Source organism: Gossypium arboreum, chromosome 6 (genome assembly GCF_025698485.1).
Source record: "Gossypium arboreum isolate Shixiya-1 chromosome 6, ASM2569848v2, whole genome shotgun sequence".
Taxonomy (NCBI): domain Eukaryota; kingdom Viridiplantae; phylum Streptophyta; class Magnoliopsida; order Malvales; family Malvaceae; genus Gossypium; species Gossypium arboreum.
In genome coordinates, this window is record NC_069075.1 from 134,285,067 (window position 1) to 134,429,245 (window position 144,179).

The 144,179-nt window shown below is 33.5% G+C and overlaps 2 long non-coding RNA genes and 1 pseudogene across 2 annotated transcripts; all 3 read right to left on the reverse strand.

The window, feature by feature from the left end:
* Positions 1 to 4,619: 4,619 nt before the first annotated feature.
* Positions 4,620 to 94,287, reverse strand: LOC108475317 (uncharacterized; annotated as a pseudogene).
* On the reverse strand, positions 23,087 to 26,170 carry LOC108487568 (uncharacterized). Its single transcript, XR_001871682.2, has 3 exons — positions 25,969 to 26,170; positions 23,960 to 24,063; positions 23,087 to 23,668 (listed from the first exon to the last, which is right to left on the reverse strand). It is a non-coding gene; the product is annotated as an uncharacterized LOC108487568 (long non-coding RNA).
* LOC108488373 (uncharacterized) lies at positions 44,527 to 45,631 on the reverse strand. Its single transcript, XR_001871740.2, has 2 exons — positions 45,321 to 45,631; positions 44,527 to 44,880 (listed from the first exon to the last, which is right to left on the reverse strand). It is a non-coding gene; the product is annotated as an uncharacterized LOC108488373 (long non-coding RNA).
* Positions 94,288 to 144,179: the final 49,892 nt, after the last annotated feature.

Consider the following 144,179-nt stretch of genomic DNA (forward strand, 5'->3'; position numbering starts at 1 on the left):
TATTTTGGGTACTTTTATAAGTTAAATTAAAGATTATGGCATGTATAGGCTAAAGTATGTTTTGGAAATGTTCAATTTTTGGTTATGTATAAAGCTATGCAAAAATTACTAAATTCTTAAATTGGTTTGGTTGTGTTCTTGGTTGTGGCTATTTCTTTACTTGAATTTGGTTATGTATGATCATGGTATGAGCTCATTAGGGTTAATATGTTGTGAATTAATGAATCAATAGTTAAGCGTATGTGTATTATGTGCGTTAAAATAGTGGATGATTTGGGTAACACCTATAGTTGATTCGGTAATGGTTTTTGCATGAGTAAAAAAAATATATAAGTGGAATGGTTATTATATTTTGCTTAAGTGTTAATATATGCATTTGTGCTAAGGAATATTCGGCTATGTTTAGGTGTGATTTGGTTTGATTTTGTTACATGTATTATATGTTATGTTTGGCTGGTTGGAGTGTATTCGGCCTTGATACTTAGATTATTTTGGGAACTATGTTATATATCTATGAGATGATTATAATGGATATTGTGTAAGAGTGATTTCGGTTTGTTGGATATGTGGTATGTGTATCGCAAATTATATAAGTATGATGCATTGAAGTTACCCTTTGTGACCGAACAGGTAATTAAATTTTTGGTTGTGTGCATATATTTCTATTCATGGTAACTTGGCATGTGAAATGGGTATACTTTAGTCATTATATGCGCCTAAAGTGATGAGTTAAAGTAGCCAGTTATATGTTTTGGTTCGGTCATTGAGCATAAGGGTTAGGTGCTTTAAAATGTCTTTGATGTTCAAAATTACTAAACAAAATTTATAGTGGATTACTTATGAATTATTTAAGCACATGAATATGTTTGTCCAATTGGTAACGTGTGAGAATGTTTCTTGTATGCATGTTTCATAAGCTATATGAAATGTATTATTTGAACTTATAACTTGAATGTATATAAATATTTTTAATTGTGCATTGGCCAATTAATTAATGTAATAAATACGTGATATTGTTTGGTTTTAATTTTGCATGTGCTTAAAAAATTATTATATATAACTTTGAGTTTTAATGACTCTGTATTATGATTTAAATTATACATTTAATGGTAAAAAACAGGTTTATGTTTTAGTTATGTGAATATAACATATGTGTATATGTAAGTGTCCTAAATTTGGTGTCTCGTCCGGTAATACCTCGTGACCCCATTCCAGCAACGGATACGGGTTAGGGGTGTTACAATTAACCACATAACTAACTTCATAAATATTTTTAATAAATATTTACGAATCTGTTTTTCGAAAATAGTGACCCAAAATGCACTTTCTAATACCCGTAAATTTTGGGTCGTTACAGGCCTATATATCATCAGTTGAGTCGGAGTCATTGGGAAAGGAGATACACTGGGTCATGCATTCCAACCTAGCATAGGACTAGGAAAAGGAAACATATAAGGGTTATGATACATATAAGGGCTAGGATACGCACCTGGCATAATCTGAAGGGACTATGTTATGGGTGTCATCGGTTGAGGCGTTAGGCCCGGTGATTGTGTGGGCGCTGTTGATGGGCCCGTGTTGTCATCCTTTCTCCTTGGATTTAAAGGGCTCCGTCGTTCCTTTTCGACATGGATTTGCCGACGCCTTTGCTCTTCCGATAGCAAATATGACTTGCCATAGATCCTAAACCATGGCATGTAATCCGACGTACACGCTAACTCTGGGACGATGATCGGTTCGTGATCAAGTATATGATCATACCGGTTTTCCCAAATTTCGATATATTCAGACTAGAATACTGGCCAGTTCGTATTCGTTTGTCGTAAGTCAATTCTGTGCTTGTCATCGAGCACATCAACTTCCTTAGGAATCGGTTGTCGGAATCCAAATTGCTGTAACACTATATCCGTCTGGTGCATCTCGACAATAGCATAGTTGACCAATGAGACCTTAACATGCCAAATGTTTAAATTTTGAAAGAATTCTTTCAGAATTACTGGTCGTATTGTCAGATCCTCGTATGGTGTCCATTGAAACTATATGAACGGGGTAAAAATATTAGTTATATACATAATACTAAATACTAAATATGAAACGACAATTTTATGTATATATATTTTATTTAATACTTACTTGCGCTTCCGACCGTTGATCTAATAAAAGTCGTATATCTTCAAGAGCGGTAGGTATTCCGACATAACTCGCGAGATGGTTCCACTTAATTAAATAAATTTTCAACATACAATTTTATTTTAAATCTATAGAATAATTGTAAAATCAAATAAAGATTTTACCTCGTTATAAGTGGGAATGTATATGGGTGGTTCACTCGAAAACATAAAAATGGAAACTAAAACCCAACCCATGATTGTAGTAGTGATAAGCAACCTCCAATTTTAGCTTTATTTGGTGGCGTCGCCCCGCACATCTCCCGGTACAATGTTGCCAACACAACAGACCCCCAACTATGTTTGCCAGTTGCTCTAAAATCAACGAGTTTCAGTAGCCACCTCAGATGTACGAGGTTTCGTGATAAGTTCGACATCAGATAACCTCCAATCATCTCAAAGATATATGCCCGAGCATATCGTATTCTTTCTACTTCAGTCGAATCATTCCCCGGCTCAGGAAATGTGTCTTGTAACCAGCCCATCTCGATCCAACCTCCGTAAATATTATCCAAAATCACACCTAAAAGATCGTAGCATATGACTCCCCAATCAGCAGATTGAACGGACCCGGTGAGTGCGGACCCATCCACTGGCAATCCTAATTGTAATTGGACGTCCTCCAAAGTGATAGTACACTCTCCACATAGAAGATGGAATGTGTGCGTCTCGGGTCTCCATCTCTCTATTAACGCGCTGATGAGTTTCGGGTCCAACTTGCACCCTCGGTCTATAGTGGCCGCGTGCTAAAAACCTGCTTCCCAAGTAATTTTCTATCAACGGTAATGGGGGACCAGACATATTATGAATATAACATTGTAATACCCGATCTACTGATGTTATAAAAAATTATAAAATAAAATTTAATTAAAATTACATAAATGAAAAAATATTAAATAATATTCAAAAATTAAATTTAACCCTTACTATTTTCATTTGTTCGACGGAGATATGTTTATGATCGAGACAAATTAATTTCCCGACCATTGCTAACACGATCAAATATTTTTGAAATTATAAAAATAATACTAATTTAGAAAAAAATTAAAGTGAATAATTAATTAAAAAAGCTTTGAGAAATTTAATTAGAAATTTAAATGTTTTAGGGAGAAATTTTAGAATTTTTTTGCTAAAATGTGAAGAAATAATGTGTGAAATAATAGGAGGGGGTTTTATACCTTTTTTTGACCGTTGGACCCCCCAACGGTAAAAAAAATAGCTGTTGAGTTTAAAAAACAATGAGCAAAACGGGCCCCTAGAGGAGCGTTTTTGCCACGTCAACAAAACGTGTCCTCGTCAATGCGTTTTTGGTGACGTATAAAAACGCTCCCCCAAAGGCGCGTTTGTAGGCATTTCCCCCCTAAAACACGTCCACGTAGGAGCATGTTGTCAAAATCGGCCATTTTCGATAAATAATTCTATAATCGGCCCATTTTTCTTAAATATGCTTGGAAATGGGCCTTTTTAGGTAAATTAGTATCTTATTTAAGTATATATATTTTGTACGAAATTTATTTTCAATTTGTTAGTAAACATTTATTTTAATGTTTTTAGTATTTTTTTATGTATTATATTTATTTAAAAGTTATATAAAATAATAATAAATTAATACAGCAGGGTTAGAATCGGGTTTAGCATTTTTATTTGGGTTGGGCTTGGCCCAAACCTAGTAGACTGACCTAAATTTTTGTTGGGATCAGATTGGCCCATGGACACCTCTATCTAATAGTACAGCGGCACCAAATTAAATGATTTTCAATTTTAATCTATTTGTATGTTTGATTTGTTTTCTTTAGAAATTAAATTTAAATAGCACATAAAAATATAAGAATAATAAAATATACCATTCTCATTTTTATATATTTTAAAAACAATAAAACTTAAAAAACTATATATTTTTATAATTTTTAAATTATCTAAATATATCCCAAAAAATTCCTCAAGGAATAAATTGAAAATGTTTATATTATCAAGACGTCACCCTCTTTTTCAGCTAATATAAAAAGAATAATTGTTTCATTAGGTCCTTGAACGATTTAAATAATTACACTTCAGTCCAATCCCGTCACTATGTCAAGCGACTCCACTAAAAAATTATTTTTTAAAAAGTATGATTAAAGTATGGTTGAGAGAAAAATAGATTAGTAGCACCGTTGAACACTATTGAAAACGACTCATTTCGTAAATAATTTTTAATTTATGTAATTAAATTAATTACGTGATAAATTAAAATTATTTTTTATACTTCACTCTGCATAAAACAGTACACTTCCAATGAGAAAAAGAAAATCAATAAAAATGTTGCAAACCGATGAGAATCTTTAATTTATTAATACAAGAAACACAGCAGCAACTTACACTCCACAGGAATTCCGAATTAAAAATCAACGAGCACACCGATGATAAGACAAACATGGCAATGCTTGATTTGTAATATAGTTGTGTAGTGTTTTAGTTTGTATTAGTTTCTAGAGGTTGAATCCTCAAGTAATCCACATACGACTTTCCACGGAGCTCGCGGGTGTAGAGACCTTTGAAGTAGTCAGCAACGCCTATTCTTTTCAACAGTGGTGGAGTTTGTGGGGAAAGGAGGGTTGGTGCTGGACCCAAATCCCCATCCAATCTCGGGCTATACACCGTAACTATTGAAAGCCTTTCTTTAACTGAGTTCACGGTCGCACGGTGCTCAACGCTTGGGTATACCCCATTGGATACTATCTGCAACCTCAGTACAAAACAATACCTTTTAACACTTAATTAAAATTTAATGGTTGATCATGCATTATATAAATTAATAACTACCTCCATAATGTCTCCAATATTGACCACAAAAGCATTTTCTAGGGGTCTAATGGGGACCCAAACACCACTTTTCTTTACTTGAAGGCCTTCCATCTCGTTGATTTGGAGTAGAATGGTGAGGCCAATAGGATCAGAATGAGCGCTTAGACCAATTGCAAGCTCTGGCTATGGGCATGGAGGATAATAGTTCATCCTCATCGCTTGAAGCCCCTCTTCAAATAGGACTCTCATGTCATTAGGGTCCATCCCTAGAGCTTTTCCTATATGCTCTAACAGTTTCATTGCAAGATGTCTCAATTCAACAGAATAAACTTCCAGGGTTTTTCTGTAATTAATTATTAAAAGAAATAAGACAAAAAAAACCATTAATTTATGTTTGCTAGAGTTGTTCATGGGTCGGGTAGGGCTGGATCCAATCAAAATCTTATGCCCGTTTACTAGGCCCAGATCCTGCTCAAAATATGTGTCTAAAATTCTACACAAGTCCCATTCGGATAAAAATATTAAAACTTGGACCCGGCTCGACCCGCACATATTATTTTTTATATAAATTTTAAATATATATAATACATCAAAAATATTAAAACATTAAAATAAATATTTTTCAACAAATTAAAAAATTTTAAAATATATATATACTTAAATAATACAAAAATAGATACAACTTATTAAGCAAATGCCTCAAAATAATAATAATATTAATAAGAAAATAAGTGTTATATAATATCCAAACAATAACAACATAATAATAGTGAAATGGTAGCACAATAAGGGCAAAATAACAAGAAAATAGAATTAAAACAGCAAAAAAATAATAATAATAACAACAACATAATTTTTTCGTCATTTTATGAATTAGGGCCAAGCCTGGAGAAAAAATGTCTTACTTGAAACTCGTTTATAACTTTATTTTTTTTATCCAAACTCTCTCACTTTTCGGACCTGGCCAATTCTAATTCCAGCGAATTTTTTATCATCTCAGTATAAAGGTGGTAATGACTATTCTAGTCAGTATCTTTTTTTTAGAATGAATTTATTGACAGATGCTGATAAAGAACCTGAGGGTGCTTGGCCGATTAGGGAATAAGTGAGATTTTCTCAAATAAGTTGGAAGGGTGATCATGTAGAACATATCTCCCCAGTTAAGCTTCTGCTCCTCGGACACAACAAAGGCCTGTCCAAACCCCTCTATTTCATCTGGTTTTTGCCAAAGCTTTTTTTTCTCTTCCATTGGAAGATTGAAAAATTCTTGGACCTCCATCTTCACTTTTTCCACTAGTGAAGTGCTCACTCCATGGTTGATTAACTGCAACACAGTTCCATGGATGTTTTAGAATTTAGAGTCAAACCCAAAATCTCACGCGTACTGCCAAATCTCAGTCTTTAATATATTGGTTTTGAAATGGAAATTTGAAGCTGCAGATAGCTAGTAGGAGAAAAGGAGTACCTGGAAAAAACCCCATTCTTTGCATACATGATGCAACCGCTCTAATTCTTCTCGTGAAAATAACTTGTGCATATCAATAACAGGGACTTGTGGCAACGAATTTGGGTGAGATGGGAAGGGAGGATCTTCATCAGTGCGTATGTATCGAGGGGGAACTTCTTTCAATGGCTTCTTTGATAACTCTTGGACACTAGGCACCAAGAGTGATCTTCCTAGCTTTGCTAACTGTGGGTTCATAGTCATTGCTTTGAGAATGGCTTTGCTACCTCTCTCTCTCTCCAAGTAAAAACGGTGATAGTTGGATGACAATTTTCAACACCTAAATAAAGGAAGTTACCATTATACTCTGCTGGTTTCTCCTTTCAAAATGCGTATGTAAGTAAATAATTTAAAACTTGCGACTATTTTAATATATATTTTTTAATTCTATAAATAAAGTTAAATAATGGTTATATATCTTTTAAAATTTTATAAGCGGATTTAAAATAATATTATTTTAAAAAAATAAAAAGAACAGAATAAATAAGCTTTAAAAGAAATAGGATAAATATTTAAAAAAATTTCTTTTTTTTCTCCAAACCGTTTGCTTCTTATTTTTTGTTTTGTTTAGCAGCAGTGTTAGCCTTCGGGCTGGCCATCGCCTACCTTTTTCCTCTCTTATCAACCCTTTTTTTCTTTCTTCTTCTCATTTTCTTCTCCTTATTCACTACACAAGTCTTCTCTCTTTTCAGTTTGTAGATCTATTTTGTAGGTATTTTTGGTGTCATCACAAGTTGTGATGGACAAATGACGGTGCATGTTGTTCGCTAAAACTCCACCAGCCACCAATAGATTTTCTTGGAAAGTGGGTGGCTCATCGTCAACTTCTTAATTTGTTTCTGGTTTGAGAGCATTTCAGAATAATAAATGATTTCACGTGTCGATTTGGACTTTTGTTGCCTTAAGTTTTATATGTTTTTGTTTATTTTTTCATTGTTTAATAAGTCTTTAGTTTTAGAAGTTTTTGTTTGCTCTTGTAGCACTTTTTTTAGTCTTGTTTATGCATGTAATTTTAGTTTTACAAGTGATTTTAGGGATGATTTTGTTGCCATCATCTCTAGTTTGGTGAATACTCGATTCTTTTTTCGATTTTTGCTCGCCGCTTTGGACAAAGCCAATTGTCAACGTGTCATAATGTGCTATTGATGCTGAGGCTAAAGTCTTTGTTGTGTTGATGGAGCTCGTCCTTCACCATTTACGACGAGTGTTTGCTATTTTTTTTCTCTAAATTATATAGTTCCATTCATTAAATGAATTGATGAATTTCCTTTAAAAAGAATAGGATAAATAAAAATTTTCTGAAGTAGTTGGCAATTAGTATATAATGGATCATAATCATTTTAAATATAGTCTAATAGAACAGTCCAAAGATACATTTGGTTCCTTCCACAATTTGATCTTTGTCAAACACCGAAAACTCTTCAAATAAGATTTGTTTCGGAATTTGACCATGTCCACAAAAAGAAATAAGTTTAGTTACGTATTAAAATCAAAATTGTATTATTTTATGTTGGTAACGTTAGCATAAGGGAGATTCAATGTTGCATTGATTTGAATGAGATTGAAAATGATTAATAAACGTGTTCACTACATTCTCAAAGTTATAGCATCGATTCATAAGTTGTGTTTATATGGTAATTTAAGTGGGTGCATGTACGTTTTCTTTCTCTTGTATAGTAGTAAAATAATAAGTTACTTACAAAAATGATTGTGAAACAATATATTTTTTTTAATGTTCATGTTTATTTTATTGTTGTATTTAGGATTTGTGGTTATCTCTTCTAACAATATCGCTTTTAAGGTTTAAACATAGTCTCTTTTTTACAAATGTAATGTGCATCCAGTTGGTACCAAATATTAATGAAGTGTACAGACTAGAACACATGTATAATTTATGGAAATATGAATTCCCACTAGTCCCAGATGAGAGTATGTGGCTGTCAATGTTGAGCGCCCCATTCGAGTTGGTACCAAATATTCGATTGTGTCACCACCCAAAAGGTTGGTCAAATTCTACTCAGATATGCAACAATATGAATGTTCGAGAGAGGACCAATTGTAACGCCCCCACGCCCGAAACCATCACCGGAGTCAAGCTTGAGGTGTTACTAAACTTATCTTACCTTTTAAACAACTCTAAATCACTTATTTTAATTTTCGGAATAAACTGTTTTCCTGCATCATGGTTACTTAAAAATTTATTTCTCGAGTTTCAAAGCTCGAAATTAAGATCCGTAAATTTTTCATAAAACTAGACTCATATATATATCTACTAATTTTTCTAGAATTTTGACTTAACCAATTAGTACAGTTTATTAGTTAAAGTTTCCCTATTTCAAAACTCGACTGCACTGACCTCTTCTTACTACGAACCATTTTATTCCTGTACAAAATTCATATGACTAATTCGTTTGTTTCTCTCAAAACTAGATTCAACAAGAATTCTAACCATATAAATTATACCTTCTAATTAGTTTTGTACAATTTATGGTGAATTTCCAAAGTGGAAACAGGGATCCAGAAATCGCTCGACCCTATTTCACTAAAACTCAGATATATCATAAAATATAATACTTTTACCTATTTTGCTTATTCCATAAGAAAATATACATAATAAGCTTTAATTTCATATATTATTCATCTTCAAACTATGTTTCTACAATTTTAGTGATTTTTCAAAGTTACATCATTTCATTACTTGAATCTGTTTTTAGGTTACTTTCACATTTTTCATAATTTTCATGTGATAATCATCATTCAATCATACATATTAATAAACATGTATATCATCAGCTATTTTCTTAGCTAATCACTAGCAAGTATTTACACATCATTCATTATTCATATTATACCAAAAGTAGCTAAGTTTCTATACATGCCATACCCAAAACAAAACGCCTAGTTATACCGAAGTTATTTCTTTGATAGTGTGATCGGCCTCCGACATTTCCTTCGATCCCCGAGTGACTAGATAAGTACTATAAGAAGAAGAAAATAAAGAGATTAAGCACTAGGCTTAGTAAGCTTACAAGCAAATAAATCACAACATTCAACATAATGGATAATTATGCATAATATCATCTAACATCATAAATTTCTTTACTTCTCAATTTCTATCTTCTTCTTTATTCCCTTACCTTCTTTCTTACCGACCTTTCCTTTTCATAAGTATAATCTACTTTTCCTTTGCTGTTAATTCACTGTAATTTAACTCGTATCCTGACCCGTTGAACCACTCGGAATACTAAGGATACTAGGTCGCTTCTGTCTATCAATATCTCGCCAATGCCATGTCTTTGACATGGACTTACATGAATTATTCCTGTCTCCAATGCCATATATAATATGGACTTACATGGCTCAATCCTGTCTCCAAAGCCATATTTCTAATATGGACTTACATGGCTCATTTCATTCGTCATCTGTCAACCCTAATATCCTAACATTCCTAGGGTTCAACCTGGGCTTTCTAACACTTTTCCTCTGTCACTTCACCTTAAATTCGACTTTAAATATTTTCATAACATAATATATAAATGCTGAAATTGACAATAATAATGTAAAATAAAAGAATATTGCATTTATTTACTGTAAACTTACCTTGATACAAAATGTGACTAAACCTTACAATTTAGTCCTTTACTTTTTCTTTTCCTCGTTCTTCTTTGGATTCTTGATCTATAATATAAAATATTTCTACTCATTAGCATTTATTTGATTTCTATTTCACTTCACAATTTATGCTGTTCAAAATTCGAAATTGCACTTTTACCCCAAAATTTACAGCTTTTACAATTTAGTCCCCGCTCAATTCACCCATCAATTGAACTAATTTTTATAAATTAACACTTTTATTTTATCATTATAAACTATTTCACAGCCTTTGATATTCTGAATTTCAACACCAACATCTAATTCACAATTTTGCTCACAATTAGGTACTAAATACCATTTTCTATCAAAATGACTTAATAAAACAACCTTAATATGAAATTAGAACTTCAATTTCATAATAATTCATCATAAACTACCCTTACTCAGCCAGGGTAACTTCCAATTTCACCCACCAAATCAAAAACTAATGAATTAGATGATTGGACCTAATTGTAAAAGTCACAAAAACATAAAATTACTAAGAAATAGTAAAATTAAACTTACATGGTGCAAAAATATGAAAAACCAGCATAGGAGACCTGCTACGGCATTTCGGCTGAGAAAGATGAAGAAATGTCTAGATTTTCAATTACATCATTTTTTAACTATTAACTTTTATGCTAATTCCAATTTTGTCCCTTGTTCACATTGTTTTCTTGCTTATTTCATACCCAAACCGTCCAGCCATTAACCTTTGGGTCTAATTGCTCTTTAAATCCATCTTTTAAATACTTAAGCTATTTACTCACAATTTAACAAATTTTGAGCTATTTTCGATTTAGTCCTTTTAATTAATTAGCTATCCAAACATCAAAATTTTCTAACTAAACTTTAATACTAACTCAATGACACTTCATAAATATTTATAAAAATATTTATAGCTCGATTTTCAAATTTGAGGTCTCGATACCTCGTTTTTGACCCGTCTGACCTAATAAATTATTTTAATTCACTAATTTCACCATTTCACAAATTCTTCTAAATTCTTACTTGACTCATAAATATTAAGTTACTATCTTGTTCAATCTTATTTGTCCGATTTAGTGATCTCAAATCACCATTTTTGACACCACTGAAAATTAGGCCGTTACATTCTACCTCGGATTTGTGGTTTCGCAACCACTGTTCCGTTTAGGCCCTATTTCGGGATGTTACATTTCTCCCCCCCTTTAGGGATTTTCGTCCCAAAAATCTTACCTGTGAAGAGATTTTGGTACTATTTTTGTATAGCCTCTTCGGGTTCCCATATAGCCTCGTCTACCCAATGTCTATTCCATAGTATTTTCACAAGTGCAATACTTTTGTTCCTTGATTGCTTTACCTCTCGAGCTAGAATTTTTACCGGTTCTTCACCGTAAGTCATGTCTGGTTGAATCTCAACCTTTGTCTAAGAAATCACATGTGACGGATCTGAATGATAACGACGTAGCATAGACACATGAAATACATTTTGAATCTTCTAACTCAATCGGAAAGCTAACCAATATGCTAATGGTCCGACTCTCTCAATCACTTCAAACGGTCCAATAAAATATGGACTTAGTTTGCCTTTCTTGCCAAATCTGAGAACTTTCTTCCACGGGGATACTTTCAAAAAAAACTGTCACCAACTTGATATTCGATCTCTTTTCTTTTAAATCAGCATATGACTTCACCGTCTGAAGTCGCTTTTAAACAATTTCGATAACTTTCACTTTTCTTCTTTCTTTAACTAGATCAACCTCAGAATCCAACTTTCTTTAAGCTCATTCAATATAAAGGTGTGCGACATTTACGTCCATACAAAGCTTCATAAGGTGCCATCTTCAAACTCGATCGATAACTATTATTGTAGGCAAACTCTACTAATGGTAAATATTTTTCCCAAGCGCCTTGAAATTCCAAAGACACAACATCTAAGCATATCTTCAAGTACTGAATAACTCTCTCGATCGACCGTCGGTTTGAGGGTGGAAAGTCAGTACTAAAACTCAACTTTGTGCCCAAAGCCTTCGTAATTTCTTCCAAAACCGTGAAGTAAATCTTGGATCTCTGTCTAAAATGATCGATAATGGTACCTGTGTAGTTTGACTATCTCTAACATATACAACTCGCCAACTTGTCAAGTGAATAATCCATACTGAATCGGGATAAAATGAGCCGACTTCGTTAACTTATCAATCACAACCTATATCTGCATCTTTCTTTCTGTAAACGGCAATCCTGTCACAAAATCCATAGTAACTCGATCCCATTTCCACTCAGGGACTAGCACAGGCTGCAATAAACTTGAAGGTACCTGATGTTCGGCCTTTACCTGCTGACAGATCAAACATCTAAAAACAAACTCTGAAATGTCCCTTTTCATTCCTACCCACCAAGACATTTTTTTAAATCATTATACATCTTTATACTACGGATGAATAGACAAAGAACTACTATGTGCTTCTGTAAAATCTTTGAATAAGCTCATCATTCTTGGTATGCATACCTGTCTCGGAACATCAAACAACCGTCAGAACTGATCTGAAAATCTGACTCTACATCCGACTCCCATTGATCTCTTTTGGTTGACAACTCACTGTCATTTTTTTTTTTTGAGCTTCACAAATTTCTTCAAGAAACATCGGTTTAGCTCTCAACTCAGCTAAGATAAAACCATCATCTGATAAGGCTAGACTAGTGTTCAAAGCTCTTAATGCAAATAACGATTTCCTACTCAAAGCATCAGCAACAACGTTTGCCTTACCTGGGTGATAATCGATCACTAGCTCATAATCTTTAATCAACTCTAACCATCTTCTTTGCCTCAAATTCAAATCTTTTTGAGTCATCAAATATTTCAAACTTTTGTGATCAGTGAATATGTGGCACTTCTCACCGTACAAATGATGTTTCCAAATCTTCAGCGCAAAAACAATGGCAGCTAGCTCTAAATCATGTGTCGGATAGTTCTTCTCATGTGGCTTTAGTTGTCTAGAGGCATAAGCAATTACCTTCCCTTCCTGCATAAGTACACAACCAAGTCCATTCATGGACGCATCACCTGTAAATCACAAACTCCTTACCTGGTTCTAGTTGCACTAAAACAGGAGCTTTAGTCAACAATGCTTTTAACTTGTCAAAACTCTGTTGACACTTCTCAGTCCATTCAAACTTGACATCCTTTCGCAGCAATCTTGTCAGCGGGGTAGCTATCATGGAAAATCCCTCTACAAATCGCCTATAATATCCAGCAAGACCAAGAAAACTTCTAACTTCTGATACATTTCTAGGAGGCTTCCAATCAACAATGGCTGAAATCTTGCTCGGATCAACCTTAATACCTTCACGAAACAATATGTCCAAGAAAACCAACTTCGTAACTAGAACTCACTTTTTTGAACTTGACATACAACCGATTATCTTTCGAATCAGAAAGCTGTTCTCAAATGCTCGCATGCTCGGCCTCATCATGAGAATAAATCAAGATATCATTAATAAACAAAACTACAAACTTATCCAAGTACGGTCGAAAATTCGGTTCATTAAGTCCATGAAAATGGCAGGAGCATTAGTCAAGTCAAATGGCATCACAAGGAACTCATAATGACCATACCTAGTCCGGAAAGCGTCTTCAAGACATCGACTCTTTAACTCACAACCGATAATATCCGGATCTCAAATCTATCTTGAAAACACAGAGCTCCTTCAATTGATCAAACAGATCATCAATTCTAGGCAATGGATACTTGTTCTTTCATGTTACCTTGTTAAGTTGCCGATAATTTAAGCGAATCTCATCGATCCGTCATATTACCTTGTTTCAATTCCAGAATTCCTTTCTTTTCGGTCAATAAACCTCGATCGATGTACTTTTACGAAATTCCTCTGAAAGAAATCCCAAGTGACCCTCTCCTTTGGTACAACCGATACAAGTGTCTTCCACCAGAGTAGGTCGAGTCTCTAAGAAGTGATACTACACATTCCATACATTCCTCGGGTGTACAAGATAACTCATCAAAGACTCTGATAGTATTTTCTAACCAAAATTCTGCTCTTTCTGCATCATCATCTTTTGTTGCTCGGAACTCTTCTGCCCCTTGTTTCCTGATTCTATCAACTGGTGGATTTTCTCTTATCACTGTACCTGTGATTGGGGGAGCTTGAGCTACATGGGAAGCCTGAGAATCATGAGGGGGTGGAGGTCTAACTGCCGGATTCGTACGAATGAACTCGGCAAACAAATCATTCAAAGCTTGGAAGAGAACTTCTCGAGTCACTCCTTCCTGATTAACTGTTACTAGCCTATTCTCAGATGGCGCTACCCCTTCTACGGGAGCAGGCGCATTACTTTCTACATCATCATCACCAGCTCACTCGGGATCCATTACAATAAAACAAAATATTTAAAAATCGTCAGGAGTCGTCACACTATCAAAATACAAGTATGGCATGTATAGCTAGACTTTTTCTCACACTAGCTGTTCCGAGAACCGACTAAACCTGCTCTGATACCAATAAATGTAACGCCCCCACGCCCGAAACCATCACCGGAGTCAAGCTTGAGGTGTTACTAAACTTATCTTACCTTTTAAACAACTCTAAATCACTTATTTTAATTTTCGGAATAAACTGTTTTCCTGCATCATGGTTACTTAAAAATTTATTTCTCGAGTTTAAAAACTCGAAATTAAGATCCGTAAATTTTTCATAAAACTAGACTCATATATATATCTACTAATTTTTTTCTAGAATTTTTGACTTAGCCAATTAGTACAGTTTATTAGTTAAAGTTTCCCCTATTTCAAAACTCGACTGCACTGACCTCTTCTTACTACGAACCATTTTTATTCCTGTACAAAATTCATATGACTAAGTCGTTTGTTTCTCTCAAAACTAGATTCAACAAGAATTCTAACCATATAAATTATACCTTCTAATTAGTTTTGTACAATTTATGGTGAATTTCCAAAGTGGAAACAGGGGATCCAGAAATCGCTCTGACCCTGTTTCACTAAAACTCAGATATATCATAAAATATAATACTTTTACCTATTTTGCTTATTCCATAAGAAAATATACATAATAAGCTTTAATTTCATATATTATTCATCTTCAAACTATGTTTCTACAATTTTTAGTGATTTTTCAAAGTTACATCATTTCTGTTACTTGAATCTGTTTTAGGTTACTTTCACATTTTCATAATTTTCATGTGATAATCATCATTCAATCATACATATTAATAAACATGTATATCATCAGCTATTTTCTTAGCTAATCACTAGCAAGTATTTACACATCATTCATTATTCATATTATACCAAAAGTAGCTAAGTTTCTATACATGCCATACCCAAAACAAAACGTCTAGTTATAATTGAGTTATTTCTTTGATAGTGTGATCGGCCTCCGACATTTCCTTCGATCCCCGAGTGACTAGATAAGTACTATAAGAAGAAGAAAATAAAAGATTAAGCACTAGGCTTAGTAAGCTTACAAGCAAATAAATCACAACATTCAACATAATGGATAATTATGCATAATATCATCTAACATCATAAATTTCTTTACTTCTCAATTTCTATCTTCTTCTTTATTCCCTTACCTTCTTTCTTACCCGACCTTTCCTTTTCATAAGTATAATCTACTTTTCCTTTGCTGTTAATTCACTGTAATTTAACTCGTATCCTGACCCGTTGAACCACTCGGAATACTAAGGATACTAGGGTCGTTCTCGCTCATCAATATCTCGCCAATGCCATGTCTTTGACATGGACTTACATGAATTATTCTGTCTCCAATGCCATATATAATATGGACTTACATGGCTCAATCTCTGTCTCCAAAGCCATATTTCTAATATGGACTTACATGGCTCATTTCGTTTCGTCTCTGTCAACCCTAATATCCTAACATTCCTAGGGTTCAACCGGCTTTCTAACACTTTTCCTCTGTCACTTCACCTTAAATTCGACTTTAAATATTTTCATAACATAATATATAAATGCTGAAATTGACAATAATAATGTAAAATAAAAGAATATTGCATTTATTTACTGTAAACTTACCTTGATACAAAATGTCACTAAACCTTACAATTTAGTCCTTTACTTTTTCTTTTCCTCGTTCTTCTTGGATTCTTGATCTATAATATAAAATATTTCTACTCATTAGCATTTATTTGATTTCTATTTCACTTCACAATTTATGCTGTTCAAAATTCGAAATTGCACTTTTACCCCAAAATTTACAGCTTTTACAATTTAGTCCCGCTCAATTCACCCATCAATTGAACTAATTTTTATAAATTAACACTTTTATTTTATCATTATAAACTATTTCACAGCCTTTGATATTCTGAATTTCAACACCAACATCTAATTCACAATTTTGCTCACAATTAGGTACTAAATACCATTTTCTATCAAAATGACTTAATAAAACAACCTTAATATGAAATTAGAACTTCAATTTCATAATAATTCATCATAAACTACCCTTACTCAGCCAGGGTAACTTCCAATTTCACCCACCAAATCAAAAACTAATGAATTAGATGATTGGACCTAATTGTAAAAGTCACAAAACATAAAATTACTAAGAAATAGTAAAATTAAACTTACATGGTGCAAAATATGAAAAACCAGCATACTGAGACCTGCTACGGCGTTTCGGCTGAGAAAGATGAAGAAATGTCTAGATTTTCAATTACATCATTTTTTAACTATTAACTTTTATGCTAATTCCAATTTTGTCCCTTGTTCACATTGTTTTCTTGCTTATTTCATACCCAAACCGTCCAGCCATTAACCTTTGGGTCTAATTGCTCTTTAAATCCATCTTTTAAATACTTAAGCTATTTACTCACAATTTAACAAATTTTGAGCTATTTTCGATTTAGTCCTTTTTAATTAATTAGCTATCCAAACATCAAAATTTTCTAACTGAAACTTTAATACTAACTCAATGACACTTCATAAATATTTATAAAAATATTTATAGCTCGATTTTCAAATTCGAGGTCTCGATACCTCGCTTTTTGACCCGTCGACCTAATAAATTATTTTAATTCACTAATTTCACCATTTCACAAATTCTTCTAAATTCTTACTTGACTCATAAATATTAAGTTACTATCTTGTTCAATCTTATTTGTCCGATTTAGTGATCTCAAATCACCATTTTTGACACCACTGAAAATTAGGCCGTTACATTCTACCTCGGATTTGTGGTTTCGCAACCACTGTTCCGTTTAGGCCCTATTTCGGGATGTTACACCAATCAACAAAGGTTATGCAACTATTGTGGGAACCCAGGGCATACGAGGGCAACATGTCCACAATTGCGGGATACATTGAGGACAACACCTCATTAACATATTTTATTCATTTTTTACACAATTTTATTAATTTTTATTATACACAAATTTATTCTCTGTCTTTTTTTGTACAAAATTTTTCCATTCTTTTGTATACTTCATAGATCGTTTGGTCACATAACATGTTTTACTTTAATTTTTTCATAAAAATTAAGTGTGAGATAATTTTTACCTCATTCACTATTTTGTTTGCCATGGTGAAATAACAAATAAGGATAGGTTAAGGCTTTTCCTTAAGGTTTCAAATTTAATTTTTGGGTATAGTTTATTTAATATTATTAAATTATGAGTTGATTTACATTATAATAATTTACCTTTAAAATTTTGTAAAATTATTATTAAATGTTTGATATCAAATATTATGGAAGAAAAATTTCTATACAATATACATTATAATTTAGCAAAGTGAATTATGAGTTGCAACAAAAATATAAAAAAAAAATGACATTGATATCAATTATATTTACATCACAAAAGTAAAGGAAAAAATATCATCGGTGTTGTCGAGCCGAATGTGTGCCACAAGAAGGTGGTTGATGGTTACAGGTAGGATTTCTTCATACAAGTTGGGGTGTTGGCTTCTCCTCTTTCATTGTCACCTTGACCCCCGTCTTCATCTTCACCTCCTTCTTCCGCGATTGAGTGTGGTGTCATCCTATCCTCCCATCGTGTCTCCTCCATTCTACGAGAAAGTGGTTACGAAGATAAGCCACATTGACAAAACAAAGATGCAGAGGTGTTTGCGAAACTATCGGTGCATAATTGTATGGTGTCGCATAAGTTAATTGCGCATAATATCTGGGAATCATTGTTGTTGGCGGATACGTCGACATTGATGCTGACATTTGTATCTAGATCATTATCATCATCGGGGCGTAATATGTTAGGGACAGAGGTGCTGCAAAAAACACAACTAGAGGAGGTGTAGATGTATGATGTTACAGTGATGCATAGTGTAGTGCTTGTGTAAAATACATGGGGTTAGTGAAAGGAATAGAAATATATATGGAGCGAACTAATCGGGATGTGATGTAGACACCGGTGCCAATTGTTGTGTTGGAGCCGATGACGAACCCATCACACCACGTGCTCCGGACCAACGATTCTGAGGTGATCATTGTGGCTTCCTCGAACGAATTTGCCTACTCGTCTCTACTGACAATAGATATGACTTCCCAACAAGTTTAAACCATGACATGTACTCAGCAGAGGTCGCTATCTCTGATGCAAAAAAAAGTTCATTGATGGGTGTGAAAATGTTCCTACGATCCCAAATGTTGATCTATTCCTTGTGGAATTTCCGCCAATTTTCATCAGTTTTCCCTTGCAAATCAAGCTTGTGTAGCGCTTTGATGTATTGCAATGGTGACAGAATATTTTGCCTTCATCCAAACTATTGCTTCACTCAATCAGATTCATGCATCTTCACCATTGCGTAAACAACCACTGGTACCTTCGTATGCCACATAGTCCAATTGGCCAAATATTTGGGCAGGATGCATTTTACGATTGCCAGATTAGTGTATAGCATTCATTCAAACTGTAGTGCACAATTATAAATTTGGTTATCTACAAATATTAAATTCCAAATCACTATGTAATTATTATATTTTTGAAAATTTTAATAACTAATCTTGGCTTCCAAGCGTTGATATAATAGCATCCAGATTTCTTTGAACTACTCTGGTTGTCCCACATAACTTGGCGCATGGTTCCACCTACTCAAACAATATGTTAATTCAAACTTATAATAAATAAACAACATTTACTATAATAACTATATTATTATTAAATAGATTTTACCTTGTCACCAGTGAGAATGTAAAAGGGGCGTCCACTCGGGAATGTAAAATGGTAGCCACCATCACGCCTATAACTGCAGCAGGAGCAGACAACCACCAATTGACATCTTATCCAATTTTGTCGCCTGGTACAACTCTCGTTACAATGTGGCCAACACAACTGATCCCTAACTAAGTTGACCGCATTCTTTAAAAGTCGACTAGATGTAGTAGCTACCTTATGTGTATCAAATTTTGAGATTTATCAGGTATTAGAATGCCCCCGATTAACCTCAAGATGAATGCTTGGGCGTATTGTTCTTTTTCAATAGCAGACGCTTCGTTATCAAGTTTATTGAAATTATCTTTCAACTATTTCATCTCTATTTGACCACCTTGGAACTTGTTCAGCACCTTCCCTAAAAATGTCTCGCAAAGGTCCTCCTAAGTAGGAACGACCACTATCCCTATAACAACTGACCCATCTATTGGTTAACCGAGTTGTAAAATTATGTCCTCAGGTGTGATTGTACATTCACCGCATGGTAGATGGAATATATATGTCTCAGGTCTCCATATTTCCACCAACGCGTTGATAAGTGTGAGGTCTACTTTATAGCTCCCGAGCATACAAGATGCATGTAAGAATCCCGCATCTTACAAATGATAGCAAATTTCACTGGGTGCTCTCGGATAAATTGTGTATGGACCCCTTCAAAACCCTATCACCCTCCTATTTATATCAATAAAATATTTTAAAAATTTTAAAAACTTTAAAATTAACTTAATTAAAATTAATGGAAATAAAAAAAATTCCCTTACCTTGTCAATTGCACAGCGAAAATGTACTTGCCGTCGAAACAAATAAGAGAACTTGTCATTCGAGAAAAATTGATCAAAATGAATAATTTACAAAGTAATAAAGTAAAACTAGATTATTTTAATACAAAATTATTGGAAAATTTGGAAGTAATCTTGAGAGAATTAAAAGAATTGGATTTGAGTGAAACGAGTGAAAAATGACTTAGGTATATATAGGAAAAAGTTCTCGTTGGGCCATTTATAATTTTACCATTGGCCGGATTTGAAATTTGACCATTAGGAATTTATTGTTGGAGGAAACTGCACCCTTTCACACACTCTCTCCAAAAATAGACTATTTCCTTAACTTTAAATAAAAAGGCCTATATGGCCAAATATTTTTAATTTTAGGCATATGCCCCCATTCAGTCATATATATATATATATATATATATATATATATATATATATATATATATCAAATAATTCAAAAGAAATAAAGCTTGGAAGTTACTGATGACAAGTGAAAAAAAAAAAGCCAAGAAAAGAATATTTTTTTCTAAGTTTTTCATTTCATGAAAGATTCCACATTACATTGTTTTCTCTACTCGAAAATTAGGTCTCTGTACATTTTTAAAATAAGAAAAAATTCAAAATAATTATTTTGTAATAGTTTAACAAAGGGTTAAATATAAAATTGGTACCATAACTTGTCAACTTCTCTCATATTAACACTTATAGTTTTTTTTCCTAATTGGTACCTAAACCTTTTTTACTCCACTATATTAGTACCTAAGCTAAAGAACATTAATTTTTTGCTGACGTGGCAACGCTAACCACTCACGCACTACCACATGTCACTCTATTTGACCTAAAAAGTTGTTATCTTTTAATTATTTTCCATTTCATTTTATATTTTCTAAAACCCTTTCATTTATTTTATTTTCCTTTAACATGTCCTTTCCCCATCATCTTCTTCTACCTCTTTGGTTGCTGCAACTTTTTTTCCTTTCTTTTTTTCTTTTTCGTTTTTTTTCTTTCACCATCTCTATCTGACCTCTTCATCTTCTACCTCTCTTCTATCTATTTCGGTTTTTTTTTTCCTTTCACTAATTGTTTTGTTTTCTATCCCTTTGTGTTTCGTTTTCAATCCAAAAGTGAGAGAAACTATATTTGATTTTTTACAAGTTGAAAAAAGAGGCTTAGGTCTCTTATGTAGCCATTGATGTGCAAAAAAACCAAACATCCTTTAGCTTACTGCCTCAGAGATGCTTTGTAATGAAGGTTGCCATGTTTTTGATCTAGAACTAGAGTTGCTTGACGTTGTTGATCTTACTCTTTGCCTTTCATGTTTGTTCACCTATAGATGGTTCAATATTTTAAACATATATAATAGAGATCCAAATTAAAGATAATATATAATATAGATGTTTTTAAGGAAATTCACCTTATTTTGCTTATCTGATTCAGATCTCTTACCAACTTTCTCATTTGGTTCTGATTCTTGTTGGTTTTTATTCATCTTTGTATGTTTCTTTGCATACAATCCCTTCATAACCTCTAAGAATCCCCAACAACTCAAAATCATATCACAATCCCAAACAAGAACATTACCAATACAAAAAGAAAAAAAGAAAAAAGAAAAAGAAGGATAGCTTGAGTGGTGATGAGCCCGTAAACATGGCAAAAAAGAAGAGTATTAGTGGGGCAGAGAAGCTTAATCCTAGTTAAACAAACAGGGTTGACGTTAAATTCTTAGATAAAAAGCTTTAAATCCTTATAAACTTATAAAGTAAGAAGATAAAAATCCAATGGAGCTACTTGCATCTACCATTTTTTTGTTCTTTCTTATATTTTTCTTAGGAAACAAACAGAAAAAATCCAGCTACCCAGAAATTGAAAAAGAGAAAAAAAAGCTTGAAAAAGAAAATCCAAAAAAGAAGATGAACCCAAGACTCGAAATATAAAACAAAGATAAATTTAAGACCTATAAGCTAAAAAGAAAGCAATTTAAATAAAAAGAAAAGAACCCCCCCCCTTTTTTTTTTGTTCTTTCTCATATTTTCTCAGGAAACAAACAGAAAAAATCCAACTCCCCAAAAATTTTATTAATTGTTGAGTTTCAATAATAAGTTCTTCATTTCGGGTTTACTGGGTAATCCAAATCTTTGTAGCCTAAGTTTGAACCTACTTCCTCCATGTCCGAGAATCAAACTCAGTACCTTCTACATTGAATAAAGAAGCAACAACAACAACAGTAGAAGGTGAAGGACAGGAATTAAAATCAGCCATTGAAAGAAAATGTATTTAGCAGAGAAAAGGAAATTGGGAAAAAGAAAGCTAGCCAAGAAAAAGATAGAAAAAAAGAAAGAAAGAAAATTGGGAAGAAGAAATGTCATCTGGAAAAAGAAAGAAAAGAAAAGAAATATTTTTAAAATATTTTTATTAATTTTTAATATTTTTTATTATAATATATTCATAACATCATTTATGCCACATGTAACAATCTTATTTTGGCACTTATCTTGGACTTAATAACATTAGACTCGGCTACCGATTTAATGAACAGAAAAAAAAAGTTTGGATACCAATATGATAGATATGAACAATTTCGAGTACTAATTTTATATTTAATCCTTTAAAAATAATTAATTTTTAGAAGAATTTAAATAAATAGTATGATATTAATCTGAAATACGACATTTTATAGTTGAATTTAAACCAACTTGATTTTTTACCATATTCACACAGGCGGCATTAAGGCTCCCTTTGTTTGCCAGTAAAATATCTTCCGAAAAATGATTTCTGGAAAATAATTTACTTTTCTAAAAATGATTTACTTTTCTGATGTTTGAATGAATCTGTGTAAAATATTTTTCATTGTTTGATGATTTCCTAAAATATTTTCTGAAAAAGCTGTTTTACATATATTAATAAATTTATATTTTAAATTGTTTTTACATATATTACAATAATTTATTTATAAATAAATAAATTAAATTAAATATATAATAATACTCAATTATTAAGCTATAATATTAACCGTCATAAATTAAAAACAACAAAATTCTATTTACACTTTTTCAAATAAACGTCAAACACAAATACTTTAAGAAGAAAAAGAGAAACCCCTATAACATAGGTTTTCCTTGTATACATAATGGAAGTTTATTAGCTTAATATTGATGATCACAAAAACTTTATTGTTCATCAATTTAATTTAACAGAGAAATTATTTTTTCTCAGACAAATGTATAATTTGAAGACATTGAAACTAGGAGTTCAAGTCAAAGCTCAAAGCCTTGTATAAATATACAATCAGTGACAAGGAACCAATTAATATCCTAAGAAAGCTGTTCTATATTGGTACAGGCTTCAACTTCTGCTGATTGTGTAAAATCCAATATGTCATCAACAACTTGGAATGATAGGCCAAGATTCTTTCCATATTCATACATTTGCTCTGCTACACTACGATCAGCTCCACTGAAAATGGCGGCTCCCTTGGTACTAGCTGCAATCAATGAAGCTGTTTTGTAATAATTCTTTAGCAAATAGTCCTCATGTTTGACATCACAGTCAAACAAACTCGATGCCTGTTTAATCTCACCACTTGCACAAAATCCTTAATAACCTGCAATATCATTAATGAGGATACACTTGAGACTACCAATTTGCTACAGTTTCACTCTTAAACACCACCACAACTACCAATTTGCTATATATGTACAAAGAACATGGACGCCTCACATTTACACATGCACTTATTGTATATATTGAAATAGAAACTGTGTCTAGTGCCCTTATACATGTGTATGGAAGGCTGCAACCATAGCCTTAATTATCCCAAAGAAAATAATCACAGTAAATACAACCAATGCAAGTGCTATGAATTTGAAACTTGCAAAGAGCTCTAAGCACCAACCTGTTTGAAGAAATGGACGCGTCTTTTACTCGCAGCAAAACTCTAGGAAGTCGCTGGTTCGAACTTAAACATTGCCTACTTGAACTACTTACACAAACTGGTTGCTGCATGACAAAGACAAATTCATTATAGCATTTCTCTGAAAGACACTCAAAATATTCATTACTGAAGAATAGGTACTAGCAACACTAGCTTAATGCACTTAATTGTTAAGTAATTTCCCTAAAGTAAAAGCAAATCACAAAGTAATGCAATATCAAGCAATCTTATCTATCAATATACATATTATATGTTATTGGATGAAATTTACAGCAATTTAGCTTAGGGCTCAGAACTCAGATAAAAATTATCGAGGAAATTTTACATTACATAACTACTTTTGTTCATAAACGAATATAGAATCCAAACCACATGAATGTCGATTGAAATTCAGCACCTCCCACTTTTCTTTTTATACTTTTCATTCGTTTGAGAAAGAAAATGATAATCACCGGAACTTAGCCACCACTTGAAAAAGGTTCAAGCATCTAAAGATGGACAAAGAATTCAAATATTTACAAGGAAGAACAAACCCGAAAGTGGAACTCAAAGAGAGCAAACCCGAAAGTGGAACTCAAAGAGAGCAAACTGAAAACCCACAGCAGATCAGAGATCAAAGAAGATAAAATCACTGGATGATGAAAAAATCGAAACAGAGAAAGAGCAGATCGAAATGGAAGTATTCAAACCATTTCTCGAAGAAAAATGCAGTAATTTTATCTCAAGCTAGTAACAGAAATATATATATGGAAGAACAAGAAGTAATAATAAAACAAAACAGCAAACATAAAAGAAAAAAGGACCGCTAGGTTTTCATTAGTCCTCATATACACATTACACAGGCATAAGAACACGATCTAATATCCGTAATATCCAGATTTATCTTACAATCAGCTCTCAGCATTAAATTTTCTTTCAACAGATAAATACTCAACTTCTACACCTATTATTAACTCTAAAAAATCCATTGCTACAAGTAAAAAAACTATATACAATTGCAAATCCTTTCTAATTGTGCGAAAAACAGAAAACATTCCTTATTGTTACCGAAACAAGGATCGATCTCAGGCTGCTGAATAACAAAGGACATCTAATTTTAGCATCATTCTATTACAACACTAGGTTGAATCAAATTCCAAATCAAAAAAAAAAGAAAAACTCATTTTCTAACTATGAAGGACCGGAAAAGGAGCATAAATTACACTACTAATCATTAACAATAAACAAGTAGCATATCTAATAATCCAGAAAATATTCATTAATCTAGAACAAAGCAAACAAAAAAATTATCAAGCATGATTATTTTAAATTAGGTCTCATGAGCTAAACTCTTCTGTATTTCAGACATGAAAAATCAAAATTAAAGAGATTTAAAGAAAACCCAAAACCCAAACAACATTCAGATGAATTATACCCAAAAAAGAGGTCTGAATTTTACATTAAAAACCGGAACTTTCAGATAAAAAAATAGAGAGAAAGAAAAATGGAGATACCTATATGAGATGGGAAAACGAGATCGGCGAAGACATTGATGCATAAGATACATAAAACTGCTGCTACCAACGTAATAAACAACCTCATTTTCTCCCCTTTTGGAGAGATATTACTTTCAATTCAAAATTCAATATTTAACCCCGCAATTATTCTCTTTTTTTTTCCTTCTCTAAAATGAAGGTAAAAATATTCGATTATGAAGAAAAAAAACATAATGAGTCGGTATCCAGAGCTGGTGAAGATGACGATGAGAGGTGGGCTAATGGACTGGAAGTGAAATTATGACCCAATGGGTTCATTTGTGCTAATCAAGCTCCGGAATTTCAGGCATAAAATCAGGAATTTCAGGCAAACGTAAAAGATGAATATAAAGAGAGATCAACAACAAAAAGAACAAAAACCTAGAAGAGAAGATGAAGAATGGAAGAAGGAAAATGAATGAAGAACGAAAGAAGGAAGAAGAAGAAGGAGCTTACCTCATGAAGGAGGAACCGGAAAATGTCTTACAGAAATAAAATCCGTAAGACATTTTCCAAAATTAAGGGCCTCTTTTTTTGTAATTGATTTTACTTGAGGAAAATATTTTCAGCCCAAACAATCACAGGAAAAGGCTGAAAAGCTTTTCCGGAAAATGTTTTACTTCAAAACAAATAGACCCCAATATAAATTGAGCACAATATAAATGATGTTAAATATTCTTCTTATTCAATATATTTTAGAGGTACGCTAAGGAATATTAAAAAATATTTTTTAAGAAATAATTTTTCTTTATTTTTTGAAATTTTTAGAATTAATATTAAATTGAAAAATTTTGTAATTGTTGAGAGTTAAATTTATTAAATTTTAGAATTTGAATTAAAATGGTAAGTTTTGTAAACACTTAAGGGTTAAATTTGTTGAATTTTTAGATTTAATATCAAACGATACAATGTATAAATATAGGAGAGCTAAATTTATTATTAGGTCAAAGAAAAGAAGAAGACCCTTATTAGCTTTTCATTAATCCCTTAATGATAACTAATGAAAAAAACTAAAATAATTAATTTAGTTATTAAATTGAAAAAATTAATGGCTAAGTCATAAAATAAAACCAAATGCATAGTTAAATGAATATTTTTATAGTTTAAGTAAAAGCGGGATATTTTACTCAATTAACCTCAAAAAATAAATATTTACAAAAATAACCTTGTTTGAAAAATTATGACGAAAATAACTTGAAATCTACAATGTCGGACGGTGCTAGCACCACCCTCCATCATTCCCTAATCATGCCTTAATGATTGTCCTATCCAATAAAAAATAATATTTTTTTATGTCGGCACTGTAATGGTCGAAACCCGTATGTATTTTTTGGAAATACCCTAAAAAATAGGTATTCTACGATTTAAAAAGAAAAAGAAAAAAAAAGGATAATATTTTAATAAGTGCCAACGTTGAAGTGGCTGACATCGGTTCAAAACTTTTAAAAAAATGAGTTTTTATTTTTTTATGACGATGTTGAAGTGGCCGACACCAATTTAAAACTATAAAATTTTGATTTTTTTTTTATTTTTTGGTGTTGGTGTTGAAGTGGCCGATACCGATTAAAAAATTAAAAAAAAAAATTTTTTTGTTTTTTGGTGCTAGTGCTGAAATGGCGGGCACCAATTCAAAATAATAATAATAATGGATTAAGGAGAAAGAGAGCTGCACTCCGATTATGTTAGTTGGCCCAATGGACATTGGCATGACTGGCTTCATAGTGGAGTGAAGGTGGCGACTAAGGCAAATGAAGAAGGAAAAAGAGATGGAAAAAGAAAAAGAGCAGAAAAAAATGAAAAATAAAAAAAGAAACTAAAACACATTGTAATCGTTATTGAGGGGAGAGAGGATATGAGATAAAAGCTCAATAAAAGTTAAAACTCTTACCATTACCAAAGAAATAACAAGTTTTAACATTAATGGTCCACCAAATAAATTTTAACATTAATGTTCCACCAAATAAATTTTGAAATAATAATAATGCAATCCCTCCACTAAACACCAAACGTTGGGAATTTTATTTTTACTTATTAAAATTATGGTATTCTTTATTAAATAATTCATATTTAACATTCAATTCAATATTTCTTAAAATTTCATTCAATATATTTTAGACCCTTAGCATTTAAAATATTTAAACTTAGATGTTAGCTACTATCTAATTCCAAATTTCATAATTTTTAATTAATATCTTATATTTCAAAAGGTTGCATGGACTTTGAATACAATCAAATCAAGTAAAAGCTATTCTTTTTATTTTGTTTTATTTTATTTTTATTGTTTTGGTTCTTTCTTATTACTATAAAATTAAGAATGATTCTTTTCAAAAATAGGAATGATATCATTAATTTTCATTTTAATTATTTTTTTCTGATTAGTTTTGTAATAATAAAGTAATTAGGGTCATGATGTTATTTTATTGGTAATTGTAAGAAATTTTCTCTTTTAACTTTTATCTCACCTCCTCTCTCTCCTCAATAATGGATGAGTTTTTGTTTCTTTTTTATTTTTATTTTTTTATTTTTCATTATTTGCTGCTCTCCTTCCTTTTCCATTTGCTCTAACCGCCTCCTTTACTCCACTATGCAGTCACCCATCGCCAAAGTCCATTAGACCAATTGACATAATTGGAGTGCAGCTCTCTTCCTCCTCAATCTTTTTTTTTTATTTTGAATCAGTGCCTGTCACTTCAACACCGGCACTAAAAAATCAAAAAAATTGTTTTACTAAAATTTTGAACCAGTGCTGGCCACTTCAGTGCCGACACTTATTAAAATATTATGTTTGTTATTTTTCTTTTTAAATCGTAGAATACCCATATTATATAAAGGTATTTAAAAATATATATATATGGATGTAGGCCATTACAATGTCGGCACAAAAAAATATTATTTTTTATTAAACAAGACAATCATTAAGGCATAATTAAAAAATGATGGAGAACGATGACATTGTAAATTTTAAGTCATTGTCATTATAATTTTTCAAAGAATAAATATTTATTTTTTGAGGTTAGTTGGATAAAATAGGGTGAAAATAATGATAGTAGGATGACAATTTTCAACAACTAAAATAAAGAAAGTTATCATTATACTCTGTTGGTTTATCCTTTCAAAATGCTTATGTATTACGTAATTAAGTAAACAATTTATAATTCTTTTTAATGCTATAAATAAATGATTATATATATATATATATATATTAAAATTTTGAAAGCGGATTTTATTTGTTTTAAAAAATGATAAAGAAATTAAAAAGAAAATAGTCGTAAATTAACTTGGCAATGGATCATAATCGTTTTAAATATAGTGTAATAGAAAAGTCCAAAGGTATCAAAATCAAATTTGTATTATTTTGTGTTTGGTATACTTATATGTTACCATATTTTTCTTTAACGAGTGTAATATGTCTTATCATTACATTAAATATTTTTATTATTTTAGAATATAAAGAGAAAAAATATTGTAATAACATTTAAAATTTCAAAATTAATATACATTTTTTTACTTTTTCTATATTTATTTTATTATTCATATTTAAAGTTCAGAGTTATCCTTTTTTAAATATAGTTTATTTATAATAATTAATATATAAATATTTATTTTTATATTAAAATAATATAAAAATCAATATCTATCCAAATATTTGGAACTAAATTCTAATGTCTCGCTAGCTTTATATTCTATTAAAATAAGATATCCCCCGCAGCCAAGACAACTGGATCATCCATTCACAATATTGTATTCATAATCCTTCCCTTGACGGCAAGAAAGTAGAAATGGCTATGGTTGTGATTCTTTTATTTCAGATTTTAAGTATTAGATAATCTGAGTTTTACCTAACATTGTTAAGTTTCAAAGTCCCCTTTAAATATAATAATGGATAAACAAATATCAAACAATATTTTTAAGCTCTTAAATTGTTTAAAATATTTTATAAGTCTTTATACTTTTCATAAATTTAAAATTTAATTCATATATTTTCATTTTTACGAATCTAGTCCTTTACATTTCATATTTCAAAATTTAGATATAATTATTAATACTGTCAAATTTATTTTTGTTAAATTTAGATTCATTACAACGTCAGTGTTTTAGTTACATGGTTACCAAATAAGTATTTTTTAAAAATATCACACTAACAAATTTAAAAAAAATTAACAACGTTACCAATTAGACCTAAATTTTGAATTTGAAAATAAAAAATTAAATTCTAAAAAATTTAATGACTAAAATTTACATTTAAAAAGAATACATCAACTTATGACAGATTTTAACCATATAAATTAAATTTTGTTTCAAAATAGAACTTTACAACCTTTGTTAAATATTATAGTGATTCGACATTATCTTATATTTTCGATAGCATTCATTTATTGGTATGTATGCTTAAAAGGAGAACAAAAATGGCGCCCCAGTATACAGGAACATAAGCCCTAAGCTAAACATATAGTAGAAAAATAGTATAAGCGCCTCATCTTTTTTTAAGCAAGCCAGAACATTGGTGTCAACCACTAGATCCGAATTTACAAACTAGTGTGTTGTTTCTGATGATGATGATCCAGATTCAACCGATGACCTTTACCTAACTTATCAAGTGAAAGTCCATAAGGTCAAGTGTAAATAAAATGAATCATCAAAAATTCGAGACACCGAGCCCTCATTTGGCTCGGGAAAACCAAGCAACCTCAGACTTATCCCACAAGTCTTCAGCGCAGCATGAAAGCTGGACCATCTCATACAAGCAAAGAGAGGAGGGAGAGTTGAATGTGCACCAAGGCAACCCAATATTATTCTGTTGAAGGAAACGAAAAGAGCCGAAAACCGGCTGAGGGAGAAGGACGCCCAGCAAAAATGACCAAGGGAGGAGCCGACGTTACATACGTTATAACTTTATTTTTTTTAATTTATTAAATAATATATTTAATTTTATATAATTAATAGAAATTGATCATTTTTAAAGGTTTAATGGTTTAAAAACTCTTAAAAAAAATTTCAGAAAAAAATCATTTAATCCCTACATTGTTTTTCATCTAATTGCACCATTAAACTGGAAAATTACACCTAAGTAATTCCTTCGGCCGTTAGCTTAACGGTTGCCTTTTTGTATTTTTTTTTCATATTTTGAGTTATTTTTTATTATGTGTCACGTCACAGTTGTATCACTGTGAAATTTATATTTTTTTAATTTGTTAAAAATTAATAGAATTTTATAAAATGATAAATTTTATAAAAAATATAAAAATATAATTTAATCATTACTGGTTCTAAAATCCAAACAAGGAAAAGATTGTTTTTTCTTGTTTTATTTCTACGTTTTAATGGCTGACGAGAATCAAGAGTAGAAGCCGCAATAATCCCAGTCGCGGAAAAAGTGGCGTCTAAATGGCCAGTCATTGGATTTTTTATTGAAATAATTTTTAAAAAAAATTTATTTATTAAAATAAGTTGTCACTGATTATTTATTAAAATAGATTTTTTTATTTACGCCTATTTAATAGGCACAATTCAATTTTTTATATTAAAAAAATTTGTTTTTTAAATAAAATGTTATTTTTTTATTTTCGGATTAGTATGACCTACGTATAGATACGAATACAGGTTGCGCCTATGTTAAAGACGCAACTAGTTGAGCCTTCCTCTGAGACGCAAATGGTTATACCTATCTCAGAGGCGCAAATGGTGGGGTTCACACGCCTGTTGCTTACTTTTTTCCCTATATATACCCTCAAAAATCAAATGAGCACATACACAAAATTTAGCAGAGCAACGTACACAAAATTTAGTTGAATGGAAATAAGAAGATAGGGAGAAAAAAAAAAGAAAAACAAGGAGGAGGATAAGGTATTTTAGTTTATTTCTTTTTAAATAGAATGTAAAGTTTTGTTAGTAATTTTATTATTTGAAAGCTATTTTGTTAGGTTATTAATTTTGTTAGTTTCTGAAAGAAAATTTTTGCATTAAAAATTTTATATAATTTTTTTGCTATTCGAAACTGTTTTAAAAATTTTAAATTTTTTTTAACAAATCTAGTATTGAAGATGGAGAATCAATTTTTCGTATGTGTTTTTTTCGACGGAGAAATTTTGACAACAACCGTGGAATGTATATTTGAATGTCGCAAACAAGTAGCAATGAGATTTAATAGAAATATCTCGTTTGATGATATGAAGGAAAAAATTAGTGAAAAAATTTATAGACGTTGTGGGAGAAGTATCTCAAAACTTTTCTACAAGTTTCCAGTTTCGACAGATCCCATAAAATTCACCGAAATGGAACTCGTAGACAATGAAGACGTGGAGACAATGGTCGCTCTTTATTGTGGGACTCGAAGCAACCAAAATGCACCGATTTAGTTATCTACTGAGTTAGCTGATATGGAGGCAACTGAAGATCCCACTCTATTAGGTGAAGAAGATGGAGCAAAGGAATGAACATAAAAATATAGGAATTAAAAAATAAAAACATACATGATTAGTTTCTTTCAAACAAACAACTTATAAAAATAACAACAAATTTAATCAACATTTTAATAAATCAATACAAATTGTCAAATAAATGAAAAATCAAATAAATTACATTATATAAAATTACATGAAAAAAATACAAAACACTAGAAACATTGATATTTGTGGGTGTTAAATAATTTATATAACTTAATCTTGATATCCAAGTTGATATAAAATAAATAAATGAGTTAACAAACAACCATTAACATACCAATACTTAACAGTAACTTAAAAATTTAAATGAGCTTAAACATCATTTGTCCAAATTCATTTTAAAATGAAATGATTTTTAATTTTTTATAAACTTATGTGTTAAACTCACCAAATACTAAACTAAACACATAATTTATAACTTAATCCTAAATTACTAATAAATTAATTTTAAAATAATTACAAACACAAAAATTTTAACATAATCCTAAGTTACTAACAAATTAATTTTAAAATAGTTATAAAAAACAAAAAATTACATTCATACAAAATATTAATTGAAACTATAAACACTAAACATAAATATTTTAAAATTAATAATTAATAACAAAAAAACCACAATATCCTAATTAAACTCTTTAAATTATAAACAAAATTATTTATTAAAAAATACATTACATTTTTTTTTCTTTTTTCTTTTTCTTTTTTTCTTCCCCTTTCTCTCTTTTCTTTCTCTCTTCCGGTGTGTGGATGGGATGTGTGCAGGCAGAAGGGGCAGCGGGGTGGGTGGTCTACTGCTGCAGGAGGGGGACTATGCGGGTAGCCCATTCGCACCTACCTGTCAGGCTCGATTAATCGCGTCTATCTGATAGGCACGACCCGTTTTTACCCGTTAGACCGTATTTTTACCAGTATATATATTTAAATATTTTTAATAAAAATAAAAAAAATATTTTATTTAAAAAACAAAAAAAATTAATGTAAAAAATTGAATCGCGCCTGTCAGATAGGCGCGAATGAGAAAAACAACCCATTTTGATAAATAATTGGGCTGACAACTTATTTTAGTAAATAATTTTTTTTTTAAATTATTTCAGTAAAAAACCCGCTCGTCATTACTTCCCAACTGCGACAGTTTTCTAAGGCTTTATTCAAAAGCAGGGTAGCCTTAATAGCCTTTAGTTCAGATCTAATGGTTTTTGTTTTTAACTTCTCTGACACTGACAATTTCGAGTCCTTTCCTCAACTGCTTGCTAGTGTCATGGCATTGTTGGTAGCTGTAGCAACGCCATCCATCCAAATACTGAATCGTAAAAATAGTAAAATTTAATTGATATTGGTTTTCATTAGTTAAAAAGATAAATTAATTAATATTAAGGGTTTTGATTTGCTAATTACTATTTTAGTTAAAAATATTATACTAGTTGATTCAAAAGTTTTTCCAAATTGTACTTCTACATATTATATATATGTGTGTATTATAGAAGATAGACAATACTTGACTATGGGTGAAAATCTTATGTAACCAAATTAAAAATTTTGATAGAACAATCAAAGACGGCTTTGATTGAAGTGGTAAATTTCAGTTATTAAAAGTTATAATGTTTTGGGTTAAAATTTCATACTCGGTAAATTTTTTTAGGTTTTATATGAAAGGACAAATTATCCTTAAAATAATATCTACTACTTCATAAAACCAATCAACTTTATAATAAATTCTCCACTAAATTGAGACTTGTCCATCTTAATAAGAATTTAAATATTAATATAGATAAAAGTATTATATATCATTGTTAATTCATATAAATTTTATATTATTTAGTAATTATAATGCTGAATTTATTGATCATTAAGAAACTAAAAAAATAAAGAGAGAAGAGTATTAATTTACTATAGACTGTTTTTTTTTTTCTATATTGTACAAATGCTATAATTATTTTTAAGAATCATTATTATTCAATTATTTTTAATTGTGGATCGTGTTTGATATTAAAATTTAAACGATAATCTAAAAATTTAAACATATATTAAATGACTTTATCTTTAACGTTAAAATTTCTTATTGACCGAAAAAGTTAAAAAATTAATTTTCAAATATTAGTACATTTTAATTTATAATAATTAATTTATATTCAATACTATAATGTTTATTATTAAATACTTCTTGTAATATAAATATCTTTTAGTATGTTATGAGTAACAGTATATTTTACTTTCTCATCATTTTGTATTATAAATATTAGTAACATATATCTTTTAAAATTTGTAAGTATTACATGAAACTAGTATTTTTTTTATCCAAGCTTGGTATTAGGTTACTTATTTTTGGGCTAAATTATAGAATTAAAATTTAAAAATACAATGCTCTAAGTTTTTGTATTTTTGTATATTTAGAATTTAGTTTTCATGCTTTTATTTTCAATAATTTAGTTACTTTACTTTTTAAATTAAAAAAATCAAGTTCAATTGTTAACACTATTAAAATTCTTCTCTTAAATTCACTTATATAACATTCTTAAATTTAAAAAAAAATCACTTGATAATCATGTGACAAAAATAATATTCTAATGATCCTAAATTTAACAAAGAATTTAACTGTGTTAATAATTTCTAAAATTCATGTCAACATTTTAATCAAAATAAAGTATTTGGACTAACTAAAAACATTATAAATGTTGAGGTACCAAATTATGTCAAATATTAAAGTATAAAGATTAAATCTCAAATTTGATCGTAGAATAGAGATCAAAATTAAAATTTAATTACTTTTATATAATTTAAAAAATAAAAAGATTAAAGTTGAAATTTAACCATTTTATTAATGTAAAAGAATAATCGAAAACCATGGACACTTGTCATAAAATGACCTTCCTTTTATATAAGCTTCGAAATGAGATATTTATACAAATTATTATGCTTAATTTGTTGAAAGAAAAGAAAAAAAATTGACTTACAAAGCATTTTATTTACCAAAATAATTAATAAATTTAAATTATATTTATTATTTTGCATAAAACACATCAAGACATGGAAAAACTAGTCTTATATTTTTTTAAAATATCTCACATGTAAATTTAACGAAAAATAAATACACTTATTAGTAAATTATTTTTTAAAATTAAAATAAATTCAATATAAATCTAAATATATGTCCAACTAATTACAATCTAAACTTCAATTAATACAATACACGATAAAAAAACTACTCTAAAAAGAATTGAACAAAACCCACATGTAACATACACATGATAAAAGTAAGACACATACATAACAATATGGGACTTGAAACTCAACTTTCAAAGTTTGGAATATTTTCTTTTGTCAATTATGCCAAAACTTCATAATAAATTATTATACAAACCGTCACTTTTTTTTTTATAAAATCATAATAAAGTGACATTTTAATTCATTCTATATAGAATTATCTATAATTATATGAAATATGAACTCTTAATTTTCGTATGATTTTTCCAGGTTTAATGTTAATTTTTCTTAATTTCCTCGTTTTGAAGTCTCAAGACATCCAAATAGGATTTCCCATGGAGCTCGCGGGAGAAAAGACCCTTGAAGTAATCAGCAACGCCTATTCTCCTGAACAGTGATGGAGTTTGTGGGGTAATCAGGCTTGGTGCTGGACCCATATCCCCCTCCAATTTGGGGCTGTAGAATGTAGCAACTGAAACCCTTTCTTTAACTGAGTTCACTGTCGCACGATGCTCAATGCTTCGGTAAATCCCATTGGAAACAATCTGCAAACTTGGTACAACCAATCCTATTAATCTGCTGCTTACTATGGAGTAGAAGTTGGTGGACATAAATTAATAATTACCTCCATGATGTCTCCGATGTTGATCACAAATGCGTTTGGAAGTGGTTTAATCAGAACCCAAATCCCATTTTTCCTTATCTGGAGGCCTTCCATGTCGTTGATCTGGAGTAGAATGGTGAGGCCAACGGCATCAGAGTGGGAGTTGAGACCAATTGCAAGCTCTGGCTGTGGACATGGGGGATAGTAGTTCATCCTCATCCCTTGGTGCCCTTCCTCAAACAACACTCTCAAGTCATTAGGGTCCATCCCTAGAGCTTTTCCCATAACCTCTAACAGTTTCATGGCAAGATATTTCAGTTCTACAGAATAAGCTTCCAAGGTTTCTCTGCAATTAATTAATATTGAAAGAAAAGAGTACAATAAATTATTTACCCATCAATAAAAGGGATACTATTAGTCATTGACAGATGCAGAAAAAGAACCTGAAGGTGAGTGGGAGATTAGGGAACAAGTGAGGTTTTCTTAAATAAGTTGGAAGAGTGATCATATAGAACATATCTCCCCAGTTAAGCTTCTGCTCCTCGGACACAACAAAGGCCTGTCCATATCCCTCTAGTTCATCTGGTTTTTGCCAAACCTTCTTTTTCTCCTCCATTGGAAGATTGAAAAACTCTTGGGTCTCCATCTTCATTTTTTCCACCAATGAAGGGCTCACTCCATGGTTGATTAACTGCAAAACAGTTCCATGTTTAAAATTCTAACTCGAAAATCTCATACCCTGCTGCCAAATCTCAGTCAATAGTATTTTTCCTGATACTTAATTTCAACCTGCAGATAGCTACGACTGGGAGTAAACAAACAAGTACCTGGAAGAAACCCCACTCTTTGCATGCATAATGCATCTGCTCCAGTTCTTCTTTGGAAGATAGCTTCTGCATATCTATGACAGGAACTTGTGGCAACGGATTTGTGCGAGATATGATGGGAGAGTCTTCATCAGTGCGTACGTATCGAGGTGGAACTTCTTTCAATGGGTTCTTTGCTAACTCTTGGACACTAGGCACCAGGAGTGAGCTTCCTAGCTTTGCTAACTCTGAGTTCATAGTCATTGCTTTGAGAAAGGCTTTGCTAACTCTCTCCATAATCATCGAATTATAAAGAAGAGCAAGGGTTCCTAATAAATGCACGTGTACGCAATTCGAGTTGTTGATATTTTAATATTCTTAAAAAAAGTTTTAATAGAATTATTAATTTATTAAAAAATATAATTTTTATATTTATAAATTTTATTTTAATTTGAATCTTGAATAATTAGAAAATAGTTTTGTTATACCCAACACTGGTGGGACATGTGTTAGTACCAAATGCATCATTGAATTGGGCATAGACTCCTTTTGAAGTAGTACCTTCACATGCCATCCGTTCAACTCAGAAGAAGGCACATGTATTTGAGTGTGAACATTCTCCTAGTGTGAATGCATTTCTAAAACAATGAGGAGTGTATCTATGCAAAACAACCTTATATTGATAAAGTTTCATAATACACGTCCATGATAATCTTTTATACAGCTAGTGGGATTAAATGTATATTCTACCACGTCATACTAACGGATAGGAAGAGATCTCCTCTAAATGCTCTGAAAAATGTTGGAGAAAGAATCAATTCTCTAGTTCCTTAAAGTCACTCTGAGCAATTGTCTTATTGATCAACTTATCCTCTTATCCTTGTTTCAACTCTCAACCTTTTTATATGAATTAATTTCCATTAAACCACCATGAGCTTTTCTTTACTCTTCCCTATTTTCTTGTATAGTATCTTATATTTTACTAATGGAAATACGAAACTATAGACCAAGTTTGAAAAAGAATAAGAGTAAAAAGAGAAATCCGAAATCATTATAATTGTTAAATCAAAATTTTCAAGTAGTGAATTGAAAGTCGGTTTCTTGGACCAGTTGTGATGCAAAACTTACAGTGACATTGTATCCATAAACGCGTGGAAGATTGTTTGCTCAAAATAAAGAAATAGAGAAGAAATAAATATATATAACCAAAGAGAATAAAAGTCATGAGTTATGGGAGAAGATAGCAGCAGAATAGGGCTTGTAATGGGGAAAAAAAACGAAAGCTCCAAATATAATGAGGATATGGAAAATGGAGAAGAGGTACTTTCATATCAATAAGGATTTTTTAGCAACTTTTCAGATTTCACATGTTAAAAGAAAATATCGATGACAGGAAATAAAAGTTACGCAAATCTCAGCAGACATATAAATTATCGGAGGGCACGTATGGAGGACGCAAAATTGTGTTTCGCTATGAATGGTAAACTTGGAGGAAATATTAATGTATTAAAGCTTAAATAAAAATATTATATAATAAATATTAACACAAGGTTTATGGATTATTTTTGTTTAACTAGGTTTACGGTTTATGAAATGGTAGATTTAGATTTTTAAGGTTTATGGTTTTAGATAAAAAGGTTAGATTAATGGTTAGGTTTGAGATTAAGGTTTAAGGGTGGATAAAATTTTGGGATTCATTATTTATGGTTTAGTGTTTAGAATTTAAAAGTTTATGGTATTATAATTTTAAGGTTTACGAGTTTAGAGTTTTAAAATTTTATAGAAAAAATTATAGTTAGTATACTTTTATTTTTGTATTAAACAAATACAAGTATTAAAAATAAATAAAATATAAAAATAATTCTAAAATTAACATATAAAGACTTGTCAAATATATATATATATATATATATATTAATTTAGGGTAAGGTTTGAATAAATCAAAGATTATCCATTTTAACTAATCTTGAAGCATTGATAGAGAATATATGTAGCATGCTCTTAAAGGAAGATCTAACCTAATCCTTCCTTTGCCCATATGAAATATGAGAAAGATGGTATGAAATATTATTTTTTTCTAATAGTTTTATGCAATATCAATAATTTTATTCTGAATTTTAAGATTTTAATTTAAATTTAATTTTTTCAATATAAAAATATTAAAATTTAGGACAAAAATACTAATGTGACATAAAATTATTAGAAAAATGATAAAAATAACATAACATTACTATTTCAAACAATATTTTTCCTATGAAATATAGTAAAGGCTACGCATTTAATTGTTTGATTTCAAAGATTTAAATATTTACCATTTGCATGAAGTAACATTCACGCAAGTTGAAGTGACATTTACCTAAGTTGCGTTTGATGTAAGATTGCAAAATTATCTTCTTAATTCAATAATGGTTAACATTTCAGATAATAATATAATCTCAATGTCATTTAAATATTATTTCTTCCTTAGATAACATTATAGTTTTTAGATATTGAGAGGATGCTTTTTGCTACTTCTATTATCAACTTCAAAAATCATTGGTAGGAAAGAAATAATTTGCAAGTAAATTTATTCCATTTATTTTAATTTGGTTATTTTAGTTTTAGTACTTTTTAAAATTTAAAATTTAGTTCTCATTAAACTGTAATTGTTAAATTTATAAAATTTTGTTATTTTCAAAATGTAATGCATAAAACATATTATTATACGTGTAATGTCATGTCAACTTGTTATTTATACATATTACTCACTAAAAATTCAGTTAATGGATTAACTGTTGTCACTTGCATCAAGATTGAAATTTCAAAATTCAAAATTCAAAAAGTATAAAAACTTAGAATGATATGATTGAAGAATATGAACCAAATCTACAACTGTATGCATGGTACAATACTAGTAATTGAATTTAACCAAAGCGATTTAATTGCTACTATTTGAGTCAAGACTAAAATTGACCAATTCAAAAAGTCATAGACTAGAATTGACTAATTCAAAAATACAAGGACTAAAGTTGATCAAATTAAAGTAAGGGGACTAAATCCATAACTTTCAAAAACTACATGGACTAAAATTGACCATGTTAGATCTCGAAAACTGGGTTAGTAGAAATTAGGTTAGTGAATTGAGAGAGTGATCTCATGCTATTTTTAGTTAAATGTTGTGAAATTATGTTAAATGAATTGATTTGGTTTAGTTGTTAAGTTTTGTGTTTGTGTGTAAGAGGTCTTGTGTTCGAATCCCTTTTCTTGAATTTTTAGTAATTTTGTTGCAACCCCTATCTTTGAACATCTGGCTTATATATTATTTTCACTCAACTAATGATAGAATAGGTCTGTTGATTCAGTGGTAAGGCTTCAGGTTATCCTTTGGTCTTGTGTTTCAATCCCTACGTGTACCACTCATTTGATCAAAATTTGAGTCAAATTTAAATGATGAAAAATCTGATAGGATTTTATTTTGTGTTATTTTATTTTTATTTTTGAAAATTAGTTCCTAAAAAAATTTCCCTCTCTCATTCTCTCTCACGTCCAACTTCCCTATTTTCCCATCTCTTCCAACTTTGATTTCATGTTAGACTACTAAAAGAGATTTCCTCTGTTTTCTTCAATTTTATATTTTTTCTAAAAATTTTCCTTTTCTTTCTCCTTTTCTTTCTATTTATTTATCCTTTTGCCATCTCTGTTTGGGGTTACGCTACTCGAATTTTGTTCCCTATTTTGAGCAGTTGTTAATTTATTGTTTATCAGTTTGGGTTTTGAGTGTTTGGAAGTTCACCATTGTAGTATCAAATTTTGGTGTAAGTGAATTCTTTTCATGGGTTATGAGGGGTGAATGTAATGTGTATTGTCGCTTTGTGGTTTTTGATTGAATTTTTTAGGGGTTAATTCCTATTGTGATTTGTTAGGTGAGAATTGAGAGATGCGAAACTTTCCTTCGGTGGTCTAGGTGTGGATAAAAAATGTTGTTACTTCAAGGGTAAGTGATTAATGCTTTCAATGAAGGGCTAACTTGTCTTACTAAAGCCAAATGTAATGGTTGTGGCTGAATTAGTGGCTTAGATTTAGCGTATCGTTCTTAAATTAGCTCGTTTTGAATGTCGTTTTTAGGTGCTGGAATTGTGGTTGTTGTGTCGTCATCGAAAAAAACCAGGCACGTAAAGGAAAATCAGAAAAATAGCTAACAACGTAATGCTAAAAAGTCTACTAACGATGCCATACGACCTTGTGACAGGCCGTGTGGGCCACACAGACTGGTTTAGTTGGGCCTTGTGGGCCTCTTTTCTAAAAATTTTACCTGGGGCCATATTTGATAAGCAATTCGAATTTAGCCTGTCCATAGGGTTCGTACTGTATAAATAAGACTCTGAAACATAAAATCTGACATTTTTCTACTGTATGTTATTTGAATTATGTATGTTAATTGTTAGCATAATATAATGTGAAAAGTATGTATGTATGACGTGAAAACTATGTAAGGCATACATGCATTTGATATTGATTCGTATGTAATATGTTTTGGCATATGCATTGGGAGTGGGATAATGATGTGACGGAGGAAGTGTTCTGGCAGTTTAACTGCATATTGATATTAGTACGCCATCGTTGTCGGGCAACCTAAGATGACGGGTTATCGTTGTCGGGCAACTCAGGATGACTTATTTTTTGGTATTAACCACATATCTGATATGGTGGATCGTGTTTGATAATGAATTAAAATTTAAATGATATTCTAAAAAAATTAAACATATATTAAATGATTTTTTTAATAATCTCATTATAAGTTCAGATTATATTTGCTCTTTTTAAGACAATGCTTAGAACTACCCATTACCCCTCTCTAACCTATAAATAGGAGGATAATGCACTTCAATGCACTCGAACCCGCATCCTCCTGCATTGACAACAATGCCCATGTCAATCGAATTAAAACTCAATCGACAAATGATTTTATCTTTAAAGTTAAAATTTCTTATTGATCGAAAAAGTTAAAAAATTAATTTCAAATATTAGTACATTTTAATTTATTATAAGTAATTTTATTTTCAATACTATTATGTTTATTAGTAAATACTTCTTGTAATTTTTAGTATGTTATGAGAAATAGTAAATATTATTTTATCATCATTTTGTATTATAAATATTAGTAATACAACTTTTCTTGAATCAAGCATCTCGAGTGGAAGATGTTAGCCCTTTGCACTTTGTTAGAGCCGTCCCCTACTTGAATGTTAAGGGATTACTGCACTACAAGACAATGGGACTTAAGAAAATTATCCCCATTAGTAGGAGGTTCCAAAACCTCTACATATTATGCATGTGTAATCGTATTAGAGGTGTAACACCCCGAACTTTTGGGTTAGAAGTTTTGGTATTTATGGATAGGGTCAGTGAGAAGGTTGCGTTATTATGTTTAGTGGTGTGTTTAAATGTTAGAATGGGCCTGTTGGTCCAGTGGTTGGTAGTGTGCTAGTATGCCTCTAGGTTCTGGGTTTGAGTTTTTGTGTGGGCGTTTAAAGAAACATTTTATTACGTTTTGTTTTAAGTTAATAATTTCTACTTATTTTTTTATTTTATTTATTTATTTATTTCTATTTTAGTTATTTTGATTGTTTCTGGACTTGTTTTCCCTTTTTTGTTCTTTTTTGTTTTTTTTTCCTTTTCTTTTGAACGGTTTTGCTTGGGGGTTCTAGAGAACTTCGATTTCTTGGTCTGCGAGTCAGATTCTAGACGTCATTGATCGCAAAACAAGTGTGAAATTCGAGTCTTATCTATGTTTATTTTGCGATTATTGTATTGACATTTCTTGAGTGTACTCTAAATTGTCGATTTTGGGTATTAGTTGTTGAAGAAGTACGGGGGATACTACATATCCCAATATACTCTTGTCATAGTGTAGGTTGGGGGTTGTTTCGAAGGCTAAAACGGTAATTTTGGCTTGTTCCAAAGTGGTTTCGTGATCATTTTGGTGGTCGCACGAGCGTGTGCCAGTTCACACAGTTGTGTGCTTTGGGGAATTAGGGTTTTATGGCAAGTTTTGGAGCCATACGGCCTGGCCACATAACTGTGTAGACGATTTGGGGATTTTATCAATTTTCACACGGCCGTGTCTCCTGGGTATACAGGCCGTGTGGCTAATTTAGGGATTTAGAGATCCCATACGGGGGTGTGTTTTGGACACATGATCGTGTTTAGTGGGCACACGGGTGTGTAAGACCTTCACACGATTGTGTCTGCCCTGTACCCTATTTTAGCACAATTGGACAGTGAGTTACACAGCCTGTTCCCACGACCACGTCCTTGGTCCACACGGGCGTGTGCCTCAATTACACGGTCGTATGCCTCTCTTCACACTGGCATGTGCCTTAGTCACATAGTCATGTGCCCTTCTTCTTACGGGCTTTTGACCTCCCACATAGCCTAGGCATTTTCATAAGGCCAGAGCACACGGCCGTGTGGTCCTAAGATACCAAATTTTAGCTTGTGTGTGTTTTTTATCTGAATTGTATTTTTGATCTAAAAATGCGTCTGTGTATTCTGCCCTTGGCTAAGCTTTAGTGAGGGTGTTTAAGTCTCGATAGCTGTGACCATGTACTCTATTTATGTGTAATTTGTGATTGATGTCTTATTCTAAACCCTGGTAACTGGAGGTGTGTGTGTGCTTATCTATTCTGTCTGATTGTCTGATAATGTGTCATTGTTCTGTGAGGTTGTATGCATACATACACTTGCATAAAGTAAAGTTTTAGGTGGGATTGTGAAAAGAATGAAGACTGATTCTGATCTGATCTAACAGTTCTACTGCAACTCATTCGTATAGCGATTTATCACACTGTACTGCATGTGTGCATCAGCTTTGCTGCATACTATTATCTGATTTGGCAATTTAAACTGCAACTTATCTGTACAGCGGATCATCGTATTGCACTGTACAGCACATACGCCAGCTCTACTGCATATTAATATCTGAGTGGCTTAATCCAAATATATGGTGTGTAGGGTTGGATGGGCCTACAAGGTGTGTTTTCGTTGGATGAGCTTAAACAACTCTTATGGGGTGTGATCGAGGGACGGAGAGGTGTGTTGACTGGATGAGTGGATTTTGGTACTTGATTGCATTTATGCGCATCTGTTTGGTTGTAATATTATCTAACTGTACTCTGTTTGTTTGAATAACACATGTGTTAAGTGTTCTATGTATACTTGGTGTGCTCTGTTCCGATTGCGTGTTGGAGCGTTGGTTCCTTGTCTGGTATCTGTTTCTGCTTATATCTGTAAGTCTATTGCATTGTTGAATTAAATTCTGTGATTCTGTTTTTAGTCTCATTTCGAACTCACATTGAGCTCGAGTAGCTCACCCCCTTGGTGTTTCCCCTTTTAGGTACTTTTTTAAATTCTGATGCTAAACTTGGTATGCGGAGATCTCGGACATTTTCAGTGAAAAATAAATTATCAGTTTGTATTTTCAGTTTCTATTTGGTTATTCGGTTTTTGAACTGTAAGGTTTAATTAAGCTGTGGTACAAGTTCCATTTTGAAATTTTATTCATTTATTTAATTCCTGTTATATATTTAACTTAACGACAATTCTACTTATTGAATTTTGATCGATTAAATGCTTCGGTTCAATGTGACAATTTGTTTTGTAAAAATTTACCTATGATCACTTCAGTGATCAATGTAGCATCCGGGATTTGGTCTAAACTTTTAGGTCGAATTTAGGGTGTTGCAAGAGGCTGAAATAAAAAATACTAAAAAAATAAAAGTAAAGTTGATCAAAGAATATTAAATGTCACCGTTATACACTCAAAAAAAAAAAACAACTTTAGGAGACAAAGAAAAGATGTTAAGATTTTCTCCCTTGTAACTTTTAAAGAGTAATCAAACTCAATAAAATTTGAAAAGATGTGGGATCACTCTCTAACAAAGTTGACATAAGACTCTAAGAAGCCAAAGAAAAACTCAACTCCAAAGAAAGTAAGTTGCGCGTAGAAAAGAGAGACAATTGTTTTCGTACATGTAATGGGCCAAATTCGTCCGGGCCCACTAGAAACCCAAAATAAATACAAAATAAATAATAAATCATTAAACCAACAGTCCACAAGAGTCCAAATATTACAATAGCCTAATAATTAACTAAACCCTAAACCTAAGCAAACCCGTAACCCAATACCCAAACAAAACAAATCGAGCCCAAATAGCCCAAGACCAAATTACAACTCCAGAAACCCTAGGGCTCTCCCTCGCTTTGCGCCGCAACCGAGCCCCCCCAGCGCCTCCGTACGTTCCAGTCTTCAACAGCCACGCAGCCAGCACCGTGCCTGTAAAAGGACAAAAGAAAAGCAGCAGAAATTGTAGCAAACAAACGAAAATGAACGTTGTACTTTTCTTTTTTATTTTGGCTATAAAGCCATAGGCATTTTCATTGTAAAAAGAATGAACACACGTACACTATTTTGCATACCGAATACATAGAAAAGAAATAAAAAGATAGTAAAGGTGATTTCAAGTTTCTTGGTTTTTTTTCGATTATTTCTTCTTCTTTTTTTCTTTTTTGGTTCGATTTCCTTTTTAACATGTGAATCGATACCGATGAAAGCCCAAAACATCTCAAAAATGAGGAGATACGGGCGAGGGTCGTGAGTTTCACTTCGAATCTTCGCTTGGTTTTCAAAAGGGTAAAAAACAATTTGAAGGCTTCTTTAAAATAAACAGAGAAGGTCGAATAACTTATCAAATTCTTTTAGGTATGGTCAGAGACCTTCAATGGCAGGATCGGGTACTGTTTGCATGCTGTTGATCACCAAATACTATGGTGGTTCGGTTGCTGGCGAAAGAAACCCTAGCAAATAGATTTGTGGGGGCTGTTAATTTGGGTTAAAAGCACGGCTTCTAAAAAGAAAAGAAAAGAAACAGGGCATTAAAACCTTTGCAAAAAAAACGGCGCCATTTATTGGGTCAGATACATGCCTTCCTTCTTGAAATGGGAAATTTGCGTAGCAAGCACTCCCCTTGTGCATGCGCATTCGATTGCGCCTTATCTCATTTACTTTCTTTCTTTAATTTGCCCCTTTAGTTTGTGCGCGTTTGCATTTTGGTCTGCGCTTCAGTGATGCACTTTGGGGACCTGGTATATTGCCGGTTTTAGTCCCTATGTATTCGCACACGTTAAGCTTTGGTCCTTCTTTCAATTTCAGTAACTTATTTTATTTATTAATTACCCTTTTAGTTTAATTTTATTTTAATTAGGTCCTCTTGATTTGTTTAATTCTTTTTATCTATTATTCATTTTATTTTACTTAATACTTATTTTATATATGGATGTATATATCTTTGAGTTATCAAGACATTTTGTAGTTTTGTATGTTGTGTGGTTTTAAAGATTTTGTATAATATATCTTCCAAATTTTCTTATATACTATTAAATATCGTAGTTCATGATAAAGTTAGATTTTATTCTATGTATCTTATTAATCCTATGTTACCTCACCTATATTATTTCTTTGGAATTTATTTGAATAGACATTAAAGCCTTACGTACATAAAACATATTTTATCATACCTTTTGTCTAAAAAAGAGAAACCTTTCATTTTTTTACATTCTTTATTATATGTGTGTGGTCTATTTTGGTATTTCTTAAAAAAAATAAACATTTTGTGCATTTTTTATTATATCATATAATCATTTTAAAATTTTCTTCATGTAATTTTATGTTTTAATGATTCGTATAATATTTCATTTTCATATATCAATATTTGTATATACATATACATGATTTATATCAATTACTTATTTAAATCCTCTTTTGAATATGTTCGTATTTTTAATTTTACTTATATATATTCTTTATTTCTTTTAAATCCAATTTTGGTATTGTATATATTGTTTGTTTCAAATATTCTCCTATATTATTACCCTTTTGTATAAACGTTGTTTATATTAAGCTTTTACTTCATGGACATTAATTATTGTGAATGAATAAATCTTGTTTCAAATTATTTTATACAATCACTAGTTTCATATTACATGGTTAGCATTTCATATACATTCTTTTAAATATTTTTATATGGTTATACTCATATAATCTATTTGTTTTAAAACTTTCTAACATGTACATAATTGATTCAAAAATTTATGTTAACCTCCATTACTATATTTATGTATATTGTATATAATCGATTAGTTTTGGATTTAAATCGTTTTGTATAGTTCTCTTTTCAAAATGCTTCTAATAATAATATTTTTGAAATTCATTTATGTATTAAAATATACATATTATTTACTCTATATTTTTATTGTTTGATGTTCTAACTCAAATTTTTGTGCATATATACATATTCCTAGTTTCTATAAAATATTTCGATTTCTAGTATATGCTAGCTTTTATGATCAATTTATTTTATATCATGCTATGTACATTATTTTGGCACATTTTTATCTATTATTTTGTCAAGTTGTATTGTTATATTATTATTTTCTTTATTGTATTATATATTAACTATTTCCCATGCGTGATTGTAGTCGGGTTATATTTTTTAGGTTAGTTATATTTAATTATTTACTTTGTTAGTTGATCAAATAAGACATATTATTCTTAGTTTGTTAATTGATTGTATCTCGTATGTGCCTATTACCCCGTATCATCATTTTTCCACTTGGTTTATGAAATGTGGTTTTACAAAATCTAAATTTTATGATTAATTTTGTCTTATTTCAAATCGAATTAATGCTTTTTAAGCTAGTTTTACAAGTATTCATTTAAAAATTCTTTAAAACGAAGACGAGATTCGATATTTGGCAATTCGCGGAATAGTGCCCTAACGTGTTGGGTTGCAATTTCGCGTTTGCTCGAAATAATCGAATATCCCTTCAAACTTTCACCCATGCCTTTTAAAAATTCTTTAAAACGAAGGCAAAGTTTGATATTTGGCAATTCGCGGAATCGTGCCCTAACGTGTTGGGTTGTAATTTCTCGTTTGCTCAAAATAATCAAATATCCCTTCGAGATTCCATTCAGGTCTTCTAAAAATCCTCTAAAACGAAGGCAATACTCGGTGTTTGACAATTCGGGAATCATGCCCTATCGTGCTGGGTTGTGATTTCTCGCTTGTTCAAAACGATCGAATATTCCTTTAGGTTTTCACTCATGTTTTTTAAGAAAACCCTTTAAAACAAAGGCTATGTTCAATGTTTGGAAATTTGAGGAATCGTGCCCTACTGTGCTGGGTTTCGGTGTTCCGTTGGACTAAATAGTTGAACATCCTTTTGTGATTTTCAAATTATAAATTTTCGAACGTCGAAACAAGAAGATTTTTGACAATCAACTCGGGTTATTCAAATATTATTAAAAAAGAACCACATTTCAAAAACATTTTTAATTTTAGACATAAGGACAGTATTTAATCGATTTGGTACCAATTTTGGGCGTAGTGAGGGTGCTAACCCTTCCTCATACGTAACCGACTCCCGAGCCCTTTTTTAAAATTTTCGTAGACCATAATCGGTGTTTTAGTAAACCGAAAATATTTTATTAAAATAACCACATTCTTAGGTGACCCGATCACACCAAAACAAAAAGATCGGTGGCGACTCCATGCATTTGTTTTTCAAAAGTCAATTCCCCTTTTTTATTAAATTTAAAATTTTTAAATCGGAGGATGGTTTCGACAGTACATATTAACACAAGAAGTTGAAATGTGTTAGAACTCATAATAGAATAAGAAAAACTAAAAACAACAGAAAACCTAATGTTAGAATCAAAGAAAATAAACTACCCAACTGAAAACCTAAAACAATTTATAACAACTTGAATTTTTCGTTTGAGGCGTTCTCGATTTTAAAAAATCACAAAATTTAAATTGGAGTCTCCACAAATAGTGTAGATCTGATCTTGAAAATTTTGGCACAAAATCCAACCAATTTTTTTCCTTTTTTTGTTTCGTATTTTTATGTTTTTGTACTTTTCCAATCACTTTTTTTTTGTGGAAAATATTTTTCTATATTCCAAGAGAGTGCCAAGAATCAGTATGTAAAATTTCAGATTATTTGAAAAATGTTTACCCATTGAAAAATATTTTTTCTAAAAACTTTTTGGGTAAAAAAAAAGTTGTTTTGAGGTTGTTTGCTGGAAATCAATTTATTAGAACACAAAGAACACCTAAAACGCCCAAATCTTATACCAAATCTAATTCTTTACTTTTTTTTTTCTGTTTTTGCACTTTTTCGATCACTTTTTTTTGGAAATATTTTTCTATATTCTAAAAGAGTGCCAAGAATCAGTATGTAAAATTTCAAATCATTTGAAAAACGTTTACCGATTGAAAAATATTTTCTTCAAAAAACTTTTTGGGTAAAAAAAAAAGAAGGTTGTTTTGAGTTTGTTTGTTGGAAATCAATTTATAAGAACACAAAGAGCACCTAAAACGCTCAAATTTGAAACCAAAAGATAAGGAATGAGCGAAAAAATGATCATATTCAAATTGTTTGACTCAAAAAAATTTTTGGATCTAACTTGAAAGAAGAAATAAACAAGTTATGAAATTAATCTAAACAAGCAGTAGTTTTAAACTAAAATTTCTTATTTGACTAAGAAACAACAACTCCTAAACAACTTAAAATACTTAAGCAATATCCAAAATTTGGAATAAATAAATAATAAAATAATAAAACCTAATAAATACAATATTGGGCTCATATATAATAAAAATTTAGCCTAAAAAACGAACCTAATATGCTTTAAACTCAAATTAAAAGCTCGAAACTTGTAATTGCTGTCATAATTCCATTCAGAAATTATACTCGCGCAATCTTCACTAAAATGATTATAACTTGAGCTCTCAAACTCGAAATCGAGTGATTCAAAGTATGTTTTGAAGCTAAGAGATAGCTCTTTAAACATTATGCAAACATATAAACCCATAAATGTGTGGATCTCATCCAAAAATTCATAGCAAGTTGACAAATCTTTTCATTTTGAAAATTGGTAGTTTGGTTGAATTGACTTTAACAAATTTCACACATTCTGTGAATGTATCATTCCTCGTTTCCTTGAAAAATTAATCCTCTCATATTGTCTTTGATCGACATTTGTTTTGATTTGCTTGACCTTTATCATTGTTGTTGGGCATTGAGGTAGTGTGGGCTCATCATATCTATGAATCTGAAATTGGGTCTTGAGACTCGCATTAGTATTGTAAGATTCCACTAGAAATAAAAACTTTAGTTGTGCTACAACTTTCTAGCTAACTACCAAGACACATTACTTAATTATTTTGTAATAGTTGTCAATTTATTGAGATCTGAAGTCATACATCTTTCTCAAGAAGCAACTATAATGGAGTATTCTCTTATCACTCAAGTTTGTGGAAACATGAGTTTGGATGTGTGTGATGTGAGAATCAGCCAACAATTAAAAGAAGCTAATTTTTATTACCTAAGTCAAATAGGAAGAGTTACTTTTCTCATTACATTCTTATATGCTTTGATTGAACAATAGAGATTAGAGACCCATATACTCCATCTCCCATGTGACGAAGTGACAATAACACTAAAAGATGTACCATTTGTTGACGGGGCTTCTAGTGGGCAGGTGTTCTGTAATAAGGAACACTAAATTTAATCTTCAAGAGGTCCCTTTTTGAGCATTTAGAACTATGTGACGTTATTTATTTATTGAAACCTTGTGATATAATAGGTGGTCTAGGCATCGAGATTATACGACGTACTGTTGGAAGGACGAATTGGTATCTATATGTGAAGCAGTTGATAGGGAATTGCAAACAATCAATAAATTGGTTGAATTATATGGTTTGAATGGATTATAACATCGTACAATGTAAAGTGTAAGTATCAACATTTAATAAAAAAAATCAACATATAATAAAAATAAATGGAGGGCTGAAATGATTTTTTTGTAAAGTTGGAAGGGTAAATAAGTCATTATGCCTTTTATAAACTAATAAACATTGCTCTGAGATATTTTTTTCATTTTAAATCATGTGAAATATAAAATAATGTGCTTAATGATATTCGAACCCAAAACATTATAATCTATAATGTATTTACCATTTCAATTAAAACTTCATTTGATTTTTAAATCAATTTTTCTATAAATATATCATTAAATAATTTTTTCAACCACATTATTAATTTGTCATATTCTAGTAATATTAATATCAAGTGATGCTTATATCATACCCGAGTTTATTGACTATGGCCCATAATTTTTTTTGCTAAAAAACAATTAAATTCGTGGTTGTTGAATTTGGACTAGACTAATCGGTTAGATAAATTGAACCAAAAATCAAATAGCACCGGTCTAAAATAAGGTGGAAAGCTAATTGACATAGAAACCTATGTAAACTACGATTAAATAGTGAATTATGAATTGAATAAACCAATTAAAAACGAATTGAATTGGTTTTTTTTTTTGTAATTTTGAGCCAAATTATCTAGAACTAAATAAAAAAAGAAAACCACTTTTTTTATTTTCACGAAATCAACTGAGTCAAGCAAAAAAAAGTTTCTCGCTCCTGTTCTCTATATTATCATGTCTTTTTACATCAATAGCTTGAAAAAAATGACAATCTTTGGAGGGTAAAAAAGAGAAAAGAACGAAAGAAATAGATAATAAATTGAATGGTTTTTTTTTATAAAAATAACTTAAAAATTTTAATTAATTATCAAATTTACATTTTTTTAATTAAACACAAAAATGACCTAAAATTTACCGTAAAAGTTGGTTGAGCCAAAGAGTTTGGCTCCACCAACATACCACGTCAGCAACCAGGAAAAAAATTAATTTTTTGGTGGAGCCATGTAGAATGGCGTCACCTATATAAATACTAAGAAAATACTGCAATTTCTAAAAATATGAGAGATTTTAAAAAAATTTCTATTTTCTAGTAGAGCCATTTCATTTGGTGCCACCAGATTCATTGACACCATTTTACTTTTTTAATACTTTTTTAACTTTTGTCCTTCTTTCTTTTTTTTTTTTTTAAATTTTTAAGTTTCGTCTTTATCCTTATTTATGTTTTTTATTATTAATTTTAAAAATTTAAAATGTATATTTAAAATATTTTATAATATATATTTTTAAAATTTTAAATATATATTTGAAATTATTTTTAAAATTTTAAATATTATTTTTAAATATTAAATATATTTTTAATAATATAAAATATTTAAATATTTTAAAAATATGACCTTTCAATTTTATTATTAGTTTTATAATATTTTAAATATTTTTAATTTGTTTTATAATATTTTAAATTATGATTTTTAAATTATTTTTAAAGATATTCAAACTTTTTTAAAATTTTATTTAAAAGTTAAAAATAATATTTTATTTAAAAAGTGAAATTTGAATTAATTAGAAAAATAAAAATATTTGTTAAAAAAGATTTATTTGTTAAAAAATAAATTTATTTAAATATATATATATATTAAAAATAAAAATTTAAATTAAAATTAAAATATATATTATAACTGGTCACATCATGTCATTATGTGACCAGTCATAACCTTAAATATTAATTAAAAAAAAGAAGAAGGGATGAATGTTATATAAAGGGTTTGGTCCCCTTGAGAAGAAAGAAAAGAGGAAAAAAATAAGTTACTTAAAATTTTTATTTTGTTTTTTTATAATTTATAGTTATTGTAATATAATAATAAATTATATTGTATTTATATTTTTATATTATGTAAATATCAAAATATCTTCTAGAGTAAATACGGATCACACTTCATCGAGGATCAACGAAATAGTAAAATTAATTATAAATTAAATAAAAAATCATTTTAGTTTCTCTTTTTCTTACTAAGCACTACTTTGCTCAACGTGTTTTGATTGCATGAAACGATCTCTATTTAGTTATTATTATTATTCCTTTTAACTATTTTTGCATGAAATTAATCTTTACGTGTTAATTATAATTTTTAACTTTCGTACACATTCATAAATTTATATACTTAATATATATTTTTAATAGGTAAAGAAAAAAAGATTTTCTTAATTTATTTAAAATTTTAAAAACTTAAAAATTAAATATATTAAAAATGTTAAGTATAACCAATTTTAAAATTTTAATATATTTAATATATTTTTAAAAATTAAATATATTAAAAATGTTAAGTATAAAAAATTTAAAATTTTAATATATTCAATATATTTTGAATAGGAAAAGAGAAAAAGATTTTTAATATATTTAAAATTTTAAAAACTTAAAAATTTTAAATATATTAAAATTTTAAATATGTTAAAAGAAAATGTTGAGTATAAAATATACTTAATATATTAAAATATATTATTGTATATAATAATCGCATGTGATTTCTACGTGTTATTATTAATATTCTATGACAAATCTTCATTCTATTATTAATATATTATTAACATATTAATATTTAATTTAACTTAAATAAAAAATACTTAGAATGGTATTAGTATAGTATAAGTGTGATGTTTTTGTTTTCTCAACCTTTTAATATATTTTTATAAAAATTATATAGATAATTGATTTATCATATTCAATAAGCTCTAAGTCTGCTAACTCAGCAAATAATTCAACTGGTTAGGGGTTCTCACTCCCAGTCGACCACCATATTTCCATCATAGTGCCCAAGTCATCATCATCTAACAGCTGCATCTCACAAAATTTGAATGGATCTGTAGAGACTGGAAACTTGTAAAATAATTTGGACATCGTCCTTCCACAACGGATAGCTATTTCTGCACTGATCTTCCTTTTCATTTATGCTAGCTTCACATTTTTTTTTGAATCGCAAATACACAACCAACCTCACCTTTTATAATTTCACCATAAAAAAGAACATACACCAAAAACATCTCATTATTCATTTTGAATAGATTTTTTGAACTCTCGTGGTGAACACAACAATTTCACCATTCTATATATGGTAGAGAACCAAGAGGTGGAGCAATACTTTATGGTTCCACCAAATTAAAATATTAAATATTAAAATTTTATATTAAAAGAATATTAAAAAGTACACTATAAAGTATTAATTTTAAAATTTTAAATTTAATTTAAAAATTTTTGAATATCTTTAAAATTAATTTTAAAATTAATAATTTATAAAAATTATATTTAAAATTTAAAAATATTTAAAAATATATTTAAATTATTATAAAACAAATAACAAATTTGAGAGGTTATATCTTTAAAAATAATATATTTTAAATAATTTAAAAATCATAATTTAAAATATTTTAAAACAAATTTAAAAATATTTAAAATTTAAAATATACATTTAAAATATTATAAAACTAATAATAAATTTAAAATGTCATATCTTTAAAATATTTAAATGTTTTATATTATTAAAATATATTTAATATTTAAAATAATATTTAAAATTTTAAAAATAATTTCAAATATATATATTTAAAATTTTAAAAATATATATAAAATATTTCAAATATACATTTCAATTTTTAAAAATTAATAATAAAAATAAATAAAATAAATAAGGATAAAGATAAAATTTGAAAAAGTAAAAAAAAAAGAGTAAAAGGGTGTCAGCGAATCTATTGGCGCCAAATGAAAATTTATTTTTAAAGTCCTCCATATTTTCAGAAATTGTAGTATTTTTCTAATATTTATATAGGTGTCGCCATTCTACATGACTCTATTAAAAAAATAAATTTTTTTTGTTGCTGATGTGGCATGTTGGTGGAGCCTAAAGAGTTTGGCTCCACCAACTTTTACTGTAAATTTTATGTTATTTTTGTGTTTAATTAAAAATATGAGTTATTTTAATAATTAATTAAAAATTTTAAGTTATTTTTATAAAAAAAAGCCTAAATTGAACGGATGGCTTTTAAAGAGATAATGGTAGGCTGCGAAGTTTTTTGAAAGTAGAGTTTTGTCTCTTTTAAGTGTTAAGTCTCTCTACGCAACAAAAAAGGTTAGTGATTTTTTCTAAACTCTTCATTAATTTCTTATTCAGTACCTAGTGGTTGTAGGTTTCTAAGGTGGGTTAGGTCTTCTATGCAATGAGTGCTTCCCAAATGAAACGCATGCTTTGAAAAAACGAAATAGCTATCTATTCAAGATAAAATAATGAAAAATAAGCTATTTTAGTAAAAACACTTGTTATATTTTATTTCAATATGTTTATTCATAGCTTTATATAGCTTTATAAGCATTAAACAATTTTTGTACAACTAGACTGAGTGTAAGTAGATGTTAGCTTAAGCACGGTAGACACTTAATTTTATTCGAGCTCAGAAATAAGTATAAAAATAAAAATAATAAACCAAAAAAAAAAACAAAGTTTAAGTTCAGTCCAGAATTACAAATATAATTTGGCCCGATCGGAATGACTTATTACTTGAAAAGATTTAAGGTCCATCTACAAGCTTGACTCATATGGAAATATAATCTTCAATGATATGCAATCTTAGATATGATATGCAATCCTAGATATGATTGCAATCTTAGATATGATATGCAATCTTAGAAGATATGATTTTACAATCTTAGAGATTTAATTTGTAGATACCTTTTAATCTTAACCGTTGATGTAATTGATCTATACTGTCGGATTTGAGGAGGTTCAACTATAAATAGAGGCCTCTCCCTTCATTGTAAAGACACCGGAGTTTTGGGAAATAATAAAAATTTTTGAGAGCTTTCACTCAAATTTCTCTCCCTCTTACGTTCTTATTTTCTACGGTTTGTTCTTACTTTATTCTTTATTCATCTTCGTTTTTCAACCCTTTTTATTTTAATTTAATTCATGTTTCCCTGAATTTTTTTATATATTTTATTTTTTTAATAATTTTAGTATCATATCAAACTCTTTCATTTTTTAATATTTTTTAGTATTACTCTTAGTAAATTATTTTTTAAATTTTACTCAAATCATTATTTTAAAAAATATATTTCATTTAATTGTCATATTTTATTGAAAAGTTTTTCTAAAATGAGGCAATGTTTTTTATATTTAGGAATTCAGAAAGTAGTGCCCTAACATGCTGGGTTGCGATTTCCCGTTTGTCTGAATATCTAAAATATCCTTTTAAACGAGTTTTACAAATCATAAGATGATTTCAACTACGAAAGTTTAAAGATATCGTGTCCAATTATGCTGGATGTGATATTTGTACTCTTTTGAAGTGAAGGAACCTTGATTATTTTTTAACTCAAAAGATTACAGTTTTAAAAGAAATCTTATTTCTAAATTCTTTCAAAATTTTGACATTAAGACAGAAAACTATTCAATTTGGTACCAATTTTGAGAGTTGCGAGGGTGCTAATCCTTCCTCGTACGTAACCGACTCCCGAACCTGTTTTCTTAATTTTCATAGACCAAAACGTTTTATAAGGTGATCCAATCACATCTAAAAAGGTTGGTGGCGACTCCCGTTTTCGTTTTTCAAAAGTCGATCCACATTTTTCAAACATCCCTTTAAAGAATGGTTTCGACAGCTTGGCGACTCCACTGGGGAATTAAGATACTCAGGCCAAGAAACTGAGTATTTTCTGTCTTAATGTCGGAAGTTTGGAAAATTTAAAATTGGATCCTTTGTACATGTGTTTGCTGCATATGTTTGTTACCTTATTGCTGTACATTGCATTTGCATGACCGTTGTGGTCACACCCTTAAGTGGGAGTGAGAAGCTACGCTTTCGTAAGGTTTTCACCTTCGTATGAACTAGTGGATTGCTTCTGGGATACTGTACCTATGTCTTCGTGAGATTTTCATCTCCGTATGGCCATAGGGAAATGTGTCCCCCTGAACTGAACTTGGTCTATATGAGCCTATAATGGGTGAAGACCAATGAATCTGCTGGTTCAAGTACCCTGGATTTAGAGCTAAAACTCATATAGTAAACTTTAAAGAGTTTAGGAAAAATAGTGATAGCCTTTAGTAAGCTACCCTTGTAAGTACTTGTTTATCATTTTTTTATGATACTGACCTATTTTTATTTTACTGTCATTGCATGTCATTTGGCATTTAAAGGTGTCGATTCACGGCTCGATTTCTAGATTAGAAAGTTTTGTAATGAGGAATGAATACCTTGATAAAGTGGAGGACAATGCTTACATGCATGCACTGGTTAGAAAACTTCGATTAGAGAAAGGAGATAGTGTCACCAAGGGATATACGTCAGAGTTATAGGACTTCACCCGTATTAATTCGACACAGAATGAGTTTCAGGAGCTGAGAAACATTTGGGCCCAATGGGATGACGAGGCTAAGCAGCTTTTCTATCAGAATTATGGAGACCTTCCCTATTTGCTAGATGTCAAAATAGATAGGCACTTGTTTCGAGCTATGGTACAGTTCTAGAACCCTGCTTATAGTTGCTTTACATTTGGTGATGTTAATCTTCCACCTACTTTGGAGGAGTATACGACTTTACTGTGTTGCCCGAGGATTCAGGGTCACAAGGCTTATGTTAGGCCTACTAGTCTTCCAACTTTTACAAAGAAGTTAGTGATGATTATGGGATGAGTGAGCAGTGGGCTGTAGCTCGTATATAGCAAAAGGGTGATAGTAAGTGCGTTCTATGGGCCGTTTTGAGGGATTTGATATCAACACATCCAGACGTAAAGAAAAGGGTCGACGTCCTGGCTTTGAGTATTTACGGCATGGTTATTTTCCCAAAGGCGTTGGGGCACATAGATGAGGCAGTTGTAGGTTTGTTCGATCGCGTTGGTAAGCAGAATACACCGATACCAGCAATCCTAGTTGAGACATTTAGATCTTTGAGTGCATGTTGGAGAGCGGGCGAAGGTAGATTCATTGGATGTGCACAGTTGCTGTTGGTTTGGTTCCACAGTCATTTTTGGAAGCTTGATAAGGTTCCTTGCTGAGTATTCTTTGAAGGTTATTCTCCCTTAAAAGAAGCAGTAGACATGCCGAGGAGAGATAACATTTCAGAGAAGAGGTGGATAGACATTCTTCAGAATCTTCGAGAGGAAGATGTTATGTGGAAGGCTCCATGGTTGGTTCCTAGTGAAGTCCTTTACCGCTGTAGCAGTTTTGATTGGGTCCCTTTGCCAGGAATTTGGGGAGTTGTTGGATATGCACCATTGCTTGTTCTAAGGCAATATAGAGCGAGGTAGTTCATACCGGTTACACAGGGTCTAGCTCAAAGTGATTTCTCTTATAAAGGAGATCACTATAAGAAGAAGATGCGAGAGGTTTCTGAGGCTTGGAAGAAGTCTTTCTGTATGAAGATCTTTACCAAAGGCTCGACGTCAATCCTTGAGTATAAAGGGTGGTTTAGTAGGAGAGTCAACGATAATGTCCCTAGGCCAATTTTGGGAATGGCTCGATCATTAGAGGAGAGCTTACGAGTGATTCCATCAGAGTTGGAGGTTATGAAGCAAGAGTTCGAGAGAAAGAATTCGGAGATTGAAAAGAGAATTGAGAAGCTCGAAGAGGAAAAAATGTGCTTAAGTCTCGACGTCGATGTTCAAAAGATGGAAGTCGAGAAGGTGAAAAAGGAAAAAAGAAAGATCGAGGAAGATCGAGATGATTTAAAGACGCACTACAAAAAGGCCCAGGTAATGTTGAAAAGGGTCGGATTAGGGTGATCTCCAAAGCAGTAGCAGCAAGAGATTCAGGAAGAAAGAGCCAAAGCCGAGTATTGGGAGAAGAAGTTCCAAGAGATGCAGTCGCGTAATCAAGCCCTAGAAAAGGAGACGATCTCTTTATCATCACTGAAGTCGTAACCTTGCAATCGAGTTAAAAGCAAGCTTAAATAAGATCGAAGAAATGAAACACGATATAGGAAGGTTAGAAGCAGCACTACAGGGCTGTGAGCTATGAATTGAGCAGCTCGAGGCAAGAGAAGAACAGTGGAAGGAAGAACTTCACCATCTTCAGGATCAAGTTGGAAATAGGGATTATCTCATGGGAGAAGCCTTAGTTTAGATTCGAGAGGTTGCTGAACACTTGCAGGATTTGGCAGTACAAGCTAGAACGCTGAGTATAATGTATGAGTCATCTTTAGACAGAGGACGAGAGTTAACATTGTTATTAGATAGGGTTAAGACTCTAAGCCTACGGGCGAAAGCGTATTTGTAATCCATTTTATGAAAAGATTTTTGTTCCTTAAATAACGTTTTCTAAAATGAAATTGAATCAGAATCGACATCTTTTTGCATTCATGCATTTGCATTTAATAGCATCTCATTGTATCATATGCATTCAAGTTTATAGAAAGACTCTAATTAGTTAAAATTAATAGGGAGAAAGAGAGTAAGAGAAAGAAAATCTGGAAGCAACACATCACTACAGAACTCGTGCAAAAAGTAAGAACATGGACCAAAGATTTGAACAGTTACAGAAGGACATGCATGACCAATTGCAAGAGCAATTGGCAAAGATGCAAAACGACATGAGGGAGCAAATGTTGGAGGCACAAAGGAACATGATGGCTAAGATGGCCCAACTTCTAAGGGCTACTGATAAGGGAAAGGCTCCCATGGCAATTACTGGCGAGGAGGGTGAGGATCATCCTCCAGGTTTCACCCCACCCCACCCCACGTGCCTACACAAACCGAGGTACTTTCTAGGAGGCCATCTGTCACTATAAGGCCCCAACAAGGGTTGGTCAATACTGGGATCCCCATGAATTTCCCAACTAGTTCAGGATTCAATTTGGGTGACAATCCTGAAAATCCTGTCATTCCTGACTTAGACAAGGCTGAAAAAGAGGATCTAAGAACTGAGGCTGTAAGACAGTTAGAAGATCGCTGCAAATGGTTGGAGGAAAAGTTAAAGGTTTTAGAGAATGCTAATGGGCATCATAGGGTAGATGCCAAAGATCTAAGCTTGATCCCAGACTTGGTGCTTCCTCACAAATTCAAGATGCTAGAATTTGAGAAGTACAATGGGACTACTTGCCCAGAAGCCCACATTATGATGTTTTGTAAGAGGATGACTGGGTATGTGAATAATGATCAATTGTTGATTCACTGTTTCCAAGACAATTTAATTGGAGCAGCAACCAAGTGGTATAATCAACTGAGCTGGGCCAGAATAAGTTCATGGAAGGATCTTGCACAGGCCTTCATGTAGTAGTACAATCATATGACTGACATGACTCTGAATAGGATCACGCTGCAAAACATGAAGAAAAAGCCTAATGAAAATTTTAGGCAATATGCACAGAGATGGAGAGAAGTAGCAATGCAAGTTCAACCACCGTTGTTGGAGAAGGAGACTACCATATTGTTCATCAACACTCTAAAAGCTCTATTCATCACTCACATGATTGGGAGCACCATCAAAAGCTTTGCGGATATAGTCATGGCGGGAGAGATGATTGAGAATGCCATAAGGGGTGGCAAAATTGAGGGGAAAATAACTAAAAGATCGGTCCCAAAGAGAAAGAATAGTGAAGTGAATAACACAAGTACTTTCAACACGAGGGCAATCACAGTTGGTCAACCTAAAACACTTGCGGTTGAGCAACAGAGTTCTTAAATGCAGGAGTCAGGTACAAGGTAGAATTCTGAAAGAATGCAATTCACACCTATCCCCGTGACGTATCGTGAGCTCTATCAAAGCTTATACGATGTACATGTTATTTCTCCTTTTCACCTTAAGCCATTGCAGCCCCCATATCCTAAATGGTATGACGCAAACGCCAGATGCGAATACCATGCTGGAATATCGGGGCATTCGATTGAAAATTGTACCGGTTTTAAGAAGGTCGTAGAAAGGCTTATTAAGATATGGGTAGTGAAGTTCGATAATACCCCGAATACTGATAACCCACTACCAAATCATAGCGATCAAGGAGTAAACACCATTGGTGAAACCAGTGAGAGGAGAATAAAAGAAGGCGTGGCTGAGGTGAGAACGCCAATGAAGATGATTTGGGAAAAAGAGAGATGATAATCTCTAAAGAGAGGAATGAAGGAGCAAGGAAACCTTGAGGGCATTCGCCCTTATGATCCGGGTAGCTCTCTGAACAATTGGACCGTGGAGGAACTTCCTGTAGTCTTTAGGAATTTTTCAGAGTAATTCTCGAAACATTCTTATTACTCTAGAGCCTAGGAGTAATAGGATTTCATTTGTGAAATGGGCTTACAATCATCTTTTTTTTTTTAATAAAGCATAACTTTTATCAATTTGAATGAGTATTGCTTCATTTTTATCAACCAATATTCCGTTAAATTTTAGCGATTCTTATTCTTTCATTCATAGCACAAAAATAATCATTCTTAAATTTATTCATTCTTTGTATATTCTTTATACTTCACAGATCCCTAGATATTAATGACATGAGCATTGATATTACAAATCCTGATTTCTCTCGTGAGCAAGACATGTGTTTAGAGGAATCACAGGATTTTGAAGATGTCTAGGATTGTGATGTGTCTCTAGATCTTTTGAGGATGGTGAAACAGGAGGAGAAACAAATCATGCCACATGAGAAAGAGGCAGTAGCGAATGTAGCCCTAGAGGAAGGGAAAGAGGTGAAAATTGGCACATATATTACTGATGATATAAGGCAAGGACTGATTGAGTTGTTACGTGAGTTCAAGGATATCTTCGCATGGTCCTATCAAGATATGCCAAGGTTAAATACTGATATTGTGATGCATCGTCTTCCAATAAGACACGATTGTAAACCAGTTCAACAGAAGTTGAGAAGAATGAGACCAGATATCGTATTAAAAATAAAGGATGAAGTCAAGAAACAGTTCGATGCAGGATTCTTACAAGAGGTGAAGTATTCTGAATGGGTAGCTAACATTGTACCAGTTCCTAAGAAGGATAGGAAGGTACGAATGTGTGTTAATTACAGGGATCTGAACAAAGCTAGCCCAAAAGATAATTTTCCTCTGTCTCACATAGACACTTTGGTAGACAACACAGCGGAATATTCGTTATTCTCTTTCATGGATGGTTTTTCAAGGTACAATCAGATAAAGATGCATCTTGAAGACATGGACAAAACTACCTTCATAACCTTGTGGGGGACTTTTTGTTACAAGGTAATGCCCTTTGGGCTAAAGAATGTAGGGGCAACATACCAAAGGGCTATGGTGACCTTATTTCATGATATGATGCACAAGGAAATTGAGGTGTATGTTGATGATATGATTGCCAAATCTCTAACAGAGGAGGAACATATTGAGGTTTTAAAGAAAATATTCTTGAGATTAAGGAAGTTTCAGTTAAAACTTAATCCGGCAAAATGCACTTTCGGAGCCAGATCGGGGAAGTTACTAGGTTTTGTGGTCAGTGAAAAAGGAATAGAAGTTGATTCAGACAAAGTTAGAGCCATACAAGATTTGCCTTCACTGCGTACTCAGAAAGAAGTTTGGAGTTTTCTTGGAAAGTTGAATTATATTGCTCGGTTTATTTCACAATTAACTGAGAAATGTGACCCTATATTTCGCCTCTTTAGAAAATACAACCAAGGTACTTGGGATGAGAATGCCAGAGTGCTTTCGATAAGGTTAAGCAATACTTGTTAAATGCTCCTGTGTTATCTTCACCTAATCCAGGTAGACCATTAATTCTGTACTTATTAGTGTTTAGCAATTCTATGGGATGTGTGCTTGGCCAACATGACAAGTCGGGAAGAAAGGAGAAGGCGATATACTACCTCAGCAAGAAATTCACAAAGTGTGAGATGAGATATTCGCCAATTGAGAAATTATGTTGTGCTTTAATCTGGACGACTCGAAGGTTGAGGCAATATATGTTGTATCATACTACTTGTCTTATTTCAAAACTTGATCCTCTGAAGTATATGATAGAGTCAACAGCTTTGAATGGAAGAATGGTGAGGTGGCAAATTTTGCTTTCAGAGTTTGACATAGTTTATGTGAGCTAGAAGGCTATAAGAGGAAGTGCGATAGTGAAATTTCTAGCTAGTAGAGCTCTAGAAGACTATGAGCCGTTGAATTTTGATTTCTCAAATGAGGAGTTGATGTGTGAAGCAGTTTCAGAAGATTATCCTTGGAAGTTGAGCTTTGATGAAGCATCCAATGCAGTGGGAAATGGAATTGGGGAAGTCTTGGTATCCCCAAATGGTGATTATTATCCATTCACGTGCAAGTTGGATTTTGATTGCACAAACAATATGGCCGAGTATGAAGTGTGCATCATGGGGCTCTGAGCGGCTATAGAGCGAAGAATAAGAACCTTGGAAGGTTATGGAGACTCCACGTTGGTAATTTACCAGCTTAAAGGTGAATAAGAGACGAGGGATCCTAAATTAATCAATTATCGAAAGATAATTTTGAGGTTACTTGAGGAGTTCGATGACATCACTTTCAATTATATCCCACAAGATGAAAACCAGATGGCAGATGCTCTAGCAACCTTGGCTTCAATGATTAAAGTGAATAAAGAGGAGGAGATGAGACCCATTCAGATGAGTATCTTCGAGGCTCCAGCTCACTGTTGTAATATTGAGGAAGAAGAAAAGGATGATAACCCTTGGTATCAGGATATATTGCGATACGTGAGAGATCGTAAATACCCAGAACAGGCAACTGAAAATGATAAGCGAACTTTAAGGAGATTAGGCTGCGACTACGTTTTGGATGGGGACATCTTGTACAAAAGAAGAAAGAACCAAGTACAGTTGAGATGTGTTGACGCCGTGGAAGCTAAGTTAATCTTGGAAGAAGTTCACGAGGGTGTTTGTGGGACGCACGCTAATGGTTTCACGATGGCTAGACAAATCATGAGGTTTGGATATTATTGGTCTACTTTGGAAGGGAATTGTATCAACTACGCCAAAAAAATGCCATAAATGTCAGATTTATGGAGACAAGATTCATGTACCATCTTCACCTCTACACGTTATGACTTCTCCATGGCCTTTTTCTATGTGGGGCATGGATGTTATTGGGTCAATATCACCAAAAGCTTCAAATGGGCATCGCTTTATTTTTGTGGTCATTGATTACTTCACGAAGTGGGTAGAGGCTACTTCTTATGCGAATGTTACTAAGTCGGCTGTAAGTCGTTTCTTGAAAAAAGAGATTATTTTTCAGTATGGGATGCCTGAAAGAATTATATCAGACAATGCACTGAACTTGAACAACAAAACGATAGCAGAAGTTTGCAGTCAGTTCAGGATTAAGCATCATAACTCTTCGTCGTATCGCCCAAAGATGAATGGGGCAATGGAAGCTGCTAACAAAAACATCAAGAAAATAGTGGGGAAAATGACTGAAACCTACAGAGACTGGCATGAAAACTTACCATTTGCAATCTTAGCTTATCGAATGTCTGTCAGAACTTCTACCGGGGCAACTCCTTTCTCATTGGTTTATAGGATGGAAGTAGTGTTACCCATTGAAGTGGAAATTCTGTCTCTTCGAGTCTTGTCAGAGATAAAGTTGAATGAAGCTGAATGGATACAATCGCGATATGATCAGTTGAACTTGATTGAGGAAAAGAGGCTAAAGGCCATTTGTCATGGTTAGATGTATCAGAAGCGAATGATGCGAGCTTACGACAAGAAAGTATGACCAAGAGAATTCCATGAGGGGGATCTTGTGCTGAAAAAGATCCTCCCTATTCAGAAGGACTTTAGAGGAAAATGGATGCCAAATTGGGAAGGGCCGTATGTCGTAAAGAAGACCTTCTCTGGGGGTGCATTGATCTTAACGGAAATAGATGGGAAGAGTTTGCCCAATCTAGTGAATTCAGACTCAATCAAAAAGTACTTTGTCTAAAGGAGAGAATAATTCAGGGTGAAAACCCGCAAAGGACGCCTTGAGTTTTCGAAAAAAATTGAGAGGCCAATGTGAAAACCTGCAAAGGGCGCCTTGTGACCAAAGGGGTTTTGAGTTGAAAACCCGAAAAGGCAGCTCAAATTTTGAAGAGCACACGGTAATCTTACTATATCTGATTTAACGAAGAGTAAAGCGCGTTGCATATCGGGGTATCAACAAAGTACTTTGGATCTTTTAAACACATGTTGAATTCAAGAAAGTTTTCATGGAGCTGGCAGATAAATGCTCAAGCGGCGATATCTAGGGCATCTAACTTTTGTCCTGTTTGCTATCTTTAGATTCTTTTTCTTCTCAAAGATAGGCTTTCAGATTAATTTCCTTTGTATTTTTGACAAATTTATTCAAATCTAATTATTCTCAAGATTAAATTCATATTCTATTATTCTTAAAGTATATGTTGCATTAAAATAATGATAGATGAACTAAATAATTTTCACAAATGAAGTTTTGCTCATTACTCTGGAAATTTCTAGATAATACAAGAAACTAAAACAGAACAATTGTTCGAAGAATTCACGTAAGTGAGGTTTGAAAGAACTCGAGGAAATTCTTTCTTTAGTCCAAAATGATGATTAGACAAATCAAACGATTCGATCCTAAGAGAGGATCATCTTACAAACATTTTTGGTGGGTCATAGCATTTGAAGAATGGTACAAACCTACAAGCTGAGTAGGAATGATACTTCGAGAGAAATAAGGATAAACTTCGATGAAAGAATGAGTGGTGACGTTTGGAATAGGGGTCATATTCATAAACATTTTGCATTATAACAAGTTTAATTAGGAGCATTTGACTCATTTCGATCATAGCATCCTAATCATTAGGCATAAACTCATACGCATTATAGAGGTTATGTCCTTCAAGGGACAATGAAGATTGATGCGCCTTAACGCCCTAAGCAGTAGGGTAGCAGGCTAAAGCATAGCAGATTTGACCTTCAGGTGTTTACGCTGAAGCGGATCCAAGATGATTTAACATCTCTGTATTGTCAGAGAACAAATCAAAGAAACAGATTTGGCATCTCCATATTCGACGGAGAGCAGATCGAAGACTTAGCAGATCTAACCTTCGGATGTTTTCATATCGAAGTAGATCCAAGATGATTTGGCATCCTTGAGTTGACAAGGAGCAGATCGAAGACATAGCAGGTTTGGCTTTCACGTGTTTACGCTGAAGCAGATCTAAGATGATTTAACATCTCTGTATTGTCAGAGAACAAATCAAAGAAACAGATTTGGCATCTCCATATTCGAAAGAGAGCAGATCGAAGACATAGCAGATCTAACCTTCGGATGTCTTCACATCGAAGTAGATCCAAGATGATTTGGCATCCTTGCATTGACAAGGAGCAGATTGAAGACATAACAGATTTGGCTTTCACGTGTTTACGCTGAAGAAGATCTAAGATGATTTGGCATCTCTGTACTGTCAGAGAACAAATAGAAGAAACAAATTTGGCATCTCCATATTCGACGGAGAGCAGATCGAAGACATAGCAGATCTGACCTTCATTGAAGAAGATCTAAGATGATTTGGCATCTCTGTATTAGATGGGGAGTAGATCAAAGACACAGCAGATCTGACCTTCATTGAAGCAGATCTAAGATGATTTGGCATCTCTGTACTGTCAGAGAACAAATCGAAGAAACAGATTTGGCATCTTCATATTCGACGGAGAGCAGATCGAAGACATAGCAGATCTGACCTTCATTGAAGCAGATCCAAGATGATTTGGCATCTCTGTATTAGACGGGGAGCAGATTGAAGACACAGCAGATCTGACCTTCATTGAAGCAGATCCAAGATGATTTGGCATCTCTGTATTAAACGGGGAGTAGATCGAAGACATAACAGATTGGACCTTCATTGAAGCAGATCCAAGATGATTTGGCATCTCTGTATTAAATGGGGAGCAGATCAAAGACATAGTAGATCTGACCTTCATGTGTTTACATCGAAGCAGATCCAAAATGACAGATTTGGCATCTCTGTACTGTCAAAGAACAAATCGAAGAAACAGATTTGGCATCTCCATATTCGACGGAGAGCAGATCAAAGACATAGCAGATCTGACCTTCATTGAAGCAGATCCAAGATGATTTGGCATCTCTGTATTGGACGGGGAGCAGATCGAAGACACAGCAGATCTGACCTTCATTGAAGCAGATCCAAGATGATTTGGCATCTCTGTATTAGACGGGGAGCAGATCGAAGCCATAACAGATTGGACCTTCACTGAAGCAGATCGAAAATAATTTGGCATCTCTGTATTAGACGGGGAGCAGATCGAAGACATAGTAGATCTGACCTTCATGTGTTTACATCGAAGCAGATCGAAAATGACAAATTTGGCATCTCTATATTAGACGGAGAGCAAATCGGAGATAACAGATTTGACATCTCTGTATTAGACGGGGAGCAGATTGAAGAAGCAGATTTGGCATTTCTGTATTAAACGGGGAGCAGATCGAAGATAACAGATTTGGCGTCTCTGCATTAGACGGGGAGCAGATCAAAGATAGCAGATATCGCCTTCCTGAGTTGTAGTGAAGCAGATTGAAGCCGTCAAGAGGCCATTTAAAGAAGATCAAGGATCAAGAACTTAAGACTCGGCGAGCCCGGGCAACATTGGTCCTTTTATAGTCTTTTCTCTATTCTTATTACACAGTAATGAGCAAAGAGGGGCAACTGTAGACACTCAATTTTGCCCGGGCCCAGAAATAAGTACAAAAACAAAAATAATAAACCCCAAAAAAAACGAAGTCCAAGTTCAGTCCAGAATTGCAAATATAATTTGGCCCGATCGGAATGGCCCATTACTTGAAAAGATTTAAGCTCCATCTACAAGCTTGACTCATATGGAAATATAATCTTCAATGATATGCAATCTTAGATATGATATGCAATCTTAGATATGATACAATATTAGATATGATTGCAATATTAGATATGATCTGCAATCTTAGAAGATATGATTTTGTAATCTTAGAGATTTAATTTGTAGATACCTTTTAATCTTAACCGTTGATGTAATTGATCTGTACCGTCGGATTTGAGGAGGTTCAACTATAAATAGAGGCCTCTCCCTTCATTGTAAAGACACTGGAGTTTTGGGAAACAATAAAAATTTTTGAGAGCTTTCACTCAAATTTCTCTCCCTCTTACGTTTTTATTTTCTACGGTTTGTTCTTATTTTATTCTTTGTTCATCTTTGTTTTTTCAACCCTTTTTATTTTAATTTAATCCATGTTTCCTGATTTTTTTATATATTTTAATTTTTAATAATTTTAGTATCATATCAAACTATTTCATTTTTAATTTTTTAGTATTACTCTTAGTAAATTATTTTTAAATTTTACTCAAATCATTATTTTAAAAAATATTTCATTTAATTGTCATATTTTATCCAAAAGTTTTTCTAAAATGAGGCAATGTTTTTGATATTTAGGAATTCGGAAAGTAGTGCCCTAACATGTTGGGTTGCGATTTCCCGTTTGTCTGAATATCTAAAATATCCTTTTAAACGAGTTTTACAAATCATTAGATGATTTCAACTACGAAAGTTTAAAGATATCGTGTCCAATTATGCTGGATGTGATATTTGTACTTTTTTGAAGTGAAGGAACCTTGATTATTTTTTAACTCAAAAGATCACGGTTTTAAAAGAAATCTTATTTCTAAATTCTTTCAAAATTTTGACATTAAGACAGAAATCTATTCAATTTGGTACCAAATTTGGGCGTTGCAAGGGTGCTAACCTTCCTCGTACGTAACAGACTCCCGAACCTGTTTTCTTAATTTTCGTAGACCAAAACGTTTTATAAGGTGATCCAATCACACCTAAAAAGGTTGGTGGCGACTCCCGTTTTCATTTTTCAAAAGTCGATCCACATTTTTCAAACATCCCTTTAAAAAAATGGTTTCGACAAGCACTGTATTTATTTATTTTATTTAAAAGTTTGTTGGAAATCGACTTTTATTTTTAAAAAAACGAAAGTGGAGTTGCTATCAATATTTTTTTAATTAGGTGTGATTGGATCACCTTAAGACTTTGTCATTTTAATAAAATGTTAGATTTACTAAAATTATTTTTCGTCTTACAAATTTCAAGAAATGAATTCGGGAGTCGGTTTTGCATGAGGAAGGATTAACTCCCTCATAATGCCCAAAATTGGTATCTAATTGATTACTTGATGTTTTATTGTCGAGAATTAAAAATTTGAAGAGAATTTAAAATACGATCCCATTTTGCATAATGTTATTTGATTAAGATATCGCTTAACTAAATTAAATTTAATGGAAAATGCCTTATTTCAAGTTAATCAAGAAGAAAGACCACCCGTAAGTTATGACACGATGCCTCAAATTCTCAAAAACTAGAATAATCGCCATTTGATCATTACTTAAATCTTGTTTTTCGTTATTTTAAATAGGATATTCGATTACTTCGGTTCTAGGAAGATGCCATATTCTGAAAGTTAGGAGCACGACTCCTCGAATTCCAAAAATAATAAACATTGCATCGATTTTAAGTATTTTCTATACGTTAAATAAAATGAAGGTAACTTTTAAAACGATATACATTTAATTTATTTGGGCATAATGTAAAAATGAATAAATATATTTTAACATGATGGCATGGTGATTAACAAAATAAAGTACAATAGTAGTGGATAAAAAAAATGAAATGATGATATTAGAATAATAAATAAATGAATAAATGAATAAAGAGAAAAAAAACAAATGAAAAGGTAAAATAAAAATGTTATGCTAGCGAATAATAATAATGCAACTATAATGATAATAAAAATACATCAATTTATAGTAATAATAGCTATAATCATGTCATGATTATTACTATGATACTAATATGAATGATAATAATAATAATAGTAATGATAAAATAAAAAATGCATAAAAAGGAAATATAAATAACATAAATTTTAAATGTTAAAATAAAAATATAGTAAAAATAGGCAAAATTAAATAAATGAGGGATTAAATTGAAATTTAAACTAAACTTAAAGCATGAATTGTGAAATAAACAAAGAAAGGGAAAACGAAGGATTGAATTGAAAACATAACAAAATTTAAATTCGAAATTATAAGAAAACAGAACATAAAGGACTAAATTAGAATAAAATGGAAAATAAGAGACTCAAGAGGGCAATTATCCAACCCCATTTACTCGTGTCATTCCCAGAGGGATCATCAATGGGTTAGGAGGACCAAATTGCACAAGAGCAAAATAAAAAGGCAAAAATAGAAGTAAAAATAATAAACTATAGGACGAAATTGAAAAATAACAAAAAAGCGGAAGGGTCAAAGCATCAATTAAACCCTCGCATTTAAAAACACACGGATCCTAAGGGAATCTAGTTCGGGTCATCGGGTCGGCATTAAAATGACTCTATTTTGGAGCGTTTAGGGCCACGATGAAACAACATCGTTTAGGTGACCCTATTTAAGTCACAAATCTTTTTTAAAAAAACATTTTTAATCTGTTTAAAAAAAAATTCCTTTTTTCCTTTTTTTCTCAGAAGGTGTTTCTGAGTTCGGCCATAGGGCCGTCGTTGCCTCGCCGTGGGCATCGGTCATCGGTTATGGCGACGACAACCGTCGTCTCCAGTGGTCGGAGTTACAAAAAATTACCTTTTTAGCCCATTTTTACCCCTAAGACCTAGATCTAAAGGCTAATGCCTTCTAAAATAAAAAAGGGGAGGGGGGAATAACAAAAAAACTCCCGAACTCACCATATTCATCGAACCCTAGTCAAAACTCTAGTGGGTTCTGAGGTATTTGGGGGCCGGAGATAGTCTCCGACGGCGACAGAAGGTGAAATGATAGGTAAAAAGATCTTTTATTTTTTTTATTTTTATGCTCTTTTTTAAAAAAAAAAAAACTACCTTTGTTTGTTTTCTTTGTTCTTGCTATTTCAAAATCTTGTTTTTTTTTTTTTGTATTTCTTTGTTTGTAAAATTACAATCTGTTCATTAGGCTTTTATAGCCGATTACATATATTTTTTATTTTCTTTTTCTCTGTCTCTGTTATCTCTATCCTTTTTCTCATTTCTTTTTTCCTTTGCACGCGGTGGTGGCAAAGGTCAACAACACTGAGGAGCCGCGCCTTGCCATTTTGGTGAAAGGAGGGGAAGAGACCTCAAGCGCCATGTCCGCTGACATGGCAAAGGAACAACGTCTAAGCTGTTAAGGTTTCTGTTAGTCTTTAGGGTTTTAGGCTTAAGTTGATGTAATATTAGGTTTTTAGGGTTTTGTTAGATCGGGTAATATATTTGAGCATCAGTTTGGGCTTGTATGATGGCTGGAATTTTGTTATTATTATTATTATTATTATTATTATTATTTTGTTTTGTTTATTGGGCCGGACAAATTTGGGCTTTCACAGCTGCCCTTCTTTGCTCGTTGTCATGTAACCTACTGAATCTCGCTTTCTCTAGTGCTTCCCTTTTTCAAGTAACCCACTCTTTCATTGGTTACTCTACTTTATTGTATCTGCTTCACTACAACTTTAGGAAGGCAAAATCTTGCTCCATTGCAACTTCAAGTCGATAAGATTTGTTATTGTAGTTATATTCCGACCCACTACAACTTCAGGGGTATAGGAGATGTAGCTTCATCTTACTCCACTACAACTGCAAGGAAATAAGACTCGCTATGGTAGATTTAATCTGTCCTATTATAACTTTAGAGGTATAAGATTTGTCGTTTCAATTTGCTCCACTGCAACTTCAGGGAGATGAGATTTGTAGCTTCAATTTGCTTTACTGTGACTTTAGGAAGATAAGATTTGTAGCTTTAATCTGCTCCACTGGAACTTCAGGGAGATAAGATTCTCTATGGTGACTTCAATCCAACCCACTGCAACTTCAAGGGTACAAGATTTGTGATTTTATTGATCTGTTACGCCGTTCTTTGGGGAATATGACCTGTAGAATCCATTTCCTAGGCCTATATTTACGCCAAGCGATTGGGATATTATGATTAAAATGAATCAAATGCTCTTAACTAGATGTATATGAATGATATTTGTATGAATGTAGAATGTTATTTTCGAGAAGGATCCCTTTTTTAGTGCTTAGATTGACATCGCACGTTGTTTGTTAAGGTTCTATCACTGATGTGTTACCATGCCTTCTTATTCAGATCTGATATCTTTAACAGAAAAATCGAAGAAGTAATCACAATTTAGACTGTTCGTTCCTGATATTTCCAACCCTTAGATTTGGTTAGTTCTAACTAGTGGTCCTGTTTTAGATCCTTGTACTATTTAGAAACCTTTTAGAGCAATATGCAGAAATCCTTTTACTTGAATATTGTTAGTTCATTAATCGTTATTTCAATGTAAAGATGCTTGAAAAAGGTCATATTAATGGATAAGATTCGGAGCAAAACTTGAAATGAAAAGATTAATCAAAATAACAAACATTACTAAAACACAAAGTGAGTAAAATGAAATTAGATGCCTTAAATATCGCGGCATGAGCTTCTCTATACAAACTTCTTGAAGACCATTTTGAGCTTGATATGTGTCTGAGAGGTTTGGAGTATTTTGTTGATGCCTTAAGATGCAACATTTCTCCTTCTGGGAAGACACGACTACCACATGTTCAATCTTCAATCTAAATTTGAGCTGCTCTTTCCCGGGTTTTCAACTCAAAACACCTTTAGTCTCAAGGCGCCCTTTGCGAGTTTTTGCCTTGGCCTTTCCCCCCCTTTTTTTAGGTAAAATATTTCTTGACTGAATCTGAATTCACAAGATTGGGCAAGTTTTTGTCATCCATCTAGGTGAGAATCAATGCTCCTCCTGAAAAAGCTTTCTTTACCATATAAGATCCTTTCCAATTCGGCATCAATTTTTCTCTGAAGTCTTTTTGTATGGGTAGGATATTTTTCAATACCAAGTCTCCCTCATGGAATTTCTAGGGCGAACCTTTTTTCATATGCTCACATCATCTGTTTTTGGTATATCTAACCATGACAGATAGCTTTTAGCCTCTTCTCTTCGATCAAGTTCAACTGATCATATCGAGATTGGATTCATTCTGCTTCATCTAACTTTAACTCTGAAAAAACTCAAAGAAAAGGAATCTCAACTTCAATTGGAAAGACTGCCTCCATTCCATAAACCAATGAGAAAGGTGTTGCCCTGGTGGAGGTTCTGACAGACGTTCGATAAGCATAAAGGGCAAACGGTAACTTCTTATGCTAATCTTTATAAGCCTTTGTCATTTTCCCCATGATCTTCTTTATGTTCTTATTAGCTACCTCAACTGCACCGTTCATTTTTGTGCGATATGGTGACGAGTTGTGATGTTTGATCTTGAATTGACTGCAGACTTTCGACATCATATTGTTGTTCAAATTCAATGCGTTGTCAGATATGATCCTTTCTAGCATTCTATATCGAGATATGATTTATTTTGTCAAGAATTTGCTAACTGCCAATTTCGTGACATTCGTATAAGAAATGGCTTCTACCCACTTGGTGAAGTAGTAGATGACCACAAAGATGAACCGATACCCATTGGAAGTTTCTGGCGAGATCGGCTCAATGACATACACGCCTCACATAGAGAAAGGCCATAGAAAAGCCATAACATGAAGAGGTGAAGGAGGCATATGAATTTTGTTTCCATAAATTTGACATTTATGACATCTCTTGGCATAATTAATACAATCTCCTTCCATGGTGGACCAATAATAACCGAATCTCATAATTTTTCTGGCCATTGTAAACCCATTAGCATGTGTTTCACAAGTACCCTCATGGACTTCTTCCAAGATTTTCTTGGCTTCGACAGCATCTACGCATCTTAGTAGTACCTGATCCTTTCTTCTTTCGTATAGGATCTCATCATCTAGGACATACTATTGGCCATGTAACACCTCATACCCGTATCCCAAGCCGGGATGGAATACGAGGTGTTACCTAACTTAAACTCGTGCTCCTAAACGTTCACAAATCACCAAGACTCGGTCCAATTTAAAAATTTTCCAATTTCTACTTTAAACTTCTTGTTATGGGCATACGAGCCCCTAATCGACCATTGAAAACTATTTGAGATCAACCCGGGCCCTTAAACCATCTATAGAAAATTTGTCTTTGAGACATGGCACATGCCCGTGTAGAAGGGCAACACGCCTGTGTTGCCATTTCGACATGGTAATGTTGATGGTCCGTGTGTCTCACACGGCCTAAGTAATATGGGGACACGCCCGTGTGTAAAAACATGGACATTCTGTTTCTGATGTCAGCAACCCCAAAATGACATACGACCAAGGCACATGCCTGTATGCTAGGCCGTGTCCTTCACACAGCTGAGACACACGGTCGTGTCTCTGCCCATGTGTTTACTACCATGCATACTAACTTGAAAATTTTACGTGCAGAGGACACACGGCCGGACCACACGCCCATAAGGCAGACCATGTGTCACACACGGCTTAAACACACGCCCATGTGTCTACCCGTGTGGACAATATAAGGCTATTTACCAAGCCTCTTTGCCACCCTTACTTACATAACCTACACATTAGCAACCAGAGCCAATACTAGGCTATCTCATGCAACCAAATCGGCCACAATAAACAACATTCCATGTGTGTATTTTACTCATATATGAAGATAACATCTTTGTATATAAATCAAAATGAATATTAGCCATCATTCGAGGCCTAATAAAAATGAGAGATTTATCCCAAACCAACACATTTGGCCAAATTGATAATGACACAAAACACAAGTTTAGTTCCCTATACATGCCATATTCAAAAATATAAATCAAACTATACTGAATGCTTCAATTGATAGTGTGATCGATATTTCTAGCTTCCATTGATTCTTGAGCTAGATAAGCGGCACTATAAGAAAATAAAAAAGGAGAGGGAGTAAGCATGAAGCTTAGTAAGTTGCACATAAATAAATATACAACATAACTTTACCATTCATCAACAAGCTCATAACATACAATTGGGCATAAGCAAAACTTACTCATCAATATTTAGTACACATCGTATATCATAAAATGGGCTCATATTCTATATATATCAAACAGGTACCTGTACCACTCACAACATAGTTATACTTTCCTTGTTAACTTGAAATCATGACTTTCACCGTTGAACCATTTGGAACACTATCAGATATTCGTTAAGCCTTAAACATGGGGTAAGGTGCTGATACCATGTCCTAGACATGTTCTTACACAAGCTCTAGCATATTTGTGCCGACGCTATGTCCCAGACATGGTCTTACATTGACATATCTTGTAGCCAATGCATGTCCCAGACATGTCTTACACTGACTTATGTTTCGAGGCCGATGCATGTCCCAAACATGTCTTACACTAGCACTCGTCTCAATGCCGATGCCATGTCCCAGACATGGTCTTACATTGGCTTTCATGATGTGGTTGATGCATGTCCCAGACATGTCTTACACTAGCTCACAATAACCTATATGTTATGGCATGAATATTCGATTTATTTTCTAAGTTCAAACGGGAACTCTACTATCTCTATTACCATCATGCTTTCTCAATTCCATAATCAAGCAATTCATGCTATAATAAATTTGAGTGCAAATTCAACACATACATTAACATTGTAGTTGTATTATTTACATACAACTTACCTCAGGTTACAAAATGTGGCGACTAGTCGATTTAATCGATTTGCTTGGCTTTCCCCCGGTTTAAGTTAGGATTTGGTGATTCTTGATCTATAATTGTAAAATGCACTTATTTAGTCACTCAATAAAATTAAGAAATCAAAAATTCATATCTTAAGCCTAGCTGAACCCTTTTTACTCTTATAGAAACTCCAAATTCCCACTATTTCACGTACTTAACATCTATTTTACAACTTATGCAATATAGTCCTCTTTAGGTGTTTTCATGCTAACACATTTCACAAAAGTTGTTCATAGCACACCCAAGACTTATTTTCTTCCATAAAAACTCAGCAAACATCATAAACCCTTTCATGGAAAAACCCTACACTCTTGATCATTTTACAAAATAGTACTCTCATTTGAAAGCTCATACTTCAAGGGTCTCAAAAGTACAATAATATTCAAGAAAAGCCATTAAAATCACTTACTTGTAAGATGAATGAGTTGCTGAAATTTTTGAAGCTAAAAACCTTTAACAATGGCTAAAAAATTGGTGGAAATGAAGAAAGAATAAAAGAAAAAGAGGATAGCTAGTCTTAGGGTATTATTATATCATACATTATGTCATCATATTACCAAATGTTGACTTTTCAACATTTTTATCTCCCATGGCAGGCCAAGCTATCACAATAGGGTCTAATTTCCCTTTAAAGACCCTCAAATTTTTTTATTCTCTAGCTATATGACACTTTTACCTATCAATTTAGGACATTTTTCATTTTATGCGATTTAGTCCTTTTTCTTAATTGAGCTCACAAATTTCAAAATTAACTAACCAAAATTTTCATACACTAATATAAACATGCAAAAACTCTAAAATAATAATAAAATAATTTATTTAACTCTAGATTTATGGTCTCGAGACCACTATTCCGACTAGGCCCTAAATTGGGTTGTTACAAGCTAGTCTTCTTAGCGTCTTTTTATCATTCTCGGTTGCTTGCTCAGGGTATTCACGGTTCTTTACATATTGAAGTATGTCGTGGTACCAAGGGTGATCATCCTTTTCTTCTTCCTCGATGTTGTAACAATTTGTTAGAGCCTCATAAATACTCATTTGGATAAGTTTTACATCCTCTTGTTTGTTTACTTTAACCTATGGAAGCTAAGGTAGCCAAGGCGTTGACCATCTGATTTTTATCTCGCGAGAGGTAACAGAAGATGATGTCATCAAACTCTTTAATTAACTCTAAGACTAGCCTTTTATACTCGATCAAATTGTGATCTTTTATCTCTCATTCACCTTTTAGTTGATAGATCATTAGTGCAGAATCCCCATATACCTCCAGCACCTTGATCTTGCGTTCTATAGTTACACGAATGCCCATGATTGATGCTTCGTATTCTGTCATGTTATTTGTGAAATCAAAGTCAAGTTTGCTGGTTGAAGGATAATTATCTCCGTCTAAGGATACCAGGACTGCCCATCGGATCTTCATTTGAGAAATCAAAGTTCAAAGGCTCATAATCTTCTAGAGCTCAACTAGCTAGAAAATCTGCTATTGCACTCCTTTTTATCGCCTCCTGGTTCATATAGATTATATCGAATTTAGAGAGTAGAATTTGCCATCAAGTTATTCTTCTATTCAAAGCAGTCGACTCTATCATGTACTTTAGAAAGTCTATTTTCAAGATGAGCCAAGTCATATGGTACAACATGTATTATCTTAATCTTCGGGTTGTCTAGATTAAAACGCAAAAAAAATTCTCAACTAGCGAATATCTTATCTCACATTCAGTAAATTTCTTACTGAGATAATATATCACTCTTTATTTCCTCTCTGACTCATCATGTTGGCCAAGCATGCATCCAATAAAATTCTCAAAGACTGCCAAGTACAGTATTAGTGGCTTATTTGGGCTAGGTGGCATCATACTGGGGTATTGGACAAGTATTGTTTAACCTTGTCGAAGGTCTTCTGGCATTCCTCATCCCATATACCTGAATTATATTTTTTAAGGAGACAAAATATGGGGTCGCATTTCTCGATTAGTTGTGAAATGAACCGGCTGATGTAATTTAATCTCTCTAAGAAACCTCAGACCTCTTTTCGAGAGAGCGCGATGAAGGTAACTCCTGTATAGCCTTGACTTTATCCTGGTCAATCTCGATCCCTTTCTCGCTGATTACACATTCTAGTAATTTTCCCGACATAGCCCTAAAGGTACATTTTGCTGGATTCAGCTTTAGCTAGAATTTTCTTAACCTCAAAAATAATGTCCTCAAGACTTGTACATGCTCATTTTTTGTTCAGGATTTTGCAATCTTATCATCGACATAAACCTCGATTTCTTTTTCCATCATATCTTGAAACAAAGTTACCATGACTTTTTGATATCTCGCTCCAGCATTTTTTAGTCCAAATGGCATCACTTTATAGCAAAATGTTCCCCACATAGTTATGAATGTGGTTATTTCCATATCTTCAGGATGTATCTTTATCTAGTTGTATCCGAAGAAGCCATCCATGAAGGAGAATAGTGAATAACCTACCGTGTTGTCCACTAATGTGCCGATGTGAGGTAACAGGAAATTGTCCTTCAAGTTGGATTTGTTTAAATCCCTGTAGTTTACACACATTCATATTTTTCCATCTTTCTTAGGGATGAGGACTATATTAGTTACCCACTCTGAGTATTTAACTATTTGTAGGACACCAACGTCGAATTGTTTCTTGACCTCTTTTTTTTTTATTTTCAACAGGACATCGAGCTTTATCATTCAGAGTTTCTATTGAACCGGCTTACATTCTTCCTTTATGAAAAGTTGGTGTACCATGATATCGGTACTTAGATCAGGCATGTTTTGATACGACCATGCGAAAACATCTTTGAATTCTTAGAGTATTTCAATGAGGTCTCGCTTTGTCTCTGCAGTGATGCAAGCTCCGATCTTCATCTTTTTCTTTTCTTGTTTGTCTCTTAAACTCACAATTTCCATCAACTTTTTGTGAGCTAGGATCTATTTCTTATCCTTTCTACCATCCTTAACAAATCAGGAGATAAGTTACAATCTCAATCATCTTCAAAGTCCTGATGTTCTTTTGGACACATATCCTACTCAAAAGGAGATTCTGAGTCAACAGTAGTGTCGTACGTATCATTGATATTTAGAGACCTGTTATAGGAATAAAAGAACACACAAAGAAAAAATGAATCTAAGAATAATTATCTATGTGGTATGAGTATTAATGAAATGAAAAAATAGAAGAATATTTTCCAAATGAAACACAAGGATGCATTATTTTATTGAAATAAAAATAGTGGGCATATTCCTTTCTCACAAAAGGATTCCTATTACTCACAGGCTTAGAGTAATAAGTGTGTTTTGAAAATTATTCTGACTTAGTTCTAAAAATTACAAGGATCTCCCAGGCATAGAGTAATAAGTGTGTTTTGAACATTACTCTGAATTAGTTCTAAAAATTACAAGGATCTCTTTCGTAGTCCAATTGTTTAGAACACTTTCGGGGATATTAGGGCAAATGCCTGATAGGTTTTCTTCCCCAATTCCTTCATTGGATATGACATTGATGCTCAAGTTTACCTCTCCCTCACTTATTCGTACTCTTCTTCTTTCTTACTTTTTTTTCAATTCCTTCTTCTTCTGTCTTGCATCTGACTTGTGCCCTAAGCCAAAGCGGTCTTGTTTGTCTATCAGCATTGGTGCCTCAACTCTTCTTTGAAGGTATTTTTTGAGTCTTCTTTCAGGTAAGGCTCCATTCCCGACTCGTGGTTTTGGATATTTTTGGCACTGGGATCTTATTTCCTTCAACAATGACAGCTGCGTTAACAAATTCCAGTTATCAAAAGGAATATTTTATTGCCTCTTCATCCGCTCCTATGTATGGTGCGTCACCAGTTACAGATGCAATGATGTCTTTTTCAGTGTTTATCGTTACCAGTCGACCCTCCGTTACCAACTCCAATTTTTGGTGTAGTGACGACGACACTGCCCCAGCCGAATGAATCTAAGGCCTGCCCAACAAGCAGTTATAATAGGGTTTGATATCCATTACCAAAAAGTCTACATCATATGTGTTCAGACCAATTAAGAGTGGTATTTCAATTCTCCCCATCACCTTCCTTTCTATACCAATAAATGCTCTCACTATATTCTGGCACGTCTTCATGTGAGAGCTATCCACTGGCAACCTATTCACTATGGATAGAGGCAAGACGTTCAGTGCAGATCTATTGTCGATTAACACTCCTGTCAATATATATCATTTACAGTTTGTAGTGATATGTAGAGCCTTCGTTGATCCCATGCCTCCTGGAGGTATTTCATCATCATTGAAGAAGATGAAATTGTCAGCACTTAGATTGTTAACTAAACGATCTAGCTTTTTTATAGAGATATTATCAGTGATATAAGTTTCATTTAACAAGTTCATCAATGCGTTACAATATGTCTCTGAGCTCAAGAGCAAGGCTAATACTGATATGTGAGCTCGTTGTTTGTGTAGCTGTTCTACTACACTATACTCCCTATGTTTTAAGAACTTCAAGAATTCCTTAGCTTCGTTTTTAGTTACTGGCTCTTTGATAGGTGATTCAAGTTAAGTTATTTTTTTTATGCTTAACTGCTAAAATTTTTTCTTTAAGGGGCTCGGTTCTTGGATTTACAGGGTCATAACGCCTCCCACTGAGCGTGAAGAAACCAATATCCCAGCCTCCTTCTGAAGTGCCAACCAAGCTCTCCTTTCTCGGGATCACCACTTTATTACTTCTCGATCCTGAAATAATCGCCACTGGGTGGTTGACCTTGTAGCTTTTCTCCATTGATCCTTCCTCTGAGGCGCGAACATCTCCTCTTTCCAAGCCTTTGACATTTTTAAAGAATTCCAATTCTTTGTTATCCATCAGGCTTTGCACTAGAGCTCTAAACTCAGCGCACTCCTAAGTCTCATGACCTTCTTTAGCATGGAACTCACAGTAGCTCATCACTCCTTTGGGCATATCTTTTGAATCTTGAATGATTAATCTCACGTCTATCATTTTTTGCAAAACCTATTTTAGTGGGGATTTCACTTTTGCAACATTGGTTTTGGTCCTCTTTCACGTTTATCCATTGGTCAAAATGACTGAGTAACAGATTTCCTGCCACATTAGGTCCTAAGGGATCATCGAACCTTATAATCCCCATCTTGATAAACTTCTACATCAATTTTTTGAGTACAGTGTAATTCTTAATCGAGTGTCTCATTATTCGTACATGGTACTTGCATTGAGTATTCGCATTTACCAATTTGGGAATGGATGTTGCATAGGTTTTAAGTAAAACGAGGATACTACATGCACATTGAAAAAATTCTAATATAACTTTCCATATGTAATCAGGATATGTGTGAATTGGAGTTTTTCCATGTTTTCCCTTGAGTTAAATTCTTGCCTTGAAGGGCCTTGATGACTGATTGTCATGGTCCTTGGTTGGCCTACAGTGATCGGTTTTGAATAGCTTTTATTATACACACTCACGATGTTTACTTCATTTTCTTTCTTTCTTAGGGCAGACCTTTTAGCATTTTCCCCAGCGTCTACTTTCCCACTCCTTACTGTATTCTCAATCATTTCTTCAGATATTACTATATCTGAGAAGCTTTTGGTAGCACTACTCAATATGTGGTTAATGAACGGGGCTTTCAAAGTATTTATGAAAAGCATTGTCGTCTCCTTTTCCAGAAGAGGTGGCTGAACTTGTGTTGCCACCTCTCTCCATCTTTGAGCATATTGCTTAAAGCATTCACTTTGCTTCTTCTCCATGTTTTACAGCGTAATTATATCAAATGTTATGTTGGTTACATGGCTGTATTGTTTTATGAAAGCCTATGCAAAGTATTTTCATGAATTGATTTTGACAAACCTAGTTGATTGTACCATTTGGCAGCCAACTCGATCAAACTATCTTAGAAGCAATGGATTAACAATTGGTCGTTATTGATGTATCCCGTCAATCTTTGGCAGAACATTGTTATATGGCTTCAGGACAACTAGTCCTATTGTATTTTTCGAATTCTAAAGTTTTGAATTTTGATAGGAGAACTAGATCTGGGACTACACTCAATTCTTTAGCATCGACCCTGTAAAAGTAGTCAACACTCTCCATGGCTCAGAATTTCTCCTCCAACCACTTATACCAATCTTCTAGCTGTTTTGGTAATTCTACTCTTGCTCTATCCATTTCCGCTATGTCGTCCAAATCTGGAACAACGGGGTTGGTCCAATTATCTCTGGGATTGGAACCTGAACCCATTGGGTAATTTACCGGTCCTGAGGTGGCGGCCTGGTATTGTTGTAGTCTTATGGTAACGGGTACTCTTCGTGGATATGTATCTGGTTCGGCTTAGACATTTTTTGGGGTAAAGCCTAGGGGGTATGTAGGGTCTTCATTATTATCCCCAGAGTTAAGCACAGTACTCTTCTCTTTTTCAATCATCCGGCCAGTAACTGGGTCAATGGCTTATTATGCTTTGTTGGGACTCTTGTATTTAATTCTTCATGTCTTGCTTACCTTAGCTAATTGGTCTTGCAGCTACGCTTACAACTAATTTTTCATGTCTTTTTGAATTTGTTCTAGTCTCTCTAACCTTTGATCCATGGCTTTACTTTTACCGCGAGTACCGTAACGATATTTGATTGGCAGATTCTTGTTGGTATCCAGGGTAACTGTCATAATTTCAATTAATTAAGGTATTTTTATGAAATTTAATGTATATGATGAAATGTAATGCTAATGAAAGAAAAATGAATGCAAAAAGAGGCATTGATTCTGATTCAATTCTATTAGAACAACTTTACTAGAAAATAAATTTCTTTACATAAAACGGATACATTTTACATATATGGCCTTGCCCTAATACTTAAAGCCTTGACTTTCCTAAGAAGCCAAGCTAATTCTCAACTCTGATTTGATTCTTATTCGTATCTCAAACTTAGCACGTCAGCTTGAACCGTTAGGGTTTGCAAATGTTTGACTATTTCCCGTACTTGAATAAAAACTTCACTCATGATGTTATCTCTATACCTGATTTGACCTTGAGAGCATTGGAATTGTTCTTTTCAACGTTCATTATTCGTTTCAAGAAGCTCAACTCGAATTTCACAGTTTTACCGTGCGGCCTAGAGCTCTTCTATTTTTCCTTTCAACTCTTCAACCTTAGTCAGGCTTGCTTTCAACTTGATCACAGAGTTGCGACTATGATGTTGATGCAGTGACCTTTCTAATTCCGTTACCTGGGCTCTCAATCCAACCTTTTCATTTTTGCTTTCTAACAAATCCTTTTTTAGAGCATCTTCTTAAGCTCGGGCATCTTGGAATTTCTTTTCCCACTAATCATCTTTAATATTTCTTCTTGGATTTCTTACCGTTATTGTTCCGATGTTTTAACCAACCCGGCAATTCTCATTGACAAATGTAGCTTCTTATAATCTGTTTTTAGACTGTCCAAGTCTTACTCAGTCTTATTCTTTCCTTTTCTCATTTTCTTAGCTTCTAACTTTTGGACTTTGACGTCTAATCCTAGCTGAACCTTTTCCTCTTCCAACTTTTCTATCATTTTCCCCAGCTCTGATCTTTGCTTTTCGAAGTCTTGCTTTACGATCTCTAATTCAGACAGGATCACTTGCAAATGTTCTTCTATCGGCTGGGTACTTTCTTGGCTTGCCAAAAAGACATTATCATCGATTCTTTTACCCTCCATCACCAATCATATTCTGGGGTTGTCATAGGATTTGCGAAAAATCTCTTCATTTTGTGAGTTTGGTTACATGCGTTCAAAATTTCACAAACCTTTTGTTTTGTAATTGTCACCTTTGTATGCAAACTCAAATTGAGCCAACCCTTACGCTTCTGGTATAAACTGCCTTGACCTATACTGTCTCAATACAAGTAGAGGGACATATCCAACAGCTCCCTATATCCCGAGTAGAGGGACATAGTCAAAGTCTCTACATTTGTACAAAATTTCATCAAGGATTATCCAAGGGGCCTTCCATTCAACGTCTTCATCTTGGATATTTTAGATAATTGCCATCCACTTTTCTTTAGAAATGTTGTCTCGTCTTGAGATAGCTACGAATTCTTTCAATGGAGAGTAGTCCTTAGACAACACTCGATAAGAGACTTTTTCTACCTTCCAAAAGTGGCTATAGAACCAGACTAGCAAGAGTTGTGCACACCCAATCAATCTTTATTCACCCGCTCTTCGGCATGCATTTAAAAATCTAAAAGTTTCAGCCAAAATTTCTGGGACAGATGTGACCCTTTTGTTAAGTCAGTCAAATAGATCTGAAATTACATCATCTATGTGCCTAGTGCTTTGGGGAAGATGACTAACCCATAAATACTCAATACGAAAATGTCGACTCTTTTCCTCGTATCCGGATGTGCCAAGATAAAATCCCGTAGGCTTTTCCAAGGGATGCATTTACTATCCCATTTTTGTTTAATCCGAGTCGCGACCCATTGCTTGCTCATCCCAGTTATGTTCATTAGTCTCTTTAAGAAAGTTGAGACGTTGGTGGCTATAGAATGAGCTTTTTCGACTTGATCCTCGAGCAACAGAGCAGAGTTGTGTACTCTTCTACGGTGGGCACCAAGTCTACCTTTCCAAAAATGAAGCAGCTATAGGCGGGATTCTAATATAGGTCAAGAGCTCGGAATAAGTACTTATCCACTTTGACATCGAGTAAATAAGGTAAATTACTATATTCATAGCAGAACAACTGCTTGATTTCATCATCCCACTGGTCTCATATTTCTTTCAACTCTTGAAGATTATTCTGAGTCACACTAATGCGGGTGAAATCCCATAATTCTGACATGTACCCTTCTGTCAGGCTGTTACCCTTCTCTTGTTGTATTTTCTTGGACCATATTTGTACGGCCGAATTGTCTTCCATTTTATCAACAAATTCCATTTCCATGACAAGCTCTCCATTTAGCAACTGAACGCAAATCAACACCCTTTTCTATGATGAAAATGCAATGCAATCACAGCCAAAACAAAACGAAACAAGTCAGTACATTTCATACAAAGCTAGAATACAAAGTAAGAAATAATAAATAGAACATCTATTCGGGTGACCACTAAAGCTTTGATATGGTTCTACCTAGAATGGGTTCTTTAGGGTTCATTATATGCGGTTTGGTTCTAAAGTAAGGGTACCCAAACCAGCAGATTCCTTAATCCTCACCTATTAAAGGCTTATACGGATCGAGTTCAATTCAAAGGAATACATTTCCCTATAACTGTACGGAGGTGAAGACCTCACGAAGACATAAGTATGGATGTATCCCAAAAGCGATCCACTATCCTATGCGGAGGTGAAGACCTCACGAAGGAATAACTTCTCACTCCCACTTAAGAAGGGAAAAATGGAACGATTATGCCATGCAATGTGCGAAAATATACCAAGAGAAACTCGAACCACTAAAACAGACATATTGAATCATTATGCAACCTAAGATAATAAAGACATTATTTACCACCAAAATAAAATATGAAGAATGAAATACAATGAGAGGATCGTCAATTTAAACCAACTTATCAATTTTTGACAAAAAAACCAAAAAGTAATCAACTCGCGGCTTGACTCTCTTATTTATCTCCAATGGAGTCGCCAAGCTGTCGAAACTTTTTTGGAAATGAACTTTTATTTTTAAAAAACGAAAGTGGAGTCGCCACCAATCTTTTTTTAATTAAGTGTGATCGGATCACCTCAAGACTTTCATTTTAATAAAATGTTAGATTTACTAAAATTATTTTCGGTCTTACAAAATTCAAGAAATGGGTTCGGGAGTCAGTTAAGTATGAGAAAGGATTAACACCCTCATAACGCCCAAAATTGGTACCTAATTGATTACTTGATGTCTTAGTGTAGAGAATTAAAAATTTGAAGAGAATTTAAAACACGATCCCTTTTTGCATATGAAGATATCGCTTAACTAAATTAGATTTAATGGAAAAGGTCCTATTTCAAGTTAATCGAGAAGAAAGACCACCCCGTGAGTTAGGACACGATATCGTCATTTGATCATTACTTAAATCTTGCTTTTCATTATTTTAAATAGGATATTCGATTACTTCGAGTCTAGGAAGATGCCATACTCTATAAGTTAGGAGCATGACTTCTTGAATTCCAAAAATAATGAACATTGCCTCAGTTGTAAGTATTTTCTATATGTTAAATAAAACGAAGGTAACTTTTAAAACGATATGCATTTAATTTATTTGGGCATAGTGTAAAAATGAATAAATATATTTTAACATGATGGCATGGTGATTAACAAAATAAAGAAAATTAGTAATAGGTAAAAAAATGAAATGATGATATTAGAATAATAAATAAATGAATAAAGAGAAAAAAAACAAATGAAAAGGTAAAATAAAAAAATGTTATGCTAGCGAATAATAATAATGCAACTATAATGATAATAAAAATACATCAATTTATAGTAAAATAATCATGTCATGATTATTATCATGATACTAATATGAATGAAAATAATAATAATGATAAAATAAAAAATTCATAAAAAGGAAATATAAATAACATAAATTTTAAATATTAAAATAAAATATATAGTAAATAAAGAGGCAAAATTAAATAAATTAGGGATTAAATTGAAATTTAAACGAAACTTAAAGCATGAATTGTGAAATAAACAAAGAAAGGGGAAACGAAGGATTGAATTGAAAACATAACAAAATTTAAAGTCAAAATTATAAGAAAACAAAACATAAAGGACTAAATTAGAATAAAATGGAAAATACAGAGACTCAGAAGGCAATTATCCTAACCCCATTTACACGTGTCATTCCCAGAGGGATCATCAATGGGTTAGGGGGACCAAATTGCACAATAGCAAAATAAAAGGGAAAAAATAGAAGTAAAAATAATAAATTATAGGACGAAATTGAAAAATAGCAAAAAAAATGGAAGGTCAAAGTAGCAACTAGACCCTCCCCTTTAAAAACACACAAATCCTAAAAGAATCCGGGTCAGCCCCAAAACAACACCGTTTTGGGGCATTTTAGGGCCACGATGAAATGACTTCATTTAGGTGACCTTATTTAAGTAAAAAATGTTTGAAAAAAAAATTATTTCCAAACTATTTTTTTTTAAATTCCTTTTCCTTTTTTTTTTCTCTGAAGGTGTCCCTGAGTCCGACCATAGGGCCGTCATCGCCCCGCCGTGGCGACCGATCATCGGTGACAGCGACCGTTGGCTCCGGGGGTTGGAGTTACAAAAAAGTTTACCTTTTTAGGCCTTTTTTACCCCTAAGACCTAGATCTGAAGGCTAATGCCTTCTAAAATAAAATAAAAAAAGGGAAAAATAACAAAAAAACTCTCAGCCTCGCCATATTCATCAAACCCTCGTCAGAACTCTAGTGGGTTCTGAAGTATTCGAGGGCTAGAGATGGTCTCCGACAGCGACAGAAGGCGAAACGTCAGGTAAAAAGATCTTTTATTTTTTATGCTCTTTTTTAAAAAATAAGAAAAAAAATAAACTACCTCTGTTTGTTTTCTTTGTTCTTGCTATTTCAAATCTCATTTTTTTTTTGTATTTCTCTATTCATTAGGCTTTTATAGTCGATTACATATATATTTTTCTTTTCTTTTTTGTTTTTTTTGCTATCTCTGTCCTCTATCTCGTTTCTTTTTTTCTTTACAAGTGGTGGTGGTAAAAGTCAACGGCATTGGGGAGCCACGCCTTGCCATTTCGGTGAAAGGAGGGGAGAGACCCGAGCGGTGTGTTCGCTAACGTGGCGAAGGAGCAGCGCCGAAGCTGCTAGGGTTCCTATTAGTTTTTAGAGTTTTGGGCTTGGGTTGATGTAATATTAGACTTTTAGGGTTTTGTTAGATTGGGTAATGTATTTGGGCCTCGGTTTGAGCTTGTATGATGGATTGGACTTTTATTGTTGTTGTTGTTGTTGTTATTATTATTATTATTATTATTATTATTATTTGTTTTGTTTTATTTATCGGGCTGGACGGATTTAAGCCTTTACATTATGAATAGTTTTAAATATTCGCAGCTAAATAAATTTTCTACAAAAATAACATTTTGTCAATAAATTGTTTTAAATAATAATTAACTTTTCATTAAATTCTATCTCTATCCATAGCTTTTTTAATTAATATTTATTTGAGGTTTTTTTATACAAATTTTACTTAAAATTTTACTAATTTAATTTATACCCAAATTATCTTATGTATTCTCATATTCTTTACAATACAATGTCGTATTTTTAGAGTTGAGCAAAAAATATTAAGATACCAAAAATCAACTTAACTAAGTATAAAAATTGGATTGTGAATTTGGATATCAGTAGATATCTAATTCAGTTTTAGATTTAAATATTTTTCAAAATAAGATTTTAAAATTATTATTTGTTGCCGATTTAGAGTTAATGCAGATAAATATTACGAGTTTCCATTGTTCAAATCGCATTACTTATTCAAACAATGGATTAGGATTCAGATATCATAGTCGACCATATATTTTTTAATTTTTAGCATATCTAAATTTAAATTTTTACAATTTGAATATTAAAAAATATTGAAAATATTGAAATTGATTTTTATATATTCAAATATTCAACAGATAATAATATTTAACTCAAATTCAAATAGTAATACTTAGATAATTTGTGAATAATAAATGTGTTTTGATTCTTAGCAAAATTTGTGGATTCGAACTTAGATATTTAAAAAAATGTAGATTTTCAATTTACTATTTTTCTTAGATCTTACTTGAAGTATTTAGATGGTTTATATCAAAATAAGTGCATCATAACGAGGTGATAGAACAAATTAAGTTTGTTTGAGTTTTGACTTTTGAAACATAAAAATCAAAATACAATTATTTATGACATTAATTTATTCCAATTTTTTCATATAAAAGTTTGAATAAAATATTAATTATTTTTATTTTGGGAACAATTAAATTGTATAGCTATAAGTATAGTTAACACTAGAGTTGATCATGGGCCGGGCGGTCCGGCCCGATCCGAAGGCCCTCTCGAAAAATGGGAGGGTTTGGATAAAAATATAGGCCCGAAAAATAGAGTTGGGTAAAAAAATGAGGCCCGTTTAGAAAATGGGTCGGGCCTTGGGTAAGATTTTTTGGCCCGGGCCCGACCCGGCCTGAATTATATATTAATATATTTTTTATTTTATTTTTAATCATTTTAAAATTTTAATATAATTAACCATTTTTTATTATATTGTTAATTAAGAATTGTTTTAGTATTATTTTTATTTATTTTAATGTTTGTTTTTATGTTTTTAAATATATTTGATTTATTATATTTTAAAATTTTTTATTTAATGAAATAAGAAAAAAAAATTAGGCCGGGCCGGGCCGGACCGGGTTCGGGCTTAGTAATTTTATTTCGGGCCGGGCTTGGACAAATTTTTAGGACCATATTTTGGGCCAGGCCGGACCCGGGCCCAATAGACAAGCCTAAAATTTTACCTGGGACCGGCCCGAATCAGACCCGGCCCGACCCATGATCACCTCTAGTATACTTAACACCAAATGGGTATTTACCATATAGGTACTCAATTATTCTTTCCTTCCAATCAATTATATTTAATCATATATATATATATAAATAATACACACACTAAAGAACAGTAAATGGTGACGGTCCTTTCTGGCATAGTTTACCAAATCTTGACTATTAGGTCCTATTTAATTTTCAACATGCCTCCCTTCCAAAGAAAAAATGTCGCCTTTTTATTTTTATTTATTTTTTGTTGAAATCCTAGCCACTCGAGGGATGTACAATTGCCACAGCCATCTTCTTCGGCCCAAATAATAGTATGGAAATGTAGTTCTCTCCTTCCTCTTTCACCTCATTTGGTCAAGTTTAGCTAAAAGAATTCCAAAATCCAAAGATCTCCAAACGAGATACAAAGAAATGTTTCTCCAATCAACCATCTCTACTATCCAATGAGTCTGGTTTCGAATTATATTTCTCTTTGATTGGTTTTTTATTTTCAGTTTGCTTTTTACTAGTTTAATTTTATTTAAGGGTTACGGGTCTTAAATGATTCTTTTGGGATATCATTTCGGGTTTGATGAGGGTTGATAATATCTACAGCTGAAACGTTTGGTTGGGTTTGTTGATTTGCATGTAAGGGTAGGTTTATTGTTGAATGTTTAAAAGGTAAAAATGATGTGATTGATACGGTGGTGCAAATGTTACTAAAGGATTTATGCAATTGACGTTGTCAAAATCATTTTTTTGAAATAGGATCGTTTTTTATTTTGAAAAATGAAAATAGATTCGCCACCAATCTTTTTTATGAGGTGTGATTGGATCACTCTGTATATTTGATCGTTTTAATAAAATATTTTGATTTATTAAAATAACGATTTTGGTCTACGAAATTCGAGAAAACAGGAACGGGAGTCGGTTACGTGCGAGGAAGGATTAGCATCCTCGTCACGCCCAAAATTGGTACCTAATTGATTAATTAATGTCTTAATGTTGAAATTTAAAATTTTGAAAAGATTTGAAAATACGATCCCTTTTTATTATTGTTCATTTTAAAAATGCTTGAATTAAATTGAAACGAGAATCAAAGGCCTACTCGTCCCGCAATAACAATATGCCATATCCCGTAAGTTAGGATGCAACATTTGAACCATCGGGAACAAGTTTGCCTTTAATTTGTTTATCGAAACTTCATGTATTTTGAAATCTAAAAGGATATTTGGCTATTTAGGTTTAACAAGAAAATCGAAATCCCGTAAGTTAGTGTAGGATTTCTCGAATTCCCAAAACACGAAATATTGCCTTATTGTGAAATTTCCTTTTTGAATAATAACGAGTAACACTTAACGATGTGCATTTATTTTGTTTGGAGTAAAACAAAACGGTCTATATTGGATAAATAAAAAAAATGTGACTTTTGAAGTGGTTTTAATGAAACAAGATGGAATGAAAATATGGAACATGGCATAGTGATTTATGAGTAAAATATTATATTAATGAATGACAACAATATGAAAAATACAAATAAACGAATTATAGTACACATAATGGCAATAGTCATACAACATACATCATTTAATATCAACATTAATAAACAAAGAAACAAAATAATATATAAAACAATTTAAAATAAATAACATTTTAAAATAAATAACCTATAAAACGATTCAAAATAAATAATAAAATAGTTTTAAATAAATAATATATATAAAAGGCTTAAAATAAATAATAAAACAGTTTCAAATATACAATGTAAAAAGTTTTAAAATAAATAACATATAAAACCGTTTACTAAATAAAATATAAAATAGATAACATGTGTAAAAGTTTAAAATAAATAATATATAAAAACTTAAAATAGATGACATATAAAATAATTTAGTATAATATACAATAAAATAGTTTAAAGTAGAAAGGTCCAAGGATTGAATTGAAATCGGAGTAAGATATAGGGGCAAACTATAAATAATAAAAACATGTTAATAAGGATCTAAATAAGGCGCGCTAAAACTAACGAGGACCAATTCAGTGAATAATCCAAACTCCCCCAGGCGCTCGTCCTTTCTCTAGGAGATCAATAAGCTAGGGATCAAATTGCAACACGCGAAGAGTTCAGCAGCTAATTAAAAAAAATAAAAAGGGAAAAGGAACCCAACTGAAGCGCGCCCCAGAAGTGACGGGACCACTAGCGTAAATAACCCAAAAAGTGGGAACATGCGGATCCCTTTCCCTGGAGTGGATCGGGTCAAACGGCCCCCCAAAATGACGCTGTTTTGAGACGTCTGGGGGGAGGGGGAGCAAAACGCTGCCGTTTTGCTCGGCTATTTAAGCCAATTTTTTTTTTAAAATTCTCATTCTAGCCCTCATTTTTAGAAAAAATTTTAAAAAATTTCTCCCTTTTCTTTGGTAGGGTTTCAAACCCATCTTTTGCTCCGTCACCGATCTGCCATGCTTCCACCGTGGCTCCACTGTGGACGGTGGTCAGAGCTACCCTTAAATTCAGCTTTTTCAACCTTTTTCAAAAACGAATCTGAAGGCAAAGCCTTCCTACCCTGAATATCAGAAGAAAAGACTTTGTTGCCCTCTCCCTAAGGCGATTTCGACGCCTGAGAGGGAGTTTTCGACGACAAGAGCGCGGAATAGTCCAGGTAAATTCTTCCTTTCTTTTCTTTCTATTTTTTTACATAAAAATAACGAAAATAAAAAATAAAGGAAAAAAATAGATAATAAAAGAGAAAGGTCGCCTTTGGAAATTTTTTTTACTTGTTTTTGATTGATAATTTTTATATCCGGAGAGAAAAAAATACAAGATGGCCATTGTGGCCTTTATAGAGAAATTTTAAGTCTATTCGTTTCTATTTTTTGTCTTTTCTTTCTTGTTTTTACTGCTTGCGTGTGGATCTTTGCCTTGGTCTTTGTTTTGCAGGTGTCAGAGAAGCATCAGAGGCGTGGAGGTAGAGGTGCGGCGATGAGCAGAAACAGGCGTGCGGTGCTGGAGGCCTAGGGGCTAGGGTTCTTCCTCTGCTGAAAATTAGCTTAGTTTTTGGGCCACTTGAGCTGCTAAGGTTTTTGGTTATCGGGTTTGGGTTTTTTTTATTTGGGTTATGGGTTTTGAGTTTTAATTTGTAGATAGGACTACAAAAATTTTAGACTTTTATTTATTTATGTTTATTTTTTTGAGTTTTATTTTATAAACTAGGCTAGGCCAAAATTGGCCTATTACAGAGGTTATTGTAGTAACGACAAGTTGTTAGAAATCAAAAATTGGTAACAGAGGTGGCTATGGTGGTATTGGCTAGGTAGAGATGGTGAGTGGATAGATTGGTAGATGGTGGTTCGACTTAATGGATGAAAGTCAATGATGGAGGTGGTATGGTAATTGGACTACTGAAAGGGGTTTGATGCTCAGTGTTGGTAATGTACAAAGACTCGAGATAGGTTAGCTAAGAACAATTTACTGATTTTTCTTTAAAATTTCTAATCTCTAACCCCTTATTCTCTATTAGAGATGTTTTATCCTAGAATTTGAGAGTAGCTAGCATGAGGTGTGGTAATCTTGCAATAGTTGTGTAGTTGGCCAAAGAGTACGGTTACATTAGGGTCACTGGGTGGCTGGCAAGGTCACAACTTACCCAAAATAGTTGAGGGATCAAATTGTAAAACATAGAAAAATTAATTTTTTTTTAAATTTTCCTTTTCCTTTTTTACTTTTTACAATATTTGGTTTCTCTGTAATTGTATGAAATATAATATATAAACTTAAAATTATATAAATTCAACATTAATTAGATAAAATGAATAAAATCAATATTGAAATAAAATGAAAATTATCTATATAAAAAAACCTATTAATCCAAATTTCAATCAACTTCTTAAAACATTAAATTTTGAGTTCATTTTAAATCTTATTTAATAAAGTCATTTTCTAAAAAAATTGGTAAAGATTTTTTGTACAAATTTATAAACCTTTTCTTACTATTTTATAAAATAATATTTTTCACATTAAAAGTTTATTTTTCAAAAATATTAATATTTTTTAAATTGATGGTTTTTTATAAATTAAAAAGTGTTTCTCGTTATTTTATAAAATAATATTTTAATGGATACAAATATTAGACCTTGCATTGCACGAATATGCAAACTAGTAACACATTTTATATGAAAAATTAGTACCAATTAAAAATAATTATATATTCTTATACTTAAAAAGACTCACTACATTAAAACAAAAAAAATGAAAATCTCACACATTAATTTAAACGAACACTTGATACACTGTAAATTATTAGTAAACTAAATTATTTTCATATAGTTTACTTGGGTTTAATGTTATTTTGTATTGATTTCCTCATTTTGAAGTCTGAAGACATCCACATAGGATTTTCCACGGAGCTCGCGGGAGAAAAAACCTTTGAAGTAATCAGCAACGCCTATTCTCCTGAACAGTGGTGGAGTTTGTGGAGTAATCAGGCTTGGTGCTGGACCCATACCCCCCTCCAATTTGGGGCTGTAGAATGTAGCAACTGAGACCCTTTCTTTAACTGAATTCACTGTCGCACGATGCTCAATGCTTCGGTAAATCCCATTGGAAACAATCTGCAAAGTCGGTACAACCAATCCTGTTAATCTGCTGACCACTATGGAGTAGAAATTGCTGGACATAAATTAATAATTACCTCCATGATGTCTCCGATGTTGATCACAAATGCATTTGGAAGTGGTTTAATCGGAACCCAAATCCCATTTTTCCTTATCTGGAGGCCTTCCATGTCGTTGATCTGGAGTAGAATGGTGAGGCCAGTGGCATCAGAGTGGGAGTTGAGACCAGTTGCAAGCTCTGGCTGTGGACATGGGGGATAATAGTTCATCCTCATCCCTTGGTGCCCTTCCTCAAACAACACTCTCAAGTCATTAGGGTCTATCCCTAGAGCTTTTCCCATAACCTCTAACAGTTTCATGGCAAGATGTTTCAGTTCTACAGAATAAGCTTCCAAGGTTTCTCTGCAATTAATTAATATTGAAAGAAAAGAGTACAATAAATTATTTACCCATCAATAAAAGGGATACTATTAGTCATTGACAGATGCAGACAAAGAACCTGAAGGCGAGTGGGAGATTAGGGAACAAGTGAGGTTTTCTTAAATAAGTTGGAAGGGTTATCATATAGAACATATCTCCCCAATTAAGCTTCTGCTCCTCAGACACAACAAAGGCCTGTCCATATCCCTCTAATTCATCTGGTTTTTGCCAAACTTTCTTTTTCTCCTCCACTGGAAGATTGAAAAACTCTTGGGTCTCCATCTTCATTTTTTCCACCAACAAAGGGCTTACTCCATGGTTGATTAACTGCAACAAAGTTCCATGTTTAAAATTCTAACCCGAAAATCTCATACCCTGCAGCCAAATATCAGTCAATAGTATTTTCCTGATACTTAATTTCGACCTGCAGATAGCTACGACTGGGAGTAAACAAAAAAGTACCTGGAAGAAACCCCACTCTTTGCATGCATAATGCAGCTGCTTCAGTTCTTCTTTGGAAGATAGCTTCTGCATATCTATGACAGGGACTTGTGGCAACGGATTTGTGTGAGATATGATGGGTGAGTCTTCATCAGTGCGTACGTATCGAGGTGGAACTTCTTTCAGTGGGTTCTTTGCTAACTCTTGGACACTAGATACCAAGAGTGAGCTTCCTAACTTTGGTACCTCTGAGTTCATAGTCATTACTTTGAGAATGGCTTTGCTACCTCTCTCTCCATAATCATCCAATTTTAAAGAAGAGTAAGTGGTCCTAATAATTGCACATGTTTACATATGGATTTTTTAAAATTTAAAAGGGTATTTTAATATTCTTTAAAAAGTGAATTATTAATTCATAAAAATCTTTACCACACATATATGTTAATATTACATTCATGGTTAATTTAGGTGTTGAATCCTTCTGAAGTAATACATTCAGAGACAAGAAGAAGATATTCACTCGTATTTGACTTTTAGTGTGAATACTATACTGATAAATCTCCATGATACACGTTCATGATTATATTTTACGCATTAAGCGAGACTGAACGTATATCTTACCACATCATACTAACAGATAAGATGAGATTTCCTATAAATGCCCTGACAAACGATGGAGAAAGAATTGATTCTCTAGCACCCTAAAGTCATCCTAAGCAGTTGTTTTCTTGATCAACCTATCATCTTATCCTTGTTTCGACTCTCGACCTCTTATTGTGAATTGGTCTCCATTGCACTACCATAATCTTTTCCTCGCTCTTCCCTATCTTCTTCTCTTGTACCCTGTATGAATAAGTTTACAATTGAAAATATGAAAATATACACCAAATCTGAAAAAGAATAAAAGTAAAATCGGAATCCCAAATCATTATAATTGTTAAATCAAATTTTCATGTAGTGAATTAAAGTGCTTATCAAGCAAAAGTCGGTTTCTTGGACCTGCTGTGATGTAATACTTATTGAGACATTGTATCCATAAACGCATAGAAGATTTTTGCTCAAAATAAAGAAATAGAGAAGAAATATATTTTATATATAACCAAAGAGAACAAAAGTCGTGATTATAATTGAGGATTGCAGCAGAATAGGACTTGTACTGGAGGAAAAAAATGAAAGGTCCAAAGATAATGAGGATAGAGAAGATGGAGAAGAGGTACTTTCATATCAATAAAAATCTTTTAGCAATCCTCTAAATTTCACATGTTAAAAGAAAATATCAGTGACAGGAAATAAAAATTACACAAATCTCAGCCTACAGATAAAACTTTGTCACAATCTCAGTAATTAATTATTTTAAAATTTTAAAAATTAAAAAATTATATAAAAATATTTTAAAAATACTTATAAAATTATATAAAAAAGAACTCCTTAATATTTTTATACTTTTAAAATTAATTTATTGCTAACATGACATTAGTTTGGGCTGCCATCGTATATTGTAGTAATCCAATTTTGTCCGGCCCAATACATAAACCCAAATAAAGACAAAATAAAAATAAAATAAATAAAACCCAAATTACAAGTCCAAACCAATACAAAACCCTAAAAACCCAGTCAACCTAAGCCCAAAACCTTAAAAAAAATAGAAACCCTAGCAGCTTCGGCGTCGATCCCTCGCCACGTCAGCCAATGCGCCACCCGAGGCCTGTCCCCCTCCTTTCACCAAAATGGCAAGGTGCGACTTCCCAACGCCGTTGACCTTGCCACAAATACCTATAAAGAAAAAGAGACAGAGAGCAGAAAGCAAAATTGACAGAAAAAACAAAGAAAAGATACAGTATTTTGTAACATATGGCTATAAAAGCCATAGCAATGGCATGTAATCTTTTACAATGAGAAATACAAAAAAAATCGAGATTTTGAAATAACAAAGAGCAAAGAAAACAGAAGGTATTTTTTATTTAATTTTTTAAAATCACGCATGTACAAAAAAATTAAATAAATAAGTTTTTTACCGTTGTCGTCGTCGTCGGTGCCTTCTCTGGTCTAAAAGGCCGTCGAATCCCTAGGGAGTCGCCCAAGGCCGGGACAGAGGATGACTAGAACCGAAAGCCTTTTTCTTGTTTTTGAAGTTTGACCGGACCTAGGGATTTTGACCCCAGATCCGAATTCCCCAGAAGACAAGGATCAAAATGAGACTTTTTTTGCAACTCTAGCCACCATTGCCGATGACCGGTGGCAATGGCAGACTTGTGGCGGCTCCATGGCCAGACAATGAGAAGACTTTAGAGAAAAAAAAAACAAGAATAATTTTTTTTAGGCTGGATACAAATGATTTTTTTAATTATTATTATTTTTTTGTTTATATATCCCTATAAAACGACGTTGTTTTGGGCTTAACTTTCATATGCCAAAATGGCGTCATTTTGGGCATGATCCGCCAACCTGATCCAACACCCTTTTAGATTCGCGTGTTTTTTAAAAGAGGGATAATTGTTGCCTAGGTCCTCCCGCTTTTGAGCATGTCTTGATGTAGTCCTGCTTTAGTTTTTATTTTTTTATTTTACCATTTAATTTAATTTTATTTCCATTTTGGTCCATGGACCATTTTTGGAAATGGACACCCGAAATGACGTTGTTTTGACTCGATCCAAGGACCCGACCTGTGACACCCCTAATTTGACCCTAGTCGAAAAGTGGTTTCGGGACCACAAAATCGAGTCATAAAAATAATTAGCCGTCATATTTTATGTTTATTATATGTGAATATGAATGTGTGAAAGTTTTAAGCTTCGATTTAGTAAATTGCATGTGAATTTAGTTAATAGGACTTATGTGTGACATTTTTGAAATGTGATAGGTTAATCTATAAGGGTCTATTAAAGCATGTATTGAAAATAATGGTTTTGCATGTCAAATACCCCTTTTTGTTAATAGTGGCCGGCCATGATGATGGCATATATTAAAATATGTATTAAATTTTAGTTAAATGGTTATTACTTTATATAAAAGAAAGAAGAAAATTTTGGTTATGTTTTTGTTCTTCTTGCCGTGAACTAAAGGAAGAAAAAAGGGGGAAAAGAAGCTAGGCATTCGGTCTTCTACTTGCTTAATTAAGGTAAGTTTTAGGTAAATTCTTGAGATTTTATGAAATTTTAGTTGATGGATAGGTCTTTGATTGAGCCCATGTGTGAATTTTGATCCTTGTGGTGATTTGGGCATTCGGTTAAGGTAGGAAACTTAGAAGATGATTTCTATTCCTTATGTTTTATGAGTTGGGAGCTTAAATTGAAGTTGAATAAGGGGAATATGTGTACTGAGGTTTTAGTAATATGGAAATTCGGTTATGAGAGTGTGTGTGTGGTCACTTGCCGAATGTGGGTGTTAAGGTTAGTAGGTTGGCTTAATTCTTGTATTAGAAATCTATTTGAGAAATTAGACAGTGCTTTGGATGGTTGAAGTGTGAAATTAGAAACTCATGAACTTGATTTAAATACTTTAAATTTATGGTAGTTAAATGGAATAGAAAGGATCTATTCGGCCATGGAGGTTAAACACATTGTTAAATTGTTGAATATATGCTTTGGTTGTTAATGAATATCCGGTCTTGGTATGAATCTCATTAATGACATTTAGTTATTAGATTTGGTATAAAATACTTATTGAAATGGTGGAATTGGATAACTTACTTATCGATTTTAGTTATGACAGTCTTTTGTAAGTAGAGCTAGAGGGTTTAAAGGGTGGTGTTTAAAAATAAACATGTATATGGACCCTATGTATGTACCTTGTAATTTTATTGTAAACTTTTGGTTTAACTCGTATCATATTAATTGCCAAAATACTAGCTTGTGTGGAAAATTTTGTGTATGTTTTTATGTGCCGAATGTGAGTTAAAGAAAATGGAGCTCACTATGTGTATCATGGTCAACCTTTGATAACTAATATGTCTTGATTCGTAAATTGAGTTAAAAGATTATATATGTTCGATCTAGCCTAAGCTAGGCTTGACTTGTAACATAGTAATGATTGACTGAACGTATATGTGTGAGATAGTGAGGATAATTGTATTTCTTGCTTTGATTAAGTGAAGTATATGAAGTTGATATACTTAATTTACTCAATTAAGCTTAAGAGCACATAGGGACAATTTCGGATAAGAGAAAAAGCTACCTAACCGAATAGTTGATCTGTAATCGTTCGACAAATTCCGAGGTAAGTTCTTAAGTATTTGAGTTTGATTCCTTTGCAAGTTTTAAGTTTTTAAATGGGATGAATATGAATTAAATATATACGTCAAGGTCAATGACTTTTCTAAATGATGGCATATATGATATTATGTTTTAAATATGTGAATGTGAACTTTACAGAGTAAATTGTATAAATCTGCTAGGGACAGCAGCAGTAGCGTGTATTGGAAAAATTACCATAAATTGTGGGAGTTGAGTTAAAGGCTGAATAAATTATGTAATTAAATCTTGATGCGTCTAGTTTCGTATAAAAGAAATCGTGTAAGAAAAAGGGGTTGCCGATAATGAGATTTTCAAAGTTGTGTGAGACAAAGTCAGAATGGCTCCGAAATCCCCTGTTCAGTATTTGGAAAATCATTATAAATCGTACAAAAATGATTATAAGATAAAATTATATGCTTAGACTTCTTAATGAGTCTAGTTTCAAACAAAATAAACGAAAACATATTTTGAATTCTGTACAATGAGAAATTAAATTCTTAGTGAAGAGTAGTCAGAGTAGTCAAGCAGTAAAATAGGGGAAACTTTAAGAAAAATCTGGTATTTATTAGCCAAACCAAAAATTCTGAAAATTTTGTGGATAGAAGATATACGAGTCTATTTTCATGGAAAATTAACGACACATCATTTGGAGTTTCGTAGCTCCAATTACAAATAATTTAACAACTGTTGCTCAGGAAAACAGCTTGTAGAGAATATGTGATTAGGTTGTAAACATTGATAAAACTTGTTTTAGTTGCTCATAAGCTATTGATATACGTGAATTCTAATTTGTGACATTATAAAATGATATATGAGTGTTAGATGGATCCTTGATATTAAAATTGTGAAATTGTAAGTTTATAAGTATTCGAATATGAAATGATAGTATGGCTTGAAATTGAATTATTCATTGGAAAATGATAGATGTAGATTCAGCCAAGACAAAGTGTATACATGAAAGTTTATGTGGTGTATGAAGTATATTTAGATAATTGTGATGTGAATATATGAAAATTTATATTTTGATTCAGAATTTTATGTGATGAATGTGAATGTGTATATATGAGATAAGGCCGAATGGCCAATGTGATGAACGTGAAAGTATATATATATATTGTGGCCAAATGACAAACTGTGGAAGGTGTGTTTTATTAGATATTTGATGAGGCAAATGAATTACAAATATGATAGTCGATGTGAATGCTGTAACATGTGAATAAATATGCATGAAACTTTGTGATGTAAATCCGGGATTTAAGACCCGATGACTATATGTGGTGACTATGTTCGGGTTAAGACCCGCTGACTTCGTGTGGAGATTTCATCTGAGCTAAAGGTCTCGCCGATAATCCGAGTAGAGTTTAAAGCTATAAGACTTCGCAATAAGAATTGCTTATAAATATTTTCAATGCGAAAGGTTAAACTGGTATGTACTCCAAGTTTATATGTGAGCTTGGTTTGAACTAAATCATAAGGTAGTTATGTGATGCATACGTGAGCAATCTATGAGACTATTCCTATGATTATGTGACATCGGATCAGTGTGAGAGGTTATGTGAAATTATACAATATATCTATGTCACATGAGCTCACTTTTATGTGAAAGTTTATCTGCCTATTGTATATGATGAGATGTGCATATTCGGTAAAGGGATGGTATGCCCGAAGGAAGAGTGAAATAAAAATACGAACAACTATGTTATAATTTGATTGTTATCTGTTGACACTGCTTAAAACTTACTAAGCATTGTAATGCTTACTCTGTTTACTTTGTTTCCTCTGTTTTATAGATCTCATTTAGAAGCTACAGGCTCGGGGATCGTCAGCAACTAGTCACACTATCACTATCCACTGCTTGTTATTGTTATGTTTTGAATTATTTTATGGCATGTATAGAATAGACCAGTGGCCCAAGAATATTTTGGTTAATGTATATAAGCCATGCGAAAATGGCATCTTTTGAATGTGTACTTATAGAAGTTTAAATTGTATCCCTGACTGTCTTTAGTATTTATCTAAAGGAATGTTCTTTATTTCAAAAAAAAAATAATTCAAAATTTTTACTGTTCTGATATGAGTTTCAAGTCCGGTAATGTCCCTTTACCTATTCCGGCGACGGATATGGGATAGGGGTGTTACACGACCTAAGAACCATCAAGATCCACGTGTTTTGAAAAGGGGTCTAATTCTTGCTTTGGCCTTCCACTTTTTTCTATTTTTCAATTTCGTCCTACATCTTATTATTTTTACTTTTATTTTTGCCCTTTTATTTTACTCTTGTGCAATTTGGTCCCCTAACCCATTGATGATCTTTCTGGGAATGACACATGTAAATAGGGTTAATTGTCCTCTAAGTCCCTGTATTTTCTATTTTCTTTTAATTTAGTCCTTTATGTTCTGTTTTCTTGCAATTCAAACTTTAAATTTTGTTATGTTGTCAATTTAATCCTTTGTTTCCCTTTTCTTCGTTTATTTCACAATTCATGCTTCAAGTTTCATTTAAATTTCAATTTAATCCTCTTTTATTTAATTTTGCCTTTTATTTATTATATCTTTTATTTTATCATTTAAAATTTATGTTATTTATATTTCCTCTTTTATGCATTTTTATTTTATCATTATTATTATTTTATTATTCATATTAATATTATGATGGTAATTATAACATGATTATCGCTATTATTACTATAAATTGACGTTTTTGCCATCATTATAGTTGCATTTTATTATTCACTAGCATAGCATTTTTATTTTATTTTTATCTTTTATTTATTTATTTTTCGCTTATTTATTTACCTATCATTTTAATATTATCATTTCATTTTTTACCCGCTACTATATTACTTTATTTTGCTAATATCCATGCCATGTATCGTGTTAAAACATGTTCATCCATTTTATTACTAGACCTAGACAAATTTAAAAAAACGTATCATTTTAAAAAGTTGCATTTGTTTTACCTAATGAATAGGAAAGATTTGGAAACTGAGATAATGTTCATTATTTTTTGGAATTAGAGGAATCGTGCTTCTAACTTACAGAGTATGCCCTTTTTCTAAAACTGAAGTAATTGAATATCCATTTTAAAAAAAATAAAAAACGAGATTTAAGTAATGATCAAATGGTGATTATTCTTGTTTTTGAGGATTTAAAGCATCGTGTCCTAACTTACGGAGCATGATCTTTTTTTTCTCGATTAACTTGAAATAAGGCCTTTTCATGAAAATTAATTTAGTTAAGCGATATTTTAATAAAAAAAATCATGCAAAGAGGGATCGTATTTTAAATTTTATTCGAATTTTTAATTTTCGACATCAAAACATCAAGTTTCCAATTAGGTACCAATTTTGGACGTTATAAGGGTGTTGATCCTACCTCATACGTAACCGACTCCCGAACCCATATTCTTAAATTTCGCAGGGTAAAAATTATCGTTTTAGTAAAATCCAATATTTTACTAAGATAATTAAATTTTGAGGTGACTCGATTACACCTAATAAAAATGATTGATAGCGACTCTATTTTCATTTTTTAAAATAAAAGTCGATTTCTAAAAAAGGTTTCAACCGTTTGGCGACTCTGCTGGGGACAAATAAGAGAGTCAAGTCGTAAGTTGATTACTTTTTTTTATCTTTTTGTTGAAAATTGATAATTTGGTTTAAATTGACAATCCCTTCTTTATATTGCATCCTTCACGTTTTATTTTAGTGGTAAATAATGTCTTTATTATCTCGGATTATATAATGATTTAGTATGTCTGCTTTATTGGTTCGAATTTCTCTTAATACATTTTCGCACATTGCATGACATAAATCAATTAAAAACGGGTTAAATTATTTTTGCAATTTTGGGCCAAATTATCCAGACCTAAATAATAATAATAAACCACGTACTTCTTTGTTTTCACGAAATCAACTAAGCAAAAAAGTTTCTCCCTCCAATTCTCTATAGTATCACGTCTTTTTACATCAATGGCTTGACAAAAATGACAGTCTTTGGAGAGTAAAAAAGAGAAAAGAATGAAAGAAATAGCTAATAAATTGAACGGATGGCTTTTAAAGAGATAATGGTAGGCGGTAAGTTTTTCCAAGTAGAGTTTTGTCCCTTTAAAATGTTGGTGGTTTTTTCTAAAGTCTTCATTTATTTCTTAGTTAGTGCCTAGTGGTTGTAGGTTTTTAAGGTGGGTTAGGTCTTCTATGTAATGAATGCTTCCCATGATTTGAAATAAATGAAATCAGTATTTATTCAAGATAAAATAATAAAAAAATGAGCTATTTTACTAAAAACGCTATGTTATGTTTTATTTCAGTATGTTTATTCATAGCTTTATAGCTTTATAATTAATTGTGTTACAGGCCAATTTTAAGTTATTTTACAAAACCCAATTACCTAAAATTAAACCCAATACCCCCTAAACCCGAATGACCCTTTACAATACCCGGAGCCCATTATCCTAACCCACTAACCCACAAAATACTAACCCATTATACCTTAAACAGATCCCTTAACCCATTTTACAACCCAAAACCCAAAGGCCCAAAATCCCAAATTCTGACTTAAGGTTTCAGCTTCTGAAATCCTAACCCACTCAGCGTCGCAACGTCCCATCGCCACCAGCTTTGGTCCACCAACCCTTCTGTCACCTGCCATACCCTGCAAGGACAAAGAAAACACGCAACAGCACAAGGAAGGAAACAGACTTGCATGAATGGCTATATAAGCCGATTTGAAACTATGTAAAACGACTTCTTCTTCTTTTTTCTTTTCGATTTCTAAAAAACAATTGATATACAAAATACCACAATCTTAACATCAAAGGGCCGAGATTCGAACACCCAAAATCAAGAATCTAAAAGACAAAAATCGGACATCAAAACCAAGGTGATTTTTATTTTGAATCGATTTTTCTTTCCTTCTTCATACTCTTAAACGAATATACAAAAAAAATATAAATACATATATATAAAAATGTAAAAAAAAAATAAAAAAATGAAGATTTTACCTTTTTCGACCACTGCAGAATGTGGTGGCCAGAAGCGACAGCGATGAACGACGGCCGGTGAGGGCCTTGGACAGCTCAGGGTAATTTTCCTCTCCTCTCCCCTTCTCTCCCTTTTTTTTTTCTTTTCCTTTCTCAACTGATTTTTTTTTAAAAAAAAAATTGTCTTATATAGGGGCCAAAACGGTGCGTTTTGGCCCCCTTCCCTTCTTTAATAAAACGGTGCCGTTTTGGGCCTCGGGTCAAGTTGACCAGACCCGCTTCGACTAGGATCTGCGTGTTTTTGTAAAGGAGGGGCTATTTGCGCAATCGGCCCCTCTGCTTTTTCATGCATTTATAATTAAGTTTTTACGTTTTAATTTGGCCCCAGAATTTTTTCATGGTTTTTAATTTAGTCCCTCCGTGCTGCGCAGCGTTTTGACCAAGGGATTTATTGCGCTTTGGACCCCTCCAAGTTATGCGCGTGTTGTAATTTCGTCCTTTTCTTTAATTTTATTTCAAATTGGCCCCACAACTTTGTTTTTAATTTAATTTTAGTCCTTTTTTCGTTTATTTTTATTTCTTTGTTAAATATTCTTGTTATTTTATATTATTAGTATTATTACTATTATTATCATTATTATTATCATTATCATATATATATATATATGTTTTAGTATATATGTATATATATATATTTTACGATAGGCTTATTTTTATTATTTTATTTCAATATCTTTATTGTATTTGTTTTATATTTTAATATTATTTTTATATTTATTATTATTGTTATTATAATAGTGTAAACTTTTATTTATGTATATAGATTTATATATATATAGTATTTTTGTTATGTTGCATTGTATTTTAATACCATTACTATTATAATTTTTAATATAGTGAATATCTTGTTATATATGTATATATTTTTATAACATCATTGTTATTCTCACTAACCATAGTATATGTTTTGTTACATACGTATATATTATGTGTATTTTATATATATTATGTATATTGTTATCTTTATTATACATATTACGTATATATATTAAATATTGTATTATTCGTTTATTATATATGTATATATCTTTAATATATAAATAAGTATATCTTTATATAATATTAGTATTGTTATTATTATTTTTTTTTCTTTCTTCTTTTTAACATTGTAAGTATGTGTATATATATATATTATGTAAGTGCTTTAATATTATATTATATATACGTTTTATATATAATGAACATGTATTTTCAATATCATTAGTTATATTTTATTATATATTACTCTATGTGTATATTTCCATATTATCCCATGTATATATATATTTTTAATTCTATTATATGTATATGTTTATTTATTTTTACCATATTGTATATATATTATTACGTTTGTTTTATTCCTAACACCATTACTATGTGTGTTATGTACCTATATTTTGTATTATTATGTAAACATTTTTCATTCCCATATTACATATATACTCTTAATGTCGTTATTATATATACATTCACCGTTTCCAGTTCATGTTTAATTCTCATACTACGTTTAATATAGCATATATCTCTATTGTCACATTTATATTCACTTCAATATATTTCTAGCTCTGCCATCCGTTTTTATCAATTCGTTTTGCATTAATTCGAAAATCTTATTCTTGTTTTTAATAAGTAAGGCAATTTGTCGATTTAACATTAAGCCATAGATTTCATCGCTATGTTGGATGGAATTTGTCGGCTCGTATTAAAGACGGAACACCCTTCTAAAAACTAAAGTTTCTTGTATTTTCAATCGTATCACGATTAAATCCTATATTGAACTCGTATTTTTGAAAATCAAGACAACACATGTTTATGAGATACCAATTTTGGGCGTCGCGAGGGTGCTAATACCTTCCTCGCAGAATCGACTCGAACCTTACTTTTTCTCTGGATTTCGATGTAGACCTAAAAACTCAGCCTTCTTTTTATTTAAAAAATAAATTTAATAGGTGTCCGATCACACCTAGAAAAAAGGATTGGTGGCGACTCCCTTTTTTTTTTATAAAAACCGAGATTCCACGTTTAATAAATCGCCACAATTAGCGACCCCAAAGCTGAAAATTTTTATGTCGCTACAGCTGGCGACTCCGTTGGGGACCCCTTTTTAAGAGTCGTGTCTGGAATTAAACTCGTGTTGTCAAAAATTTCAAAGTTCCTTGTTCAAATTAATATTTAATCATGATCCTCAAGTTTTGTTTTCGAAAAATCATACATGCGCATTATGTTGTAGATATCTCCTAATTTGTTTTATCTTTTGTTTTTCAGCTTTAAATTTTATGGTTTTAGTTTTGTAGTTTTTTAAATAAAACGTAAAGGTTGGTGAGTTTCTCCCCACACACCGTGCACGTGCATTCTTGCATAACATGAGCTCTATACCCGGGCTCCGTCCGTTTAAGTTAAAGTAAACGCTACGCCTTCGTGAGTTAACTCGTCCCTCCGCACAGGCTAGTGGATACTTTCGGGTTACATATGACTTATGCTTTTGTGAGTTAACTTGTCCCTCCGCATAGGCATAAGTAAATGTAATCCTTCGAATTGAACTCGTGAGCCTGTGATGGGCTACGACCGAGGCTTCGTACTAATCTTAGTAGATGACAGTACGGACAATTCGAGTACCTATCTAGAACCGAAACAGCATATAGTGAACCGTACGAGCCACCTAACTAGTGTAACACCCCTATCCCGTAACCGTCGCCAGAATAGGTAAGGGGCATTACCGGACTTGTAACTCACGTCAGAACAGTAAAATTTTGAACTTTTTCTTGAATTAAAGATCGTTCATTTAAATAAGTACTAAGCACAGCCAAAGGTAAAAATTTAAACTTCACTAAGTAAACATTAAAAAGATGCCATTTTCACATGGCTTATATACATTAACCAAAAATATTCTTCCGCCATTAGTCTATTCTATACATGCCATAAAATAGTTCTAAACATAGCAGTAACAAGCGGTGGATAGTGATAGTGTGACTAGTTGCTGACGATCCCGAGCACAGTAGCCAAGAATGAGACCTATAAGACAGAGGAAACAGAGTAAACGGAGTAAGCATTACAATGCTTAGTAAGTTTTAAGCAGTGTCAACAGATAACAATCAAATTATAACATAGTTGTTCGTATTTTTATTTCACTCTTCCTTCGGGCATACCATCCCTTTACCGAATATGCACATCTCATCATATACAATAGGCAGATAAACTCTCACATAAAAGTGAGCTCATGTGACATAGATATATCGTATGATTTCACATAACCTCTCACACTAATCCGATGTCACATAATCATAGGAATAGTCCCATAGATTGCTCTCGTATGCATCATATATAAACTTGGAGTACATACCTGTTTAACCTTTCGCATTGAATATATTTATAAGCAATTCTTATTACGAAGTCTTACCCGGACATAATCTCCACACGTAGTCATCGGGTCTTACCCGGACATAATCTCCACACGTAGTCATCGGGTCTTACCCGGACATAATCTCCAAGTTTCATGTACATTTAATCGCATGTTACAACACTCACATTAGCCATTCGGCTTTACCACATATTCTTATCTCATACATATTTCACATTCGCCATTCAGATTTACGACATATACATATCTCATATATATTTCACATTAGCCATTCGGCTTTACCACATATACATGTCACACATATATTTCACATTATCCATTCGGCTTTACCACATATACATATCTCATACATATTTCACATTCGCCATTCGGCTTTACGACATATACATATCTCATATATATTTCACATTAGCCATTCGGCTTTACCACATATACATATCACACATATATTTCACATTAGCCATTCGGCTTTACCACATATACATATCTCATACATATTTCACATTAGCCATTCGGCTTTACCACATATACATATCACACATATATTTCACATTAGCCATTCAGCTTTACCACATATACATATCACACATATATTTCACATTAGCCATTCGGCTTTACCACATATACATATCTCATACATATTTCACATTCGCCATTCGGCTTTACCACATATACATATCACACATATATTTCACATTAGCCTTTCGGCTTTACCACATATACATATCTTATATATATTTCACATTAGCCATTCGGCTTTACCACATACACATATCACACATATATTTCCCATTCGCCATTCGGCTTTACCATATATACATATCACACATATATATATTTATCTTGTACATCAATTTCAGCCATAGCTTATAAGCAACTCAAATAGTTTGATCAATGTTTACAACAAATTCACATATTCACCACAAGTTGTTTTCCTGAGCAATAGTCACTAAATTATTTATAACTGGAGCTACAAAACTCAAAATCAATTGCCGTTAATTTTCCCTGAATATAGACTCATATATCTTCCATCCATAAAATTTTAAGAATTTTAGGTTTGGCCAATCAATACCAGATTTTTCTTAAAGTTTCCCCTTTTTCACTGTTTGACTAATCTGACCACTCTTCACTACGGATCAAATTTTTCATTGTACAGAATTCATAATGTGTTCTATTTGATTTCATTTGAAACTAGACTCATTAAGGAGTCTAAGAATATAAATCTTATCTTATAACCATTTTTGTACAAATTATAATGATTTTCCAAAAACAGAACAGGGATTTGAGTCATTCGACACTGTCCCACACAACTTTAAATATCTCTTTATAGGAAATTTCTTTGCTTCCACGGTCTCTTTTATAAGAAATTAGACCAACTAAGCTTTGATTACATATTTTATTCAGCCTATAATTCCACACCAACAATTTATAGTGATTTTCTAAAATCACATTACTGCTGCTGTCCAAGCAAATTATTACAATTTGCTCTTAAATTTCCAAGTCCAAACACGTATGAACTTACCATTTGAGTTTAAGACATATCATGGCCACATCATATCTTATTAAATCCACTCATTATGTCCTATTATGATTGAATTTACTCAACGTTTAATCGCTTAAAACTTACCTCGGAAGTGGTCGACGATTAGATGTCCACGGCTATTCGTTTACTTTCTCTTTTCCCCTATCCGACTTTGATCCTCTTTGCTCTTAAGCTTAATTAAGACAATAGATTTGCTTAAGTACTTAACTAATATTATTCACTTAACAATCACATATCATTTAATCTTTGATTGACCAATTTAACACATACCAAAATCCAATCATACATCTAACCTTTATCTCAATACCAAACCGAGTTATAAGATCATACATTATACTAAGCATATCACTAAACATACCTATTCAATTTAGCTAATTTCATAGCCGATTAATCACCTTACCCCACATTACTCAATGCCGAATATTAACCCAACATCACAAGCATAATCACCATGAAACTTACCTTAATACACATTTTATCTCATTGCCGAATATATATATATATATATATATCATCAAACAAATCAACTAGTTTAGCATTCAAATTCTTCTAACCATTCCTCAATCATTTACTCAATGAACAACAATCCAAGCACATCAAAGCATAGTCGAATGTATCATTCTTCTTCAATTCAAAAATATATGCATGGGCTAACTTCAAAATCTATTTAACAACTCAACTTTATAAACACATATTCGGCTAGGAAGAAAGATTGATAATTTAACAACCTTAGCTTAACATATAATTTGTTGTGACACATCTTTAAGCATTCTTTTATTCCATCAACTCAAAACACATTCATCCCTCTCAATAACTAAACTCATATTCGGCAATGGCCTCCAATATAGTGACCGATTCTTCTCAACTAGCACCTAGTGTACACACATGATCATTTGTTTGATTCAAGCACCTATCCACCAAAAATTCAGCCAAATCAACAAGAACAACAACCACATTCTTTGTTATCTACCATGACCGAAACCCATATTCATTCACCAAATATCAAAAATTTATCATCAATTTGACATATAAGGACATAACCAAATGTTTCTTGTAACACAAACTCAAAAAATTAACACATGGGTCATGTTATGAGCATCAAAACAAACTCAACTTCACAAAAATTCCAAAAGAATCACTTGATATCATACCTTAATTCCCCCCACACAAGATGGCCGAATGCCTTAGGTGTGCTTTCTTCCATTTCTTGGTTAATTTCGGCTTGAGAGAGGTAGGAGGAGAAGATGAACATTTTTTTTTTCTTTTCTTTTGTTTTCTTTCTTCCCTTCACGGCAATGGAGGGGGAGGGGGCAACCACACATTTTTTTTTGTCATCATTTGCCTTCCCCTTATTATTTTATCATTTCTAACATAAACCATTAACACAACATGTTTTATGACATGTTTTGCCCATCACCCTTTGTCATGGCCGGCCACTAGTAATTAAATGGGGGAAAATTGACATGCAAGTCCACCCATTTGATTACATGCACTAATAGATCCTTATAGATTAACCTATCACATTTCAAAAGTGTCACACATAAGTCCTATTGACTAAATTCACATGCAATTTACTAAATCGAAGCTTAAAACTTTCACACATTCATAATCACATATGTTAGAAAATAAATATCATATTCAAATAATTTAGTGACTCGGTTTAGCGGTCCCGAAACCGCTTTCCGACTAGGGTCACTTTAGGACTGTCACAACTCTCCCCCACTTAAGAAATTTTCGTCCCCGAAAATTTCTACCGATGCATAGTTTAGGATAACATCCTCTTATTGAATTATATTCATATAAACATTAGCTCATCGATAGTAATTGTAATTCATTATTGATTTCACATCGATCTATAAAATCATTTTCTTATCTTAAAACAAATACATAAACATTTCTACAAGTATGCACATATATCTCATTTCCTTGATTTCATAAGCAATAATCACTTAATTTAATTCACAATTACATTTCAAACACATATCAGGTACATATTAACATGTATAATTCACATCATCAACCCACATATTCGTAACCCACATTTTCATCCATATATAAGTCAGAACTAACCGAAAGTACACATATACTCAAACATCCCATAGACTAAATCCAGTAACACATTTATAACATGAATTCATTTCTTAACAACATATCCACCATCTTTTTACGTATTCACTTACTTAGTATACATAATATAATATAATATGAACTCACAAATTTTTACTTTCATTTGATTTTCACATACCTTCCGTACATACCCGTATCACTTATTCTGATCTTACTTTATTTATCATCTTAAATATACCCGTTGAATCATTCAAATTATTACGGTACTCATTAACACATATAGCTCTTACAATGCCATATCCTAGATATGGTCTTACATATTCTCACATATCGAGCCGATGCCATGTCCTGCACATGGTCTTACACACTATCTCAAATCAATGCCTTCGTCCCAGACGAGGTCTTACATGAATTCCACTTCACACACTTAGTGCCCACTGACCGATCTCGCACTCATAGTGCTCGGTTAAAGGAATTCGCACACACAGTGCCTCTAATCATTCACACACATTGTGATCTTATTCATTCGTTATTACACATTGAAATGACTTAACCAAGTCGATAAACATCATGTATGTACACTTTTAAACATATCATCTCATTTAAATTTGAATTCGTATAGTAATGAACACTTAAACTTTGCTCAAATTACCGGCACGAAGCCTACTAGGCACGAAGGCCCGAATACATGTCACCAGCATGATTGCTCTTCGGGACCTAGCCCGGATATATCACTAGCACAAATGCTCTTCGGAACTTAGTCCGGATACATCACTAGCACGAATGCTCTTCGGAACTTAGTCCAGATACATCACTAGCACGAATGCTCTTCGGAACTTAGTCCGGATACATCACTAGCACAAATGCTCTTCGGAACTTAGTCCGGATACATCACTAGCACGAATGCTCTTCGGAACTTAGTCCGGATACATCACTCTCAATTCTCATGTACATATACACATATAGCAATACACATTAGTACATCATTTACATTACTTGAATACAAACACAACATGCTTATCGACCATTCAACTTCCAGTTCCATAGCCACGTACAAAAATCACATTTATAGTCATAACACTCTTTCAAAATTGCATCACTTATACCCTTATAATTCAATCCAAATCGAAATTCAAATACGAGTACATGATCGTGCACTGATCAACTTAATAATTTAGGCATATCTAAGTGAAGTTATATCACAAATTCTCATAGTCAGAAGCTTGCTACAGCTCGATCGGGATCAAGATTCATTACAATCACCAACCACATTTTAATAGTCAAAAATCATCACACTATCATTTTATCACTTTATGGCATGTATAAATAGACTCACGCGTGCTACGTTAGTCCTAGAATCGACTAAACCGTAGCTCTGATACCAATAAAATGTAACACATCTATCCCGTAACCGTCGCCAGAATAGGTAAAGGGCATTACCGGACTTGTAACTCACGTCGAACAAAGTAAAATTTTGAACTTTTCTTGAATTAAAGATCGTTCATTTAAATAAGTACTAAGCACGACCAAAGGTAAAATTTAAACTTCACTAAGTAAACATTAAAAGATGTCATTTTCGCATGGCTTATATACATTAACCAAAATATTCTTCCGCCACTAGTCTATTCTACACATGCCATAAAATAGTTCTAAACATAGCAAGAACAAGCGGTGGATAGTGATAGTGTGACTAGTTGTTGACGATCCCCAGCCCTGTAGCTTCACAATGAGACCTATAAGACAGAGGAAACAGAGTAAGCGAGTAAGCATTACAATGCTTAGTAAGTTTTAAGCAGTGTCAACAGATAACAATCAAATTATAACATAGTTGTTCGTATTTTTATTTCACTCTTCCTTTGGGCATACCATCTATTTACCGAATATGCACATCTCATCATGTACAATAGGCAGATAAACTCTCACATAAAAGTGAGCTCATGTGACATAGATATATCGTATGATTTCATATAACCTCTCACACTAATCCGATGTCACATAATCATAGGAATAGTCCCATAGATTGCTCTCGTATGCATCATATATAAACTTGGAGTACATACCTGTTTAACCTTTCGCATTGAATATATTTATAAGCAATTCTTATTACGAAGTCTTACCCGGACATAATCTCCACACGTAGTCATCGGGTCTTACCTGGACATAATCTCCACACGTAGTCATCGGGTCTTACCCGGACATAATCTCCACACGTAGTCATCGGGTCTTACCCAGACATAATCTCCAAGTTTCATGTACATTTAATCGCATGTTACAACACTCACATTAGCCATTCGGCTTTACCACATATTCTTATCTCATACATATTTCACATTCGCCATTCGGCTTTACGACATATACATATCTCATATATATTTCACATTAGCCATTCGGCTTTGCCACATATACATGTCACACATATATTTCACATTAGCCATTCGGCTTTACCACATATACATGCCACACATATATTTCACATTAGCCATTCGGCTTTACCACATATACATATCTCATACATATTTCACATTCGCCATTCGGCTTTACGACATATACATATCTCATACATATTTCACATTCGCCATTCGGCTTTACGACATATACATATCTCATATATATTTCACATTAGCCATTCGGCTTTACCACATATACATATCACACATATATTTCACATTAGCCATTCGGCTTTACCACATATACATGTCACACATATATTTCACATTAGCCATTCGGCTTTACCACATATACATATCTCATACATATTTCACATTAGCCATTGGGCTTTACCACATATACATATCTTATATATATTTCACATTAGCCATTCGGCTTTACCACATATACATATCACACATATATTTCACATTAGCCATTCGGCTTTACCACATATACATATCACACATATATTTCACATTAGCCATTCGGCTTTACCACATATACATATCTCGTACATATTTCACATTCGCCATTCGGCTTTACCACATCTACATATCACACATATATTTCACATTAGCCTTTCGGCTTTACCACATATACATATCTTATATATATTTCACATTAGCCATTCGGCTTTACCACATACACATATCACACATATATTTCACATTCGCCATTCGGCTTTACCACATATACATATCACACATATATATATTTATCTTGTACATCAATTTTAGCCATAGCTTATAAGCAACTCAAATAGTTTGATCAATGTTTACAACAAATTCACATATTCACCACAAGCTATTTTCCTGAGCAATAGTCACTAAATTATTTATAACTGGAGCTACAAAACTCAAAATCAATTGCCGTTAATTTTCCCTGAATATAGACTCATATATCTTCCATCCATAAAATTTTCAGAATTTCAGGTTTGGCCAATCAATACCAGATTTTTCTTAAAGTTTCCCCTGTTTCACTATTTGACTAATCTGACCACTCTTCACTACGGATCAAATTTTTCATTGTACAGAATTCATAATATGTTCTATTTGATTTCATTTGAAACTAGACTCATTAAGGAGTCTAAGCATATAAATCTTATCTTATAACCATTTTTGTACAAATTATAATGATTTTCCAAATACAGAACAGGGATTTTGAGTCATTCGACACTGTCCCACACAACTTTAAATATCTCTTTATAGGAAATTTCTTTGCTTCCACGGTCTCTTTTATAAGAAATTAGACCAACTAAGCTTTGATTACATATTTTATTCAGCCTATAATTCCACACCAACAATTTATAGTGATTTTCTAAAATCACATTACTGCTGCTGTCCAAGCAAATTATTACAATTTGCTCTTAAATTTCCAAGTCCAAACACTTATGAACTTACCATTTGAGTTTAAGACATATCATGGCCACATCATATCTTATTAAATCCACTCATTATGTCCTATTATGATTGAATTTACTCAACATTTAATCGCTTAAAACTTACCTCGGAAGTGGTCGACGATTAGATGTCCACGGCTATTCGTTTACTTTCTCTTTTCCCCTATCCGACTTTGATCCTCTTTGCTCTTAAGCTTAATTAAGACAATAGATTTGCTTAAGTACTTAACTAATATTATTCACTTAACAATCACATATCATTTAGTCTTTGATTGACCAATTTAACACATACCAAAATCCAATCATACATATAACCTTTATCTCAATACCAAACCGAGTTATAAGATCATACATTATACTAAGCATATCACTAAACATACCTATTCAATTAGCTAATTTCATAGCCGATTAATCACCTTACCCCACATTACTCAATGCAATATTAATCTAACATCACAAGCATAATCACCATGAAACTTACCTTAATACACATTTTATCCCATTGCCGAATATATATATATATATATATATCAAACAAATCAACTAGTTTAGCATTCAAATTCTTCTAACCATTCCTCAATCATTTACTCAATGAACAATAATCCAAGCACATCAAAGCATAGTCGAATGTATCATTCTTCTTCAATTCAAAAATAAATGCATGGGCTAACTTCAAAATCCATTTAACAACTCAACTTTATAAACACATATTCGGCTAGGAAGAAAGATTGATAATTTAACAACCTTAGCTTAACATATAATTTGTTGTGACACATCTTTAAGCATTCTTTTATTCCATCAACTCAAAACACATCCATCCCTCTCAATAACTAAACTCATATTCGGCAATGGCCTCCAATATAGTGACCGATTCTTCTCAACTAGCACCTAGTGTACACACATGATCATTTGTTTGATTCAAGCACCTATCCACCAAAAATTCATCCAAATCAACAAGAACAACAACCACATTCTTTGTTATCTACCATGACCGAAACCCATATTCATTCACCAAATATCAAAAATTTATCATCAATTTGACATATAAGGACATAACCAAATGTTTCTTGCAACACAAACTCAAAAATTAACACATGGGTCATGTTATGAGCACCAAAACAAACTCAACTTCACAAAAATTCCAAAAGAATCACTTGATATCATACCTTAATCCCCCCCACACAAGATGGCCGAATGCCTTAGGTGTGCTTTCTTCCATTTCTTTGTTAATTTCGGCTTGAGAGAGGTAGGAGGAGAATATGAACATTTTTTTTTCTTTTCTTTTGTTTTCTTTCTTCCCTTCACGGCAATGGAGGGGGGGCAACCACACAAATTTTTTTTTGTCATCATTTGCCTTCCCATTATTATTTTATCATTTCTAACATAAACCATTAACACAACATGTTTTATGACATGTTTTGCCCATCACCCTTTGTCATGGCCGGCCACTAGTAATTAAATTAGGGAAAATTGACATGCAAGTCCACCCCTTTGATTACATGCACTAATAGATCCTTATAGATTAACCTATCACATTTCAAAAGTGTCACACATAAGTCCTATTGACTAAATTCACATGCAATTTACTAAATCGAAGCTTAAAACTTTCACACATTCATAATCACATATTTTAGACAATAAATATCATATTCAAATAATTTAGTGACTCGGTTTAGCGGTCCCGAAACCGCTTTCCGACTAGGGTCACTTTAGGGCTGTCACAACTAGAGCCATGCCGAACCTCCGTCCGTTAATGGTCACCAAAATAAATACATGGGAGAAACGCCTCTTCCCTTTTATTTCTTTGACATTTACACTTTCTATTTTGATTCTCCGTAATTCATATTTGTTGTACTAACCAAAATATTTGTCTGTGTTCTTATTTTGCATCATGCATTATAGGCATCATATTAGGAAGGTGTTGACTAGAGATTGGTTGCCAAAAAACGGGTTTTTAATGGAAGAGTCAATTATACAAACAACCGAGAAGAATGTCGTGGTTCGGGACTGGTCTCTAAAAACTCAGAAAAAAAAAAGGGGATAGTCTAGTGGAGGGATGAATTGCCAATCTGCCCGAGCACGTAATCGTGAATGTTCACCAAAATAAGCTTGAAGATTTGGTTCGGGTTTGGAATCAGTGGGATTAAGACACTAGGGGTATCTTCACTGAAAGATATGGGGACATAGCCAACTTGATTGCTGTCAACGTAGACGAACGATTGATCCAAGCCATGGTTAGATTTTGGGATCCGGCTTACCAATGTTTTACCTTCAATCTAGAAGATATGACTCCGACTATAGAGGAGTACGTTGCTTTGCTTCGTGTTGAAAATGCGCAATTCTATAAAGTATACGTGAAAGAGCCTAAGCCGATGACCTTCAAGAAAAAGTTAGTGAGATTGACAGACATGACTGACGCATGGGCCGAAAAACAGATAAAGAAGAAGAATGAAACCATTTGCATTCCATGGTCTTCCTTACGAGAATTGGTTCTGAACCATCCCAACATGTTGAAAATAGTGAATCTATTTGCTTTGGCCATTTACGGTTTGATCATCTTCCCGAAAGTCCTTGGACACATAGAAGTTGCGGTGGTGGATTTCTTCGAAAGATTAAAGCAAGGAATCAACCCTATCCCGACTATCCTAGCCGAGACCTTCAGATCCTTAAACAGTTGTAAGAAAATGGGGAAAGGATGCTTTATCGGATGCACGCAGTTGCTAAAATGTCTGGATTTTGAGTCACTTCTGGAAAGTAGAGCGCACACTGTTCTATATGTTTTCAAAAACATTTGCCCTGTTGGAAGCTTATCTCAAGAAAGAATGGCCAAAGGAAGTCACTGAACAGTATTGGGTCTTAGTTTTTCAGAACCTTCGCGCCGAGGATATAACGTGGAGAGCACCGTGGATCCGCCCTTCGGTTCTATTATACAAGGTTGGAAATCAAGATTGGGTACCACTACTCGAGTTATGGGGAGGAGTTGGATATGCCCTGTTATTAGTCCAAAGGCAATTTTCTTCGTGACAATTCATACCCGCCACTGGAGGATTAGTACAGTCCGAGTTCACTTTTACGGGTGAAGGGTATATAAAGAGGGTCCAGACACTGTAAAGTCTTGGAAGAAAATACGTCTGATGGGATTGGCTCTATATGCTGATACCCTCACCCAAGATTACGACATCTGAAGGAAGCAACGGGTGAATAGTCAGCAAATCTCATCAATGAACTACACCGTCCAGAATCCTTTCTCGGAGGAAATGCCGTCTGAGCTAGAAATGGCAAGACAAGAATTTGAACAAGAAAAGGCCAAGATGTCTCGGGACCTTAGTGCTCTTCAAGGGGAAAACTACCAATTGAAGATCGACGTTCAAATTGAAAGATCTAGAACCGAGAAAGTGTAAAAAGAGGCTGAAGTCGTAAGAAATAACTAAAGAGATCTTCATATGGAAAATAAGAAGTTAAGAAGCACAATAAAGAATAGTGGGCTGGGCAAGTCGTCGGCAGAATGGAAGGAAGAAATAAGCAACATTAAAGGCAGGATGGAATTTTGGAAAGGAAAAGCGAAGAAAGAGAAGGAAAAGGCTGCGCGAGCTATGATGGAGCTAAGGAAGAAGAACACCGAATATGAAGCTATGTCTGCCGTGGTAATGACTAGTCGATCTAAATGTCAAGAACTAAAAGAAAGGATACGAGAGTTAGAAGATATGCTGCAAGATCGTCAACAACAGCTAGATACTCTCTTGAAGGCTTTGGAAGAAAAAAATAGTCAGTATGATAGAGACGTTCGTGCTTACGAAGAGGGCCTCTAAGAAAAAGAAATGCAACTTAGCTATTTGATCAATGAAGTTCGTGGGGTAGCCATGCACGTGGTACAATTATCGGAAGAAGCTGAAATTCTCATTTGCCAATTCCCTCCAAGTCGAAGATCAAACATATCAGAGTTCTTAGCACGAGTAAAGAAATACGGCGATATAGCTAGGAAGTTTGTGTAATGGTTGAATCGAAAATGGAAAAATATTTTGTAATGAACTCTTTTGATGAATGAAATGCCTAAATAGGAGCTATCTTGAAATCAACACCCATTTCTTGCATATCTTTCATGATTGACATTTATTATGCACTCATTCATTCATTGCATATATCTATCCCATAATCATTCGCTAAGGTTAGAATCATATAATTCGCAGTCACAACACTTCAAATCTGGAATCACGCCATTCGTATAGAACGCGTCGACAAAAAGAATTGAAAGGATGGAAAGAGTTCAGAGGGAATTACAATAGCAGTTGGCCAAGTCGTAGAAAAGACAAGAGACTTAATGGTAAGGTCTCGAGAAGAATCGCTTGAACAAAGAGACCAAATGGCCAAGATGATGGAAATGATGTCAGCTCTAGTAAAAGGAAAAGGACCTATGAACCCTGACGTCGTGGAACCGCAGTCAAGGGTTAACCTCGACCAAAATCCGCTCTATCCCCTAGGATTCACTCCACCTTACGCACATGTAATGCAAAGAGAACGCCCTCAGGGAGAACCTATAGGCCTGGAGCAACAACCTGTACCACCTGCTAATCTGAGGCAGGGAGCGTTCGTATCAAACCCGAGAGCTAGTCCTGCTGATCCACTCATTCCAGATTTGGACAATCCAGTAGAAATAGCCAGGTTGAAAATGGATGATCACGATGTTCAAGATAAATATAGGAGTTTGGAAGAAAGACTCAAAGCGATAGAAGGTACTGAAGCCTTCTCTACATTGAGTGCTAGAGAGCTCAGTTTAGTGCCTGATCTGGTTCTGCCTCCAAAGTTCAAGGTGCCTGATTTTGAAAAGTACGATGGGACAAGATGTCCAAAAGCGCATCTTATAATGTTTTTCCGAAAAATGACGGGTTATGTGAACGAAGATAAGCTACTCATACATTACTTTCAAGATATTCTAGTAGGATCGGCTCTTCGGTGGTATAACCAGCTTAGTAGGGAAAAGATCCGATCCTGGAAGGACTTGGTATCAGCATTCTATGAGCAATACAAGCATGTATCGAATATGGTACCAGACCGGATGACTTTGCAAATGATGGAGAAAAAGCCGTCAGAAAATTTTAGACAGTATGCGCAGAGATGGAGGGACGTCTCGGCCCAAGTGGAACCCTCACTAACAAAAACGAAGATAATCGTTCTCTTCATCAACACTTTGAAAGCGCCGTTTTATGACAAATTAGTGGGAAGTGCCACGAAGGACTTTGCTGATATTGTAATATCCGGTGAGCTTATAGAGAATACCGTCAAGAGCGGTAGAATGGAAGGTCAAGAAAGTTCAATAAGGGTAGCACCCATGAAGAAGAAAGAACTAGAAGCCCATACGGTGGGAATAGGAAGCCGTTATACCTCTAATCCATATCCAAACCAATCCCGACCTCGAAATTATCCACCTCCGAATTTCTATTATTCTCCTCAGACCCCTTACTACCAAGCACCACCTCCTTCCTACCCTGTATACGTCATGAACAACCAAAGGCCCGTCACTACATTCCCACAAAACACTCTACCCGCTCAAAACCAACCCAGAAATGAACCAAGACCAACAAGACCCAATCCCGAGAGACCGCAATTCACCCCTATTCCTGTGTCGTATGGGGAACTGTACCCAAAACTCTTAGAGAAGCAATTAATATCTCCCCATTACATGGCACCCCTAAAACCTTCATACCCGAAATGGTACGATCCAAATGCTAGTTGTGCATACCATGCCAGAAACCAGGGGCACTCTACGGAAAACTGTCTGGCCTTCAAAAGGAGAGTTCAAGGACTCATTGATGCGGGAATTTTGTGATTTGATGGCACTGGCAGTACACCCGGGAACCCATTCCCAAACCACGCCGAAGGGAATGTGAGCGCAGTGGGAGAGGAGGACAAATGACAAAGTAAAAGATAGGTTTTTGAAATAAGAACACCTCTGTAGAAAATCTGGGAGGTGCTAGTTGAAAAGGGGTTGCTCTGTCATCTTAATAGAGTATTCGAGGGAAGGAATACAAAAGATCAAAGTTTTTGCGAATTCTATGGTATTGAGGGGCACGACATTCAATCCTGTGAAGAGTTCAGGAGATTACTGTAAAATATGATGGACAATAAGGAGATTGGGATTTTTTATAAAGGCGAAGAGGCCAATAAAGGAGAAATATGCGCCTCTGACCATTAATCGTTAGGTTTCCTGTATAGTGCTGACCGACCGTTAATAATTTATTATGACACGAAGAATGAGCTGGTGAAATCAAAAATGATAATCGAAGTACCATCTCCTTTCCCCTACAAGGACAATAAAGCAGTACCATGGAAATATGACGTCAATATCATCACACCTGAAGATGAAAAACCCAAAGCCATGACTGGAAGTGTGGGGGAAGTAGGTCATTTCACTCGTAGTGGAAGATGTTATTCAAAAGAGGTCGAACCAGTGAAGAAGAACAGTGACTTGAAATAGAAAAGAAAAGCACCGATGTACGTGACCGAAGATGAGTATGAAACTGTGCCTGAACAAGAAGCTAAAAAGCCTGTGGACGAGGAGGAAGCACAGGAATTCTTAAAATTTATCAAGCACAATGAATACAACGTGGTAGAACAATTGAGTAAGCAGCCAGCACGAATTTCAGTATTATCTCTACTGTTGAATTCAGAACCACACCGGAACGCTCTGCTGAAAGTGTTGAATCAAGCTTACGTGGCAAACAATATATCCGTTGAGAAGCTCGACAGATGGGTGAATAACTTGAATGCAGATGATTTTATTTCTTTTAGTGATGATGAAATATCGCCCAATGGTAGAGGCTTCGTGAAAGCATTGCATATCACAACCCGTTGTAAGGGCTATATAATACCGAACGCGCTTATCGACAATAGATCGGCACTCAACGTAATGCCTTTGGCCACACTTTCCAGAATTCCGATGGATCTGTCCTATCTAAGGCATTGCCATTCCACAGTAAGGGCATTTGATGGAACAAGACGTGAAGTCATAGGAAAAATCGAGATCCCTCTAGAAGTGGGTCCCTACATATACGGTGTTGAATTTCAAGTTATGGACATTACACCATCATACAATTGTCTCTTGGGAAGACCTTGGATCCATTCCGCTGGAGCGATCCCGTCATCCCTCCATCGAAAGGTGAAATTTATCATGGATGGTTGTTTGGTTATTGTCGAGGGAGAAGAAGATATTGTAGCATCTATTTCTACCGACGCACCATACATTGAAGTGAGTAAAGATGCTATAAAATGTTCCTTCCGATCCCTTAAATTTGTCAATGGCACTTTTTTCGCCGAGGGAAATAGAATTCCGGTGCCAAAACTATCGAGAAATACCAGAATGGGTGTCAAATTGACTGTAGGAAGATGAGCCTGAGCAAGGAAAGGTTTGGGAAGGTACCTGCAAGGGATAGTCAGGGCTTTAAAGGCAGTACATCACAAAGCTCGATACGGTTTAGGGTTCCAACCAGATGTGCGTCAAAGAAGAAAACAATGAAAGAAGGATCAGGAGAGAATGATTGCGAGAACTTTGGGCCGAGAAATAGAATGGGAGCCCATAACGTACCCTCCTTTGTCAAAAACATTTACATCTGTAGGGATGATAAACCCCGGACAGGATAATATACAAAGCACGCTGTTATTAATTGAAAGGGGTCTTCAGAATGTTAGTATAAATGTCATTGACAAAGGAAGTGAGGCAATTAAAGATGTTTCAACGATACGCCATTGTCCTCCTGGTTTTATGTTGAACAATTGGACTACTGAGGACCTTCTTGTAGTTTATAAGTCTTCAGAGTAATGCTCAAACATTAACCCTCTATTGTGTCTTTAGATATAATAGAATTCTTTTGTAAGAGCTTGCATTCGCTCTTTATCATTTAAATGAATATCAATAAAGATGCATTTTGTCACGATCTTTCGCATTATCACTAATTTCATAATTATCTTTTCATTTCATAGCCTATCTGTACATTTTCTTCATACCATGCCATAACATTTCGTTTGTTGGTTTCAATACTGGGATGCCCCTCTATAGTTTCCTTTTCTATTCAACTTTCAGGTGCTCAGATATCAATGGTATGAACAAACCCGTTACGAATCCTGAAATCGATTTTGAGAAGACTATTTGTTTAGGAGAATTCAAAGCCGAAGAAAATGCTGAAGACTATGTCTCGTCTCCTGACTTGCTAAGAATGGTGGAACAAGAGGATAAATAGATTTTGCCTCATCAAGAATCTGTTGAAACAATAAATTTGGGAACTGAAGAAAGGAAGTAAGAGGTGAAGATTGGGACCTCCATTTCAGGGGGTACCAAGCAAAATTTGATTGCTTTGCTCCTCGAGTACAAAGATGTATTCGCATGGTCATATCAAGACATGCCAGGATTGGATGAAGATGTAGTGGTCCATAAGCTCTCATTAAAGCCAGAATGCAAACCCATTCAACAAAAGTTAAGACGGATGAGACCCGAAATGTTGTTGAAAATAAAAGAGGAAGTCAAGAAGCAATTTGATGCTGGCTTCCTACAAGCATCCAAATATCCAGAATGGGTGGCTAACATAGTCCCGGTACCAAAAAAAAACGGCAAAGTACGAATGTGCATAGATTATCGTGACCTAAATCGAGCAAGTCCTAAAGATAATTTTCCCTTGCCACACATTGATACGTTAGTGGAAAACACAGCAAAGTATTTATTGTTTTCTTTCATGGATCGATGGATTCTCGGGGTATAATCAGATCAGGATGGCCCCCGAGGATATGGAAAAAACTACTTTCATAACAATATGGGGAACATTCTGCTATAAGGTGATACCGTTCGGATTAAAGAATGCTGGGGCAACATATCAGAGGGCTATGGTAACATTATTCCATGACATGATGCATAAAGAAATAGAGGTCTACGTCGATGATATGATTGCTAAGTCCCGAGGGGAAGAAGAGCATGTAGTGAACCTGAAGAAGTTGTTCGACAGACTGAGAAAGTTTCAGCTAAAGCTCAATTCGGCCAACTGTATGTTTGGGGTTACCTCGGGAAAGTTGCTAGGATTTATTGTCAACGAAAGAGGTATCGAGGTTGATCTAGATAAAATAAAAGTCATTCAAGAGTTACCATCCCCGAGCACGCAAAAGGAAGTCAGAGGATTTTTAGAGAGATTAAACTACATCGCCCGATTTATCGCTTAACTTACCAACCAATACGACCCAATCTTTCGACTCCTTTGAAAACATAATCCCGAAGAATGGAACGAGGAGTGCCAAGTGACTTTTGACAAGATAAAACGGTATTTGTCTAGTCCTCCAGTGCTAGTACCGCTAATGCCGGGAAGACCATTGATATTGTATTTGACTGTGTTCGAGAATTTAATGGGTTGCGTACTGGGGCAACATGACGAGTCAGGAAAGAAAGAAAAGGCGATCTACTACCTCAGCAAAAAGTTTACTGAATATGAGGCAAAGTATTTGTCCATAGAAAAATACTGTTGCGCTCTGGTTTGGGTAGCTCGGAGACTCAAGCAATATATGTTGTATCATACGACATGGCTAATTTCAAAGTTGGACCCAATAAAGTACATGATGGAATCACCTGCACTTCAGGAAGAATGGCACGATGGCAGATCTTACTATCAGAATATGACATCGTCTATGTGAGCCAAAAGTCGATAAAATGGAGCGCAATAGCTGACTTCTTAGCAACTTGAACAACGGAAGAATACGAGCCATTGAGATTTGATTTCCTAGATGAAGACTTGATGTACATTACAGAAAAAGAATGTGAGTCATCGAAAGAAAAGTCATGGAAGATGAGCTTTGATGGTGCATCAAATGCATTGGGGTATGGGATTGGAGCAGTCTTAGTACCACCAGAAGGGAACCATTATCCGTTCACTGCCAGGCTGAATTTCTTCTGTACCAATAACATAGCGAAATATGAGGCTTGTATCATGGGACTTCGTGCAGCAATTGAACGAAACATCAAAACTTTAGAGGTATACGGAGACTCAGCGCTGGTAATATATCAAATCCGTGGAGATTGGGAAGTGAGAGATTCAAAACTAGTCAAATACAGCGATTTAGTGGCAGGACTGATTAAAGAATTCAAAGAAATAACTTTTAATTACTTCCCACGAGAAGAAAACCAACTGGCTGATGCCCTGGCCATTTTGGCTTCAATGTTCAAAGCAAACAAAGAAACAGAAATAATGCCTCTCCAAATGAGCATATATGAAGTCCCTGCACATTGTTTCAGCATTGAGAAAGAGCCGGATGGGCAGCCATGGTTCCATGATATCTTAGAATACATCAAGAATCAAAGGTATCCCGAACAAGCAAATGAGAACAACAAAAGAACAATCAGAAGAATGGCAACGGGATTTGTTCTTGACGGGGACATCCTGTATAAAAGAGGAAAAGATCAAGTGCTCTTGAGATGCGTGGATGCTGTTGAAGCTAGGAAAATACTTGAAGATGTCCATGAAGGAATTTGTGGGACACATGCCAATGGTTTCACTATGGCTAGGAAGATTATGAGACTCGGCTATTACTGGCTGACGATGGAAATTGACTGCATTAGTTTTGCAAGAAAATGCCACAAGTGCCAAATTTACGGCGATAAAATCCATGTAGCCCATTCGCCCCTTCATGTCATGACTTCTCCATGGCCTTTTTCTATGTGGGGCATAGATGTTATAGGGCCAATTTCCCCAAAAGCTTCTAATAGACACCGATTCATTTTTGTGGTCATTGATTACTTCACAAAATGGATAGAAGCCATTTCGTTTGCCAATGTAACAAAAACTGCAGTTTGCAGGTTTTTGAAAAAGGAAATCATTTGTCGATATGGTTTGCCTGAAAGGATCATTTCAGATAATGCCTTGAATCTGAACAACAAGATGATGAAGGAAGTGTACGAGCAATTTCGAATAAAGCATCATAACTCATCACCCTATCGCCTAAAAATGAACGGAGCTCTTGAAGCGGCCAATAAGAATATTAAGAAGATTATTGGGAAAATGACCGAGACATATAAAGACTGGCACGAGAAGCTACCATTTGCTTTGTATGCATATCGCACATCTGTGCGGACATCTATGGGGGCAACTCCTTTCTCTCTGGTCTATGGGATGGAAGCTGTGCTACCTATCGAAGTTGAGATCCCCTCTCTACGAATCTTAATGGAATCAAAGCTAGAAGAAGCAGAATGGGTTCAAGCTCGATATGGCCAGTTAAATCTTATTGAAGAAAAACGTCTGAAGGCAATCTGCCATAGAAAGATATACCAGAAGAGAATGATCGTAGCCCATGACAAGAAAGTACGGCCAAGAGAATTCCACGAAGGAGAACTCGTGCTGAGAAAGATTCTCCCAATACAAAAAGACTTCCGAGGAAAATGGGCACCAAATTGGGAAGGACCGTATGTAATAAAGAAGGCATTCTCGGGTGGAGCTTTGATTCTCACTGAGATGGATGGGAAGGAGTTACTGAATCCAGTGAACTCAGATGCTGTGAAGAAATATTATGCTTGAAAAAAATCAAGATGAAAACCCGAAAGGGCATCTTTTAAAAAAAAAAAAGAGGGGGGATCAAGGTGAAAACCCGCAAAGGGCGTCTTGACTAACACGAAAGATTAGGATGAAAACCCGAAAGGGCGTCCTAATGAAACAAACACTGGGCTTAAAGAGCAAGATGTTTTGAACAGTGGGTCAAACAGCGAGACTACAGTATTTGAAGCATTTTTGGAAAGCTCGAAATCTTCTACGCAAGAAGCCACGCTCGAAAAGATTCTTGGTTGAAGAACGTGGAAAAGTTCATGTGTTGAATATCTAGAGCATTTGTATACATTGAATGCGATCTCTTTCCTCTTTATGACATTTTTTTACTATCATTGATTAACTTTCTTTGTTCGCTACACTTGAAATAAATAAATGCGAGGTATCATTTTGTCCCTACCTGACCATTTTCATGCATCTCATTATGTGGCTCATTTACATGATAAATAGTGAAATGACATACTCTAAACAAAAGAAATGTTAAGCATTACCTGGATGAAAATTTGACAAATACAAGAGTCTCAAAGTAAGAACAAAGTTTAACCAGGGGCAAAAGAGTGATATCTGAGAAACACAGATTATTCGTGAAGCATGAGGACGGGTACAGGGCCTGAAAAGAAAGTCAAGATTCGAAGCAATGAACACAGATCATAAAAAATCGTGATGAAAAACGACATACGACAAACATGCCTAAGGCGCATAGCATAATCATGTAGGCATAAAGGCATTTAAGATAAACATGTGCATATCATGATAACATCATGCATGACATACACAGGTACTCCAGCAGAACAAGAAATTTTGAATGATAGTTATACTGGATTAAAGAAAAAGACACCTGAATTCTACCAAATGACAGGTTTTCGTATTTTGATGTTTCTATTTTTTGCTTTTCCAAACTCAACTCATATTGCGAGAGGTGAGTTGAGCCTTGGCTCGCACGCTGAGGTATTTTCAATTTTTGTTTTGTAGTTTATATTTTTCAAAAATCAATTTATATTGCGAGAGGTGAGTTGAGCCTCAGGGTACGCTGAGGTATTTTCAATTTCTATTTTTCCAATTTTTATTTTTCAAAAATCAACTCATATTGCGAGAGGTGAGTTGAGCCTCAGGTCACATGCCGAGGTATTTTCAAATTCTGTTTTCAATTTATGTTTTTCAAAAATCAACTCATATTGCGAGAGGTGAGTTGAGCCTTTTAATTTCTGTTTTTAATTTATACTTTTCAAAAATCAACTCATATTGCGAGAGGTGAGTCAAGCCTCAGGGCACGCTGAGGTATTTTCAATTTATGTTTCAAGAAAATCAACTCATATTGCGAGAGGTGAGTTGAGCCTCGGGGCACGCTGAGGTATTTTCAAATTCTATTTGTCAAAAATCAACTCATATTGCGAGAGGTGAGTTGAGCATTGGTTTACATGCTGAGGAGTTTTCAATTTTTGTTTTAATTTATATTTTTCAAAAAATCAACTCATACTGCGAGAAATGAGTTGAACCTTGGGTCACATGTCGAGGTATTTTCAAATTCTGTTTTTCAAATTCTGTTTAATTTATACTTTTCAAAAATCAACTCATATTGCGAGAGGTGAGTTGAGCCTTGGTTCACGTGCTGAGGTATTCTCAACTTCTGTTATTTCAATTTGTATTCTTCAACTCATATTGCGAGAAATGAGTTGAGCTCAAGATCACATGCCGAGCAAAGAATAAAGATTGAAGCTGATGGAAGATACCAGATTTGGACTCCCTGAAGTTGCAGTAGAGCAGGACAAAGTTGCGAGTCTTGTCTCCCCGAAGTTGCAGTGAAGTTGATCAAGGATATCAGATCTTACCTTTCTAAAGTTACAGAAGAAAAGACCACAAACCCTATTTCACTGAAGCGATAGAAGAGCAGATTGAAGCTGTAGATCTTATCTTTCTGAAGTTACAAGAGAAATGGATCAAAGCCACAAATCTCATATCCTTGAAGTTACATTAGAAAAGATTGAAGCTACAAGGCATATATCAGAAGATGCAGTGGATTGAACCAAAGCTATAAGATGCGGTGGACTAGAAGGAGGCTATCTAAACAAGAAGAGCACCAAAGAAGTCAAGACTCGGCAAGACTGGGCAAAATTGGCCTTTTCTTATGTCTTTGCTCTATTCTTGTTACACGATAATGAGCAAAGAGGGGCAACTGTTACAGGCCAATTTTGGGCCATTTTACAAAACCCAATTACCTAAAGTTAAACCCAATACCCCCTAAACTCGAATGGCCCTTTACAATCCCCAGAGCCCATTATCCCTAACCCACTAACCCACAAAATACCAACCCATTACACCTTAAACAAATCCCTTAACCCATTTTACAACCCAAAACCCAGAGGCCTAAAACCCCAAATCCTGACTTAGGGTTTCAGCTTCTGAAACCCTAACCCACTCAGCGCCGCAACATCCCATCGCCACCAGCTCTGCTCCACTGACCCCTCTGTCATCGGCCATACCCTGCAAGAACAAAGAAAACACGTAACAGCACAAGGAAGGAAACAGACTTGCATGAATGGCTATATAAGCCGATTTGAAACTATGTAAAAGGACTTCTTCTTTTTTTTCTTTTCGATTTCTAAAAAATAATTGATATACAAAATACCACAATCTTAACATCAAAGGGCAGAGATTCGAACACCCAAAATCAGTGAATCTAAAAGACAAAAAATCAGACATCAAAAACCAAGGTGATTTTTATTTTTGAATCGATTTTTTTCTTTCCTTCTTCATACTCTTAAACGAATATACAAAAATATATATAAATACATATATATAAAAACGTAAAAAAAAAAAACGAAGATTTTACCTTTTTCACGGTGCCCGGCGCCGGCGACGGCGACGGACGGCGGTCGGTGAGGGACCGGTGACCGGCCGCAGGGCCAGATTTTCCTCTCCTCTCCCCTTCTTTTTTCTTTTCCTCTCTCAACTGATTTTTTTTAAAAAATTTTGTCTTATATAGGGGCCAAAATGGTGCGTTTTGGCCCCCGGGTCGGGTCGACCCGACCCGCTCCGACTAGGATCCGCGTGTTTTTGTAAGGGAGGGGCTATTTGCGCAATCGGCCCCTCCGCTTTTTCATGCATTTATAATTAAGTTTTTACGTTTTAATTTGGCCCCAGAATTTTTCCATGGTTTTCAATTTAGTCCTTCTATGCTGCGTAGCGTTTTGACCAAGGGATTTATTGCGCTTTGGACCCCTTCAAGTTATGCGCGTGTTGTAATTTTGTCCTTTTCTTTAATTTTATTTCAAATTGGCCCCACAACTTTGTTTTTAATTTAATTTTAGTCCTTTTTTTCGTTTATTTTTATTTCTTTATTAAATATTCTTGTTATTTTTATATTATTAGTATTATTACTATTATTATCATTATCATATATATATGTTTTAGTATATATGTATATATATATATTTTACATATAGGCTTATTTTATTATTTTATTTCAATATCTTTATTGTATTTGTTTTTGTATTTTAATATTATTTTTATATTTATTATTATTGTTATTATAATAGTGTAAACTTTTATTTATGTATATAGATTTATATATATATATATATATAGTATTTTTGTTATGTTGCATTGTATTTTAATACCATTATTATTATAATTTTGATATAGTGAATATCTTGTTATATATATATATATTTATAACATCATTGTTATTCTCACTAAGCATAGTATATGTTCTGTTACATACGTATATATTATGTGTATTTTATATATATTATGTATATTATTATCTTTATTATACATATTACGTATATATATTAAATATCGTATTATTCGTTTATTTTATATGTATATATCTTTAATATATAAATAAGTATATCTTTATATAATATTAGTATTGTTATTATTATTATTTTTTCTTTCTTCTTTTTAACATTGTAAGTATGTATATATATATATATATATATTATGTAAGTGTTTTAATATTATATTATATATCGTTTTATATATTATGAACATGTATTTTCAATATCATTAGTTATATTTTATTATATATTACTCTATGTGTATATTTCCATCTTATCCCATGTATATATATATATATATATATTTTAATTCTATTATATGTATATGTTTATTTTTTTTACCATATTGTATATATATTATTACATTTGTTTTATTCCTAACACTATTACTATGTGTGTTATGTACCTATATTTTGTATTATTATGTAAACATTTTTCATTCCCATATTACATATATACTCTTAATGTCGTTATTATATATACATTCACCGTTTCCAGTTCATGTTTAATTCTCATACTACGTTTAATATAGCATATATCTCTATTGTCACATTTATATTCACTTCAATATATTTCTAGCTCTGTCATCCGTTTTTATCAATTCGCTTTGCATTAGTTCAAAATCTTATTCTTGTTTTTAATAAGTAAGGCAATGTGTCGATTTAACATTAAGCCATATATTTCATCGCTATGTTGGATGGGATTTGTCGGCTCGTATTAAAGACGGAACACCCTTCTAAAAAATCAAAAACTAAAGTTTCTTGTCTTTTCAATCGGATCACGATTAAATCCTATATTGAACTCGTATTTTTGAAAATCAAGACAACACATGTTTATGAGATACCAATTTTGGGCGTCGCGAGGGTGCTAATACCTTCCTCGCGCGTAACCGACTCCCGAACCTTACTTTTTCTCTGGATTTCGATGTAGACCTAAAAACTTAGCCTTCTTTTTATTTAAAAAATAAATTTAATAGGTGTCCGATCACACCTAGAAAAAAGGATCAGTGGTGACTCCCTTTTTTTATAAAAACCGAGATTCCACGTTTAATAAATCGCCACAATTAGCGACCCCAAAGCTGAAAATTTTTACGTCGCTACAAATTGCATATTTATCAAAAATATTTAAGGTATGTTTACATGTTTTAATCTAACACTTGTGAAGAATTATCGATATTCAACTTACCTCTATCCCACAAGTAAAATTTTCTATCAACGGTTGAGTAATGTAATTGAAAATCCATCAATGGATCCTTGGAATCTTGTAACAAAGAAACACCACTGAACAAATGTGAGTTATGGTTAGTTAAAACATAACCATTCCTCATTTTTGCACGAATATTTTCTTGCTTTTCATTTTCTTTTCCCACTTGAGAACTCTCCAATTTTATCTCATATGTATTTTCACTCACCAAAATTGGATCATCAAAACTTTTATCACTCAAGGTATCTTTTAAAATTTTTCTTCTTCTTAACCTCTTACAGAATTTCATTATTTTTAGTTGGTCTTTATACACATGTTTAGGCTCCAGAAGGGCTAAAGCGCATTTCTTTCCTTTAAACACAAGGAACTAACGATTCAATTTGTCATGGTGTACCACATCACAATCATATTGCCATGGTTTTCTAAGAAGAAAATGGGCGGTATGCATGAGAACTACATCACACCAAACCTCGTCAGAAGAATTCCAATTTTGAATGCAATTAAGGACTATTTAACTACCTTAACTTATGAACCTTTGTTAAGCCATTGTAAGTGATAAGTGTCAAAAGTAACATGTTTTAATCTCATTATTAATGCTTTTTTACATGATTAGTTAATGCAAAATGGTGAATTTTATGCTATTAATCCTTTAAATTCATGTTTCTATACTTCAGAGATCATTTGGGAGTAAAACGAGCGAAAATCGGACAATTTGAGCATATTTCAGGAGCTATACAGGCTGGGCCTTCCCACATGGGCTGGATACACGGTCGTGTGAACCACACAGACTGTCACATAGCCATGTGCTAAACCATGTAGACTTCGTGATTTGCACTCCAAATAAGTGGAAAACGCAATTTTTAGGTTTTTCGGGTATTTTAAGACCTATTTATACCAAATATAAGAAGAGAAGAGAGTGTCGTCAAAGAATATTTTGAAGAAAACAACTCGAAAAACGCCATTGAAGTCGACTCTAAAGAAGATTTCTATCAAGATTGAAGATCTCCTTTAAATTTCTTTGAAGTTTATTACGAGCTTTTCTATTTCTTGTGGTTATACTGACTTTGAGATTTTTTTATTAGTGATTATTAACTAATTTTCTAAATACCTAGGGGAAATGAACCCTATGATGAAATTTGTCTTTTGATTTCTTTTTTACACAATAAATACTTGAATCTTGTTGTCAATTATACGTGTTTAATTCATGATTTAATATTTTCGGATTATTAATTCATGTTTAATGTGCTTAATTCAGAGGATGAATAGATCATGTTTAATAGTAGATCTAGCATAATTGAGTGGAGTTACATGCAATCCTAGAAATAATACGACATAAACCTACTGGATTAGAGTCAAATCTAATAGGGAAATCCATAGATCAAGTTAATGCGATAATAGGAGTTTTAATTATAAAAAAAATTCAATTAATCAACATAGAATCAGTTGCTCTTAGTCTTGAAGAGAGATATTAGCATAATTTAGGGATTTATACTGATCAAGATATTAAGTGAATAAATTGTTTAATTCATATTGATAATGACAGATGCAGACTAGTTGGATTCTTTCTTGGATATTATTTCGCTTCTTGGTTATTATTCGATTATTTTCCTGATTTGTTATTTGTCGAGTTCTTAGTTAATTAATTAATTAATTTTAGTTTAATTAAATCACTTCAAATTGTCGGTTAAATAATAGAAAGACGGTAATTGTTAGTACTTTTAATCCTCGTGGGAACGATATCTTTGCTCACCGTAGCTATACTATTTATCGATAGGTGCACTTTCTTTTTTCGTATTTTTAGTTGATTTCGTGGACATCAGTAAGTGATATGGCTTAGGATGATTTTGACAAAGTAAAGATAAATTATCCACTAAAAGTACTCACCGCGTTGGCACAACTACCACTATCAACAATGTCGAAACCATTTTTAAATCGAGTTTTGGAAAATGGGAATCGACTTTAAGAAAAATGAAAACGGGAGTCGCCACCAATCTTTTTTTAGGTGTGATTGGATCACCTTTAAAACATTTTGTTTTAAAATCATTAGTTTTGGTCCACGAAATAAAAGAATGGGTTAGGAGTCGATTCACGTCACGAGGAAGGATTAGCACCTCGTAACGCCCAAAAATTGGTACCTAATTGATTATCAAATGTCTTTAATGTCGAAATTTAAAATTTTAAGATATAATCCTCTTTAAAATATTTGAAAATTTGGGTTTACTTGTATCAAAGTATCAACTATAAGTTGGCCCTTAGAAATCTCTATCTCAAAATAGCAAAATGTTACATCCAGTAAGTTAGGACATATCACTTTGCAATTCCAAGACAATCATTTATATTTCGAAATCCTTTAAAAACTTTAGAAGGGTACTTGACTATTCGAACTTAACGAGAAAAGTTGCAACCCAATAAGTTAGGGCACTACTTTTTCGAAATTTCCAAACACCAAGTATTGCCTTTATAACTTTTTGAAAATTTTGGAGCCTTATCTTTTTAAAGATGATGCATGGGAAATCGTATTACATTATAAATCATAATAATATATTATTGCACTAGGTAGATAAAAAATGAATACCATGATATAAAGAATAATTCATACGAGGCAAAAAAAAAATGCAAACAAAGATATATGTATAACATGTATTGAAAATGAATAAACAAAGTATATAAACACACGAAATAATATTTAAATGATGCATGATGTAAAAAACATAAATCAAGTAATGTATGGTATACAAATAAAAGAAATATAGTGCATATTATAATAAAATAAACTTAACACATACATGATACATACAATATAAAACATATGAAAAGAAACTAATATATATAAAAAAATAATTGATTGCTAACAAAATATACATACAATTAAAAAAACAAGACATTTCATAACCATTTTAAAATAATATTTAATAGATAATATAATAAAAGAATAATAATTATATGGTAGTATATATTGGTTTTGAAGTATGTAAGAGATTTCATAATATAACAATATTAGTTTAAAAAAGAAATAACATATAGTAAATAAATAAATAGTTAATAAAAATATGTATATAGTGTGGGTTAAAAATATGATTTAATAATAATGCTTTACATTTTAGAAAAATAATATAATTTATGATACATGATATACATAATATATAAAAAAACAATAAATAATGTGAAAATAAAACATAATAAGGATTATATAATGAAATGTAATATAAACATATAAGAAAAATAATAGATATAAAGTAGCATATAAAACAATACATGTATATATAAGTAATAAATATAATATATGTGAAAAGATGTAAAATAATAATTTAAGGAGAATAATATATATAATAAGTAATAATAATAGTATATAATTAAAAATAATACTCATAATAAAGCAATTTTATAATACATAATATAAAAGTAAAATTAAAATAAACAAATAATACAATAATATAATAAATATGGGACTAAATCTGATGTTTAACAAAATTATGGGGCAAATTCACAAAGCTAAAACTGAATTGAGACCCAATTTGAAACATTCCTGAAATCAAAGGGAGTCATTGGGCAAATAGCCCTATTCCCAAAACGTCACCGTTTCCCCTAATACGATTGTAAATCATTGGGAGGGTCAAATTGAAACAGAAGTAAAATATTAATACCAAATAAACAAATAAATAAAATGAAATTAAAAGTATAGAAATTGCAAGAGGACCAATTGGGCAATTAGCCCAATTCTCAAAAATCTGCTGGACCCTCCCGGGTTATCGGTCGACGCGCGGATCCTATAGTTGTAAAACGACACCGTTTTAAATAGACTATATAAGTCAAATTTCACCCCTAAAAATCATTTTAACATCCGTTTTTAAAAAAGAAACAAAAATCCTCTGAAGAGGATTCGGGGGCCGATCCCGGAGCTGCTGAGCTTCTGTCCAGGGGTCTCCTCACGCTCACGCCACCACCTCACAGTGGTCCGAGGTTAAAATCCTCGTCCTTCCACAGGTAATCTCTTCCCCCTTTTTAAAAGCTACTATTTTGCTAAAAATAATGTACATACATGCATATATTCTAAAAAACACACAGTTAAATCACCTTTTCTTTGAAACTGCTTGTATTCTCTTTTTATTTCTGTATGAGTATCTGTGTGTGTCCGTAATCGTTACAAGAGTTACAAAGGGTTTTTATAGCCTACTGATTTATTACATAAGGAAAGAAATATCTAATTTCTTGTCTATGGTATCTTTGACTGATATGCTGAGATTCTTTTAGTTTCCTTTTCTTGCAGATAACCCACGAGAATCTCTCTCAATCACTGATGTTCGCACGTTAATGAATCCAACGCCAGATTCTGGCATGTCTCGCGGTTGATGGTGGTGGTGACGAAGGCTGGTGCCAAGGCGCTGATTACGGAAGTTGGACAGACGCGTCTGGAACCTTCTGCTTGCGGCGCGAGAAGATAGTGGGCAGAAACCCTAGGGTTTCTTGCTTGGGGCTGCAACCATTTGGGTCAATTGGGCCTTAGGAAATTTTGGGTTTGTAACGGGTATAGGCATTTTGGGCTAAATGGTTTAATTGGGTCTTTCTGGGTTTGGGTTAGTAGGCTATGGGTGCCAATAGTGGGCTTCTTTGAGTAGGGGTTAGTTTTGTAACACAATTTGTTGCTTATTTTTTTTTTTTGAGTGGACTTTTAAAATATTTATTTATTTATTATTTTTGCTTGGTTGTTTAAGGCCCGGACAAATTTGGGCTCTTCTATTGCCCTCTTTGCTCATTCTTTGTAACAGAATCGAGCAAAGACTTATAGAAAGACCAAATTTGACCGGCCTTACGGTTTTCAGTCCCCTTTTGACGATCGCTATGTTGATATCCTTGATCGCTCATCGCCGAATAGAGATATTGAATCTGTAGCGAATCATCTTGAATTTGTTTGAGAACATTTGAGAGTCATATCTGCAATGTTCTCGATTTGTTCCTTGTAAGCACAAGGATGCCAAATCATCTTGAGTCTATTTGAGAACATTTGAGAGTCATATCTGCAACGTCCTCGATTTGTTTCTTATAAACACAAGAATACCAAATTATCTTGGATCTGTTTCAGCATAAACATCTGAAGGTTAGATCTGCTATATTTGAGAACGTCTGAGAGTCAAATCTACTATGTCCTCGATTTGTTCCTTGTGAGCACAAGGATGCCAAATCATCTTGGATCTGCTTCAATATAAACATCTGAAGTCTAGATCTGCTGCCTTTGAGAACGTCTGAGAGTCAAATCTGCTATGTCTTCGATTTGTTCCTTGTAAGCACAAGGATGCCAAATCATCTTGGATCTGCTTCAATATAAACATCTGAAGTCTAGATCTGCTGCCTTTGAGAACGTCTGAGAGTCAAATCTGTTATGTCCTCGATTTGTTCCTTGTAAGCACAAGGATGCCAAATCATCTTGAGTCTATTTGAGAACATTTGAGAGTCATATCTGCAATGTCCTCGATTTGTTTCTTGAATACCAAATCATCTTGGATCTGCTTCAGCATAAATGTCGAAGTCTAGATCATTGTCTTCAATTTGTTCCCCATAAGCACAGTGGATGCCATGTTGAAATCTTTAATCTTCATTGTCCCTAGAGGACATGATCTGTAAGATGAGTATGTGTCTATGCCTAAGTATGCTATGATTGGAATGAGTCGAATGTCCTTAACATGTTATGATGCAAAGTGCTGGGAATATGACCCCTATCTCAGGTGTCATCATTCATTCCTTCATTTGTCTTTCTCAAAATTTTATTCTGTAGGCCTTCCTCCAATGCTATGATCTACTAAGGATGTCTGTAAGAATTGAATCATCCATTTCTTTTTGGATTAGAAGAGAAATCCCTCTAGTTCCTTCATCCCTTACTTATGTAAATTTCTCGAACAATTGTCCTGTTTTAGTTTCTTGCATTATCTAGAAATCCCAAAGTAATGTGCAAAACTTCGTTTGTGAAAATATTTTAGTTCATCTATCATTATTTCAATGCAACATACTTTAAAAATATCGGGAGATGAGTGAATCTTTGAGAATAATTGGATTTGAATTGTTAACAGTACAAAGGAAATAAGTCTGATAGCATATCTTTAAGAAGAAATAGAATCTAAAGATAGCAAATAGGATAAAATCAGATGCTCTAAATATCGCCGCTTGAGCATCTATACATTAGCTCCCCGAAGCCCTCTTTTTTTTGTTCAACATGTGTTTAAAAGATCCAAAGTACTTTGTTGATGCCCCAATGTACACTGTGCCTCACTCTCTGTTAAGTCAAATAAGGTTGCTGTGTGTCCTTCAAAATTTGAGCTGCCCTTTCGGGTTTTCAACTCAAAATCCCTTTGGTCTCAAGGTGTCCTTTGTGGGTTTTCACCCTGGCCTCTCCCCTTCTTTTTTTTTTTTTTTTCAAAATTCAAGGCGCCCTTTGCGGGTTTTCACCTTGGATTCTTTTCTCTTTTAGACAAAGTATTTTTTGACTGAGTCTGAGTTTACCGGATTGGGTAGGCTCTTTTCATCCATTTCTGTTAAAATCAATGCACCACCAGAAAAAGCCTTCTTCACGACGTATGGCCCCTCCCAATTTGGCATCCATTTTCCTCTAAAGTCCTTCTGAATGGGAAGGATTTTCTTTAGCACAAGGTCCCCCTCATGGAATTCCCTTGGACGAACCTTTTTATCATAAGCTCGCATCATACACTTCTGGTACATCTGACCATGTCGGATAGCCTTCAGCCTCTTTTCCTCAATCAAGTTTAACTGGTCATATCGAGACTGAACCCATTCAGCTTCATCCAACCTTATCTCTGTTAAAATTCGGAGAGAAGGTATTTCCACTTCAATAGGTAAAGCGCTTCCATCCCGTAAACTAACGAGAGCGGAGTTGCCCGGTAGAAGTTCTAACAGATGTCCGATATGCTAAGAGTGCAAACGGTAACTTTTCATGCCAGTCTCTATAAGTCTCAGTCATCTTTCCCACGACCTTCTTAATGTTCTTATTGGCAGCCTCCACTGCCCCATTCATCTTTGGACGATAGGGTGAAGAGTTGTGATGCTTAATTTTAAACTGGTCGCAAACCTCTGCTATCGTTTTGTTGTTCAAATTCAATGCATTATCGGATATGATTCTCTCAGGCATTCCATACCGACAAATGATTTCCTTCTTCAAAAATCGACTTACAGCTGTCTTAGTAACATTTGCGTACGAAGCAGCCTCTACCCATTTTGTAAAGTAGTCAATAACTACGAAAATAAACCGATGTCCATTCGAAGCTTTCGGCGATATTGGTCCAATGACATCCATGCCCCACATGGAAAATGGCCATGGAGATGTCATGACATGTAAAGGTGAGGGTGGTACATGAATTTTGTCCCCATAAATTTGACACTTATGGCATTTTTTGGCATAATTGATACAGTCTCCTTCCATAGTGGCCCAGTAATAGCCAAACCTCATGATTTGTCTTGCCATCATGAATCCATTTACATGCGTACCACATACACCTTCATGGACCTCTTCTAGAATTAGCTTGGCCTCTATGGCATCGACACATCTCAAAAGTACTTGGTCTTTCCTTCTCTTATCTGTAATCTCCCGTCAAAACATAGTCACAAGCTAATCTTCTCGGGGTTCGTTTGTCATTTTGGATGCTGTCTTTGGATATTTACGATCTCTTACATATCGTAATATGTCCAGATACTAAGGATTATCATCCTTTTCTTCCTCTTCAAGGTTACAACAGCTAGCTGGAAATTCATAGACACTCATTTGAATTGGTCTTATCTCTTCCTCTTTGTTCGCCTTAATCATTGAAGCCAAGGTTGCTAAAGCATCTGCCATCTGATTTTCATCTCGTGGGAGATAGTTGAAGGTGATATCATTGAACTCTCTTAGTAACCCCAAAACTACCCTCCGATAATTGATCAACTTAGGGTCTTTTGTCTCCCATTCACCTCTTAGCTGATAGATTACCAACGCAAAATCTCCATATACTTCTAGGGTTTTTATGCCTCTTTCTATGGCCGCTTGGAGCCCCATGATGCATGCTTCGTATTCAGCCATATTATTTGTACAGTCAAAATCCAACTTGCATATGAAAGGGTAATGGTGACCATTCGGGGATACCAAGACTGCCCCAATTCCATTTCCGACTGCATTAGAAGCCTCATCAAAATTTAACTTCCATGGAGAATCTTCAGTTGCTGCTATACACATTAACTCCTCATTTGGAAAATCAAAGTTCAATGGCTCATAATCCTCCAAAGCTCTCTTGGCCAAGAAGTGCGCTTGACACTTCCTTTGATAGCCTTTTGACTTACATAGACTATATCAAACTCGAAAGCAAAATTTTCCATCTAGCCATTCTTCCATTTAAAGCCGTTGATTCCATCATGTATTTTAATGGATCTAATTTTGAGATGAGCCAAGTTGTATGGTATAGCATGTACTGCCTCAATCTCCGTGTGGTCCAAATCAACGACAAAGACGACTTTTCGATTGACGAATATCTCATTTCACATCGGTGAATTTCTTCTTTGAGATAATAAATTGCCTTTTCCTTTTTCCTTGACTTGTCATGCTGACCAAGCACACATCCCATAGAATTGCTGAACACTGACAAGTATAGTAATAATGGTTTATCTAGACTAGGCGGAGATAACACTAGAGCATTCAACAAATACTGTTTGACTTTTTCAAAAGCATTCTGGCATTCTTCATCCCAAACACCTTGATTGTGCTTTCTGAGGAGACGAAAGATAGGATCACATTTTTCAGTCAATTGTGAAATGAACCGAGCAATGTAATTCAACCTTCCTAGGAATCCTCGAACTTCTTTTTGAGTACGTGGTGGAGGCAAATCTCGTATGGCTCTGACCTTGTCTGAGTCAACTTCAATTCCCTTTTCACTGACTACGAAGCCTAACAACTTCCCTGATCTGGCTCCAAAGGTGCACTTTGCTGGATTGAGCTTCAACTGAAATTTTCTTAATCTTAAGAACAATCCTCTCAAGACCTTAATGTGTTCTTTTTCTGTTCGCGACTTGGCAATCATATCATCAACGTATACCTCAATATCCTTATGCATCATGTCATGAAATAAGTTTACCATGGCTCGTTGGTATGTTGCCCCTGCGTTCTTCAACCCAAATGGCATTACTTTATAACAAAAGGTGCCCCACAATGTTATGAAAGTAGTTTTATTCATATCCTCTGGATGCATCTTTATCTGATTGTATCCTGAGAAGCCGTCCATGAAAGAGAACAACGAATATCCCGCCGTGTTGTCTACTAAAGTGTCGATGTGTGGCAGAGGAAAATTATCCTTTGGGCTTGCTTTGTTTAAATCTCTGTAATCAACGTACATCCGTACCTTCCCGTCTTTCTTAGGGACTGGTACAATATTAGCTACCCATTCAGAGTACTTCACTTCTGCGAAATCTCGCATCAAAGCGCTTTTGACCTCATCTTTTATTTTCAGGACAATGTCTGGCTGCATTCTTCGCACTTTCTGTTGTATCGGTCTACATTCTTGTCTTATCGGAAGACGATGTACTACAATGTTAGTACTCAATCCGGGCATGTCCTGATAAGACCATGCAAAGATATCTTTGAATTCCTGAAGCAACTCAATCAAGCTACGCCTTGTGTTATTAGCAATCAGTGTTCCAATTTTCACCTCATTCCCTTCCTCTAAGGCTATATTTTCTATTGCCTCTTTTTCATGTGGCATGATTTGTTTCTCCTCCTGTTTTACCATTCTTAATAGATCGAGAGATACGCCACAATCTTAAACATCTTTAAAATCCTGAGACTCCTCTAAACACATGTCTTGCTCACAAGAGAAATCAAAAACGGCAGTATTAGCGCTCATATCATTGATATCTAGAGACCTGTGAGGGGTATGAAAGAATATACAAAGAATGAATGAATTTGAGAATGATTGTTTATGTGCTATGAATAAAAGAATAGAAGTTGTTAGAATTTAAAGGAATATTGGTTGATAAAAAATGAGACAATACTCTTTTAAATTGGTAAAAGTTATGCTTTATTTGAATAATAATAGATGAACATAAGCCTATTCTCACAAATGTAACCTTACTACTCTGAGGCTCTAGAGTAATAAACATGTTTCGAGAATTACTCTAAAAAATTTCTAAAGACTACAGGAAGATCTTCCAGATCCAATTGTTTAAAGAGCTCCCGGTTAAGTGAGGCGAATACCTCGAGGTTTTCTGTCCAAACCACTCACTATGTACAACATTGATCGATGGCTCTCTTCTACCAAAGAACCCTCCGACTTAAAGGTTTTGGATATAGGTGGGAATATCATCGGTTCCCACTCCACTTCTCATCCGTTCAAGCGCCTTCCTTCTCGCTTGACGCTTTTCATCTCTTGTCTCCTTTGTTTATAGTCGGCTTAAAACCCAAACCAAAGCGATCCTTCTTTTCTATCAATTTTGGACTTGAATCACTCCTTGCAACTCTAGTCCTTTTTAAGCAATGCTCTTTTCCCCATCATTGTTTGCAAGGCCATCTTTGTTGCTCTAGATATTTTGGGAGCGGCACCTTACTTTCCTCCGAAATGAAAGTAAGCGTTAACAATTTCAAGGAGCGAAAAGAACACTCGATAGCCTCCTCATTTGTCTCCACATAAGGGCCTTTACTAGTGATTTGTTATGATGTCCTCCTCTGCATTAGCGGTTATCAAGCGTCCGTCATCACTAACTTCAATTTTTGGTGCGATGAAGAAGGCACCGCTCATTGAGTGTATCCATGGCCTCCCCAACAAACAATTATAGGAGGGCTTGATATCCATTACCAAGAAGTCAACCGTATGTATTTGGTCCAATTTCGGAGGATGTCAATTCGCCCCATTACTTTCCTTTCGGTTCAGTCAAAGGCTCTTACCACATTATGACACGTCTTCATGTGCGAACTGTCAATGGGTAATCTATTCAATGTAGATAATAGAAGGACGTTCAAAGCGGACCCATTATCAACAAGTACACTTGGAAGCGTGTATCCTTTGCAACGAGTGGTGATGTGCAAAGCCTTAGTTAACCCTATGCCCCCGGGTGGAATTTCATCATCATTGAAGTAGATGAAATTATCAGCATTAATGTTATTTATCAACCGGTCCAACTTATTGACAGATATATCATGAGTGACATATGTCTCGTTGAGTACTTTTAACAACGCTTCTCGATGTACTTCAGAGCTTAGCAGTAAGGTTAAAACCGATATGCGTGCTGGTTGTTTACGCAACTACTCGACCACACTGTACTCACTATGCTTAGGGAACTTTAGAAATTCCTTAGCTTCTTCCTCCCCTACTGGCTCGTTAACAGGTACTTCACATTTTTTCTTAATTTCAACATTCTTGGGTTTTGTGGGCTCTACTCTGACGTCCCCCATATCATAACGCTTCCCACTCCACGTATGGGAACCTTCATCTTGTACATCTTTAGATGTACTGGCTATGTTTCCTTCTTCCGGCACCGTTACGCTACAGTCATAACTCCATGGTACTTTTTTGCTATCTTTATAAGGGAAAGGAGTAGGTGTATGGATAATAACCTTGGGCGCTACTGGTGTCCCTATTTCATTATTCCCTGGCAGGGAGATAATGATCCTCGGTCTACTGGTTCTTTGCTGTTCATTTTCCAGCACACATACTTGCTTTTCACTAGAGCTACCTTCATAAACCTGTAACTCTTTGTTGTCCATAAAGCCTTGCACCAAGGCTTTGAATTCCTTGCAATCTTCACGAAACTCATCGTAGTCCCACGCATTTTTAGAAGTCAACATACCCCTCTTTATCATCTCCTCCCTGATTACCCTAATAGGCATCCTTATCTCCTCAACATTTTTCTTTTCCCTTACTTCACTGGCTTTACCAATGCCATTTATTCCCTGATTGTCATGATTTGGTAAAGGATTCTCCGTACTTGAGGTATTCTCAAATTTCAAAACCCCATTCTTGATCAACCTTTCTACGGCTTTCTTGAATCCAGTACAATTCTCGATTGAGTGCCCCGATATTCCAGCATGATACTCACATCTGGCATTTGCATCATACCATTTAGGATACGGAGGTTGTAATGGTTTTAAATGAAAAGGGCTATAGCATGTGCATCATATAGATTTTGATAGAGCTCTATACGTCACGGGTATAGGTGTAAATTGCATCCTCTCATGCCTAGTGTTAGATTCACCTTTTGAGAACCTTGTTGCCCAACTATGGCTACTTTGGGTTGGCTAGCTGTGGATCGCTTTTGAATTGAAATCACTTGTATTGTTTACCTCGTTGTCTTTTCTTCTTGGGGCTGGTCTTTTGGCTACTTCCCCCTCGATTCTTCCCCCTCTTATGACATTCTCTATCATCTCTCCTGCCATAACTATGTCCGCAAAACTTTTAGTAGTGCTTCCAATCATATGAGTAATATGTCCGCAAAACTTTTAGTAGTGCTTCCAATCATATGAGTAATAAATGGGGCTTTCAGAGTATTAATAAATAACATAGTGGTCTCCTTCTCCAATAGTGGTGGTTGGACCTGCATTGCTACCTCTCTCCACCTCGTGCATATTGCCTAAAATTCTCATTAGGCTTCTTCTCCATGTTTTGTAAGGTAATCTGTCGGGGTCATATACATTACATGATTGTATTGTTGCATGAAGGCTTGTGCAAGATCCTCCATGAACTTATTCTAGCTTGGCTCAATGATTGTACCATCCGTCAGCGCGCTTATTAAACTATCTTGAAAACAATGGACCAACAATTTGGTCATTATTTACATACCCGTCATCCTTACGCAAAACATTGTGATGTGAGCCTCTGGACAAGTAGTGCCATTGTACTTTTCAAATTCGGCATTTTGAATTTGTGAGGTAACACTAGGTTTGGGACTAGACTTAAGTCCTTAGCATCAACCCTGTGATTATTGCTAGTGCCTTCCAAAGCCTTGAACTTTTCTTCTAACCATCTGCAGCGTTCATCCAATTGCCTTGCAACCGACCTTCAAATCCTCTTTTCCACCATAGATCGGGAACAAGAGGATTAGTAAGATGTCACCCATATTAAGTCTGAACCAATCGGAAATTCACGGGACGCCAAACATCAATCGGCCCATCTTTGAGGCCTCACAAGTGAGATGGCCTTCTAGAGGGTGCTTTAGTTTGCAATGATACATGCGGCGGTGTAAAACCTGGAGGAGGACCTTCATTTTCCTCTTCAGTGATGGCCATAGGAGCCTTTCCTTTCTCAGTGGCCCTCAGTAACTGAGCCATTTCGGCCATTATATTCCTCTGAGCTTCCATCATTTGCTCTCTCATCTCGTTCGCATTTTAGCCAACTGCTCTGAATCGGTCTTGCATATCCTTTTGCAGCTGCGCTAAACCTTTGATCCATGTTCTTAGTTTTAGTGCGAGTGCCGTAAGGATGTGTAATTTCAATTTTCTTTTCTACCTTTATAAAGAAACTTTAACTAATTAGGGTCTTTCTATAACCTTGAATGCATATGATATGATGTAACATAAAATGTATGAATGCAACAAAGGCATCAATATCGATTCAATCCCATTTAGAAAACTTTATTTAGAAAAA